Here is a 144,179-nt window from a genome sequence, read left to right on the forward strand (position 1 = left end):
GCTTTTTTTTTTTTAATGTTCTGTTCTGATTTTGGATTTTATCCTGTCTTTAGTTTTATGGGTTTTCACTTAATATATTCCAAACTTTTTTACTGCATATCTAAAATGTTGAGCGTTCCAATGCCTTTCTAGTGACGGTACCTTTTTATCTCTGTGCAGTGTTGGGTTGTGACTACAGCAGTGTCCTGGCACTTATTTTGACTGATATTAACTTGCTAATAGACACCGCCTCCTTACACACTAAAATTTCCTTTCATTCCTTCACTGCCAACCTGTCCGTGTCCTTATATTTGATGTTTCCCTCCAAAAAGCAGCCAAGAGTTGGGTCTTGCATTGTTTTCCAAACTGAGAATGGGTCACCTGACCACTGTCAGTTGAAAGGGGTTCTGGGAAAGGAAGTCTCAGCTTTTCAGTTTGAGAGAAGGAGGCAGCAAGAAGATGGATAAATATAGCTGCTGGGTCCAGCAGATGTTTATTAAATAAATATGAAACATGTAAGCTGAAGACTGTTTCTCTTCTCCCAAGTGGAGTGTTCCATGCAATTATTTTGAAGAAACAGGCACAGACTTAGATATGCATGCATACTTTCGCTCCCCATTCTGTTCTATTGTTTACAACTGGCAGCACCAAAGAAATAGAGCGCTCTCTCTCTCTCTCTCTCTCTCTCTCTCTCTCTCTCTCTCTCTCTCTCTCTCTCTCTCAGGCTGCTCAGAACACACCAGGAACTTAACTTGGAGGGATTTTGATCTCGTGTTCCCTGGAGGAATAGTCTCCATCCACTGTCCTTCTGGTCAAGAAAAGCCTTTCATTTCTGTTCTCCTATGCATGAGTGTTTCTCCTCGATGGCCACTGCTGGAGGGACAGGTGACATTTCCTTCACAGTGTAAAGGAAACTTGCCAGGATATCACATGCAACAGAGTGCAAGCCACTCTTCACCCACAGGCAGTGCCTTTAAGGTAACCATCAAGTGTTCCTTAGCCAGCGCCCGGCACACAAAGGGTGGCTAATAAATGTTAGTCATTATTTTACCTCTATTCAGAAGAATGGGGCTTGTTCCCTTCCTGTCGACCTTGGCAGTGAGGAGCCTCTTTCCCCTCGATTATCCAAATGTGGTTAGACCAAAGGACTGATGTGCAGAGTGTCTGTTCAGCTTCTGTTCCTCAGCGGGGGTTCTGGGCAAACTCCAGGCAGGCAGGGATCACTTGGAGTTTTCTCCGGAGTGTCTGAAGTGCTCAGGTTGGGTAAACTGTCACTGCATACCACCTGCGCTTGGAGGAAGGTGATCCGAGCTCCCTGGCTTCCAAGGTTACTGAAACACCACCTGCTGATGAAACTTAGCTCCTAGAGAGGTCCTTCACAGCTGCCAATCCAGCGGCCAAGTACAAAGGTCCTGAGCTGAGCCCTCTTCTCCAGGGGTGGGAAGGGCGCTTCCTGACGTTTCTAATTCTGAGCCTTACAACTTGCACGGGACCTGTCCTGTTACACATTAACAGTCTGCGGGGTCAGAAGTGGTTCGGTGTCAGCTCTGCAGAGCTTACTTACCACGTCCTTGTACCTTTTCTCTCATCTCTGCACCAGGCTGGTGGTAACCAAATGTAATGATTAAGAGGCCAGGCTTAGGAACCAGGCCAGATCTTGGATTAGAGTTTTTTGTTTGTTTGTTTTATTTTTTTCTATCTAAAAAATGACTATTTTTAATTTTGTAGGGCTGGGACTTGAACCCAGAGCAAGCTAGGCAAGCATGCTTTCTCTGTTCTACCTCCCAACCCTTAAGAAAATTGCTTTTTGAGATCTGTGTAACCCAGACCGGCCTAGGATTGCAATTCATCTATCTCGGTTTCCTGAGTGACTGGGATCACAGGTGTGTGTCACTGGGCCTATTTTATAAATTTAAATTCTGACTTGGCCATTTTCTAGCCTTGTATCTTGAACCCATAGTTTCTCCTTTTCTGAACCACATGTCCTTATCATTAGAGTAGATAGATTAATATCCACATTGCAAAATGATTGCAAGCATTAGCCATGATACTCATGATACTTTCTCATACTATGAGAAGGTTCACATAACGAAAGCAGAGCTTCAGCTACGGCTAGACGCTGGGTTCCACCAAATTCCTGTTTTGACTGTACTTTCATTTTATTTCCTTATGCGTGGGCCTTGGCCTCAGACAGTCTCTCCCTTGGTGGAGTACAGTGACCACGGTTTCTTTCCGGTTTCAAGTCAGGAAAGAGAGGATATATCTCTTTTAAGAGTCCCAATCAAAGCCAGAACTCTGGAGGCAGAGGCAGGTGGATCTCTGTGAGTTCTAGGCCAGCCTCATCTACAAAGACCATTACACAGGGAAACTCTGTCTCAGGGAGGGGTTGGGGGAGTCTAAATCCCAATCAAGTATCTTGGAGTCTCACTGTCCCAGAATGCATCGTGTCTTGACCATGACAAGTGGTGCCCAAGCCAAACACTTAGCTTTGCATCTAGGAGTAAAGTTGGCCTTTAAGAAGGAAATGAGATCATGATATTCAAGGAAAGGGGATGAATGTTGCAAGGATGGAGTAAGAAAAGGCAATTTTCTCTTAGAGGGCATAAAAAAGAAAGTGAATTGGGGCTTTACACTAATCCTAGAATCCCAGAATGAAGGAACTCGTCTTGAGTCTTGAAAGAAATAGAATGAGGCTCTTTGAAGACAGTGCCACTTGAAACAGTCGCTGGGAGCTTATGCAAGAATTACTTCAAGGACTGAATGAAAATAAGGACTTAACAAAATGAATGAAAAAGCCATGACAAGAAGCCAGAATCTGGAAGGGTGGCTATATGTGGTGGGTGGTTGTGGGTGACTCTGGGTGGTGAGTGGCTGAGGGTGACTGATGGCTATGGGTGGGGGGTGGGTGGCATCTCGTACTCTGTAAGATCATTGGTGGAGACCAGTTACTCCCAACAGCAGATGCAGAGCTCAAGACTGAGCTGCTCTTTCCAGAGGTGTCTACCCTCGAAAGTAGATGAGGACAGATAGGCCAGAGTCCTCAGGTCCCGAGAAGCCCCCTTCCCATCTTTTAGAGTAGCTGCCCCTGGACACAGGCCTTTCCTGTGGGTCTTTCAGCAGAGCAGTGGTCTCAAAACACAGTTGCCCAGCAGAACCATCTGTATTTAATTAAACACAGTGCTTCTAGGAGCCTCCACCTGAAGTAGATTCATTAAGCTCTGGGTAGAGCCCAGAGGACAGGTTACTGAACAACTTTCTGTCTGTCAGGCCCAGCCACAGGTGGGATCCTGTCCCTCTGTCTATAGCTGTACCTACCATTGGCACCTCTGTTTTCTAGGACAGGGACTTGGGCAGCTCAAGTCTCCGGTGTGCGACCTGGTGCCTGGTAAGGGGCAGGTACCCACTAACCGTTTGTTGAAGGAATTCGGGGAGACAGACAGGCAGCAGCAAGCTGACTTTTCCCATGGCGGGGATAGGGAGCTTTTCAGGGAAAGAGAAACTAATGCTCATGGAAAGAGCATCTGTGGTGGAGAAGAGTTCGTGATAACAGAAGAAACAATGACTCTGGGGTAAAGGCTCCTGACATATCCATTCCACGTACCGTTTTTAAAGGGACTTCTTGGGCTGGGGCTCAGTTGGCAGAGTGTTTGCTTAGCATGCGTCAAGGCCTGTGTTTGGTCCCCAACAACACATAAACATGGTGGTGCAGTTCTGTAATCCCAGCATTTGGGAGCTAAAGGCAGGAAGATTAAGAGTTCAAGGTCACCCTCCATGACATAGCAAATTGAGGCTAGACTGGGACACATGCAACCCTGTTTCAGAAACAAACCGTCCTCCTCGGTTACTTTAATACAACAGTGACACCAGTCATGTCACTGTTCTGGTCATTGTTTGACTCACTAATGTCATTATGAGAGCTAGACACCGGGTTTACTCTTTTGATTCTCACGGGGATGGGAGCTATCCATATCCTGGGCCTATTTCACAGATGCTGGAAGGGAGGTAAAGGGAGCACACGGGGAGCAAATGGCAAGGCTGTGAAGGCACACTCCCGTGCCTGCCCCACACCCTGTGTGGTAGCACAGTTCTGGAGAGAGTGTCACACTCAGCGCCCATGTCTGTCTTAAACACATACCAGCATCCAGAAGCAGAAGTCAACAGCGGAGGGAGTCGGGGGACGAGAAAAGGCCCTTCCATAAAGAGACCATTGTACACCTCTCCAAACAAGCTGTTTTCCTTCTCCTTTCTGCTCCCCTGCTGCGTTCTGAAGGTCACTGACTGCGTCTGCACAAGCCAGGGAAGTCACGAAAGGCGTGCTTGGCAAGGGGAAGCAGCATTGGGAAAGGATCTGGGAGGTGGGGACAAGAAGAAGAAGTGGAGGAGGAGGGGGAAGCAGGAGGAAGAGGAACAGGAGAAGGAAGAGGAGGAGGAGGAGGAAGGAAGAAAAGGAGAAGGAGGAGGAAAAACATGACGAGGAAGAGGAGGAGGAGGAGGCGGCAGCAATTTTACCACAAGGGACAGCCAGGCTGGATTTTCTTGTCTCAGCCAGCCCAATGACCTTCTTCCCTTTTGCTGACCACTCCCCGGGGCTGGCCTCCCTGCTGCTCACAAACAGCCAGCCAGACAGCTCTGGGGAGGCAGCCCACAGGCTCTTCCTCAGGCCCCTAACTGGGTGCTGCTCCCCACTTCGCCAGAGGGAAAGCGCTCTTGGAGAGCTTGACAGGTGCGTGCCAAACTGAGCTTAATTTCATTCTTTGAGGAGCGTGCCTCTTAAGAGCTGGAAACCGGGCTGGGGCAGCCGGCACTTGTTGGAAAAGGTTCAGTCATGTTCTTGGGAAAGAAACCCAGTTTAGTGATAGGCCTGGCTGCTCTCGGGTGAGGAAGTCAATGGGAAGAAAGCTTTCTCCTTTGGCCTGCAGTGGCTGGTCCAAGAGGCCTTTAATGCTATAAGTGTCATGTAATGAAGGCTGTCTTCGGTCACTACGTGGCTTGGGTATTGGAGTTATGGAGGGTGGGGATGAGCAGGTACCCTCAAGAGTCACTTGCTTGGGAAAGTCCTAAGTCCCAGGGTTTTGTCGGCTCCGGCTGCCAGCAAAGGCTCCTTCTAAAGAGCAGCTGACGGGTGAAAATACTCAAGGAAAGGAGACCTCACAAACAAGGAGTCCGGGTTTACCTGGGGGTAAGGAAGCATGTTCTTTATAAAATGTCTTTTTAAAAAAAACGTTCACTCTGAGAAAAGCCCACAAACACACTCCGGTTGGATTTTGCTCTGGGCTTTGAAGGGAGAATTCCTGAAGCGAAGCGTAAGCACAGAACATGCCGGAGTGATAGGCTGCCTCAGAAGAGGATCCCTGTCCGGGGAGAGCTTAAGGCCAGATGCACAAGGCTGCTCCCGTACTTCTCTACCCACTCCCCAAAGCTTCCAAAGGAGGGCCACACTAGGCCATATCAAAAGGGGGAGAGTCTCTAGATGTCACTTTTCCAGTGTCCCCTGAGACCTACCTGGCTTACTCCTTCTCAAGCCTTTTCTGGTTCCCTCCTCCTTCCTTGGCCTCCACAGCATCTCTCAGCTGATGGTCCTCACAGCTCCAGCAGCAGCCTCTCCCTGGCAGCCACGTGCTGCCCTTTGCCGAGAACTTGCTCTGTACGAGAGCCCTATCTGAAAACTGGGCAGTGTGGTTCTGAAGGGGGGCCTGAGGGACAACCATTCACTTCCAGATCTTGCCCTGAGCTCTTCAGTGAATGTGTAGCCTGGGGACATAGGGTCAACTCCATGCCTCTGCTTTCTGCCCATTGTATCCATCTCATAGAGTGCCTGCCAGGATTCAAACCCGGGGACTGGGGAGACGGCTCAGTCAGCAAAGTATGAGGACCTGAGTTCGATCCCCAGCATGCGCGAAAAAGCAAGGCACAATGGTGGTGGACTGGGGAGCTTGCTGGCCTATCAATCTAACTCAATCAATGATCTACACACACACACACACACACACACACACACACACAAGCAGGCATGCGTGCACCAATGTGCACACATACATATATATGTCTACAAGTCACATATGCCAAAGGCTTTTCACAGTGCCTGGCTCAAGGATTCAACTGGTGTTGGCGATTTCAGTCTTCTTTTTGAAGCCTGGTAGGCAGCAAGCTCCCCAGAGGTAGGTATGCCTGCGGCTACTTGCAGATGAGAAATGGGCTCAGAGAGGAAGCAGGCCCATGGACCGTTTGCAGCTCAGCACACCGCTCCTGAGCACAGAAACAGCAGTAGCAGATAACCTCAGAGCGTAAGTGGTAGTCAAGTTTTAGATTCATGGGGTGAGTTCCCGAATCCATTCTTATAATCACCGTACTAAATTGTCCTTCCGTAACAGCTGTGGAAAGAACCCACAGTCCATTCATTTTAAATGGCACCTATTCAGGGGTTGTAGAAGGGCTCTGAAAGCACAGATGACCTTCAACTAGCCCCTTGGAGGGATCATTAATCCCTTAGGGCAGGTTTTAAAATGTGCAAGTATCCCCTTTATAAATATCTGCCTTGACCCTCACCATGGCCTTCTGTAGCAGAACTGGCCTTATTTTACAGGTAAGGAGCCGAGGCTATGGACTGTAGCCCTGCAAAGTCACAGTACAGTCACCCTCCGTGTCCTTGGGTTGTATACCTCAGACAACCTTGGACAGAAATTACAAAACCTAAACAGAGAAAAAAAGCCCACCCTGTATCTGTAGTGAACATACGCAGGCCTTTCTCCATGGAACGGCTCTTTACACAGCCTTGACCCCGGTGACTGCAGTAAGGCATCCAGGCATGTTTTAAAGTGCACAGGACCATCTGAGCTGCTTCTGTGCACACATCTTGCTATCTTACGCAAGGGACTTGGACATCCATGGATTTTGGACTCCATGAGGCATTTTGAAATCCATCACCCACATATCGAGTGAATTGGCTGTGTTGTAACTGAGGATGAATTCTGTACCTTTCCATTATTTGGGAGCACCAGAATATTTAAACTTAAAAAAAAAAAACAGAGATCAGTTAAGCCCTTCTGAATTAGAATCTCTTGGGTGGGGGATGGTTGGGCTTCTTGGTTTTAGAAACCAGAATCCAGGCTGGGGATGCGGCCCAGGGTAAAGCAAAGATGGGAAGTTTGGATCCCCAGAAACTATGTAAAAAGCTGGATGGGTGTGGTGGTCAACCTGTGATCTTCGTGACAGGGAGGAAAAGATAGGGAATCCCCATCTGGTTAGCCAGACTAGCCAGAAGGACAACAGCAAGCCTCGGGCTCAGTGAGAGACTCTGTCTCAATATATAAGGTGGAGAGAAATTGAGGAAGATGCCTGATGTCAACCTTGGGCCCCTACACACACACATACACACACACACACACACACACACACACACACACACACACACACACTCACACACACACACACAAAGAGAACCTGATATGCACTCAACACTAACCCAATCTTCTGGCCTCTTCCAAGTACCAGACCTGAACTCCCAAACATCTGTCCAGCCCCTGGATGGGGATGTCCCCACCACTGCACATACCCTAGCCCACTTCCTCTTGGGCCTGTTACCCACATGCACCCACATGTTCTCCTCTTTGGGACACCTCAGCCTCTGGCAACTACTATTCCTCTTCCTCCCTCTTGCCATGGCTACCACACCTATGGCATTCTCTGTTTGCCACTTCCACTTAGTAACAGCTTCCATCGTTTCTGCCTTGGCTTCCTCCAATGGCCACCTAACTAGTCCTAAGGCTGTGTCTCTCTGGGCCTGGGTCCGTCTCTGTCCCTAGACTGTCCCCATTGCCTTTCCCCAGTCCTCAGTGTCCAAAGCCCGGCCCTCATCCTTCCTTATGTTAGATCAGAACTTTAACTTTTTGAAACATACGTATTTGTACATATTTATGGGATGGATGTGATGTTTTAGATCTGTGCACTGCCACCCCACCCCCACTGGGAGTGGACATGGCTTCTTCAGTGTCCCCAGCACGAGGCTCCAACTTCCACCTTAGCACTGTGCTGGAACGGCTTGAGGACCTGCCTGTCTTCACCCTTGTCTTCATGCAACAACTAGGCGTCCTGCTGCCTGGTATGGACCTAGGAGATGGACAGGACTAGAAAGGCAGTGGGCACAGTCTAGGGGCAGACAGAAACGCACAGACTCAGAGACAGACATAGGCCGAGGACCACCAGTTAGGAGACTACGGCAGGAACTTCAGGGAGAAACCGTGAAGAAAACGGAATTGCCACCACCCTAGGCTCCAAGTCAGCGGAGTGGTGGGGATCAGGGTGCGAACACTTCAGAGAGAGGGTTCGGTACCAGCAAGAACCAAGACGGCAGGGGCAGTCTCACGCCTGCCTGCCGGAAGAACACGGGAAGAGCCTGCCAGGAGGTCAGGCAGGGAGGTGAGAAGAGCTAGATCTGGAAGGGCAGACAAGGCCCCTAAGACTCCTAACAGCTATTGGCTGTGGAGACAGGACTTGGGAGGATTGTCAATTTTGTGTGACTCAGATCTCTGTGAGTTTCTGAACGTAGGCGTTGGGTACATCTGCAAATATAGCCAATGACCCTGTGCCTGGCACCCAGCAAGCCCTAGAGACACGTTTGTAAAAATAAATAAATAAATAAATAAGCATGGGAGAAGACCCAGGCAGTCCCTTGTGGGGTCTGTGGGCTTAGGATGTGAGAATGAGGTCCGTGAGACTGGACATTTCAAGTGACTAAGGCTTGCTTTCCCCTTACGTGTATGGGGACGTCTGTCCCACAGGCGCAGAACCTCAGCCATGCTGGCCTTGCTGTTCTGTGGCTTGCTCCTGGCGGCCCGTGGCTCTGTCACCTGGACCTTGCCGGATCCTGAGGAGTCCAGCTTCGGCTTAGCAGAGATCAAGCCAGACCTGGCTGAGAAGATAAGCGACACCCATGCCAAAGTGCAGGAGATCTGGTTGGAGCTTGGACGACGGCGGGAGGTGGATGCCACAGAGATGTACGCAGTCTGCCAGGTGCAGCCGTCAGCCTCGCTGGCGACCGATCAGCCGCGGGTCACCGGCCTGGTCCTCTTCCGGCAGCTGTCGCCCGGCGCCAGGCTCGAGGCCTTCTTCGATCTGGAGGGCTTCCCCACCGAGCCGAACGTCTCCAGCCGCGCCATCCACGTGCATCAGTTCGGGGACCTGAGCCAGGGCTGCGAGTCCACCGGGCCGCACTACAACCCGATGGCCGTGCAGCACCCGCAGCACCCGGGCGACTTCGGCAACTTCGTGGTGCGCGACGGCCGCCTCTGGAAGTACCGCACCGGCCTGGCCGCGTCGCTGGCCGGCCCGCACTCGATCTTGGGCCGCGCGGTGGTGGTCCACGCCGGCGAGGATGACCTGGGCCGTGGCGGCAACCAGGCCAGCGTGGAGAACGGCAATGCCGGTCGCCGGCTCGCCTGCTGCGTGGTGGGCGCCAGTACTCCCGCGGCCTGGGCTCGCCAGACACAGGAGCACGCCGAGCGCAAGAAGCGGCGGCGGGAGAGCGAGTGCAAGGCCGCTTAAGAGTCACCCCCGGCCGCCCAGCCCAGCCGTGCGGCGCATAGATGCCTCCGCGCACTTCAGTCGCCTCCGTGCATCCCAGACAGATGCCTTCCAGACATCTCAGGCGCCTCTGAGAGTCTCACATGCTTCCACGCACCCCAGACACCTCTGTATGGCCCCAGATGCCTTCATGAACCACCCCCCAGTCACCTCTGCGCTCCCCAGGTGCCCGCCCCACCCCACCCCACCCCCGCGGCCCAGACACCTAACCCAGGAATCCTTTCATGCCCTAGACACTTCCACAGACCCGGAACTCCTTTGTGCTCCCAGATACCTCCATATGACGGAGGTTCCCCTCCATGCTGGACACTCCACCTTAAGGGCCCTATGTGTCCAGACAATCATAGATGCTCCTAGAATGCCCTTTGAAACAGTCTTTGATTCTGTTTGCTCCCAGAGAACCCCCCTCCCACCACCTCCGAGATCGCACGAGCTCTCTTTCCGCTCTGGGGACCTCCCATTCAGCACCTCTGAGAACACTCCCCCCAGGTGCACCGAAATACCCCCACCCCCACCCCACTTCCTCTCGTCCGTCTTTTCTTTCCTATCCCCTAGCACAAGAGACTCCTCTCTTCCCTAGGGACCTCTTCTTTCCTCCTTTTGTTCCTCCTAGGTGCTCTGAGACCACCCTGCTTCACACACACCTAGGGTTCCACGTCTCAGCTCACCTCCTGGGGTGCCCCTGGTTCTGTTTTCAGCTAGTCCCCATATGGTGCCTGCACCCCATGGAGAGCAGCTCCTTTGAGGGTATTTGGCAACCTGTGTGTTGCACATTAAAGCACAGCAATTCAGTCCTGCATTGGCCTTGGGTACTTTTTTTTTTTTTTTTTTTTTTTGAGACTTCTTGGCTCAGTTCTCCTTCCCCAAAAATATCCCCGAGTCTTTGCAGGTCTTCTCCTGCCTCCCCAGTCCTGTAGGGAGAAGGTTCTATCATCAATTGCTATGCCTTTTGGAGGACTGAGGCTTAACAGCCATTCAAGGACATTTAAATGTGCATGTGTGTGGCTTCTTTACAAAAAAGATATCGACACAACCCAGAGCCAGAGAATAGAGAGGGAAGGGAGAAAAAAGAAAAACCAACAAAACAAAACAAAAAAACCTCATGTGCTGTGAAATGAGTCCCAGGCTGGAGCCCCTAGCCTGATGAGAGTCGGGTAAGTATTGAGGTGCCCAGGTATGCAGCTCCCCAGGTGTTAGAGAACTGCCTGTGTATGTCTTCTACCTCTACAAACCCGATCTGAGTGCCTGTGTTAGCCCATCTCCCAGCAGAGGCTTCCCAACCTGGTGCGGCAAGGCAGCCTCCACGTCTCCCAGACCTCAGCTGTGAGACAAACTGAACCACAGCCAGAAGCCCTTCCCCTGTGCAGAGCTTTACCCCGTCGTCCCCACAGTTGGAAGCTGTGCAAGTGAGATGCCAGTGACGTGGGAAGCCATGCTGGAGAGGCATGAAGTCCATCTCCAACCACCGCCTCTCCTTTGCTGCCATGTGATGGCCAACTCAGAACCCTGGGGGAAGCTAGGCTTGGGATCAGCAGGTGCTTCTCACGGCTTGTCTTCTCTTCTTCTTGGGTCCCCCAATACTCTAGCAGACCCAGCCTGTATTTGTTCTGTCCGTTCACGGAGTTAGCAACTCTCCTGAGAGCTAAGAAACACCACGAAAATACCAAAAGAGCAAACTGCAGGCCACCGAAAGAGCCAAGCATGCCAGCTGGCAGTTTGGGCTCACATAGAAAGACCCCATTGAACCCCAGCTCTGCCACACGCTTCCAAGCTGTATGACCTGAACGAATCACTGAACCCACGTGAAAACCTGGTCATCATGCAGGGTTGTTTTGAAGCCTAAATCGGGTGTTGTTCATGAGAGGAGCTTAGCAGAACATGCATAATTAATACAGATCCAGTTAGTCTATTAACAGCTGCCGATAAAGCCAGACAAAGCTATACCTAACAATGGGTCCAGACACCTTGTGAGGTAGCGAGTGTCATGCAGCTAGAAGGATTTTCAGGATTTTTAGTAAATGAGAGGCAGCCACCTGAGGTTTCTAAGAAGCGTTTCTACAGCCAACCAACCAGAGGCCATGGGAGTCAGCTCTGCCTTTTCAGCTTTGGCGGGGAGGGGACTGAAGAAGAGAAGATTGGGAGCCATGAGGCGGACATCTGGTTCTTGGCATAAAACCCGGTGTGCCACCAAGACCGCCCACTGGACTCTACTTGATCCCTGGCTTCTATTTTTACTCCCCTCATCTTACAGATCTGGCTTATGGATCTCTTTATGTTTGCTGTTTTGACTTCCTGGCCGGCTTCCTAATCAGTTTGCCGGTTTGACTCACAGGGTTTGCGTTCATTGCTGGGACTTAAACCCACACTTGTTTTGATTTCTTTCTGTAAAATTAGAAGCATTTGATGTAATGGCTGCACCTACCCACAGCTGGTAAAGCAAGAATAATGCTCGATCCCGCATAGCTTACACACAATGTAGACAATAATTAGGGATGCTATCTTTAGATGTTAGGATAAGCTGTTTTTCAGAATGGCAGGGATGTTTTTAATTCCCCCCCCCCCGAGTGGGGCTTATTAGTGCATATACACAAAAATACTAAAAAACTTAAGAAAATAGAGCAAATCAGTGAGTGCTTTAGCCAACTTAAAAGCCTGCAGGAAATAAACCAACTGAGTTTAGATCTGCTGTTTGGACAAAATGCATAAAATCTTTACATCCTTGGTAGTTTTCACTACTGCCATATGATCAAAGAATTTGAGGTGACAGATTGCAAGGGGTAAGTTGCTACAGAATGCTGGAAGCAAAGCCCAGCCTGGGCTTGGCCTCGGGGAAGGTTGGGGGAAGGGTGGTACAGATAACCGCAGACCATTAATCTCCCAGTCAGCAAGGATAACCCTGAAAAAGCATTCATTGTGTGTATGTGCACGATGTGGGGATGAGGGCGTGCACTTGCCATTGATGCAGGTGATGTGTGGAGCTCAGAGAACAGCTCTGAGGAATCCATTACCCAGGTTCTGGGCATTGAAGTCTGGTTGCCAGGCTTGCGCAGCAAGCACCTTTGCCCACTGAGCCATAGAGCCCACCCTCTACTTCTTCCTTTTATGCATATGGGGTATGTGTGTGTGTGTGTGTGTGTGTGTGTGTGTGTGTGTGTGTGTGTTCCAGACTCTCAAATGTACTGACTCTGGAACTCATTGTTTTAGCTAGTATAGCTATCTGGCTCCTCAGAGTCTGTCTGTCCCTCCCAAAGGCTTGTACGACAGGAGACTGCCACACCCACCCGTTTTACATGAATGCTGGGCATCCAAACTCCAATCACTACAGCTACACAGCCAGCTCACAACCAGCACTGAACCATCTCCCCAGCCTCCAGGCTTCTTTATTTCAGGTAACCGTGGCACAAGTTCTAGTTAAATATGATACATGGTGATGGAGGAACCCAGTTCTCTGTGCAAACAAGTTATTCTTTCATTAAATGAAACTACAAAATAGCAAGTAATTTTAAAAAACAGTACCATGTACTTAAGGTGATTTAATGTTGTATGTGCATGTCCATGCATGTGTGTGGAGGTCAGAAGACAATCCAAGATGTTACTCCTTGGGCACAGTCCATTATTTTTATTGTTTTGAGACAGGGTTTTGAAACTCTGGAATCCACCAAACAACTAATTGGGTTGCCCAGTGAGCTCCAGGGACCCACCCATGTCCATCTTGTCTCAATACACTGGACTTTCAAGTGTGTGCCAAAACACCTGGATTCTTGTGGTTTTGTTTTGTTTTGTTTTTCTCACTTCCCTGCTGGGGCTCAAACTCAACTCCTGCCTAACAGGCAAGCCCTGTTCTAAAGGAGCGGTCCTGGCCTCAGCTCAGATTCCCTCCCCACACATTCCCAAACTCACACAAGACTGGCCAAAGTGAAACTTCTCAGTGTTGTGTGCACCTGCCCTCCACACAGTCAAAAGAAAACATTGTCATTTATCGAGAGGTGTAAATTGCCCCCGTGCTGTGTCTTGGTGTTTTGTTTTTGTGCAACCGTACTCTAGAGAGCCTAGCTCTTCTTGCTTTTCTTGCTTTTCCCTCTAATTAGACCCTCTCCTGCCCCCCTTGTTGGCTCTCTCTGATCTTACACTGCTCTATGTTCAGTTGCCTAGGGGAAAGACTGCATTCAAGTGTGATTTTGTGGCCACCCTTTGACTTTCGGACAGCCTACCTGCTGCCTCCGGAGGGAGTGCTCAGAATCAGGAAGGAAGGATGCTTCCAAACACACCTTCCAGAACAGTCCAGCAGAGACCTCCAAAGAGGAGGGTGGTACCCAGGCATTCACAGGGCTACACAATGAAGCCAGGAAAGCACCTGGATTTGAGTGGTGGTGGTGGTGGGGGGGGGGGGGATAAAAAAACAAGAAGGACAAAAACAAGTTGACATTGTAAAGTGACAGACTTATATTAATGCACAAGTAAAATGACCTTTTCCTGCCAGAAAGTGAAGCTGGTGCAGGTCTTCTCAGGCAGGACTGTAGCGAGAAGCCACTATGTGGAATACCACCAAGAGGGCCCTTACTAGAACCTGGCATTGTGATGGATGATGGGAGCATGTTAGGAAGCCAAGAAGGAACCTTAAACTAAATCAGTTGGCTTAGGTTAACTGTGGGGAGGAGGCTCTAGCAGGGACCTCCTGGCTAGCGGAGCTTAGAGGGATGCTTAAGATGGTGACATGGAGGGGCAGCCAAAGAGGGACAGGCAGGGCTTGGGAAGGGAGGAAGTAAGCATGAGAATGTCTGGTTTCTCAAGCACCAATTTGTCTCGACAAACACCCTGAGGACTCTCCACACCTGAGGGCTCACAGCACAAAACACAGAGTGCACACACGCTCTCTTTAAGGACTATCAACTCGGCCTCACCTCTCTAGACTGCTCTCAGCACCTCAACTAACGAAGGTGGAAAACTAACAGGACAGAGACACCTATGGAGGAAAAAAGGCGAGGAAACACAGCAGATCATAATCAGGGAGGAGATGAGAGGACATGGTCTTTCCCTAACAAACAACCGTTGCTCTCCAGCTCCACGAAAAAGAGATGCAGGAGTCAAGTCTACCTAATTGCTCACTTTGCTGCCAAAGACTGTGATTTTGTTTTGTCAATTTCTCTCTTAGTGTCTTCCTATCTAGGGAGAACCCAGAGGGTATGCCTCGATGAGTCTTTACCCATCACAATAATAATAATATGTCCCAGCTAGGTGTTTAGATATAGGCATGGGATATTGTGTGACTAGTAAAGTATGACGGAAACCCGTTTTCCTTCTCCTTTGCCACTTAAAACATGTTTATACATATGTGGGAGAAATACCCTTGTGTCTGAACACAATGTGATACTAAGTGATGTCTGGAGCTGTTGCAACCATGAATGCAAACAAAACAAGAAAAAATGAGAGATGGATACCCAGATCCCTGGAAAATTCTTGAATGAAGTAGTTCCAAGATGCTCGATATCTGAAGTCTTGGCCACACAATAGAGTTCATTACCCTATAGTTTAAGTTCCTCTGAGTATGAGCTGTTGCTGGGAATATCATGATGGACGCAGGATGGTGGGGTTGGGGAGAGAATGCCACAGCTAACTCTTTTAAAAAGACCAAAGGAAACCATAATTAGTGGCTGGAACTCTCTTTATTGTCTAGAGGAGAAGAACCCTGTTGGGTGGGCACAGCAGAAGTGGCGATGTGCGTTGTCATGGTTACACATGCAACAACATCAGCTTATTGGCTCTGATTCCATCTAATAACACAGGTCCCTCCCAAGCTGCCTGCATACAATGGGCTCAAGTTATGGACCCCTATCATCCTGGCTCCCTAAAGCAAAGACCCTGGGGATCACTGCAGCTTCTTGCCCTACTAGACTGTGTCAGAGTTTAACCCCTCTCTCCTGAAAGTGATGAATGGCCCCGATGATGTGTACCTGTTGGATGTACGTCCAAGCCAGAGCTTCTGGGAGGTGTGAGTGTTTATTTCCTTTTACTGAGTCACATCTGACTGCATTTCCCCTGGCAGCTCTGGTGTGCTATGCAGCAATACTGACCACGTGTAGCCAAACACATACTGCCACCCGAGGCCCCTATCCAGCAAAAAAAAAAAAAAAAGGCACCTTCAGGACTGTGGCCTGCGTTGAACTTACAGCCCCAGGGCTTCCTCCTCCATGTGGCTGCCCTTTATGGGGAAGGGACAAACTGAAATACAGAGGAATAAATAGAACACTGGGAACCTGTCTGAAGGTGTCTCCTTGTCCCTGGGAGTCCCAGGGCACAGACGGGTTTTAGGATGAATGGGAACATGTGCCATTTCTGAGCTTCCCTTTCTAGCTGGAGTTTCTGAGATCCAGCTCTCAGAGATGGTGTGATCTTGGGGATCTCAGCCGCCTCACATACCTGGGGAGTGGAACTGAGCCCAGCTCAAAGGACAGTCTGGGCTCAATGGCCCTGCAAATTTCTGTAGCTCCTCTGCACTCTGTGAGGAAGCAGCGGGCAGAGTGGGCTACTCCCTCCTCCCCCGTTGGGGAGTACGCTTGGTGTACAGTGGTCAAGGCTGTAGTGAACTCATCTTTGCTCCTTCCCTATTAGGCCACAAGTTCAGAGTCCTGTGTTTAAAACCCGAGTACCTGGAGGCCCAGATGCAACCTTCCGTTGATGGAGTGAGTGGTCAGAGTTTCAAGTGGTATGGGGAAATAGGATGAAGCTAAGCAGTGAGCTTCTCCCAGAACCCAAATATCCACATCATCCTGTGCAGCTTGGGCTGGATAAAGACAGCTAGTGTTTCTAATATCGTGTAAGTAACAATAATAACAACAACAACAAATCAGAATGCCACTAGGAAGTCCCCTACCCCTGGCAGCTCCTTGTTCACCCATCCCTTCTGGCCATCGAAAGCTCCAGACCTAGGCTAGAACCCTTAGATCTGTACTCAGTCAACAAACAGCCTCTCCAACCTGCAGCCTGGCTTTCCCAGCCTGCTCTGGTCCCTCCCACCTACCACTGTAAAACATTGGGTGCCAAGAACATCTACTTCTGGGAGATCCTCAGAGACCCCCTCCATGACAAAGCGCAGCCATGGCCCCATGAACACATTTCATTCAATTACATCTTTCTTCCAGCCACCCAGTTATTCCCAAGACCGAAACCCAGGGAAAAACAAACAAACAAACAAAAAAAACCCTTTCTTTCCCAGCTTGTCCCATCACTTTGATGGACAACATTAAATGCTAATAGAAAAACATCTTCTCTCTAATAAAACAAATGCTGACAGGAAGGGATGTGGAAAGGCAGCCATATGGCAACTACGATTCTTGTGCCCGGCCGTGTTCACAGCGGCACGTCTTCGGCAGACAGAGGTGACACCAAGTAGCTCACAGACCAGCATTTAATAAATCAGACAGAGCTGGCACCATCGGGTACTCCCAGCTTGTAGCTGGATCAGAGCGTTTTCTCATTTGCAGACAGGAAGGTGTTTTAGGCGAGAGTGGTTGGATGTCTGTTCCGAGCCTTCAGCCTTTCTTCGCTGTCCCTGGGGCCATCCATGTGTCACCCCGTCAGTCTCTGTTTCCCTCATGTTTGCACAGTGCTTCTTGTGTCTCCGCCCTCTGAGAGCCCTCCGTCACCGTCCACACTAGACGCTTTGGCCTCCGGCTGCGTGGAAGGCAAGGGGTCCTGCTGGAGAGCTGTGGTGCACTTTCCCTGGGGGGCCAGGCTGGGTGGGGACAGGTCCGGCTCACACCTCTGTTCTTCCGTGGGAGCCTCCCTTGTGACCTCCTCCAGGTCTGCAGCCTCCCGTCCATCAGTCAGTTGAATGGCCTCCTTTCCCACCGTGTTTACGTCCTCTGAAGGTGTCTGGGGTAACGGGGGATGAGGAGAGCATGAGCTCTGGTTCCTGTTGCTCAGCGGTGTTGGGGAGATGACAGTAGGCTTCCCAGCATCCTCAGGCACTGCCAATGCCTCGACAGCTGCACAGCTTTCACCCCGCTCCTGCTTCTGAACCTCCCCTGCAAACAGACAGAGGACAGCATCAACCCTCTGGCGGCGGCAGGTTGGACTCACCTTTCTCTCTGTCAGCTCCCACCCAGCCACCTGCCTGTGGCCTTTTAGGACCAATAGCCTGTTACTCTTCCCTCTTCCAGGCAGGGCACTGGAGCCCAGGGGGATGAAGGACCCATGTGTAGAAGTCAAGCAAGCACCTTCTTGAAACCTCTGCCTTATTGCCAAGGGATCTTATCTGTCCATGGAGGACTAAGTCTGAGGACCAAGGCTATCTTTTGGAAGCTGAGGGAATACCTAGGCCCTTTAGTGACAAACAGAGATTCCAGCTGCCTTCAGGGCAGGAGGATAGCTTGGGGAGATTTGGTGTCATTCCCATCCTCATTCTCCATCAGCACCTCTCAGTCTGAGGGGAATATGCCATGTTTGCCCGGCTTCAGAGAAAAGACTATGTGCAAACAGCTTCTGGCTCCCTCCCTCAGCACCAGACTCCTTGGCCTTAAACACTTCTACCAATCAGAAATTTTAGAGGAGCAGCAAGCAGGAGGCAGAACACAAGGGATGAGCACTGGGTGCTGCTACCTTGTCCCCGTCTCCCTACTCACTTGCTTTGTGATCACAGCTTGTCTGGCCTCAGTTTCTCAGATAAGTGAAAGGGAGGACTCTAATGTCCCTCCTTGACCTAATAAGTAATGGTTACATTAGGTCACCATCAGGGAAGAGGAAACAGCTCTTAGTACCAGGACTTGGGTATTTAATACTAGGCTGTGGGTTTTCCATAAGCTACCGTGTGCTGCGACCTCAGGAACAGCAGTGATGAAGGACATGGAAGACGCAAAGCTGGGTGAGTCTAGCATGACTTGGTGCAAACACAAAGGCCCCGGGAATACTTCCTGGTAGTCCTGACTGGAACTGTAGGGGTAGTAGAACAACAAACACTATAGTTAGGCCTGCCGTTGGACACGTACAGGGATGCTCTCAGGCTGACAGCCGGTTGGTGGAAGACTGGCAAGAGGCAGAACACATATTCCTTCCATCTTCCCATGTCACACCTGTTGAGGGAGCCTTGCTGATTCCAGGTTAGCTTTGACACCGTTCACTTTCTTTGCAAGGTCCTACTGGTCAGCTCCTGATGACCTGCTGCCTCAGTTTCCGAGGATGGCTCACCCACATGTGCCCTTCCAGCCATGTAACATACCTGTGATAGGTTTATTGTCAACTTGTCTGGCTGAAGAGGTATCTAGGACTTAGGAGATACATCTGTGTGTTCGTGGGGTCTTTTTCAGAGAGCACTGATGTGTGGGATAGTGACCGGAAAGGAAAGACCTGGCTGGAATGTAAGGGGCACCTTCTAGCTGACAGCCCAGATAATAAACAGAGTCTGAGGAAGGCAGCACAGTGGGAGTGCAGCTTACATCAGCTGGTATCAGGCTTTCCAGCATAGAATCAATACTAGCAACTCTCTAGAAGCTTCCAAGCATTACAGCTCCAGCCTGGGACTGCTGAGGCATTCTGCTTTCTACACTGAGAACCTGGTTCTCTGCCTGTCTGCTGTTGGACAACCAGTTCCTGGAGTCTAGAGTAAAGCCTATCCAATAATCCCTTTATCATTTATATATGGACCTTTTCTTGGTTTTGCTCCTCTAGAAAGCCCTCACTAACACAGTACTCCTTAGGTCTCTGTACAAACCATTCCATTTCCTCTAGCTCTAAAGTCCTGGCCAGCTAGGACCTACTGGGTGCCCCTTTCTGCTAGGAGCTGCTCTACACACGTGGCATGCTTTATCTTATTGTCGAATTTTGATCCATGAAATCGGAAGCCTCCACTGACTTGTCCACAGTGTCTGAGCATCATCTGAACATTCAAGAATACTTTCAAAACAGAAGTTAACTTTTATTTTGAGTAGAAACACAACATGTGTGGGGAGAACTGGAGAGGCCTGCCATTACTGTGACAAACACTAAGATAATCAGCTTACAAAAAGAGAGAGGCTTTGCCTGTGCTGGGGTTGGCGGAGTTAGTGGGGATTGAACCTAGGGCCTTACACAAGCTAGGAGATCTCTCTACCACCAGGCCACATCCCTAACCCTCTGATTTGGGCTCACAGTTTTAGGGGTGCTAACCCATAATAAGCTGTCTGTTGCTTTGCGCCAGGCAGCTTGTTGCCATGGAAGCACAAGGTGAAGCAAACTCACCTGGGACCAGGAAGGAAAAGAGGAAACAGTGGGGGGATCGGGTCCCACTAGCCTCTTCAGGGGTGTGCCCAGACACCTGATGGCCTTGCTCTAGGCCCCACTTCATAATCATTCCACTGCTTTCCATTCCCAATTTTGATTAATGTCTTGGGTCTGTCTCCAACCCCTCCCTTGTGAGGTCTGTAGCGCTCAGGTCCTAACTTCTCCGTTCAGTCCCCCTCTGTCTCCTCTGTGGCATGTGTTTCCACCAGCCACAGCCTCCTCCCCGGCTGGCTCTGCCTGGGGTTTCTGCAATAGCAGTTTTCTTCTGGTTCCAGTCCACTTCTGGGTGCACACAGATTACTGTCTTGTTTTGTGGCTTGTAACGAATGACCACCAACTTCGTGGCTTTAAAACACACATCTATCTATTTCCTTATAGCTCTGGGGGGTCAGAAGTCCTCTGTTGATCCCCTGGGGCAGATCAGGAGCACAGACCCTGGGTGACTCTAGGGCACAAGGCATTCGCCACTTTCCCCAGAGCTTGGTGGTTTCTTGGTTTGTGGCAGAATTCTTCCAATGGCCATCTCCACAGCCACATCATCTGGCTTATCTATGCCTCTCTCTTGCCTCTGTCTTGTAAGATGATCCATTTAGGACTCAGCTGTACAATCCAGGATCATCTTCTCACCTCACTACCCACAGATGAATTCCATCTGCCAAGTTCTTTCATCATGGGGGATAATGTTAATTGGTTCCATTGGAAACCCCTGAGAACATCCTTTAGCCCTCTACATATATATTCCCTCCTCCTTGTTTCCTTTGTTGACCTGCTGTCTACTCTAGTTTTCTGAGTATACCTTTCTGTGTATCTGTCCTGGTTCCTCTTCCTTCATTCCATCCAGTTATTGGCAATCTAATTCCTGCCCATGAGGACATCCCTCGTGCCTGCTCATTACGTTTCCCACAGGAGATGTAGACTCATGACTCTAGTGTCCAGTTGGATCCACCCCCACCCCACCCCTACCACCTCCTGGAGAATCTGCTGTTACATTCTAGAAATGGCTTCCCCACCACCACCACCACCACCACCACCACCACCACCAACAACAACAACAACCCCCACACACACACACACACATCTCCCCACATTGGCTGTCTCAGCACTGCCTTGTGATCACATGGACTTCAGGACTTCAGACTTCAAAGCCACATAAGTGTCTTTCCTTATCTTTTCCACCATTTGTAAGATGTAAAGTCCCAGCTCTGTCCTTCAGCAATGCAGATGGAACACTGTGTCTCTCCAGATTTGTGGGTGGAAGCCCCCTTCCACATCCCCAATTCAAAAGTGGGCATTTAGAGGTGAGACTTTGGGAGAGGTTTAGATGCATCATGGATATGGGTCATTCACCGTGGCTGCAGTACCCTCATAAGAAGAGGAGGCCAGAGCCTTCTCTTTCTCCAGCATGTGAGCCCACACAGCCTAGAGGGAAGAGTGCCCTCACCAGACACAGAGTGAACTGACACCTTGGCCCTCCAAGCCTTCAAAACTATACGCACTACAGAATGCAGCCAGACTGCTCGGCTTTGTTCTACAAACTTATGATGCCTGAGACTCAGAGAAATGCTTCTGGCAGCTCTCACTCTCATCCTTCCATGGTATTTATTACTCCTATGATCCATTTTAACACGATGCATGAAAGTATTGATGAGTATGAGTGGTAGGGGGTAGGGGTTTTGAATATGTCTATTTAATTAAATAAATATTCACTGGGGGAGCACTTAACTACCTAGTATGCATTTAAAGGTTTAAGAAACTTTGAAATAGCTGTAAGGTTGACGGAATCTATCTGCAGATTTCAAAACAGTTGGTAGAGAGGCTTTTGAATGGCCCTGCCACCTGCAGTATGGCAAGTATCTGAGGTGGTGAATGTACCAACTGTTCTGATTCAGTCTTCATGCATTATGTCCATGTGTGACATGTCACATGATATCCCATAAGTCATAACTAAGTACAGTCATTATATGTCAGTTTAAAATATTCTTAAATTGTCTGAACTTTGTTAAAGCAGAACTGAAGAACCCCAGAAGAAACTAAACTGAATCAGAAGCTCTACAAGGCTTAAGTGATACCGCCAAGGTGAAGAGGGTGACTCGCACAGAAGGAAGGGATGCTGTGGGTGGGAAACACTAGAGCCACTGGGAGGAGATGACGGCCTTCACCTGAGCAAGGCAAGTCTTGTCCCCAAACCTCTTCCATCTAGTTCTCCTGATACAAATTCGACTTTTCACATTTTAAAGGAGCCATCTCATTTTCCACAGCCTTGTGGATAACCGCAGAGGAACCCTAGGGACAGACTCTTCACCAATTTTGTTTTTTCTCTCCCATTTTTCAAGTCCGTATTCAGTCATGGACCCCTTGTGTCACTCTTTTCCACAGGTCTTATCCTGGAAAACGAACCCAGCACTTGTCTTTACAATGAAACACATGAACACATATATGAGTAAAGCAAACCTTGAAGTGGGAAAAAAATTGCCTGTTGTGATCTGTTCAGCCAAGATAACAGTGTGTGCAGTTCCCAATAGGGTCATGCTCTAATCTACACTGCCAAGCCAGGGGCCTCCCTACGGCTTTGCCATTCTGATTGGGTCTATGGACTTGCACCTGGGAGCTTGTTAGAGCGACAGGGTCTCAGGCTCCACCCCTCATCGACTGGATTCAGAATGCACATTTTCTTAAGGTCCCAGGTGATGGAGGTTCCCATTACAGTGTGAGAAGCACTGTGACCCTGACACACAAGTCTCACTGTGTCTTTCTCCGGGTGGAAAACCTTCAAAGGCTGCAGATTCTGGGGAACAAAGGCTGAGCTCGTCACCTAGTGCTCATGCCTTTACGATCCAACACCCACTTCTCTTTGTGTCTGATATCCCAACTCCTCTCCTTGTATCCGTCCAGCCAGTCACATGGGTGCCTTTTGTTACGGCATCTCTCCCACGGCCATCGTTGATTCCCTTTCTCCCTGGAGCTCTCACTCCCTTCTCCATCCCCAAGGGAGCCTTTGGGGGGCAGCCCAGCCCCCACCTCCTCCATGAAGATTAAATCTGGCCACAAGCCCTATTCCTTGTGACAGGTGTCCCACGAGGCAGTCTGGACCTCCTGAAACTTAAGAACTTTTTTTTTTTTTCGCCTCACTTATATTGAGCTACCTTAAGTACGAAGTCTTGCCTGATTAATTTTTTAACTTTGCCAATGTTCTGTGGCAGAGACTCAATAAATATCTTACTAAGTGCTTGAATATATGGACTTATACATGTATTCATGAAAAAGTGAATCTATTAGCATACATCCTAAATACCATGCATCACTTTATGAAAGCAACTTAAATTTATAGTATTCATTTTAGGGTATATTCAGGTAACTGCCCCCAAAACTTCTCAAAATGGTACTTTCTGCAAAGAGATAGAGATGTCTAACTCCTACAAATATTTAGCTACATCCGAGGCAGCTCAGGGAAGTAATCCCATCAATTTCAAAGCAACAAATGAAAATCCTTTCAGTGGTTGTGGAGGGGCATGAGAAACACTGAGTCAAAGCCGACCGCGCTCTCAACGGAGTGGGGAAGTGTTATATTCAAAAGGAGCGAATTATGGTGTTTCCTGCAGCTACATTTTTCACCAGTATGAGATGAATAAACTCCTTCTGGAAATTACTCTCATGAAATTACTTCTCCTGAGACAGTTAATAGTATATTCCGGTGCCCCTGAAAAATTAATTAACCTTCCTCAGAACAGTCTCAACCCCTAAACCACTGGCAGTGTGTTTTTACGGTGGGTCAGCCGAGACCTTTGCAACCCTCATTTACATCTGAGGGGAGCTGGTCTAAATTATGCCAGGGCCTTTTGGTTGCTGGTGCTTCGCCGTGTGCTGTTTCCTTATGTGATATTCCAGTCCTGTCTAGATGTGTGAATCTTGTCACCATCTATCTTCCTTCCCCACCCTACCCCTTCTCCTCCTCTCCTTCCTTCTTCTCCTTCTCTACCCCCTCCTTTTTTAATGAAAAGCCTTTGAGGTTACCAGGGAAACATGTTTAGTTTAGACTTTTGTTCAGGGGATGAGGAAGATAGTCCCACTGTTAGTACCATAGGCGACAGTGCGGCCACAGGAAAGGGATAATGGACACCCAAAGAGGATGACAGGCACCAGAAGGAGATGGTGACTCCTGAGGAGGATGACAGACACCAGCTGTGGATCTGTTGTCTGCCCCTGTTTACTTGGCTTTTCCCGAGAGACGCTAGATAGCACATCTTGGGATCAGAACAATACACATTCTGGAAATTGGGATTGTGGGTATAGCAGGGTTTACCAACCCCCTTTCTCCTTGTGTTTCTCTAGGAGGCCCCCAGACAGCGTGCTTAAGTCAATTATCAGTACACACAGAAAACTTCTTAAACATGTGACAGCCGTCATGCCTTCACTAGAACCTCTGATCCTTTGCTATGGGAACCAAAGCTCTTTGAATGCTAAGATTCTGGGGCGTTGATTCAAGCCATCCATGGGAAGCTTCACTTTTACTTACAGACTCACAGTGCTGACATCTCCATAAAAGACTTATGAATTAGCCAAAAGTTGGAAAATATTATTGCAAATAATAGTAATTATTCTGGGTTGCTGTCACAAACAGAATTAATTATCATTAATACTTATTAGTCACAATACACACATCAATACGGATGAGGCAAATGCTTCATGACAGAGTAGAAAGAAAAATACTGTTTTTTTTTTCTCTAAAAGACGAAGAAGAAATAGTGTCATAGAAAAGATTGTTAGTCCCCTAAAAATATGTCCCCCGCTCATAGGCCCAAAGGGGACATTTGTCATCTTTTGTTGGCTGCCTGGCTGGGCTTTGTTGTCCTCCTGAATGTGGCAGCTTTCAGGAGGAATTAATCAGGCCACAGCAGTGATGAGGCCATTGGGACACTGACAGCCTCTCAGAGAACGTGTCCTTGTTCCCACCCAGAGCTGGCTCAGGACAGGCAAGAACAATGCACGCTGATGATGGGACTCTGGAAGCTATCATTTTGAATCAGTCCCTCTCTCAGGCTGCCCTTGTGAAGATCAAGACAGCTAGAGCTCATTTCAGTACGGTAGGCTCAGGCCACCCAGAACAGTCAGAGGCTTTGGTGCTCCATGAGGACACAAGCTGCGAGCATGCCATGACCACTAGCCACAATACAAGGCCACAGTACACTGGAGGCCAGTATTACAAGCAGCACTTGCTACAGGCTACAGTGACCCAGTTCTGCTTTCTGGCCAGTGTGGATTTACCAGGGTAAGGGGCTGTATCCAGTGATTCTCCCATGGGTACCTGAGAATGTTACTTTTGAAAACCTAGTAATGTCTTTTACTGTTACTGCTCTCACCCTGTGATGAGCGATCTTAACAGTTACAAGATGCTGGGTGAACCTTACTGGCCCCAGCTCCAGTGGACAGAACCACCTGTCTATACATTGAGTCCTACATTGGTCCACTAATGCTCTAAGTTCTAAGCTGTGAGCTGGTTTGTTTCACAGTATGAACTAAATGATAGAGCTGGTCAGCCTGTCTTGCTAAAAGGTCATCCAGTCATCAGGGGAGGAGGTTGGGTCCATCACACCATGGAGCTGAGAGTTAGTCAAGACAGGTAAGAGTAACTTGGAAACTCTGAGCAGGGTGAAAACAGGACGGCAAGGTATCACCATGGGTTGATCCTACAGCAAACGGATGAACATGGGAACTCAGCAAGGACAGATTGGAAGGTGGGGAGTTCTGGAGAGGAGCTTCCAATGACACAGTGAGTGCCCAGACTGGGCCACAAGTGGGAGGCCCAAGAAACCCTGCAGAAAGACTTTGACTACAGGTTGGATGTGGATGGGGAAGAGATACTGATAGAGGTCAATGACTACATGGTTTCAAGCCTGAGTAACCAAAAAAAAAAAAAAAAAAAAAAAAAAAGAGGAAGCAGGAAGAGTTGGTGATGTCACATCAAAGAAGCCCACAGACTGCTGGGAAAGTTCAGGCTCTGAGAAACAGGAGACTGTAGGTGCAGATAGAAGTGCATGCCTGTCTGTGTGTGTGTGTTTAGGTATAGGGTGAGAATGTCTTCATGGAGTCCCACAGTGGCTGTAGGAGGAGGGTGCTGCTGGGCACTGGCATGTGCTCTGTAGAGGGTACAGACCAGGAAGAAAGAGCAAACCTGAGAGATACTTACCATCCCTGGGGCTCTCCTTGTTCTCAGTGGGCTGTTCCACAAACTTCAGCAGTGGGGACCTTGACCTCTGTATGGTGGGAAGAGTCTGGTCACTGAACAGTATAGTGTCCTTGCCCCCTGTGAGGAAGACGGGAAAGATGGCTTGTCAAGTCACTGGTTTAGCTGGGTAACATTTACAACCTGTCACAGTTTTCGCTGTTAACTTGAGACACTGTAGAATCGCCTGGGAAGAGTCTCAGTGAGGGGCTGCCTTGATCAGGTTGACCTCGGGTGTTATTTTGACTACACTGATTGAGGTGGGAACACCAGCTCACTGTGAGTGGCACCATTCCCTAGTCAGGGGATTGGGGGCTGTATAAAAGAAAATGAGCTGAGCATAAGCATGCACACAGTCTCTCTCTGCCCTAACTGGGGATGTGACTAGATGCTTCAAGTTCCTGCCATCTCAGCTTCCTACAATCTAGAATGGTAGGCTGAATGCACCCTTTCTCGCCTAAGTCATTTTTGTCAGGGTGTTTTTATCATAGCCACAGAAATGAAACTAAGATGCCCCCACACAATGAGCTAGCTATTTGGCTAGGAAACTCCTTCAGCTGTGGGCAGTACAAGTAATGTAGCCAGTAGGCCGTTCCCTCGAGTGTGTATAAGCATGGCAGTTTCTGTGATGGAAGACCTTGAATCATTCCCCAGTGGCTGCTTGGGAACAGCTGCCCACAAGTGCTCCCAGTAAAGGGAAGCTTGTATGGCTGTGGAGGAGTGAGCAGTTCAGTGGGACAGCAGCAGTGGCAGGAGCTTGGGAGGGACACTATACTAGCTGTGCTCTGGACAGAATCACCTGCTCCCTGGGTGACAGCAAGGGTGTCACTTTCCCTTTCTAACCCTCACATTTCTCATCACGGGTAGTTGTGAAGATAAAACGAAATGGCCAGGAAAAGGCCTTGGGTATTTAGAGAGCATTTAGCAAATGTCACCTGCTGAAGTCATCAGCACAGACTCCCCCACACCTGATATCTGTCCTAATTGCATCTGGTCATGTCAACTACGGACTGTCACAAGGCAGGTGGTATCAAGTCCTCCACATTATCCTAGCTGTATTCCCACTTGGAACATGCACTCAGCTTAACCTTACTGCTTGATAGTGTGAGTTTCCCAAAGATGGTAGAGAGGTTTGGAGTGGATGAGAGGCCAAGGTAAAAGGCACCGCATTTCCATTGTAGAAGGCAGAGCAGGTCACACAGATGAGCAGCAGGGAGGAACAGCTTTGAACATGAGCATGACTAACAGACACACTGGCACCAAATGCATGGATGAACAGTGGTGTCATTGGGAGGTCAAGAGAGCCCATAGACATGCTATGATGGCAAGTCTTGGCTTGAAAGGCTTAAGGATTCTCTGGTTGGAAACTGTTGGGCCCAAAACAAGTTCCCTAGGTTGTGAGTTCATCTTGGGCTCCAGTCTGGCCTAGAATAAGATTTTTCACTGAAGCTCCATGATTTTACTTGTTCTCCCATTCATCAGAGCTCAGAAGGCCACTTGGGTAAAAATAGATGTCTACACGTCCTTTGGAGCATCAGAAAAGCCAAGCACATTTCCTCACTGTACTCCTCAGTCCCTCTGCTTTTTAGAAAACTGTCTTATTAACTTGATTAACTTGTGTCAGAGAGTTCTCCACACAGTAGGCACTTAGTAAATGCCTGATAAGGTCTGTGTCACTGACTGAAGTGTCCGGTGGATGCTGGCACCTGGCATGCTTGGCACTGGCTCTTGTCTTGGCCAAATGGCAAGCGATTGGTTCAATGGCCTTTGGGTTCTCTGTCTCCTGAGTGTCAGGGCAGCTGAGAAACTGCTTGGAGCTGACCCTGAGGGGCTGCCAGGCACTTCCACTGTCTCTAGTGGAATAAATCTGGAAATTGTGGTGCTACCATCTGGAAAGGTTTCCCAGAGAGCACTGTGGATTTATGGTTCAGGGTGACGTGGGAAGCCCTCAGAATGACATCCACAGCTAGTCCCCTTCTAGAGTGCAATCTAGACATGCCTTCCTGGAGTTTTGGTTATTGACTTTAGGAACCATAACAGGCTTCATGGTAGACTTCTTTCCCTTATCTCCATCACAGAAACATAGTGTGTCCACAAGTCAAGGTCAGGACTGCATTTCATGCCCATCTGTCTCTAGTAGGTAAACTGTCAGCTTGCTAGCCTTTTAAGGAAGCTCCATCCCCTCTGCATCAAACCAGTCTTCAACCCTCCACCCTGGTGGCCAGAGAATCAGAAGTAGAGATAGGAGTCAGAACCAGCAGTGATCAAGGCAGCATGGAGGTTCCTCTCAAGGGAATTCTTTAGGATGGAATGTCTCCTTGCCCCCAAAAATCCTAGGACATTCTATCCTACAGTGGCTCCTCACAAAAACAAGAGACGTCTGCAAAAATCTCAGTGAAGGGCATATAGAGAAGGTGAACAAGCCAGCCTTCATCTATGCCAGTCACAGTGGGGTGAGAAGAAGACACACCTCCCCAAACTCTTGCCTGGAGATGGTACTCCCATATTATCAACACGCCAAGATCTGGTCACTCTTGCCATGCTTAAAAAATCAAAAGCCTTCTTAGAAGGCTCCTGGTTCAGTTGCTCGTTGAAGGTTTGGAGTCAACTGTGGCCACTGAACTACGCTCTGATGGATAGTCTGGTTGCCTCAGCTCTCATCCAGCTTCCACTTAGAGGAGAGGGTGTGTCAGGGAGGAAATTCTGCACACTAGGTCAAAGGACCAATAATGCAGAAGGCCACATAGGCTTCTCATTCAGCTGGCACTTGAGTGGCTGCAAGCTCGGCTGATTCCATATGGCACCAAAGTTCTCATTCCTGCCTCTAGAAATGAACCTAGTACTTTCAACCCCCAGATTTTCCTCCTCAGGCTGATGCCTTGGAGTGCAGACAGAGTGAAAATGAAAAGCTCAAATAGCTAGATTATAGCCTCTAGCCAGATCGTTTTCTGGCTTTTAGTATTTCTGTGGATTGTGTCTGTGTGCCTTCATATCTCTCTCTCTCTCTCTCTCTCTCTCTCTCTCTCTCTCTCTCTCTCTCTCTCTCTCTCTCTCTTTCTGTGTGTGTATGAGAGAGGGAGAGAGGGGTCAAAGCTCTTAGATGGGAATCAGGACAATCTTGGATGTTGGTCCTTGTCTACCACCTCACTTGAGACTGGGTCACTTGGGCATTTGCTGTATACACCAGGCTGCCTGGCCCATGAGCTTCCAGAGATTCTGTCTCCCCATCTCATCTGGCCATCAGAGCACTGGGATTAGAGATGTGTGCTAAAATGCCTGGCTTTATGTGGGTTCAGGGATTCAAACTCAGGTCCTCCTGCTTGCACTTTACCCAAGAGCCACCTTCCAGCACATGGTGTTTCTTTGTAGAATGTGAACACAGCGCTCCTCAGAGCTACCTATATGGACTTGAGAAGACCCGAGGGAAGGATGGCAGCCGGTAGGAGTAAAGGGATCAATCCTGGCTAGGGAGCGTGGCCTGTAACACCTACCATCTGGCTTCTTTACAGCAGCCCCTTAGCTTTGTTGCTATCAAAGGACAGCCTAAACAGCTTGGAATAGTCTCAGCTATCTAGATGACTTCTCTCTACAGCCTGATATTTGTCAAATACATTTACTCTCCAGCAAGATCACAAATTGACTCCAAGTCTAGCAACCACCATCAAGATCTCTATGATGGGGCTGGGGGATCTAACTTATTGGTAGCAAGCTTATCTAGTATGCATTTGTTCCTGGGTTCAGTCCACAGCACTAATGAACACAGCGTGATAGTGAATGCCTGTGACGCTAATGCTTAGGAGGTAGGAGGAGGAGGATCTGGAGTTCAAAGTCATCCACAGCTACTGCAGCAAGTTCAAGGCCAGACTGGGCTCCATGAGACTATCTCATAAAATAAAACTAGATGGTGTTGGTCAGGAGAGTGAAGAGGGGCGAAGAGGAGACTCACAAAGACTCTCCCTTGTGGATTCTTTTCCACAACCCAATAGAGTCTCAGAAGAGGTTTTTCTGCCTTCCAAATTCCTCCCCCATGGTCCAGAAACCAGTCTCTGCTTACATCATTTGCCCATGTATCTTGGCTCAGAACCGTGTTCCTTCAGCATCCATAAAAGATGGCATGAAACGTGAAACACACAAATGCCATCTGCTATGACCTATGTGTCACCTAACTTCCTCCCGGTGTCCTGTTCTAATATGAGTATAGCAGACAGCTTAGGGAAGGGGAAAGTGTTCTTCCTCACGTCACCTCTGACCGGAAGTTGGCCAGCATAGAAGACCGCTGCTACATCAGCAGAGAAAAAATGCTGTGATAGATTAGCAATGTCTGTCACTGGTGTGAGAACGGTGTACAAAACACACACCAAGTATTCGTCACCCTGAACCTTCTTGTTCTTAACTGTTCTTCAGAGAGGGCCATCAGACGCCTCTACCCGTTATCTCTCTACTGCTTCTGTGTTGGTCTCACTCATTCAACACTAAGCCCTTAATACTTTGTTATCTCCACCACTGCTTGATGGGGATTCATCTTACTTCCTGAGGTAGACTATAGGTTCACTGGGGGTGGGGGCAGGCTGCCTGGCATGGTTGGGGCTGTATTCATAGAGCTGAAGCTCAAAATAGGTACCAGCCCATGGATGAGCTGACTGATTGGAGGAGACTTTGCTCATCCCCTTTCAGATGCTGGTAAATAAGACAGTTCTCTGAAGCCAATGGCACTCGGCACGTTCCACTGTGATGTAGCTGTTGCTGGGGGAAAGGATGAGAAAGAAGAGGAAATGGAGGAGATAGAGGAGGTGTGAGGGGGAGAGAACACGTTGCTTCTTGCTTGGCCTGCAGTAGGTTAAATGGAGACACGTAAAATGGAGACACGTAGGGGAATTGATGTGATCCACACAGGAGGTCACCCCACTCCCTGATCCTTCTCTCCAGGACTGCAAACACCCCTAAACAAGGCTACACACACAGATCCTTCACTCGTGCCCCCAAGCAAGGCTACACCCACAGATCCTTCACTCATGCCCCCAAGCAAGGCTGTTGCAATGACAAAAACTATATCCAAAGGGGAAAGTGCCACCCCCGTCCTGTGCCCCCATTTGTAGCTGTGTGGTGACCAGAGACTAGAACCCCCATGCCCACAGCATAAAACCCACTGAGGCTGGTCGCTCAAGCTAACTGTGTTCACAAATGCTTGCTTTGTGCTAATTTAATTCTCTATTTCAATTAAGTTATTCTATCTAGAAAGTTCACAGAGAGGTGGACAGCAAATTTCTCCTGTTCATCCACATGGATGATAGAATGTGTCCCTGATTTAGCCCCCCTAAAAACCCAAGTATTTCAAAATGAACATACTCCCAAATCCGACTGAAACATTGTAGCTCAGGCCTTCGGCAGCAAAAAGAAGGGAAAACAGTCATTATTGTAGAACAGCCATTTGAAGCCCCACCTGACCAAACAAACAGCAGCCACAGGAAACTCCCGGCATTGATTCACCCATTCAACTTCCATCTTTCTACATAATTCACACAAATGAAACAGTGAGAAAATTCACCAAGTCATTCTGAGAGGGGGGAAAAAAAAACCAAAGCTTCGGTACATGCACAAAAACAGCAATTTGACTGCACAAATAAATGACAAATTTGTCTGTCTGTGTTGAAATTCAATGCAGTGAAAGAAAGGCCTTCACAGAAGATGAGGCTCCAACATCATCAAAAGCGGCTGGTACAGAAAGCGCCATTCAAATCCCCGGGACGGCACTCGCCACTAATTAGTTCTGTGAGGTCTTTTGACATCCAGTTCAAGGAATCTCTGCGAAAAATTCCAATTTATGAAACACACTCGCAGGCAACCTAAGGCGGCTATTCAGATTTCCACCAAGGAAAACGTGATGTTGTCCACCTCCTCTCCGGTGGCAATTTTCATTTCTCATCCGTACAGCAACACAGCCCACGGGAGCCGAGGGAAGAGACCGCTCTGCACTGAAAGGGTAAGGCACTAAAAATACCCGGACAATGTTCCTTCCAGGGAACCAGGAGGCGGCAGAAAATGATAAATATAAGTTTCCAAACAGCGTAAAGACAAGGCGAAGAACTGATGGGGTCTCCTGAGAGGGGTATTTTACCAGGATAAACGGGATAAGTATAGCTCATTAGAGAGAATCACCACGGCCTCTCACACATTGGACAACTATGGGGAGAAAAATCTCCTCGGGAAATTTTTGTTTTTGAGCTACATAAAACTGTTGGGAGGGGGAAGGCAGGAGAAGGTGGCTGTGAAGTACATCTGGGTTGGAGAAATTGTTGGCGCTTCATTTTTAGTACTGGTGATTAAACTGAACAAATCTTTGCGTGGTTTTTACATTCCATTTTAGGGCTGATGATTAAATTGCACAAATCTTTGTAAGATCTGATATTCGGTTTTTAGGACTGGTGATTACATTGAACAAATCTTTGTATATTCTCCCATTCGTTTTAAGAGGGAGGGTTACATGAAACAAATCTTGATGATTACCGATAAGAAACGAAACAACTCATGGGCTTTCACATAGGTTAGCACATGCGCGTGCGCGCGCGCACACACACACACACACACACACACACACACACACACACACACGCACACACACAGAGTGGACAGCTTGAGAAGTTAGGCTACATAAACTTCAGTGCGCCACACGAGATTCCTAAAATTCATTGTATATTTTTGAGTTTGTCCCTTCCATGGACCTGCCATTAGATGGTTTCTCAATTTGAAACATTTGTGGGCTGTTTCTTTCTCAATAGCCTTCAAATCAAAGGGCCTCAAACAGGCAGAATCTTCTTGCAAATTGTGCCAGACAGTTCTTCTAAAAAGTGAACAGAATCCTAAAGAAGGAGAAAGCCACACCACCGTTCACAAGTTCCTGCTTACCTGGAAGACTCCACAAACCAGAAACTTCCAGAGTTCTTAGTTTCTTCTCCAGCTCTGCCACTCGATTCCCTAGGATTCTAGAAACGGCAGGAAAATATTAAGAAGAGACTGAGTCACATGTCAGGGCTTAGGCCTAGGTGGTAGTGAATGGGGAGGTCGACACATTTAAGAATGGTGCTAAAAACAGAGCGAGTATGCACATGTGTACACGATACACAGTCTATTGAAAGTTCATGTGGAACTTGAAAATAAATAGAACATAAAGTCTCTCCCTCTCTCTCCCTCTTCCTCTCTCTCCCTCTTCATCTCTCTCTCTCTCTCTCCCTCTTCATATCTCTCTCTCTCTCTCTCTCTCTCTCTCTCTCTCTCTCTCTCTCTCTACACACACACACACACACACACACACACACACACACACACACACACACACACACGTGCGCTATTCTATTGAGTTCTGTTCCACAAGGCAATTCCCTGGAGGCTGAACAAATATTTCCTCACTGTCCAAAACATTGCAAGGAATTTCCATATGAGAATTGTTCATTGCTAAAGATGACAACTGATTTTTAATGCCCTTTAGTAGCAGTGGACCCTCATTCTGTGAGAGTAGGTAACATAAAGGGCCACACTTAGAAATATTTCTTCTGAGGCAATAAAGTAATAAGATCAGCTTTCAAAGACCCACACTAGGTCTTACTGATGCCCATGCCCTAGATATCAAGAACTGTAGATGTAACCAACGGTCTTATAAAATAAGAAACACAGAGCCAATTCAGAGAAGAAAGCCAAGAGGTCAGAGCTAAGAGCCTCACCCTTCCTGATTTAGGGATCCTCTCCAGCCAAGAGAGCTCTCCGAAAAGGACCTACTTCCTGTGTGTCTGTCTTTAAAGTCTTCCTGTTCTGCCTTGTCATTGGTTGTAAACCCAAACATGTGACTGCCTCGTCACTGCCTGAATGTACCGCCCTCCAGGTCCTTAAAGGCGTGCGCCACCGACGCCATGCACTTGCTATGACTCTAATAGCTCTGACCCCCAGACAACTTTATTTATTAACATACAATTAAAATCACATTTCAGTACAAGTAAAATACCACCACAAAGAACAATGTCCGATACCATGTAGGTGGCCAATAAATGTGCGTAATTAAACACAGGCTTTTTTTTTTTTCATAATCTGCAATCATCTATGGTAAAGGTGAATAACAAGAATTTCAAAAGAGTTTTCAGTGGGACTATGTGATGGCTCTGCAGGTAAAGGCATCTATCGGCAAGCTTGACAATCCAAGTTCGATTCCCAGGACCCACACAGTGGAAGGAGAGAACCGACTCCTGCCCGTTTTCCTGTGACCTCCACACACTAGACATGGCACATGTGCATCTTGCCCCCAACATACATAAATAAACGAATCTTAAAAAGAATTTTAAAAATAATTTTCAGTGGATTGGGTATCACTAGGATAACAAGGTTGCTTTCCAAATGGCCATTTGGACTCACTGGATTATCTAAATTCTGAAACGTGCACTAGAGAAGATCAGATTATAAGCTTGGAGGGCAGGCTTTGTGTGCATGAAAGGTAAACATCTGTTCATTCACTCCAGACATTAAACATAGCTGAGACATGACTGACAAGTCATCTAAAACCTTGCTTTCCAGTGGTCTAGAATTGGAAACCAGTCTTTATTTTTATTTGGGGGATTTTCTTGGCACTGCTGTGCTGAAATGACATGAAAATCTCCTTAATAGCAAATTCTCGATTCCTTTCAGTGGGGAAAAATTAGAGCAGCAGAATTATTCTCCTACGTCTCTTTCTATTCCAGAGATAGCTGCACACACCCACATACATTCAGCGCCATGAATATGCATTTAGCTGTACATATATACAGCTCGGTTCATCCTGATTTTACCTGAATCGACCTGCGGCATCTTAATCTTCCCTTGGAGTTCACAGGGAAAGTGGCGTTGCTCGACCTGGTTTCCTTCATCTAGTGACCGCAGCCCATGTTTCTCTCTTTTCCTCAAGTCTTGCACTCTGCAGAGTGCTCATCAACTACTTCCAGTTTTGCATCATCTGTTGGGTCTGTTTTGCTTTCACACCCTTGACCCTTCCGTGGACACCATCATTCCTAACCTGCCTTTCAGTATTTTGCATAGAGCTTCTGATCCCACCTTCCTTCCTCACAGTTGATGGGTCTGACATGCAATCACAACAGTGCTCCTGCTTGTTTCTTAATGAGATAAGATCGCATGTCTGCAGCTGCCTCTTTGGACAAAAACTAAGGCTTCACTACTCCTCAGTGATACTGAGGCGTGCCCCGAGCTGGGTGTATAGGTAGAGTGCAGGCTTTGCTCAAGCTGTTTCTGGATAACCCAGCCATTTCTCCCAGAAATAGGATGAGTGGAGTGACCGGTACCTCCCCCCCCACACACATTCTACTTCCAGGAATCCCACTCGAGTTTGTCAGTGGTAGCTGTGTTCTTTGGTCTGATACCAGCACCTGGACTGTAGGGCTGGGCGTAACAAAAGATCTAGGGAGAAGTTGTGGGTATGGCAACAGCAGCCACAGAACCATCAGTAATAGTGACCGCAACTCCTTAAAAATCTGTGCTTATAGAACTATGGATATAGCCACAGGTGATGTACAAAATCCAACCCAAGATGCTTTGCATGACTGGAAGGGATCTCCTGTCTGGCCTCACACAGCGACTCAGGCAGGGGTTATGGGAGCTGGTGTAAGAGGCTGTGAGAGCTGCAGTGGCTGGCAGGTCTCAGGATGCAGAGAAGTGTAAGAACAAATGTAGCTCAGGAAGTCTGACCAATCCGAAACCAGCTCCTGGGATCCACCTCTGTGCTACAGGCTGGAGGGGAAGCTGAAAGGAGAGGTCCCTACCCCTATTCCTGGAGACCAATAGTCTGTTGGTAGATACACATGCACAACGTGTTAGGGAACCTAAGGACAGCTGATATGTATCCAGCTTTTGTTCCAAGCCAGGTGTTAATGCCCTTGAACATATATACACTGCCCTGTTTGGGGTTTTTTGTTGTTGTTGTTTTCTGTTTTTCTTCAACATCTGCCTAGGTGGTCCTTGATTTACAGATGAGAAACTTGAAGCTCACAGAAGACAACGACTAACTCAAGGTCACACAGCTGGTAATCAGAGGGACTAGATAAAAACTAAGCCTGAAAACACGCAAATCCAATAAAAGCTGAGAGCAAAATTGAGGAGCTATGAGGAAGGGAGAACCAGCGAGGCTGGTAGGGCCTCTGAGGGAGAAGGAGCCTGTGGCTGTGCTGAGAACACTCTGATTTCTAATCTCAAGTTCTGGGGAGCTACTGAGGTCTTCTAAGCAGCTGAGAGAAGTTTAGGAAGTGGTCCTCATATGAAGTGGAGCACAGACAAGGATTAGGAGTAGAGGCAGAAATTCCACTTGGTCAGAAATCATCCAGGGAGGTGAAGATGTGACCAACAACCAGTGGGGATGCAGGGAAGCCAAGGAACAGGGCCACGAGGAGGAAGGGGAGGAGCTGAGGCCACATTAAAGATGCATGACCACAGGGCAACTCATGGAATAGGCAACTGTCTGAGCATGAGGCCAGGAAGGAGATCTACTCTTGCCAGTGGAGTGAGGCAAGAACCAGAGGCTGACAAGAAAGGGCTGTGACAAGGAAAGGAACAAGGACAAGCCAGAGCCTGGAAGCCACTGGGAGAGAAGTGCTAATGGGAAGAGTCTGCTCCTTCCAAGAAGTGCATGAAAGATGTGACCTAACCTGTGGGGTGGGGGGGGGGATGGTGTCAGGAGGATGAAGGGAACCCTGGTTCCCCAATGAGAAGCTAAGACAGATAAGCAGACAGGAAGGGAGATGGGTGTGCCGGAAGACAGCCAGTAGCACACAGATGCACACAGGGCAGGAGCTGGAGGCACACTCAGGCTTGGGAGAGGAGGGTTTTAGTATGGGTAGGATGGGAGAGTTTGTTTTGTTTTATTTTTAAGGTAGTTACAGGTCGTTTTAAGATATAGTAGAGATTTTGGTATACACTCCCCCCCTACTCCCTTCCCCTTAGTTTAAGAAAATCCTGTGGATGTCAGGCCCCCATACTGACTTTGCAGCATGGCTTCTGATAACATTCCTGGGGCTAAGGTTAGAAATCAGCAAAGGGAACCCAGGAGCTGGCCGGTCTGGTAGAATTCCCAGGGGAGGGTCCAGACAAAGGCCTCGTCCTGAAGGGGAAGCTGTGGCTTTCTGCGGCACTACCTGGCATGACCCACCTGAGGCCCTTAGAAATTCTGCTGTGATCCAGGACCTCACTGTTACATGAGATTTAGACACCTTCCCAGCTCATTTACCATCAGCTAAGGAAGCAGGAAAAGTGTGTTACTGAATTTGCTGCTTGGCAAGGACAGGCAGTACTTTAACAACCATCTCCTCTGCTTGTGGCATCAGCCTGTTAAGGAAGGGAGCCTCTTCCCATCTTTAGTGCTAACCAGGTAACGGCTAATGCATCATCACGAAGCAGAGCCAACAAATGGCCGAGCCATTGAGCATCACTCGAACATAAAGTCCCCTGTACTCAGCAGTCATCAAGATGGTTCCCACAGGGCCCTCTGCCTGAAGGGGGCCATTGCCAAAGAGTAGAAAGCCAGTAGCCAGAGCATGAGCTTCCAGAACGGGAGGTCGTTACTCCTGAGGTACTACCTCACATTAATATAAAGCTTTTTTTTTTTTTTTAATTTATTTTAATTTATTTTGCAATACAATTCAGTTCTACATATCGGTCACGGATTCCCTTGTTCTCCCCCCTCCCGTCCCCCTCACCTTCCCCCCAACGCCCCCCCCCCATTCTCATCTCCTCCAGGGCAAAGCCTTCCCCACAGACTGAGGTCAACCTGGTAGACTCAGTCCAGGTAGGTCTAGTCCCCTCCTCCCAGGCCGAGCCAAACAATCCTGCATAGGCCCCAGGTTTCAAACAGCCAACTCATGCAATGAGCACAAGATCTGGTCCCACTGCCTGGATGCCTCCCAAACAGATCAAGCCAATCAACTGTCTCACCCATTCGGAGGGCCTGATCCAGTGGGGACCCCTCAGCCATTGGTTCATAGTTCATGTGTTTCCATTCATTTGGCTATTTGTCCCTGTGCTTTATCCAACCTTGGTCTCAACAATTCTCGCTCATATAAACCCTCCTCATTCTCGTTAATTGGACTCCCAGAGATCCACCCAGAATATAAAGCTTTTTGGTTTTGGTTTTGGTTTCTGTTTTTGTTTTGTTATAAGGCTAAATCATGAGGGGTACCAGGGAGCTGACCAAACTCTCATTCTGTTCTCAGCCCTTCATTTATAGGACAGTTTACTTCTGTATACACCTCCAGGAACTATGAAACTGAAGGCCTTCAAAGTACCAAAAATGGCAATTGAGCACTCCTTTGTGTACCAATATGATGCTACCTCCACGACCTACTGTTCCAGGGGAGAAAGGCAAGCCAAGGAATAAAGGCACCAAGGGTGCTCCTCCCTTTTCTATGAGAAAGAATAGCTGCTTTTTTGTTTTAAAAAAATCCATAAATATATGAATACTTAGGTGCATTTTCATATATGGTGCCTTTGTTTGCATGATTCGAAGGTCACATGGAACACAAGAAAAGGTGACTTCTCCCAAGGAAGGGGTTTGGACAGCTAAGACGTGTGGAGACCCACGGTTGTTTAACCATGGCTCAAAAAACTATTTTAAAATGAGTAAACGTGCAAAGGAGTGCTCAAAAACCAAACAAAATAACAACAACCAAAAAACCCATGAGGAATGGAAATGTCAGCCTCCACACAGGGAGAAAGTGGTTTGCATCTGGGGCCTATGCTTATCGCAGTGGGGTTCAAAGGAGCCCAGAGCCCCTGGACGGGTGTCTCTCAGGAGTGAGAAGCAGGCTCACTTCAGGCTTCGGGGGATCCCCGAAGACCGCCCTCCCGCATCAGATTCCCACCCATGCTTCCTGAGAAGTAGCTGCAGTTCAGCATGGCTGTTTCATTTTGCAAGGCTGTTGCAAACATCTCCTGTCAATAAATTACCCTGTCATCCGGGGAGATTGCCGGCCTCCCTTTGATGCTCTTGCTTTCTCCCACATACATCTTCATCTCTGGTACGGTCCTCTCCGCACTCCATCATTTCCCTTTTCTCTTGTGTTTTTATAACACGTTCAATCATTTTCCCGTGGCCTCTTCCCTGCCTGTGTCCCCGCCTTGGGCAGCCCCAACTCTCAGGTCCCTCCCCTCTAACATCTGTTCTTGCTCCATTCTTCTGCAGTGCCACTGTGGCTCTGAGTGTGAGTCTTAGCAGCAGGACCACCTACAATTTTCAGGGTTCTGTGCAAGAGAAAAGTGTGACCTCCCCCACACCACCACCCCCTCCCCATGAAAAAAATCATCATGAACTTCGATGGTGGTAACAGTATCTGGCCAAATGACAAATCCTTCTCTGTGTAGATCACAGGCCACAAAACGGGCCCTGCTGTGACTGAAATGTGCTCTTGTGTTAGGAGCTAAATTTCCAAGCTCATAGGTCAATGCTAATCGCCTTTAGGAGGTGGTTAGGATGAGATGATGTCAGGAGGCTGAGGGCCCTACCCTAGCATCAGTGGGTTTATGAGAAGGCTATACAGGTAAGCATGCTTGCCATATCTGACCATGTGGTACCTGGGTCACGTTCAGATGTGGCATGAAGGCCATCACCAGACACAGTGGCATGCTCTTGAACTGGGCCTCCTGACATGTGAGAAGGGAACTCCTTATTTTTAAAAATATTCATAAATTACCTAGTCTTTGGTACTCAGTTACAGGAACAGAAAATGGACTGATGTGTGCAATATTTATTGCTTTGATTTACTGTTCTTACTCGCCATTCTCAGGACATTTTCAGCTTGGCTCTTTTGCTTCTGACCACTGTTTTAAACCACCTTAACTTGCTCAATTTGACACAGCACAATCAACACTCATTAAAATAAACAGGGTGCTCCATCTTATTGACATTTCCTTTTCAACATCTTTCCTCCATTATCCAACAGAGTGACAGGAAGTTCCCCCACAGGGACAGCAGCCCATAGCAGGTGACAATGGTTTTCCTGGTCATCAGAGACCCTCAGAGTCAAGTTATGGAGTTGAAGGGACACTGAGGCAGTTCCCACCTCAAAAGGAGAGCTAAGGAAGAGGCAAGAGATTTGGCCTTCTCCTGTGGTGTTAATAGGGGACAACTCAGAGGACATGCTCACTAAGAAATCAAGATTCCTACTTCATTGACTCTGGTGGATAACCTGGATGCCAATGCAAAGTATAAGCATAGTTCTGGTTTCATGGGGTTTACCCCCCAAAACCCCAGATTTCAGGGTTCAGGGATGTTACCTTCTTCCCAGAGTGCTTTCGGTTTACCTCTGGGAGCCTCATTCCCACTCTCCTACCCCCCAAGTCTAAGGACCCACTACATACCTGTTGGTTTGTCTCTGGTGCTGAATGACCATGTTTTTCTCGTGGATTGTCTCCAGCAGGGCCGTGGCCAGAGACTTCAGGTCGGCAATGGACTGTGGAGTAGCTGGGAGGCTGCACCCGTGATCTTCAGAGAGCAGATCCTGGACTAGGGAGGACACCGAGTTGACAACTCAGTCATGGATTCTGAAACACGGGGCTGCAAACCCATGCCAGTTCTTCCCAGATAACGGGGGTCCCGAGCTCGGACATGATACCGTGTTTTACCGAGAGTCTATCCCAGCTACCACAAGGAGAATGACATAAAACTCAGTGTGGGGGCTAAGTGGGAAAGCCTCAAGGAAGTTCGACCCCCTTTCAAAAAGTTTCTTCTTTCCGTCAAGCCAGGATGGAACCCCGGGCTGTCCTGCTATGCAGTTGCTCGCTCACTGAACCACACTCACATCCAGCCATCTGCTGCCTGTTCAGAGATTAACAACATTTTCACTTGCCAGTGTGTGTAGACATTTTTATACTAATTCACTGAGACTCTGAACTGGGGGGGGGAGACCCCAAACCCAGCAAGTGTTATTTATTTCCATTGTGTTAACAATAAAGCAAGTCTCAGATGGGTTAAAAACACTTGTTCAAGGTCATACTGCCCTGCAAATGACAATACTTCCCTGCCCTTCAGGTGCTCTGATTATGGCAAAAGTAATATACCACTTTAAAGGGGTAAATCAATGGGGAGAAAATACAAGTGACCACCACCCTGGTACTCCTCCTGACCATGAAAAAACACTGTGCTCTCTCGAATATTACTTCCTATGTAACTATATGTATGTACACAGATTCATTCAATATTCTTCTAAAATGGGAAAAATATGACTTTTTCACCTAACAACATTCCATCCCAATAATATCCCCTAGAACATAAATGTGAACCCCCACTTTAATACTCTATCTAGGTTTGTAAAAATTCCTTTAGCTATTGCTAGATATTTATGTCATTTCCAGTTGAATGTATGAAGAAATTTCTTAGAGCAAAAAGTTCATATGTGTCTGTTTTATTTCTTGCTAGTTCTTGCTAGGGGATCTGTTTAGGTTTTTCCTAGTGGATTGCCGTTCTCCTACCTTTTGATTACCAATCCCATAGATCATGTTAGTAAGCTTCTCTAGGTTTTTCTAGAAGACTTGAGTTAGTGGGTAACTCTGCCTGTGGTGTTTGAGTATAGCTGGCACTTGAGACATAAGAGGCGGGACCTGGGTCCAGACTCTAAGATGGTTTCAAGGTATGGTGTCCAGGACTAACCATGCATGGGGTTCTCTCTCTCTAATTCTCTGTTTCTCTGTCTCTCTCTCTATCTCTGTCTCTCTGACTTTCTCTCTCTCTCTCTGTCTCTCTGTCTTTCTGTCTCTCTGTCTCTCTCTCTCTCTGTATGTATGTATTTATGCATGTCCACATGTTCATGTGTGTGCATGCATGTGTGGGTTTATGTGGAGGCTGTATGTTGACATCAGTGTTTTCCTTAATCTCTCTCTACTTTTTATTTTTGACTCAAGGTCTCGTTTTGCAGCCCTAGCTAGCCTAGAACTTGATATGTAGACCAGGATGGCCTCCAGTACCTAGAGATATCTGCCTGCCTCTGCCTCCAGAGTGCTGAGGAAAAAGACACTATGCCTGCACAACTTTATTTTTTTGAGACAAGGTCTCTCTCTGATCCTGGAGCTCACCGATTAGGCTATGAGGGGGGCTGGGCAGAAAGCACCAATGATCCCCTTACCTCGTTCTCGCCAGTGCTAGGATTACTAGTGTGCACCACCACAACCAGTTTTTTACGTGGGTGCTGGGGATCTGAACTCAGGTCCTCATGCTTACATGGCAGACACTTCACCTGCTGAGTCACACAGATGGGCTTTTCCACATTTTTATAGGGTGCTATAGCTTTCCATTCAAAAACACTTCTAGGATGTTCATTTCTAGCTGAGTGGGGGGAAAGAAGTTGCTTGGGAAAGAACCTTGATTGTTGACTCCACTGCAGACGCTATGCTTTTTAAAGCCAGTTCTGATTAAGACTGGGCCATGATAGCTGCTGGTCCACACTGTCAGTAGCTGAGAAGCCAGCCAGTGCAACCTAGGCTTAAGCCGAGAACTGACTGCAGAATATGAAGCACCAGACTCAAACTTCCTGCTATTTCCTCCCCTAGACTGCTCCCGGAAGATCATTATTTTTCATTGGAATCGACAGGAAGGGGGAACAAAGCTGCAATCAATAAAAGCTTCTTTGGAAACGGCATGCGTTCCCATGATCCATCATGCAATGATCTATGCAGCAGGAGGCTTTTCCGTTCTGTCTGCAGAGGCCAGGAGAAATACACTTCAGGAGGCTCAGCATCTAGAGGCTCTCAGGTGATGATGGGGAAGGAAAAACATTCTCAAGAGGGTCCAGTCATTGAAGAAGCTCGGAGGTGATCGTTCTTAAAGTGGGGTCCCCCACTACAGCAGCATGGCCTGGGAACCCTGCAGATGTAGATCCTCAGGTCCCACCCCCAACACCTGTCAAACCAGAAACCTGGGTAGGGGGTAATCTGGTTTGGAAGGACTCAGACAATCCTGCTGCAAGTGGCAGTTGGGTACCACTGTCTTCTGCCCCACAAACCCAGAGGCTGGGATGGGACATGGACTACAGCTCTCCGCTCAGAAATTGGTCCAACCTGGACATTAACTCCTACCTTGCTTTGCAGACAGGACCCCAGTCAGAGCGCTACTGCTGGACTTGCCTTGGCTCTTGGAGTTTTTCCGTCTCTCGAGAGCATTCTGCAACAGCAATAGAAAAACCAAAAGCCTTGTCAGGAAAGACAGCGATGGAAAAGTTCTTTGTTAAGGGGATACACCCCATGTACTCACAAGATCACTGGCAGACTCCAAATGTAGCCTAAAACATAGAACTCTCAATCCTTGGGATTTTAAAAGACTCCATATAGAGAGCTTGATTGGTTTTTAAGTTACTGCAAAGGAGAAAGGCAGTAACCATAGTCCCTTATCTAACATGTAGAGAGTTTGTTATGGAAATCATTTTAGAACAGACATAAGATAAAGACTACATTTGCTTTCATGTACCAATGGTGGTATCTGGAAAGATATGACGTTTGGATTGGAAAAGGATCATGGTCAATTAGTGATGTCTGCCTTGGACACAGGATTAAGTACACATGTTGCTATGGTCATTCTTAGAATGGACTCCTGTCTTCACACTGATGTATAGTAGTCAGGCATTGTTTCGAACATGAACATGATACATGACACAGGAAAGGATGCATATGGTTATAAATGCATATACTAAAAAGCACATACTTCCTTCTTCGTGTTTATATACAGATTGATGTAAACGAGAGTGTGGCTCCCGCCAAATGGAAAGCCATGGTGATCTCTGAGGACAAAGCCAATATCAACAACCAGGACAATGAGCCAGCTCTCCCTATCATTCAGTTGGCTATAAAACTTCTGCACCAGGAAGAGCCATCAATCTATTTTCAAAGCAGAGAGACCCAGGAGAGTTTTCCAATTATAACACAACCAACACTGCAGAAATAGATATTATCCAACCAATGGAGCTGGAATTGGACTAAACGACAGTGAGGCAAATTCAAACACTCTACCCTCTCCATGTGCCTTGAACGTTAGCATTTGGGTTGTGATGCTCCATCCTTGCTTCTTCTCCCACAGAAACCATTTTCTTGGGGATAATTATGAGATAAACAGCATCTGACAACTATACATTTCATAGAGGAAGTGGAGAGGACCCCTGAGGTCAAAGAGCTGAGGCTCCAAGGTGGAAGCACATAGGTTTTGGAGTTCCCAGGATGCCCTGTTCAGACTGTAGACATAGAAGCAGATACTGGGGGGGAAATGGCGTTGGGAGTTGACTGTTTCGTGGTTGGTTTCACTGGCTATTCCAATTAGGGGTCTTATTGGACTCCATTTGGGAGGACAGGAAAGGGATGGAATGCCTTTGAAACATAAGAAAGAATGAAAACAGGCTGACAGGCAGATGCTGAGTGGAGAATCACAGACTTGGTATTGATTGTGCTACCTTGTATTTGGCAATGTTTGACTTCAGAAGGCTGACCTCCTCATGGAGTTGTTTCAATCTCTCTTGGAGATATCTAGAAAAAAAAAAACACAACAAAATTCACATAACCAGGATGGGCATGGGGGAGGAATGAAGCCCACTGAATGATAAGAGCAAAACATGAAGCCCAGGTGTCATTTGCATGTAACGACTTCTTTCTCATCCTGGAGGGCAGGGGCAGGGAAATGTGACCTTTTATGAAACGGATTCGATCAAGGTCAGACATGCCCGAAGCACAGACACCCCATTTTAAAAACAGCCCTCTCGGAGATCCCCTAAGGGACAACAACATCCTTTTCATATAATTCTCATTAAGATGATTCCACCAGGGAGCAAACCAGGAAGAGAAGACGCCAGCCATAACACGAGTCAGACACATCCACACGCTGAAATGTGCCTGGGGGGAAAGACACAGCTAAGGGAATTTCTCAATTTATTTTCTTATTCTTTCTCCTCTCCTTGACAGCAATCACAAACAACTCTTCCTGGCTCTTCACCCTTGTGGCCCAATCAGAGAAGGTGTGGGAAGCGAGGGAGGCTGGATAAGTGGGCGTCTCCCCCTTCTCTTCTTACTTTTGTAGCCAGTCCACGCCATTGCCAATATTTGGGGGCTGTGACTTGCTTTTTATTCCCAATGCAGCTGTCTCAAGTGCAGGCAGGGCTGCAGGAACCCTGACTGCCTCCCTCAGCTGCACTCACCTGTTCTCCATGCACAGAGCATCCACATCAATGATACGGCTCTCGTGACCACCCAGGATGTGGTTGAGCTCCTGGTTCAGCCTGTCCACTTTGTCCTGGTAGGAAGCCCGCTCTTCCTTAACATCCTGGAGTTCATCCACCGAGGCCTGCAGGTCATGTTCTAAGGACTCGATCTGAAATCCAAGGAGTGTCACTGTGTTCCTCAAACATGGGCTTTTGGGTCAGGGGTTAGCTTCCACTAGACTGGCTGACTTGGCAAGCTTATGGATACTGATCACGTGCTAGAGTTACCCACACTGCATTGCAGGCTGGGTAAGGGCTGGAGCTAGGGGACACTTTCCCCCCAGACACTTAACATGGGTGGGACAGATGAGCCTGATCTCCAACCCCTGCACATTGCTCCCATTCACAGGCATGAAAAGAGCAGGCTGACCCTAGAGTCTTACAAATGCTTGCTGTTCCAAGCCAATAAAACCTGGGCGTCCTGTGCTCAGTTAGCCCAAGAAGAGAAAAGGGAGTCCTTGCTCCTGTAGCTGCTTCCCAAGCAGGGCTCTGTACCTTCTGAAATCCCACCCACAAAGCATCACTTAGCATCTTAGTGGGAACTCATAAGTTAAAGGGCAGTTTGTCACTTTTCCTGCCCACTGCCTATGTGGGTGGATGGCGGCAAGTCTCTTGGTGTGCTCAGAACCAAGTAAGTCAAGCCCTCTTGGTATCCCCTGGCCTCCTCTTGGACATGGACACAGAAGCATATGTTCCCTGCTTCCTGTTGTGAGGGGCCGTGGGAGCATGTGTGTCCTACTTCCTGTTGGGAGGGGCCATGGAAGCATGTGTGTCCTGCTTCCTCTTGTGAGGCCACATGCAGGCCTCCCCACCCACAACAGAGCTCAGCAGTCACCTGTTCCTTAGCTCGTTCCAGCTGCTCCACCAAATCCTCTCGCTCATGGGCTGCGAAATGCCTCATGCCAATTTCTTCATCTCCGAGCCTTTGTTTAGCAATTGTCATCCTCAACAGCTGCATTTTCCATTATCAGAACAGAAAGGCAAAGGAAGAGAGAAAGAATATGAATGAGAACATCTCCCCAGACCTCAAGGACCTATATAGAAATTTCTGGAAGAATAAAACTCTTGCAGGAACTACTGGAAGAAAGTATAGGACAAACGACTTGCCAATATTATGAAGTTTTAAGAAAGAGAAAATTTCTGTAATAATTTGTGCTTGTTAATACACATGTGCACACATCCAGTGTAACGCTGGGGTGCCCAGGCTCGACCCTGGAAGGTGGATGTGCTATGGGCACTGCCACAGTGAGGAAGAACATCTTGAGCCTCATTTAGACTTAGCAAAGATCCAGAATTACTCCCTAGGACTGGTTAGGATCGGCCAAGATGGACACACCCCACATTGAACCCCTAGGCCATGCTATCAAGAACTTTAAAAATGCTATTCAATGTCTAGTAAATGCTTCTGTCAATGTGGTCTGTGAATGATCCCAGATAGGGACTAGCTTCTTGAGAAGGTAAGTGGAGTGCACTGAAGAACACAAGTCTTGCCCTCACTATGACCAAGTATGTGCTAAGAATTTATGTGTGAGAAAATGCATAAAGAGACCAAATACATAAAGTACTCAGATAGGTGTGTTTGGGGATATGGATACTGTGCACACTGTCTTCCTGGCTCCCACCTCCCAGGTAAGGCCACAGCAGGAATTATGGGAGAGGTCCCAGGATGAACCCATAGTATCAGAACATCTATGCCTGCCCATCACAATGTGCTTATCCTAAAAAGGTTCATCATGCATTGACTTCTCCCTCTGGATGTATGTGGATGGGCTCACATATGCATGAAGCCCTAGAAACACGCTGCTCCTATCATGTGGGTATGACAGCCCAGCGTAGCTCACTGTGAGCATGCTCTTTCTTGCTGCTTGAGCCTTAGAATGGTGACCGGTACAAGGGCTTAAACTTCAGCATTTCTGAAGGATTTGGGTCAGGTGATCGATAGAAAGTTAATTTAAGCCAAGGCAGAATGGCCTAATTGAAGTTATAACAGCAATGAACTTGAAAAGAAATGAATACTGTAGAAATGCAGACAGGATGCAATGACCCTTCGCCGCTCCATTGAATCTCAGTGTCTGTTGGGTGCCACGGGCCACAGCCTGGCAGAGGGTAGAGGATACTCACACACAGAACTCCATTCTTAATGGAATCTGCTAAGTCTATCCTTGGAGTTCACAGCTCGTGGATTTGTGGATTTCCCTACTCCATACAACTTACTTGTTTTCATGCCCAAATCCATGTTCAAAGTTTTCCAGTATCATTGTTGAATATTCACAGAGCAGGAAAAATGTGAAGGCCAGACATTCAGCCCACCTTCTGCCTCCCCGCCTCACACCATGGATGGCCTGTCTGTGGCCTGCTTGGTGCTGAGTGCCCACATTTTTATTTTTCTTTGATGATTTTGGTGGTTTTATAAAAGTCACATACTTGTGGGACTCAGTGTGTTGCCTACATGCATGTATATGCTGTATGATGGTCATGGCAGGGTAGTTAATACAGACTTCACCTTCCACATTTATCATTTATCATGGAACTCTTTGGAATCTAACTGTTCTGCAATACACAGTGCAGGGTGCTAATTAACCATAGTCATCTACTGTGCAATAAAGTGTGGAGCTTAATCCTTCCAAAGTGTGACTGTGTCAGGATGCTGACACCTATGCTCTCCCATGCCACCTCAGTCTCAGAGAAACACTGTTCTCTAGTCTACTCGGTCCTGTTTGCTTTTCTGTTTCTGTGATAAAACACTCTGGCCAAAAGCGACTTGGCGAGGGAAGGGTTGGTCTTGGCTTCCACTTCCAGGCCACAGCCCATCACTGAGGGAAACTGGGTCAGAAACTCAAGCAAGAACTGCAGGAAGCAAAACCCGAGCTACTGACCGCCTTGTTCCTGGCTCATGCTGAGCTAGCTATCTTAGGCAGCCCAGATCCAACTGCCCAGGGATGGTGCTCCCTCCCACCCTCACCGCAGTGGGCTGAGCCCTCCCACATCAATCAAGATAACCTCTCACAGACATGGCCACCAGCCAATCTGATGGAGGCAATTCTTCAGGTGAGGGTCTCTCTTTCCAGGTGATTAAAGGTTGTGTCAAGTTGACAATAAAAACTAGCTAGTGCAACATCTCTGTGAAAACCCCTTTTAAGAGTCTGGATATGGGGCTGGAGAGATGGCTCAGAGGTTAAGAGCACTGACTATTCTTCCAGAGGTCCTGAGTTCAATTCCCAGCAACCACATGGTGGCTCACAACCATCTGTAATGAAATCTGGTGCCCTCTGTGGCCTGCAGGCATACATGCAGGCAGAACACTGCATACATAAGTAAATAAATAAATCAAAAAAAAAATTAAAAAAAAAAGGGGGCTGGTGAGGTGGCTCAGAGGTTAAGAGCAGTGGCTGTTCTTCCAGAGGTCCTGAGTTCAATTCCCAGCAACCACATGGTAGCTCATAACCATAGATAATGAGATCTGGTGCCCTCTTCTGGCCTGCCGGCAACATGCAAGAGGAAGATTGTATACATAATAAATAAATAAATAAATCTTTAAAAAAAAAAGAGTCTGGATATGAATGTGATCGTGTGGTAATTGTCTTTCTATGCTTTCTTTCTTCCTTTCTTTCTTCTTTCCTTCCTTCCTTCCTTCCTTCCTTCCTTCCTTCCTTCCTTTCTTTCTTTCTTTCTTTTGCTAGCACGATGTCTTCTGTATTTCATCCATTATGAAGACAGAATGGTATCCCACTGGGTACATGTACCATATCTTCTTTATCCAGTCCATTGATAGACACTTAGGTTGACATCATACTATAGTTAGCCTGAGTAGGAACATGGGCATGCAGGCATCTTTTCAATATACTGATTTTATTCCTTTGAATCCATACCCAGTAGTGCAACTACTATAGTTTGATGTACATACATAACATTTTATTTATTTATAATTTGAAGTGCTACAGAATTTCCTCCCATGGCTCTACTAATCTACACTCACACTGGCAGTGTGGAAAAGGTCTCCTGACAATGGATTCATGCATGCTGCTGGGATGCTGTCTAGTGTCTCTGAGTGCAAGAAGGAAGGCTGTGATGTGCCTCATCGGGAAAATTTGTGAGTTAAGGCAGCTCCCTCTGAGTCTAAGTTAAAGAATGGGTAAGCCTTTTAGTTTAGTGCTGATAAATTAAACATCTCTGTTAAATAAGTTCACGTTAAATGGAAGCATACAGAAAACATAGTTGTGTTGAGCGTTAGCACAGTAGCTGTGGCAGAGGCTGGCAGGAGCCTCCCCACTTTTCTAGGGACCAGAGGGCCAGTTCTCTCACACTCAGCGTCTAAGTGGCCTCGTGGAACACATGGACAGCAGAAGTGGTTGATTCAAGCAAGAGCTTGAATGTGAAACATCTTTCCTGTCACCTGGTCCTTGGCTCAGGAACAACAGTATTCTGAAAAGCGCATCCCCAAAGATACACAGCAAAGCTGAGAAGCAGCGTTTGTCAAACCCCAGAGGCTGGATCACAAGCACACAGGCTTTTGGCAGGAGACCACAGGAGACTCAGGCTGTGTCTTGAAAATCAAGCCTTCCTCTGACATGTAACATGTTGGACAGACAGCCTGAGCTAGATGTAAAGAAACCTCAATTTCCAGTCACAACTGGCCTCACTTCACATTTCACTGAAGAGTCATATGATTATGTTTGTTCAATGCCAATTAATTACTACACACGCCTAGTGAGGCCCAACCCCACACAACAGAGCCATCTTCACACTGGATGCTAGTTAAATGTCAATCAACACGTTAGCTATCATTTGGTGTTTAATGTGCAGATAATATTGCTCCCACACTGCAGGGCTGAGCTAGTTGAAATGGAAACTCAAGTTGGGTCTGAAATTTAAATTCAGTCAGCAGAAGGGCCCTGATGAGCCTATCGCTGTAGCTACATAGAGGCCAGGGCATCAAGCCTGCCTTCTACAAGGACAGCTCATAGGCTCTGGGGTCACCTGCCTAGGGCTTCCCACACTCACTCCCCAAGAATGAGCTTGCAATTCTCCAGGCCTCTGTATCTCTCTGCTAAGAGCATAGTATGAAACGAGAGAGAGCGTGGAGGTAAGTCAAGGGACACTGGGTTAGAGGTCACATAGGTGAAAAGGAATGCAGGATGCAGAAGAAGAGAAGTCATTCTAAAAACAGAGTGACTCTCCTTATGTGGAGAGCGATTGCATTTATGTGTTCAATGTACATATACTCCATTTTCCCAGCTATATATGCAAAGTCGTAGTGTTTGCATTCACCAATCACGTTACAGTTTGGAAGCATGCACGCAACTGTTTGCCCTGGACTGTGTGTGAGATTTAAAGACCATCCAGGTAGTCTGAGCTTGCCCCATGATGATGACAACCATGGCCATGAAGAACGGAAGGTGTTCTTCTCTACGACATTAGTTTAGTTCAGGAGCAGAGAAAGTGTGTGACTAACTAACATCAGCTGCTTGCGGGGTGGTTATCCTCATCACCATCACCTTCATTACCATCATTGCCATTATGATCGTTGCTGTTGTCACTCACCATCACCACCGCCACCACCACCATCACATCATCATCATCATCATCATCATCATCATCATCATCATCATAATTATCATCCATTCAAGAGCTCCTAACAACCACCTGGGGAAATTTGCTGTCTTCAGAGATGGCTGAAGCTGAGCTCCAGACCCAGGCTTACAAGAGAGCATGAGGGGGTGGCTGTCTACCAGGGGAAGGGACAATAAGCATTGCTCCCCCACTCTTGCTATCCTCAAACAGGGCATCACAAAGATACAGCTAGTCTCCCAGTGCCAAGAGGACTAGTGTTCTGTCAGCAAGAGACACCACCACTTGCTGATTTAGAGAGAAATAAATGTTTATGAATGAATTATGGACATGAGTCCTTGGCTGGTGCGCAAGGCCCAGCTGCAGCTCAGATGTCGCTGAGGGACGGGGAACAAAACAACGTAGTAGGAAGGGCTCCAGGTTCTTTTCCAGCTATCCAGGCCCCACCAGGTTTAACCTAGTCCTTGAGTCAGAGAGGCTGAATCCTTCTTGGACCTCTTCCCAGGTTTCCTCTGGCATGGCCTTTAACATCCTCTAACTTACATATTGTTTCCATTTGCTGGAATCCATTTTGTCCAATGGGCATTGGGAGGCAGCCAGGGTCGGAACCACTATGATCTGAGTGTTACCTGTGTTCAGATTCTTCTGCTAATCCTAGCTATGTGCCCAGACAAAGTCACCTAACTTTGCCACGCCACATGTGATTTGTGAGTTTAAAAAACAAAGGTAAGCATGATCTTATATTTACATCAGTGTTTATGCAAAAGAGTTTGTCCGCTGGGCATGGTGGTGCATGCCTTTAATCCAAGCACTCAAGAGGCAGAAGCAAAGCAGGTGGAGTCTGAGTTTGAGGCCAGCCTGGTCTGCAGAGTACGTTCCAGGACAGCCAGAGCCGCACAGAGAAACTGTATCTCAAAAAAACTAAAAAGAAATAAAAAGTTTGTCACTTATAACAAGATGATGGCCTGTGCTCCACTCTTGGGTCTCAAGAAACTGTCATTCACATACTAGGGTGTGTATCAGCTAATGAGCTCCCTACTTGGGCCAAAAAAGCAATGTACTCATAGCTTTCTGCCCACAACCGACACTTGAAGTGGCTTACTTCTGCAGTGAGATGAGTGCAGAGTCCTCGCTAAGACTGAGAGGCCCACATGACCCTCCTTACCTGCCCCAGTGCCATCTCCTGCTACCTTGTGTCTACACTTCATCTGCCCTGCCTGCCTCCTGGTACCCATCCCAGCTCCCAGGCATTTGTATATCCTCTGCCCTTAGCACAGCCAGTTATAGAACTTCCCAGTTATTCCTGTCGTCCTAGTCAAGGCTCAGATTAGAGACTTCCCTAGACATTTCATCTCAGCTAAAGCCATTCCCTCTCTGGTCCCCTGCTTTCCAATGCCTGCCTCTCTGCACATCTGTGTGTGGCACCTGCCATCAGCTCCACGGTCCCTCCTGAGAACTTCAGAGTCCACAATCCAGTGTCAGGCTCCCCATGGGGAGCTCCAAATGCTTCTCAGATCAAAGCTGTCCCTCTGCATTGCCCCGCACTGCCCACAGGCAGATCCTGATGTCTCCTCCTTACAAAGAGGCAGGATCAGTCTGGGTTCTGGTCTCCTTGACCCCTGTCCCCGAACTGGTGCTGTCCAGGGTGCTGAAACATGTTCGACCAGGAGTAGATCCACTTTGTATTCAGCCCATAATGATGGTGCCCAGTTGGGTGAGGGCACAGACCAAGAGAGGCAAGCAAGGTCACTGGTTTAAGTCACAAGTCCTAGGAATGGCTGAAGTGGTGTTGGTCCTGGCTGTCAAGGGCTTGTCCTCTGCTGTGGTACTGTTCTGCACCACCCCTGCTCAGACAAAGCACACGCACTTCCGCAGAGCCTGTGCTGAGCACTAGCATGGGTTATTACTTCCCCATGTAATCCCCCAAAACACCCTAGCTCAGTCCTGCCTCGGGACGTTTGTACTTCATCCTCTAGATAGCTGTCCTCCTTCTTCCAGGTCTCTGTGCCTGGGCACATGAGGGCAGTACTTCCCAAGTACCCATACCATTAGCCAGCTAGCCTCACGTTCTGCCTAGTGCCCGGCATTGCTGACATATCCAGACTGTGTCCTATCCAATACACCTTCAACTCTCTGACCCTTAGTGTGGAGCACAGATCATAGCCACACTATCCTACTGATATGGCAGAGGTACAATGGTGAAACTCCACTTCCCAGAATCTAGAAAGGGGACTTGTTTGGTTGTTCAGTTGTGGCTCTGCCCAAACCGAAGTCCCATGAAAGGAGGAACCTACTGTTTCTTGTGCCATCTCCAGAGCGTATGAGTTAAATGAACTGAACCCACGAGCTACGTGAGACCCTACCTCAAAACAAAACAAAACGTCTGCTATGCTCTGGAGAGAACGTCTCATTAGGGTGCCCCCTTCTGGAGATTAGTCCAACAGAACCCCTCTGTGAAGCGCCCAGGAACAGCTTGCTCGGACACAGCTTTCCTAGCTCTCATCCAAGACCATGACAAACAACCACAGCTAAAGATGTTTTCCTTTTTTTTTTTTTTAATAAACAAAGTATACTTTAATTGGTCACCTGCTTGCTCATTGGCCTGTCTTTATTGGCTGATGGCTTAGATTTCACTGCTCTGCAGATTCATCCAACCACCCTCCACAACCGGCAGTCACAGAAGGGCTCTGTGGTTTTACGGGGCCAACACCAGATCAAACAGAGGCACTTAGGGCTGCCAGTTGGTGAAATATAAAGCTTATTATTAAAGGCGAAGCCTGCATTTCTCCAGTGTCACAGAGACAGCTGAAAACGCAAGCTTTCTTGCCTCTGCACATGCCATGCTGATTAGGCGTCTGCTACCAGCCAAGGACTATGATCTCTAACATGAAGCAAAATGAAAAGCACATAAGAGCCACCACTGCTGTCACTGTCCCAGAGGGTCTTGGGGGTGGCTACTGTGGGTGCATCTTCCAGGTGCTCCTTTAATAGGGTACACAGCACATGAAGAGCTTCCAGAAGCCCTGCATAAAAATGATGCTTGCTGCTAGCCACACCTGGGTGGTGATGAGGGGGCTGAGCTTGGAGGTCCAGCTGCCACATGGCAGACTTTTCGCTTGGATCATGATCCCTCCTGGGGCACATATTAGGGGCCCTGGAAATAGTGGGACCACAGGCGGGAAGTTTGTGACTGCTGATGATACTCTGGTATGAGGGGATTTTCAAGCAACACTGGCCTGTGACGTGTTAAAGCTAACAGTACCCTCCCATTCAGAGAGCTTGCTGCACAGTGAGCAGGACGGAGCACATATTCCCTCATTAAATCTCGCCACCCTACTTTCTCATCTTCTCACACTAGACACTGTCTGATGACTTTATGTGTTTTGTTCTGTCTGTCTCCCCAATCAGCCTTTACGTTCCCTAGTGGGGAACTTTGTGTTTCTCAGCCTCTTATGCAACGTTAGCTGCTAGGATACAGGAAGTCACCAGGTGTGTGGGGGTGAACACAGAAAGAAGCCTGGCCACCACTGATGGGCATTTTACAGATGAGCAGACAGAGGCCCCAGAAAATGACTGAATTTCTTTGGACCACTCACACGCTGGCACACACTTGGGTCTAAGCATGCCCAAAGATGGGGACTCCTGGGTTGTCTCCACTGCTGCTCTTCAGCCAGATCTTTCTGGGAAGTGAATCATTCCAAGATCATAGGCATCAGTTTGGTGGTATGCTGGTTAGTTTTATGTCAACTTGATATAAGCTACAGTCATGCAAAAGGAGGGAACTTTGATTGAGAAAATGCCTCCATAAGACCAGGCTGTAGGCAAGCCTGTAGAACATTTTCTTAACTAATGATTGATGGGGGAGGGCCCAGGCCATTGTGGGTGGTGCCACCCCCGGTCTGGTGGCCCTGGGTTCTATAGGAAAGGCTTCGCAAACCATGAGCAAGCCAGTAAGCAGCAATCCTCCATGGCCTCTGCAACAGCTCCTGCCTCCAAGTTCCTGCCCTGTGTGAGTTCTTGTCCTGACTTCCTTCAGTGATGAACTGTGATGTGATGTACAAGCTGAATAAACCCTTTCCTCCCCTAGTTGCTTTGGTCATAGTGTTCATCACAGCAATAGTAACCCTGACTAAAACAGGTACCTGATGTTTGCTATGACGTCAGTCCTTATGCCAAGAAAGCTGGCTGTGTTCCAGAAGCTGGGCTGTCTCTGCCAGAGAGCTGGTGCCAGCTCCCCTCTTAAGACTCAGATAGCCTCTACAAGCTTGCTGTTGAACTTTTAGATCCACAGAGATCCCTGCTTCTGCCACATTTCATCCCCTTACCCTTCTCTCTATTCCATGTCTAGAAGAAAAGGCAGGCAAAGACCAGGGGTGTTAAGACCATTCAGAGCAGACTCAGTACAGATGGGGGGGGGTGTCCTTCCCACATAACTGGTTCTTTCCTCTCACAGATGAACACAAGGACCCTGCATCACCCTCAGAATTTCCCCAAAGTAATGAGTGGAGCCTGGAGACTTTCTTCCCAAGAGTCCTCATTGACTTTTAAACACTGGAATTTCTAATCCTGATGCTGAGGAGGTGGAGACAGGGGGATATTCCTGAGCCTTGCTGGCTAGCAAGTTCCAAATTCAGAAAGAGACCCTGTCTCAAAAAAAAAATACAAGGAAAGGGATTGAGGAAAACACCTGAGATTAATCCCTAGCCTCCACATGTATGCACAAACATGGACAAGCACATACATGCGCTTGCAATCACCCACACATGTGCAAACACATCCATACCAAAACCAAACCAAAACAACAACAAAAACCCTGAAATTCTGAGGAAGGAGCAGCTGCAGGTGGGTTTTCAGCTGTCATATCTCTCATCTGGTTTGGGTTGGGAGTTTGTATTTATCTGGGTGCATTCTTGCTCCTCTCCCCAATTCTTGGGCACCAGTCAGAGGGAGGTCAGGTAGTGATGAGTTCCGAGTGCTCCAGGACATGTCACAAGACACCCACCTCTCCCCAGCTTATGCAAATACTAAGTGGTCCTAGCTGCTGTAGTTGTAAACCCTCCAGAAGCCACTTGGAAGTGCTTTATGAAGTGTAGGGCACCAAGACTCTAGCTGAACAAATAGAAAAATCAGTCTCTCTGAAATATCCAAGGCAGGCCATTTCCTGTCACCTCAGTGCTCACGTGTGCTTAATACCTACAGCCTGCCTTCTTACGGCATGGCGAAGGGTCACTGTTAAAATGGCGGCTTGGAGACACTTTCCACAGGTGCAGGTGTCCAGCAAACACTGCCCTTGGTCCCTGCTTGGTCTGCAAGGAGCAAATACCCGGGCTTTAAGTAGGCTGCGTGGAATGGGGCCAACCATGAGCAGGATTGGCATGGGTATCCTATGGTCGCCAGAACTGGTCCTCTGCCCTTGCACCTATCAGGTCTGCCCAAGGGCTCCCAGCTGGAGTTGCTGTTTGCCCCTCGCTGGGACATTTTGCATTTCTAGAACTTGTGTTTCCGTTTCTGAGTTCCTCACACTAAGCAGTGTGGTGATGTGGAGTGGGGGAATCTGTGCTCTCCTCTCGTCTTCTCTCTTACTTGAACTCCTTTGTCCTACTCTCATCTTGGCTGGGCTTGATCCCAAGATCCTCCTGCCTCCGACTCCCAAGCACTGAGATTACTCATGAGTCACCATGCCAGTCCCTTTGCCCTTCCTTTGGTTCCCTGTATCCCTCCACAGCACTGCTCACCCTGGCAATGCATTCCGCCCCTTCCCGGGAGGTTTACTAAGAAGGGTCCTAGACTGAAGCATGGGTCCAGCACTCATCTTCAGAGCATCCCCGCCCCGGGGGGATGGGGCTACAGGGCCACACAAGTGTCAGTTGGAGAAGCAGAGCCAAGCAGTGAGGACATGTAGGACTGACACCTGAGAGCTGGCTAAGATGACATTTAATCCACGATCTGACTGGAAAGGGAGTGGATGGGAAGGGGAGTCGAGGAGAAGGCCCCAGAGTACATAATAGATGCAAAGATCCTACCACACAAGGCAGCATGGCAGATCGGCTGAAATCTGCATGAAGAAGATGGTATCAGCCAGATTGTGGCTGGAGAAACCCACAGTGGACAGACCACGGATGCCTGGCACACTGTGACAAGGACGTGGTCTGCATCTGGAAGATGAAACAAGAGTGGGAGCCCCACATGGCATCATGGATCAAAACAACACAAATAAACAACCATCAAAACCACCACCACCACAACACACACACACACACACACACACACACACACACACACGAAGACCTCAAAGGCTTAACCAATTCTCTCTCTATCACACAGCCCCAGCTACCTTTGAACAGGGCCTTTAGTTTCAAGAAGTCTAGTACCACTGTGGCATGAGCAATCTTATCAAGACCTGGAGGTGGGTGGCCATGAGCCTCGAAACTGCAGATGGAAAGAACAGAGGGGTGACTCTGGGGCTTGCTGCCATGTCCTTGTTTTTTTTGAGAGGAGGAACCAGATACTGAGCAGGGGTTTGCTGAACAAGATAACAGCCTCCGGGTACCTTTCAGCAGACAGATTACTCCATAGGCCACAAATGAGTCACTAAATCCAAAACTTTGGATACAAGCTGACATATGTGCAAATTACAGCATTCAGACAACAACTAGGGGGAAGAAGCCCAGGCTTGGGCGTGCTTGCTCGCTCACACGCACACACGCATGCACGCACGCACACACCACAGCCACCTTTGCTTCCCTTGAAATATCAACTGCCATCAATACTTCCTCAAATTTCTTATGCTTAAAAGGCAAAAGAAGGCGGGGGAAATGGCTCAGTGGTCGAAGTCCTTGCTGTACAAGCAGGAGGACTCCAAAGCCACAAAAATGCCAGGAGAGTGTAGTGGCTTCCCTATGATTCCATGTTAAAAATGTGGAGACGGGCCATCCCTAGAGCAAGTGAGCTAGCGAGATCAGACACATCAGGAAACTCTGGGTTTGATTGAGAGACCCTGCCTCAAAGGACAAGGTGAAGAGCTATGGAGAAAGATTTCGGAGAGCAACCTCTGCACATGCACACACACACACACACACACACACACACACACACACACACACAAACACACACGCAGGGGGTTGGGGGGGTGGGGAGGCAAAAGATCAAGATGTAACCAACTGGCAAAGCAGAAAGGAAATTAGAAAAGTTAAAATCAGGGGTAGCTCAGAATAACAAGAGGAAACAGGGAAATAATACACTAACAAAAAAGCATGAATCAGAAATAATCACACTTTCAAACTGTTTCAGTGGGTTTATGGTGCCTCCAAAATCTGCTTTGTATTTTTATGAGCTTAAAGAAAACGACTGCACATTTCATTAGAAAGACCGTGCTCTCTTGTTACTGCTGCAGAAAGGAACTGCCAGAGCTGACCTTTGATCTCTGACCTATACAATGCATCTGCCACATAGGAGCCTGCTGAGCCTCTGGGGTGCTAATGAGAACCTTTTTCTGGGCACTCTTCCTCACCCCTATTTCACAAGTAGGAATAACAGAGCCTAATTTTTCAAATTTATGTTAACTACAGAGGTTTATTTATTTATCTATTTTATAGTAGGTAGATGGGGAACAGTGGAAGTATGCCCCTTTAATCCCAGCAGAGGCAGGTGGATCTCTGTGAGGCCAAGGTTAGTATAATCTACATACGAGTTCCAGGTCAGCCTGAACTCTAGGTGAAATCCTGTCTCAAAAATAGATAAATGAAGACTTAGTGCATTTAAAAATATTTTTATTTATATATTTACTTCATTTAATATAACACTATATGTCCTGGAACTGTGAGCTGAAATAAAATGTCGATGTGCACTGCTCTCAGAGAATAAAAGAGGGCCTTGGATATTCTCTGTCATGCTCCATGGATTCCTTTTGACATACGATCTCTTCCTGAACCTGGGGCTCTAGTTTTCTTCACTAGGCTGGGAGCCATCAAGCCCAGAGAACCTCCTGTCTCTGCCCCAACTCAGAACTGGAGTGACAGACACATTCAGGACATCTGGCTCATTAAACAGATGCCAAAATCTTAACTCTGGTTTCCAAACGCCAGCCACAAGTACTCTTAACTGCTGAGTCATTTCTCCAACCTCATCTTCCATTACAATAACAAAACCCCGATGGCTGGGTACGTTATAAAGAAGTTTTCTTGGCTCACGTCTTTAGAGGACTCCTAGTCCTCATGGCTGCAGTATGGTGGATACAGAAGGTGTCAGCAGGACAGGGAGGAAGTGAGGGAGCAGAGAAGGGTCAGCTGCTCCTATGACACTGACTCTTGTATGCAACTGGAAACCCAATTTGCTCCAGTAAACAGTCAGTAAGTTGTCCCCATGTGAGCGCACTCATGACCCAACCTACTAGACCCCACTTCTGAAGGTCCTAGCTCCTTTCAGACCTGTGACTGGAGACTGGTGGGTAGTCGTGATTGACAGCTAGACGTGACTTAAATCACCACAGAAACAAATGACCCAGCACGGCTGTGAGGAACTTCCTGGGTTCGTTTAAATGAAGTGGGAAGACTCACTCTAAGCATGGGTTATGGGTGCCTACCGGCTGGAATCGGAACTAACTAAGAGGAGAAAACTTAGCCATCTCTTCCTGCTTCCACTTCCTGTTCCTGCTACCATACCTTCCTCTATGACGCTTCCTCAAGTTATTTTTATCCTATGCCAAATTTCCAGTGCACATACAGGGGTGGGGTGGGGCGACACCATATCCAAACCATCCGGGCTTCCCACCTAGCAGTCAGCACTGGCCTTTCTGATCTTTTCTTGTGGAAGAGTCCCCTCTAGGCGACTGTCTCCCAAAGGGTACTAAACATGTTTTTTTTTTTTTAAAGTGAACATCTTTTAAAATGGTGCTTTCTGATTACTAACAACTCCCCACAGAAGAGAAAACTATCTTCATTTGTCAAGGAATTTGATAACATCTAGAAAACATCTCCCCAAGAAAGCACCCCTGAACACACAGAGACACAATATAGCATTTCCGAGTCGAAATCCAACGCCCTTTCTGTTGTAAACACCGCCTCTGGCGAAGGGCTGAAAATAAATCTGTCCATGCCGGGCAAAGCAGAAAATTATTTGGGGGAACAGGATTTAACTTGGATAGTTTTTCTTCTCTTTTTCAATTGTACTTTTGTTGGTCGCTTCAGCTGGGAGTGAGCGAGTGCACACATTTAGTTTGGAGTTTATGAGTTCATATTTTATAATTAACGTTGCCAACAGGGGAGTTTGATTAATGCCGAGCAGTGGATTTTGAGCAATGTTCCATACAAATTGCCAAATTTAGCAATAAAGTAAATTGGTGATGTGAACATCATTAGTAGAATGACTACTTAAAATTCAAATCATCGGAGCCACAAATCCATTATTTGTATAGAAGGGAGGAAGTATCGCATTTGGTTTTATTTTCGCCTTCAACCACATGTTGTCTACCACTAAGCTGAATATAATGAAAGTTCTAGAATGGGTTGGAACAGTATTTTAGGGCAGCTCAGAAACACACACATGCGCACGCACGTGTGCACACACAAAGGGGCCGCGATAAAGGCAAACGCTAAACTGTGAATTTTCGTTATTGCAAATATAAAAATCTGTAACAGTCTTTTCAACCAATGCCACAGTGCGTTTCCTGATGTGCTACGTACACAGAAACTTCCAGGGCACGCTCACTCAGCGAGCCTCTCCCTGTCAACAGTCACAGTACCTTATTGTCACCCTGGACCTCGCCAAGCCTCTGCCGAAGTTCTTTAATTTCTTCTCCCAGATGTTTATTCCTGTCCTGAGAGTCTCTCAACAGCTGTGCAAGATTAGCCTGGAAATATGAACACAGCACAAGAGCAGTCAGGATGGAGGTATGAACAAATGTGGGTTTTCCTGGCTTACGGATGCCGGCATCCAGCTCAGCCGGATCCCACAGAGCCCAGTGCGAGTGAATGTGTGTGAAAGCAGCAAGCATGGACGTCACCCAGTGACAGCTCAAGGAGACGGGGGACGGGGGTGGGGTGGGGTGGTGGTGAAGTGGGCAGCAAGCCTCCATTATTTAGGGGGGTCTGTCTCCAGAATGGCTCACAAAAATGGACCGATTACAGAGGAATCAGTCGTATTTGAATATTTCAAAACTTCCCTAAGAGCTTGTCACTAAGATGTCTGTCTTGGGGGGCGGGGCTTGCTGTGCAAGCATGAGGACCTGAGTTCAAATTCCCAACCCCGACATAAAAAGTCAGGTGTGACTGTGTGCACAGATGTAACCCTGGTGCTGTCGGGGAGGAGACAGGAAGACGTCTGGGGCTTTCTGGCTGCTAGCCTAGCTCAAAGCTCCGTGAGAGACCCTGTCTGGAGGAAATAGGGTGAAGAGTGATAGCGCAGGACCCCTGATGTCCTCCTCTGGCCTCTGCACCCTCACAAGCACATGCTTGTGTGTATATACCCCCTCCACACACACACACACACACACACACACACAGAGGTAATAAAATGTCCACTTTCAAATTGATAGCGTTCAGCCCTCCAATTAGGGCTGGGAATGTAAAAAAGCCTTCATTGTCCCTTTTAGATCATTTCGTCTCCTCCTTCAGATGTGTCTTGTTAAATGAGCTCTTCTTTGCTACTTCAGTGCCCAGAATTAGTGTGTATGTTTGTATGTGCATGTGTGTACACATGTGCATTCACACATGTGGAGGACAGAGGTTGACATCCAATGTCTTCCTCAATTGCTCACCACCTTATGTATTTGAGACAGTCTTTCACTGAACCTGGAGCCCACCAATTCCATAGGCTATCTGGCCAGTGACCCCTAAGGACCCCCCCTTGTCTCTGTCTCCCCATCAGTGGGATTGCACTTGTGTGCTGCTGTGCCTACCTTTTGCATGTGTGCTGGTGATCAGACTCAGTCCCCATGCTTTTGCAGCAAGCGTGTTACCCACGATGCCACCTCCCCAGGCTGAATGCCCAGAACCTCGGTTGTCATTCTAAAAGGCAGCTGTTTCCAACATCGGGGTCCAGTTGTGATTCCTTAGTCTCCCGGACTGTCCCCCATCTCATTGTTTCCTGATGGTGGTTCCCATGGTGCCAAAGAGCCCAGGCTACTGCTTTCCACCGTGGTCTTCAGAACGCCCCCACCCCAACCCCCACAAGCTTCTCTCTCACAAGCTTTCTCTAACTTCTCTCTAGACCTGGGGTACCGACCCTGTTGGGGGGGCTCACCCAGCCAGCCAGCTCCATTCCTTTCCCCAGAGCAGCCCTGCTGGCACCATCTGACACACACTCATCTCCTCTTGGGACTCCCCTGAACTCTTGACACCCCCTACACAGCTTCATGCTTCCCTCCACTCAGTCTTCAGCTTGCCCTTGCTCCCCGTTCTGCAGAAACCTGCCCTTATTTTACAAGCCATAGCTTGTTCTGACTCTCACCCGACTGATCGTGTCCTCACCGCCTTTGGCAAAGACCACCACCGAGCAAGGCAGCCAGACACACGGGGCGTGTGTGTGTGTGTGTGTGTGTGTGTGTGTGTGTGTGTGTGTGTGTGTGTCTAAAGCCTCGGGATGAAAGGATGAAGGGAGGAGAAAGCTGGTGCCTCACAGCAGTCACTCAAAGGGGTGCACACGGAGATAAGTCCCCAGATTCCGGCATGCTGAAGTTGAGGAAAACCAAATCCAGAGGCATAGATGGACAACCCACCTCTAGTGGCCACGTCTCCAAGGCCTTCAATGCTACACTTCAGGGAATAATTATGATGGGGAGAAAGAGGCAGCAAGGGAAAGAATATAAAGATGAAATTTTCACCCGCTTTTAACTCCCCTTCCCATCGGGCCTCCACAGCCCACTGGTTGGGACTGCCTTCTGTCCATTCCTCCTAGGTACCTGACCTCCATCCATTCTCACTCCTTCTTCCTCCACGCCAGGTCTGATTCCATCTTGGTACCCAAACCCTCTGTCAACTCCTTCAGGCTTGTGCATAGAGGTCACCAGTCCCCACAGGACCCCCCTGGACCATTGGATTTAACACGGCCACCCTCCCCTTTGCTCCTGTGCCTTTTGTCTGAGGCGCGTGCCATCCCCTAACATACCATATAATTTACTTCATGGTTTATTGCTCGCTGTTTATTTCCTGACTCCCTGTCCCTGCTAAAGCGTAAGTTCCATGAAGGGCGAGGAACTTGGTTCTCTCTCCTCCCCTTTCTCCTAACACAGCTAAAAGGGGAGATGAGACGCTGAGCTGGAGGTTCCAGCCTTGGCAACGGGAGTAAAAGCACCAAGTACTGAAACCAGTGCCTAGCATGCAGCCCTGCCTGGGACAAATCCTCAGCCCCTTGGGTTCGGGGCTCCTTTCCCTAACACAATCTGCATTCCATAGTACAATCTAAATCTTCAGCCCCATATTTGAATGGCTCATAGCTTGCAATATCTTGCTTCCCACTTTCCCAGAATTCTGCTCTCATGAGGTAGAAAGTTGATGGTGGGTGAGGAAAGTTAGACTCCCTTTTGTAGGCAGAGAAACAAGGAACCATTGCTCCCAACTGACTGTGGGGAGTTCCCCGGTGGGGAATCAAAATGGCTTCCCAGTTTGGTCACTAGCTGCGGGGGGGATTTTTCTCCATCTGCAGAAGGGAACTAACACTGAACTTTCCTTGTGGTGACCTGAAAGGTACACAGCAAACACTCCCAGGGGGTGCTACTTAAAGCCCCTCCCCCATGGCTGTAACTCCAATACCCTGAAGACAGAGTTGTGGGGATACAGCAGGTCCCTCTTTGGCCACGGCTGGTTCTTCATGATTCTGTACCTATATTGTTCATTGTTTACTCATTTATTTACACAAATGACTATTGGGTATTTGCTTTGTGCTGGGCACTGTCTTAGGTCTAGGGATGCAGCAATGACCAAAACAGACAAAACTCTCGTGAACTCACATGTAGCTGATTACATGTTGTATGACGCAGTACAGAAGGAGAGTGGTTCACTAGGTCAGGTCTTAAGCTTCTGGGGGAAATGAAGTACAGGAAACAGTGTGCAGAGGAGGTGGCATTGAAAAGGAGGTGGTAGGTCTTGTGGGTACCCTGAGGGCAAGGATCCAGGCAGGAAAGGGGCATTCCTCACCTCACATCTTATAGTTCTTTTGGGGGAGGGGGAGAGGGAGCAGTTCAAAGACACAGGACAGGCTGGGTCCAGGTAGTGAAGGTAAAAGATGTTCTTGATTGACATTTCCTGGTTCCTTTCCTGTGCCTTGCTCCCACTGAACTTCAGAAAGTTCCCTGACGTTAGCTAGCTCATGGTTCTTAGGGAGCTAGCAGCAAGCATCCTCCCAGATGGAAGGACAGGTACCAGGCAGGAAGGACGGTCCAGGGGAGGAGCCATGGCCGCCTGCACCTTTCCATGAGCAGCAATAAAAACTTACAAGAAAACCAAAGCACCAAGATGGCCACACCCTCAGACTTCCCTTTTCAATCAACAATGGCTTGATCCCCTGGTGGGGAGGGGGACTCTGAGATTCAAGGACCATTGCCACTGAATTAGCAAAGCCAAAGCAACTCATCTCATGCAGCAAGAGAGTAGCATTCCTCAGTCCATCCCTGATCAATGAGTGCTTTTGTGAGATGCAGCCAACATGAATTATTAGGAAAATAAATTTAAGAAAACCCTGTGTTTCAAAGCCATGCCCATAAGACGGCTCTAAAATGCCTCTGAAAGCCTGCTCCCAATTTCCCTGTCTATCTTGTCATGAACCGGGAACAATTAGGATGCATCATGGCTCCAGGCCTAGGGCCTCACTCTAATAAGTGCTGACCCTGGTGCTCCTGGACATTTGGACATAGAGCAGGACAGAAACCCAGGATAAACACCCATGACCCCCTAGAACACTGGGGTAGCGGCTTGGGCTGCAACAGGGAAGGCATTCAGAGACCCAGAGCCATGGTCATCAAACCTTATTTAGTCTATAGCCCAGCTGAAAAGAATGCAACCACAATAGCCTGGCATCCCGCCATCACCCACAATGCCATGGTGGTGGTCCGTTGGAACCACAATACTTCTGTGACTGTGAGTTCACAGTACATCTACCCCAGCCTTGAACCTGACTTCAGGGGTAGCAGTATAAGGGAGGGGCATCCTTGCCTTAAAGCAAGTGACTATAATTTTCTTTTATACTTATCAGGTGGGGTTGTCAGTACAAAATCCTTCTCTATTCAAGCCTTCCACCTTCTCAACTCTGAAACACTAACTAAAAACCCCAAAATGACTATTCTGCTAGGGTGCCCAATTCCTCGAGAAACACCTTAAAGCAGAGAGGTGGGGGGGGGGAGGGTGGTACATTTTCAAGAGCTTGGAATAGAGGAGCAAAGTTCACACAATTCTCCTGACCAAAAATAACACCCATGACTCACTCACTCGCTCTAACAATCCATCAAGCGAGCAGGTGGTGCCTGCTTATAATTTATCCGCTATGCAGAGTGCTTTGTCTTCCTGCTATTGAGAAGGACTCCGTGACCATCAGTTTGGAATAGCACTTGGTGAAGGAAATGTCAGGGAGAATGTGGCAACGAGCTAGGGTTTCCGAGGGAGGGTAGACAGGCCCGGGAGAGAGCTTCTTTCCAGCTCCAGGGCAGGTGATGGCCCAGCAGAAAAGCTCAAATCAAAAGGTACACAAAGAAGCCTCTTTTTAATATTCAGATCAAGCTAGAAAAGGCTGGCATATTCTCCTTGATAATAGGAATGCATGCTGAATGCAGTGGGCAAAGTATAGAATACTACCCTTAAGTCACTGTAGCGGTCTAGGAGTTTGTCTACTAAAGTTGGGACTGCGGACCAGTGAGCCGGCTCAGCCACTGAAAGTGCCTGCTGAGACCGACATGTGAGTTCGATCCCTGGGACCCACATGGTGGAAGGAGCGAACTAGCTCGCTAAAACCATCCTTTGACCTCATGTGCACACACAGAGATAAATAAATAAGGTATGATGAAAAATTATAATTTGGTGGAGACGGGGGGGGGGGGGGAGTGTTGATGGAATAAAACAGGGACAGAGGGTGATGAGATGGCCTTTTGATGAAGAGCCCTTGCTGCTCTTCCAGAGATCCAGAGCTTTCAACTACTCATAACACCAGCTCCAGGGGCTCAGACATACTTTTCTTATTCCACGAACACCGTTACACACCTGCCTGTTCGCATGTAGACCCAAACATACACATAACATATAACCTTAGCAACAAGTAGGGAGAGGTGAGGCTCAAAGGCTACTGGCACACTCCGTTCTGGAGACCCTTTCCTTTAACAAGGGAAAGCTCAGGGACCAGCGCAGGATGGATGGACGAGGCATGGATGATGCATGCAATACTGGCTAATTTTTAATGCCAACCTGACACAAGCTAGGGTCATCTGGGAAGAACGAATCTTAGTTGAGAAAAAAAAAATGCCTCTTTAGGATTGGTCTGTGGGCAAGTCTAGGGTGCATTTTCTTGAATGATGATTGATGTAGGAGGGCCCAGTTCATTGTGGGCAGTGCCATTCCTGGGCTGGTAGTCCTGGCTATAAGAAGTCAAGCACAAGCTAAGCCAGCAAGGAAGTAGCTCTCCTCCATGGCCTCTGCATCAGTTACTACCTCCAGGTTCCTGCCTTGAGTCCCTCCCCTGACTTCCCTTGATGATGAACTTATACGCTGTACAGAGAAGTAAACCCTTTCCCTCAAAGTAGCTTTTGGTCATGGTGTTTTATCACAGCAATAGAAACCCCAACTAAGACAACTGTGTACCTCAGCATCTCCCCAAGCCTCATGTGAGAACAGTGTGCCCTGGGAATGTTCTGCACAGGGCAATTGTCACACCTCTTGATGGCTAATATGAAGATATCAGGGAGCCAGCACCTCCCACTCAAACCTCGTGGCCACCTTTTGGTAGGAATTCTCACTGGGGAAGCTTAGTCTCCCTTCTGCAAGTCCTCTGGAATCTGTTAGATACACATCGTCTTAGTCATCAAGCCATGGAAAGGTTAGTCGACATCGTAATATAAAATGATAGGGCTTGGGCTGGAGAGATCACTCAATCTTAGCCTCAGTCTTAGCAGTTATGACTGTGTATTGTCCTTCCGGAGGACCTGAGTTTAATTCCTAGTACCTTTATCAAGGAACTCATAACTGCCTGCAACACCAGCTTCAGAAGGAATCGACACCTCTGGCCTCCTCAGGTACCCACACTCACACGTGCACACACACACACACACACACACACACACACACACACACACACACAATACATAAATAACTGATGTATACTAGGAAGTCTTATAACATACCTCTCAGTTTACAGACTTACCAGAAGAGGAAGTAAAAAACAAAATGAAAATAAGATGGGACAGAAAGAGAAGCAAATCCTTGACTTTCTCAAGAAAGGAGAGAAAGAAATGGAGCCCAGACTCAGAGAATATTGCCGAGTTGCACTGCACTGAGAAGTGTAAATCCTGGGCCTCTGGGATACACAGCTTCTGTGAGGCATAGTACAAGATAAAGCAAAAATACATTTAAAAATATATACCCTACACTTGATGAAACATCAGTGTTCTTAAGGTCTATAATGGATGGCAAACTTAATTGCAGTGTTCACGATGTTGTCTTGGTCCAGCGGTAGCTCCTATGCTCGCAGTAATTGAGCGAAACTTGCTTAGCAAAGGGCCCCTGCTTATAGAGACTGCCAGAGCAATGACCTCCACCACATGGGCAGCACCCTTACTTACAAACACCAGCTACAGAGAGTGTGCTCGTCCTGTTTATGGTTTGGGACAGCGCAGCAACCTCCCCCTACCTCAGCCTCCACCACCCTCACAGATGAATTTCTTTCCAGGCAAACCTGTTGAGTGACTTCAGGGAAGGCACGGCTTAACTAACTATTTGCCTGATCCAGGACATTATGATTTTGCTTCTGCTTGCTAGTGGCTCCCAGAATAACCCCCAAGTGCTTTAGAGTGAGCCTATGAATCAGGGGCACACCCACACTCCATGTCAAGTCGTTAGGAGAATTTGCAGAGTGTGATATCCAGGGTGGAGCCGCAGTCCTGATGGGGAGGGCTGGGAGAAGCTGGACCTGGCTGGGTTGCCTCCTGGCATCCCTAGTGCGACAGTGAAGTCACTCCTTTCAAAGTGTTCAGAAAGAACACCTCAAAGCACTTGAAGTCTTTGAAGGAAGTTTTAGGTTCCGTGCATCAAACCAGGATTCGTGTACAAAGTCATTCTGATTTGTGGGCCCTGGGGACTAAAATAAGCTTGACCAAGAAAGCTTTGCTGAAATAAAAGCCCCCCTCCTTTCCTACACAGGGCCACTCTACACCCCGTTTTCTCCTGAGCTGTTATCCTGCACATGTCACTGTATAAATAAGCCATTCCTTTTTAGAGGCAAGAAAGCAAAGGCTCCCTGGTGGGCCAGGGGAGATGCCTCCCAGGGTACTTGTGCTTGAAATCAAACAACCAAAGACAAAGATATTAAAGATGTGTTTGACTGTCTGTTCAAGGAGGAGTTTGGGGAGGAGGAGTGTGACCCAAAAGAAATCCCATCACCTAAGAAGATTAACCCAAGATCGTCTCAATTCCCCTTTGTCTCCTTCACGGGAAGTGCTTGTTTAGCAAAAGAAAAATATTTAAAGGGTCGTTTGAGATCTTCCCGTGATCTCTCTGCACAGTGCAAAGGGGCGCGCTGTGTACAGTTCTGCCTGGAGTAATGCAAAGACGTTTTCATTTCACTATCCCACGAGAAGCTATTAGTGCAATCGCTGTTGTCTTGGTCTCTTCACAGCTTTAACGGGTGATTTGCCACGGGAAATTGAGCTGTTTGAAAAAGAATTCCAAGGTCCAAAAGGAAGGCGTGACAACTATATTCCTAGAATTAACAAGCATGAAGTTCAAGTCTGTGTTTTAAGGAGATTAAGAAAGAAGGGGGAAAAAAAGACAGACAAAATTATGGTCCGTGGCTGGTGGCCACCAGAAAGAAGACTAGTTTATGTAATAGGTTCCCAAACCTTGGCACAACTGACGCCATGATGGAAGTACCATTGAGTCCATAAAACTCAGCATGTAGGCAGTACCACCTGCCAAAACAAAAACAAAAACCTAATCCATCAAAGTCCATAGCTCTGGGAAAGTCTCTAAATGTACTAACCTTGCTTTGCAGTTCTGTTTTGTCTTCTGTAGTTCTGTTTCTAGCTAACTGTTCTTACTACCTGAAGCGAGTCAACCCAGGATGTTGTTTTTGTGCTTCAAAGTTCACTGTAAAAAAGGCTTGGGACTGAGATTCCCAAACACCCAGTATCATCTCCAGTCAGATACTACAGACTTTCTATTGACTTAAACTCATGTCCGAGCATTCTCTAGTGGATTCTTCATGACAGCTTAGTGTAAAAACCCTACCTCCATTTCTGGTTCTCCACCACTGCTTGGCAGAGGGCTCTGAACAGGACTTCCAAAATGGGCCAGACTAATGGTGCTGACTTGCTCAAGCAGTCTACAAATCAAAGGTAGAACCAAAACCCTGAACCAAATCATCACCACATACAGAGTCATCTAGAATCTAGCCTTGCTCTGTGATTCTGCTGTATGGTCTTGGATAATCCCAAGAAAATTATACAAGACCCAGCATTCACCAAGCAATCACCAACTACTAGGCAAAGCACATCGAGTGGCTATTCTTGGTTGTCAACTTGACTACCTCTGGAATTGACTAAACCTCAAGTGGCTAGGAAAACCTGTAAGGGATTTTTCTTAATTCTATCATTTGACGTGAGAAGACCCACCTTTACTAAGGATTATTTGAGATGGGAAGGTCCACCTCTTATCTGGGCCACACCCTCTGCTGGCAGCCTGCATAAAAGACTTGGAAGAAGGAAGCTCTAGCTCTTTGCTTGTCTTTGCTCTTGCTGGCAAGTTATTTCCTTCACTAGCATTAGAGACTACTTTGGGATTCCAGCATACACTGAAGACCAGCTGAGACATCCAGCCTTGTGGATTCTTGGACTTTCTGTTGGTAGACAGCCATTGTTGGACTAGCTGGACCACAGCCTGTAAGCCACTCTAATAAATCCCATATATATATATATATATTTGCCTGATCTAGGACATTGTGATTTTTGTTTCTGCTCGGTAGTGGCTCCCAGAATAACTCCCAAGTATTTTGATTATAAATTATTAGTATATAGATTCATTTGATGTATTCTGTTCCTCTGGAGAACCCTGACTAATACAACATATTAGAAGCCTTCCTACAGAAGTTGCTCAAAAATCTTCATGAATGTGTCTCATTAGTATCTCCATTTTGATGAGGATGCAATGGAGGCTCAGAGAGGTTATTCAGCTTGCCTAGGGTAAGCCAGCCAGCGAGCAAAAGACTATACTTGAATTCACTGGACTGGGAATATCACGAAATTTCCTTTATGAAAGATGCACCCCACCAACATGACCTCAGGTCATAGCAGGACTTACCCATATCAACATGAACATCTCTATGGTCTCTTAGAAAGCACACAGCACTACAACAACTAAGGATGTATTACTATTTTCTATCAAATTATGAGAAGAACCCTCAATACATTTACAACTCCTAACATGCAGCCTGTGGAATGCCAAGGACCCACAGGTAGGCTGCAAAGGATCTATGACTCTGTGAAATGGTAGGCAAGTTTTGGTGATAAGCACATGGGCTTCTTCTAGAATGAGGGCCCATGGCTTTGGACATGTTTGTAGATCTCTGATTCCCAAAAGGATGAGAAGGTATGACAAGGTATAGTCACAGCATCTCTCTTCCAAGAAATGAACAGGCAGGAGCTTAGTGAGGTCTTTCCAAGTGAGAGATGGCTATCCCAGACACAAGGATGATGGGATAGCAAGAACCAAAGTGGGCATCTTCTTTTGCAGTGTGCCCATCTTGTGACCTCCGTGTTGCCTGTTAACTGGGAGATTGAGTCTGGTTCAGTGCCATCTGTTCATGCCAGGTGCGTTCACTTTGCAGCTGGAGGGGTAAACACTACACCTTCTGGCTCACATCTGGGATCAATATGCAACATAGGATAGATGGCACCAGGTCAGGGGTGTGCCCCCCACTTCCTATTCATAAAGCAGTTAAGAAAATGAGCGTGCCTCCCCTTACAAACACATGGACTGTCTGTTTTGGGCTAAATGGAAAATCTCCTTGGAACCAAGGTCTAAAAAGCAACTGCATGTTCTTCCCCATTCTGAATGGTTTGATATAGGGCACTTAAAAAAAAAAAAACAGTCAAAACCATTCACTGGTCTAAGAATAGGAACAAAATTTTAAAATATGGGGACGGAGCCTTCTTCCTAATGCCAAGACTGTTCCCCCAATTTACTCAGCCAGAATATACCTTTTGGCCACAGTTTTCTCTCCTTTGCACAATTACTGTCTACCATCCTATATTCAATGACTTTGTTTACCGGCTTATTCACAGTATCACCATTAGAATTAATAATGACTGCATTGTTGGTCATTCATACCAAGATACCTTGGGAAGTGAGGGGCTGATGCCAGGACAAGAGGTGAGATTAAGGAGTGGTGACTTTGATAGCACTAAGTTCAACAAACTCAAGGACTTAGCTCTGGCTCTTTTACCCCAAATCCTTCCTGTCAAAAGAAGCACTGGGCACATGCAAAGTGCTCACTAAGGTCTTCCTGAGACCCAGCAGTCAAGCACCGGCAGCTGGAATGCATGGTGGAGCTCAAGCTCTGCTTCCTTACCAGCAAGTCACATGACTTCTACATCCCATGTATGTGTAACTTCCTGAACCTCCATAAGCTTCCAGTTCCACCCTAATCAGACATCCCTGACTATAACCATAGTCTACCTCACTTGACTGGGCAGGAATTAAATGAGGTCATCCACAGGGCCTGAAACATCGAGAATGGGTGAACAGTAAGGTTGACTATGCTTAGTATATGTTACTCCTAGATCATTTCAATAAGGTACATAAAGCAGGTGACCATGACACTGTATACCAACACCCATCTCATGGTGAGAGCCACCTCACCTCTGTAGAAAGCCTAACCCAGTCTGTCTAACCCTGAAATTCTGGCCTATACTCTTCCCTGAGACCCAGGAAACTGCCTTTTTCTCAAGGCTAAAGAGATGGGACCCATAGTTCCAATGTCATTAGTGGCCACATTTCCTACTCTGAGGAGAAAGCAGGGCCACTAAGAGAAAGGATGATAAACAAGAGAGTTGACCTGGAGGACAAACCTAGGGCCACTCAAGCTGGCCTCCCTAGTCTCCAGGCCAGCTGTATTTTTGTCTCCCATGAGGACTGGACAAACAATTCTGATGAGGATCCTGTAAGCCAGGAACCATTTCTTCAGCTAAAGCAACTTTGAACTCCAAGTGCAATCAAAAGGCTCCCAAGAAGGACATCATGTCCTATAGAGAGCTAGGAGCCATGGACAGGTAGCATCCTAGGAGAGAATGACTTTTGTTTAAAGAGAGGAGGAAGAGAGAAAAACAGAAGAGGTACAGAAGGAAAAAGAGGAGGAGGGAGAGGAGAAGAAAAAGCGGAAAGAGGGAGAGGAGGGGAAGGAGAAGGGGAAAGAAGAAGAGGAGGAGGAGGAAAAGCAGGGGAAGGAGAAGAAACCCTCACTAAAGATCACCTGTGCCAGGCTGAGCTGAGACTCTGCTTGCATCATATCATCTGTCCCGCTGTGGACTCTCCACACAGTGGGCATCATATTTATCCTATCTTATGGAGGAGAATGATGAGGTACCTAGAGGTGTCTTCATGAGTCAACACATTCTGGAATACATCATTGCTGACTGCTAACGGCCCTTCCATCCCAGATGACCAACCTAAGCCAAGATCGTAATAACCCTCAGGGGTTAGTGCTGTGGGATGTTCTGTAAGGCAAATGTGTTGCTGATTGGTCAATAAATAAAACACTGATTGGTCAGTGGCTAGGCAGGAAGTATAGGCGGGACAAGGAGGAGAATAAAGCTGGGAAGTGGAAGGCTGAGTCAGAGAGACACTGCCAGCCGCCATGATGACAAACAGCATGTGAAGATGCTGGTAAGCCACAAGCCACGTGGCAAGGTATAGATTAATGGAAATGGATTAATTTAAGCTGTAAGAACAGTTAGCAAGAAGCCTGCCACGGCCATACAGCTTGTAAGCAATATAAGTCTCTGTGTTTACTTGGTTGGGTCTGAGAGGCTGTGGGACTGGCGGGTGACAGAGATTTGTCCTGACTGTGGGCCAGGCAGGAAAACTCTAGCTACAGGTTAGACCAAGAATGGGAATATAGCCTTCATGGGCCAACCTAGAGGACAGAGCTTGACCTTTGGGCATCCTGTCCCTTCTGCTCAGGGGATACAGCCATAGAAGGAAGTTGACCACAAGAGGATGTGGCCTTGACGCTTGCCACAAAAATGGAGTTCTCAGGTAAGCTGAGTTTGAGCTTCAGGTAAACGATGACTTACACTTTGGTATGTGCGTCCCCAACATCGCGAGGCATGGATTTTTATCCTCAGAAAGTATTCACTGGCTGTCTGACTTCAAGTTTACCTGGGTACCCTGCATTTGTATTTGCGAAAGGTGCCTCAGAGGAGAGAAAAGGCACCACCACCTCAGGAGACTGCTGACCACACAGCCCTTTACCTGCAGCATCTCAGAGTGTCTGGTTCCACAAGGCTGTCACATCCTTGAGCAGGGCACAATTCAGAATTCTCTTACCGGCACCCCATCCTATACCTCCTGGGGCTAGTCAGTGACTTCCAAGCCAGGCAGGAAGGATGCTCAGCCCAAGCTTCAGCATCAGGTTAATTCCCAAAGGGTTGGGGACGGAGCACCGTATTAAAAGCTACCGGGGCTCGCGTTTGGCACCTTGAACTTGTATTTTTAGAACGGTAAGGATGCGGCTCGACAGACTTACTGGAATTCATCGGATTCTCTTCAGTCAATGTAAATGCGTCATTATAAAGTCACAGAATTCGAACGCACTTAAAACTGGAAGCCTCCTTCATGAATACTAACAAACTCTGAAATCACGGGGAAGATGACTGTCGACAGCTATCGAAAACACCCAGCAAGCCAAGATTAAGGATTTCAGTTTTTAAACAGTAATGATAAACTCCCATGTAATTTTGTTTAGAAAAAAACATCAATTAGCCACACAGAAAAATTAGGCTTTAGATCAAACATGGAGCATTATAAGCTAGTCACATAGAGTGGGAAGGAGTGTGCGAGTGAGAGCCTGGACAGGTGGATGTGGACTGCGGTGCTATTTAAAGATAAAAGGGGTGTGTGTGTGTGTGTGTGTGTGTGTGTGTGTGTGTGTGTGTGTGTGTGTGTGTGCTTGACACTGTTCACCAGCATCAGATAGCTCAAGATAATGAACCTATACATTTTATATGCAAAACCTTGTACATTAACAATCAACTGTGTTCACCGACACCCGTCAGCTCTGAACACAGGACGTTGGGGTAACTCTTAAAACTGAGGACAGATAGTTGCCTTATCTTGGTCTATACCCACCAGTCTGAAGTCCTGCTCTAGTGAAGGGGTCTGCCATAACAAAATGTACCACCATTAACATCACCACCATCGGGGCACATAAAACCTCTAACACACAGTATGAGGCAAATTACAAAAATTGCAAAATGAAGGGAAGTCTAAGAAAACTGTCATGGGAGAAAGATCACTGTTTTTCACGCACGCGTAGGAGTGAGTTCAAATTAATCCATAAATTAACAGATTTAATCAATTTACTGTTAAACAGCATTTAAGAAAGAATTTTAAAAGAAATTAAATTGAGATACCCTCTCTTGTCATATAGAAAATTTAGATGCTCACTTTCAGCAGTTTAATGAAACAATTTTCACAAATTTCCAATAGGATCTGTGTGAGGAGAACAAGAAGAATTGATAAAACATTTCTCAGTTTTATCTAAAAAATAAGAAAGAAAGAAAGAAAGAAAGAAAGAAAGAAAGAAAGAAAGAAAGAAAGAAAGAAAGAAAGAAAGAAAGAAAGAAAATGTGAAATGGGAGCAGAAGGAACTCAGGCAAAAGGATGGACTAACAGACATGAAAAGCGCAGCAAGGCCAAACAATTAGAATCGGGTAGGACAGTCGCAGGCCTGTACCGGAAGCAACATGGATCAAAGCGGGATGATCGGGAACAGTCACGTGATACATAAGGAAGTAAGAAAGGGGGTTGATCACTAAACAGGATTGGCTGCTGTGCAGAGAAAACTAAGAAGTCAGCTTGGGAGCTTTGATGGAAGACGTGTTTAAAAGTCTGAAGGGGAAGAGCTCAACAGCTGAGCAGCAGCCTCCTCTACTGAGCACCCAGGTCCCAGCTTCCCAAGGGAAGTTTCCCAGAGGCCCCGGGGTTCAGTTAGCTGGTGACTCCCACACCTTGTTGGGCAGTGCTCAGTGTCCCTCTGTGCTCAGTATCCCTCTGTGCTCAGTGTCCCTCTCTGCTCAGTATCCCTCTATGCTCAATACCCCTCTCTGCTCAGTACCCCTCTCTGCTCAGTACCTCTCTTTGCTCAGTATCCCTCTCTGCTCAGTACCCCTCTGTGCTCAGTGTCCCTCTGCCTCTCCTGGTCCCTCTTAGAGCCACATCCCCCAGCATCTTAAAAGATTCCAGGAAGTCCTCTCTAGACAGTTGAGGATTCCCAATTCTTAGAACTGTGTCAAGTTAACAGTCACCCCGATGTGAGTTGCTGAGAAGAAACCTTACCTGCTTCCTCTTTTCAGGGGGAAGAGATGGATCTCCATCCTGCAAGGAAACAAATACAAAATTTCACTTCCTAAGAATAAACCCAGCCTCACCACAGAATCAACCCTCAGTTGGGCCAAACCGTGACTCTAAATTCAGACCAATCCCCATCAGCCATGCAGCTAGTAAGGTGAGAAGGCAAGCTTGGCAACTCTTTAAAAATAACTACCACTTGATAGGGGACCCCAGAGAATCGGCTCCAATCAAGATCAAACATGTATTTTCCAAAATGATGTTTCTAAAAGAGAAATCTAGATGGGTCAAAATTACTTTTGAGCAGAACATAAACTGAAATAGTGTTTCATTTGGTTGAAGTTCTTTGAAATCGAATAAAAAGAATAGTGACTGACATGCACACAGATAAACACATGCACAGACATGCACATGCACACACACATGTATACACACATAAACAGGCATTCATAGGTACATATACAGGCATTCATACATACATATACAGGCACACACATGTACAAATACACATGTACACACATACAAATGCATACATATACACACAGGCATACACACATAAACATGTTGCATATGCACACACATGTGCACGTGTACACACACACGCACAAACACACATATACACATAAACATGCACACATATACACACAGGCACACACATGAAAACACACATACATACATTTATACACACATACACACATACATGTAAACACACATGCACAGGAACACAAGGGACATATATATATGTTCTAACACACATACACACTCATAAATGTACACATGCACATACATAAACACACACATTATATGCACATATGCACACACCTGCATATTACTTACGGGCAGAATAATCAAGGGAGGGAAGTCTGACTTGCTCAGATAAATAATACTAAGAATTTTTAGTTCTACTGGGAATTTTGACTTATAAAAGTTGAGTCCTTCTCCCATTTTTTGCCTTTGGGAACATAACTATCTCAAGAGAATGAACAAATGCTCACCAAATGATCACCTTTTTTTTATTATTATTATTATTATTATTATTATTATTATTATTATTATAGTTTTAACAAGACAGCATCTCTCTGTGTAGCCCAGGTTGGCCCCAAACTTCCCATTCTCCCACTTCAGCCTGCCAAGTGCTGGGGTTACAGGTATGTGCCACCATAGCCAGCTAAGTAAGTTCTCTTACAAAGACACCACTCACATACCTACCCAAGTTATCTGAACTTGGAGAATATTTCTGTTTCTACTGCAGGACAGTTCAACGATCCCAGGCAAATGACGAAATGTTAACAACAGAGCCTACACTTAGCAGACACTGAGCGCACACCTGCAATCCCAGGCAAATGATGAAATGTTAACAACAGAGCCTACACTTAGTAGACACGGGGCGCACACCTGCAATCCCAGGACTTGGGAAGTGAACACAACAAGTCCACAGGTTGAAGGCCAGTGTGAACCACATGATGAGTTCTAGACCAGTCTGGGACACATGCAACAGCGTGTTGACCGAGGAGAGGGATCGCATCGACAGAGGAAGGAAGCCGGGGTGTGAAGCTGCACTGCTCCGCTACTTCTAGTTCACATCCTTCAAAAAATCCATAAGAACCCCAAAGAAAACTGAATCACCTAGAATGAGGGGAGGGTCATCACTATAACAGATGTGTCCCTACCATGAGGACTATGCCAAGGCTCCAGAGGTGATGTGATGGCTGTTCTTGTTGTCAACCTGACTACATCTGGAAGTAACTAAAACCCAGTGGCTAGGCACATAGGGGAGGGACTTTTTTTTCTTTTAAAATTATTTGACATGAGAAGAGCCACTCCTTATGCAGATCGTTGAGGCGAGAAGATCCACCTTTAATCTGGACCGTACCTTCTGTTGGCAGCCTAAATAAAGGACTTGGATGGAGGAAGCTTGCTCTCTCTTTGCCTGCTTGTTCGTGTTCTCACTCCCACTGCCAAGCCCACTCCTTCACTGGCTTTGGAGCCTGCTTCTTTGGGAGTCTGAGACATCTAGCTGTGTGGACTGAACAACTACTGGATTCATGGACCTTCCCTTGGTAGACAGCCATTGTTGGACTAGCTGGACCACAGCCTGTAAGCCACTCTAATGAACCTCCTCCTCCTCCTCCTCCTCCTTCTCTATCTCTCTCTCTCTCTCTTTCTCTCTCTCTAAATATGTGTGTGTGTTGTATGTGTATGTGTATGTGTATTCATTCTATAAGGTCTGTTCCTCTGGAGAACCCTGACTAACATAGGTGACTTCAGCCTGGGTATAAGGTCTAGGAAGCCTTCACTGCAAAGTGCTGGATAAAGAGAGCATATTTTAGACAGCATTGGCACATGCTGTCCAGCAGAACTCCATGCCGAGGCAGAAAAGAACAGCAGCCACCATGGGAGCTCTCAACCCTCATCATACAGCAGCCATCAGCCACTTGTGGGGTTTGAGCCCATGGAATGTGACAGGGCCATGGGGAACTGAGTTTCTCATTTTCTTTAATGCCAATTAATTTAGTTAAGTTGGACAGCCATGTGCAGCTGGTAGCCTCTCTATATTAGCACAGATTTAAGATATTAACACTCTTTAAAATCTCAAGGAAAGTTCATATCAACGAACTAATAGGGAAACAGCCACAGCAAACACATGTGGACATGAGCATCTTCACATGTGATAGATCCAGCAGCCTGGAAGTGAATACATGTGGAGTAGGTTGTAGAGGAAATCTGTGGTGTGCACATTTCTACTTATAAACTTTGGTTTGGCTTGATTTGGGTTTTTCGTTTGCTTGCTTGTGACCAGTTATCAAGCCTCTAACCCACTATGTAGCCAAGGAAGGCCTCCAATTCCTGATCCCCCTGCCTCCACATCCCAAGCCAGGGTTACAGGCATATACCTGGCTACCTGGTGAACTGTTGGGAAGGGGTCACTTTTGAAGAGAGCACATCGTCACATCCCTTTTTCCCATCTTTCAAGAGGGGACCAGCTGCCTCTCCAGCGTCAGACTTACAATCAGCTCTCGGTACTTCTTCTTCAGCGACTGGTGTCGTTCTCGCAGCTGATTGGCCATGAGTTTGTACTGGTCCCTCTCCTGCTGGCAGGTGTCCAGCTCCTTGGAGAGGATCAGCAGGGCCTCCTTCTTGCTCTCCAGCTTCCGTTTACATACCAGGTACTGTAGAACAAATGAGCACTGGTCAGAAATGGCAGGTGGGCTTCTACAACCCCAGTGCACTGTGCTCCGCGTTCTCTCCTTCTCCGTGGTTAGGAATCACACACTTTTAGACACTTACCAATAGCATGTGGACAGAAAGGCTGCCACATTGCCTGGCACGTGGTTTTCTCAAGACAGAGCCAAACCTTAGCTGTCTGTGAACTTTCACACACTGAGGCAGATATAATAATTTATCTGCAAATAAGTTAAAAGGTAGAACTACAAGCCAGCAAGATGGCTTAGGGGGTCAAAGTACTTGCCATCAAATGCTGATGGCCTAAATCTGATAACCTGAGCCCACAATGCAATGAGAGAACCAATTCTCACCTTCCACTTCTGACCTCTACACATGTGCTGTGGCACACACACACCATACACATGCATATAATAATAATAAAATAGGACTATTTTTAAAATTACATATAAGGATAAATAGATGTCTGGATCCCAGATTTATCTAATATGGCATATATATAATATTACATACAATTTTATTAAAATTTCACAAAGTGATATACATAAAGATATATAATGAAAAATTTATAAATATTGATAGGAATCATCTCTTACTAGTAATTCCCCCCCCTCCCGCCCTGAACCTGAGGACCGAACCCAGGGCCTTGTGCTGGCTAGGCAAGTGCTCTATCACTGAGCTAAATCCCCAACCAGTAGTAATTTCTTTTCCTCAAGTTTTAAAACTTTTCCTTATGCTCTTCTGTGTTTTCTAAATTTTTGAGGGTAAGTCCATATGCTGTTGATCATAAAAATAACCCCAAATATTGTGAGAACTCTTTCTTTGAACCTTGATCAATCCCACCCAGGAAACCAAGCAGCCGTTTTCCCCTGAAGAATTTGTCCACTGACTCTGCTCTGATGGGTTAACCCTCTTCTAGGATCGAACACAGGCACCCATCCATCACCAGAGAGTAAGTATTTTGGCCACACTCTGAATTCTGTCAACCGCCAGGCCACTGGCCGGGACTCCTGCCGTCAAGCAATAGCATTTTATATCTCTGCGTCTCCCTCCTGCCCTGCACCAGGAACGAAGCTCAGCCAACAGTCCCACCACAGCGGCCCGTGGGAGCCTGGAGAAGCTTCTACTTTGACTGGATATATTACACTGCCTGGCGTTATTCACATATGTGAAATGTGGCACTAAATACCTTTTGAATTTTCCCCATAAAAGACCAAATTCAGAGCATTCATGAAAACAATTTATAGTTTCATTATACACCCTGACACGAGCGCTTTGTCATTGTGGGCGCTCGCACAAAGCAGAGCAAGAACCGGCACTCCCCTACCATTTGAGCCAATGCTCTTTACGGACAAAAAGCATTACTCATATATAGTGCTTGCTCAGAACCGACTTTGTTAAGTTCAATTTCAAATAAATGAAAGGGGGGAAAAAAGAGTCTTGTGCATTAGCACATTTTTTCCCTTAAAAAAAAAAAAGTAATTGCTTAGTTTCAAAAACAAAGGGGAAAGAAAAGGCGTTCTGAGGCAGATTTGAGTTCTGAGAAAGGACACTTCACCTTGGTGGAATTTTATTCCCCACAGTAATGAGGTTGGAATCCTGCCTTAAAACGCTCTAGGTTCTGAGACTCTGACATTGTCTGCGTGACGCAAAGTGGTCCTGTTGCCACAGCGATTTCTCAAGAGTCAAGTCCCCAACAAGTAAATATCAGAGGTGAGTGGCTTGTAACCCTGAACTGCGGTGTCCTGAGGGAGGCATTGAGATTTCACAGGGGAAAGCATCATTCCGCCACTTAACCCATCTGCCCTTGTCCTCGTCTTTCCCCAGTCAGCCGCCCCAGTTGCCAGGGCTTTGGGCATCAGTGGTACCAAGACTCCATTTACAGGATTCATACCTGAGACCCCAAAGATGTCCAGTGTCTTTGACTTCAGGGAAGAGGATCTCAACTGTATCAAGACATTTCAGCAGGTAAGCTTGCCTAGCACACCCATCTCATGAAGGGGACAGCAAAGGCTACCTCGTACTGAGAAAGCAGAAATTCAGGTTCCCTGCCCTTGAGTGATCCAAGAGGAAAAGCATCTCTCTCCCAAGGCACAGTCCAAGTTGGAAGCTGTGAGAGGCAGTAGAAAAACTCCAGCTTCTGGCTCTGTGGAACCTGGTAGAAGCCAGACACGGAGGCCTTGATAAGCCAGGGTGGCCCAGAGTTTGAGACGCTGAGTTCTGCAGGTTCATCCCGAAGCGCATGGCAGAGGTGACAGTTAAAGCTTCGTCCTGAAGCAAGACTCAGGAAATGTCACCGCACAGGGGGCAGAGAGAGCTGGATGATGGGGAGGAGCAGGAGCGCCGGGAAAGGCTGGCCTGACTGCTACACTCATGAGCTCAGCATAGCTAAGGCTAGCCGCACAGGAGCCAGCCCAACAGATCCATAAACACTCCACAAGGTAGCGCTAACTGGACACAGTGGTATACCAAAGAGAAAAAAGAGGACATGAAGGCATGAACGTGAGAAGGGGACATGTTGGGGAGGGTCTGGGGCTGACAGAGGAGTTGGGGTAGATGGGATTTTTATTACAAAAAGCTTATACACACACACACACACACACACACACACACACACACATATATATATATAGTATACATATGCATCATACACATACCCATACATACACACATATATATTCAAAGAAAGTAGAAGCCACACTGAGAAAAGTGTGGTCCCAGAAAGTGATCGCTCAGCCGTACTTTCTTCTGCTGGCTGTAGCCTAGAGAACTAGTTGTCAAAAACTTTAGCCCAACACTATCTGTTTTTATCAGCAGGATAAACCTTAGGCTGAAGCCTCACTTACAAAACAGCCCCAAGTGGGTCTGAGTGCAGAGCTAACAGAGTGAAGATTTGTCTTAGACAGCCACCTGCATCCACAAGCAGCGTCGAGGATCCAGGAACGAAATGTCAGCGCTTCTAAGATGCAAAGGTTTAATTGGTATGGGAAGACCCAAGGGACCCTGGAGTGTTTCAGCGGACAGCAGAGGCTGAACAGAAGCAGAGACACATTCATTGTCCTCTTTTTCAGACTGCAGAAGCTCCTCCTGCCTTGATTTCCCCAGCATGATGGACTATGCCTGGAACTGCAATCTAGAATTGACACTTCCTCCCCTAAACTGCTTCTGTGAGAGTATTTCATCACAGCAACAGAGAAGCTAAGCCAGTGAGTGGCCTTGCCTGATTTTCCTGTCCTTTCTGTGTTATGACTTGGTCTAGAGCTATGCTTGGTCTTAGAGAGTGGTTACTTTTAGCATCTCCTCTGTGACAGTAGAGACTTCATCTTATTCTTTCCAGATTCCCAGTGCTGAGAAAAATACACGGTACACATCAGGTGATCAATACATGTGCATGTACATATACATGTATAAGGTATAACACTGTCAATGATATAATATATGAATTTTCTCCTTTATTCTACTATATGCACATATATAACACATATAGCATGAATAGGAGATAATAATGTATGTACATAGACATTATTCATGTCGATGGATGAGGACCCTTCACATGTTATCTAGAACTTCATCAGACCTTGTGGCATATGCGGTAATGCCCCCATTCTACATATTTCCTGGCTCTGAATCACCTAGACCAGACTCCTTAGTGTACGGATGAGGAAACAGACTCAGCATGGTGAAGTGACTTATCCAAAGCTGGCTAGTCAAAGCTAGTCAAACTGGGTATTTGTCTCACTCCAAGTTCAAGGCTCTTTCTGGATAGCAAATGGCTTCAAGTTCTTGACAAGTAAGGGGAAAAAAAGAAAGAAAGACCATGAATTCAGAATAATGCCTGAAGGTTTTGTTATGATAACAGCGGGCATGTAATGATGATGATGATGTGAAGAGTATATTACTAACTACTAGTTACTCACTATTGTACCCTGGACATTACTAAAGGAGATAGATAAAAACTTCCCTCCAAGGGACCACACAGGATACAGTCATGGTAGAAGTCTCGGCAGAAGGAGCCAGCACGTCTATGCTCCAGTCTTAGCGTTACTACTTCCTAGCTCTGTGATCAGCCAGTTAATCACTCTGCGCCCCAGCCTCCCTGCTTTTCAAATAAAGATGGAAACAGCACCTTCCCAGGGTTGGCATTTTAAAAGTTAGCATTTGTGAAACATCTAACGCATTAACTGTAATCGCAATGACTTCCACCCAGATGGCTTGGGGTGAGACAAGTGGGGAAATCTTGGAAGTGAAGGTGTTCACTGGAGGAGGGGGGTGACATGTGATGTGGAGCCTGCAGGTCAGGGAGAGGGGGTCAGAGGTTTTTGCGGGGTCAGAGGTTACTATGACAGGCAACAGGAAGCAAACAGAGCTCTAGCAGGGAAACAAAGGTGTGGGGCCTCCTAAAGACACTGGAGCTGCACCGTGAGCGGCAAGGGTGGGATTGGCTAGGAGGCTATTTGGGGTGAAGGTAGAGAGGCAGATGAGGTCTAAGGGTGCAGATTTCGCTGAGCAGTTCAGACTCTCTTCTCCCAGGAATGAGGAACCTGGGGTCTCTAACTAGAGGAAGATCATTCAGAATCTTTTCATGGGGAAAAATTCTATCCTGTCATCTGAGGGGGTAAATCATATTGGCCTGCACAGCATGGGCACAATTTGCCATGCAGCCCACAGTGGGAGGAAAAGACATTGGGGCTCAGGACACCAACATCGTTGCACTCTGCAGTGTGATCTCCCCAGCAGGCCTCCGGAGAACACTCTGACTCGGCTGTTTCTTAATGTGGTCTGTCTTCGCCTTGTCTAATACAACGTGGTTAGACAGGGTGTTCTCCAGACAACCAGACACACGAGGAATTGGCCTCAGCCACAGAACCTGATAGAGGGATCATACTGGTGGGCCATTGAGTCACACGACTGCCACCACCACTCTACAAAGGCTGTGAGCAGGACAAACCCAGGAAAATGCTCCACTCTCTAGCCCTTTGGGTGGGGCCAGGGGATTCGCCTTTATTCCCCTTATTCCTTTGCTATTGCTCTCTAGTCAAGTAATAACTCTGTTGGCCAAGTTCATAGATGGAATAGGAACGGTGGATTTTTTCACCCTCTTTCCAATTTCGAGACTGGAGACGCTCAATTTATTTTCAAGGAAGGAGCAAAGACATTGGTTGTTGAATGTTTGCCATGTGTCCAGCATTCCTAGAAGCAGTAAGGACTTTTTTTATTGTAATAGTAACAGTGGCCACCACTATGGCAAGCTCACCGTTTTCCACTCTATGCTGAGTGCTGTATTTGTTCCCCGTGGTGGACCTCACTAACAGGCAGTGAGATTAACCCCTTTTTTAGAATGGAAGATTCCGAGCCCACAGAGGTCAATCATCTAATGATTGCAAAGGTAGGAGGTGGCAGGGTTGCACTGTCACCTGCACTCAGAAATTAGGATGCTCTGGTGGGGGGGGGGGGTTGACAGTGACAGACACTCTAACATAGGAATGTACTAGAAGAATATTGGCACTTGGAGACTTGGCTAGTGAAGAGAGACTTAGATTAGAGGGAGGGGAGGTAGAGAGGGAACTGTAGACACTGAGGGCAAGGCCCAGAGCACCCACCACCAGGTATCGCTACAGCAGAGTTTGGGTCAGAAATTGCCAAAAGGGTGAGCTGAGCTCCAAGTGTTCGAATCTTTTCTGTCTGCAGGGCTCTTGTCCACAGTCCTGCGGTAGACAGACTGGCCAGTGACAATAGTCTCCCAATAAAGGAGCTCTGAGAAAGAGACATGAATACTGGGAATTGAGAAAATGGCCAACTCAGGGAAGATCCATTTTACTGACCATTTCTGAACCTTGCTAAGGCTCTGGAACTTTCTCATGGCTCATGATTAAAGGCTGAAAAATAAATGATGGCTATTTTCCAGCAATCCCTTTTATTTTCATTGACCTCTGAGCTGCTATTGATCAGGTGCAGAAACATGTGTCACCCGATGACAGTTGTGGGCTGTTGGGACTCCTCCAGCTGCAGGTGGGTACATACCTACCAGCTGGAGAGAGGAAAATGCCATCCACCAAGCAGACCAGGCAATCCAGGAAAAGCGAATGGAATGAACTCCGTAAAATATGCCCCGTTTCTGGCATGTATACTAGATATCGTGAAATATTTTTATTATCCACTCAAAAATAGATTTCTTTTGAATTGCATTTCAATTACTTTTTTGAAGCTGAACTCGTAACTCATGTGTGATGTTAATTCACGCCCACAAGTGAAGGTAGTCGTACTCGTCACCTTAAGAACCCAATCCCACAGTTTGGGCTATTGAGTGGCTTTTATCTACCCATTCCCTGCTATCTGCAATAAAGCAAATCATAACTGCTACAAGGAAGACCATAATAATTAAACGACTATCTGACATACTACATTAGGGTTTGGACAGCTTTATGACTGGCTAACTGCGGCCCAGAGAGGAGGTAGCTCAGTGTCAGGGGAGGATGTCTGCCAAGTGACCCTTTCCACCAAGGAGGGACTCTTGGTCCTTATGATTTTTAGTGAAGGAATCCAGCTGGTTTTCCTCCACCCTGCACGAGCATGCCTGCTATCCCAAGAAAGCCTCACAGACAGAGGATAGCACCCAGAGCTGAGGGTCAAGAGCAGGGATAGTCCCCAAATTTGTTACCTGAAAACTCACTCTGCTTGGAGGTACTTTGTCCCCTAGAGCGGTAGTTTGGACCTTAAATGTCCCCCCAAGGACCCATGTGCTTCCTTTCTGGCTTAGCAATATTAGAAGGCTGTGGATCCTTTTAGAGGCAGGGCCTCGTGGGAGGTCTTGGGTCATGGGAACATACAGTGTGAAGTGATGGTGTAGAGTAAGATGCTCTTTTGAGTCCTGGCCATAAGGTGAGCAGCTTTGTTCCAACCTCCTCCCCACCATCATCATCCTAAAGCTGAAAAGCAATGCGGGCAACTGGCCATGGATGCAGTCTTCAAAATGCCAAGACCCTTCTCTCTTGATAAGATATTTATTCTCTTGTTTATCTCTCTCTTGATAAGTATTTACCACAGTCACGGGACGCTGACCACACCAGGTCACCCTCTCCTTTCCATTCTGTTGTTAGTGCCCTCTTTCCCCCCTGCCCCATCTCTCTTCATGCCCCTCCTTCCTACCCAACAAGAAGCACTGGGTAAACAGCACTCAACAATCAACACACCTTCTCCAACTCCAAAGAGCCACCTCTTTGTTCTGAAACTTCTGTGTGGCTCTGCCCTGTGATGTCTGGGCAGACTCTTACCACAGCCTCTTCTGCATTCCCTACCTGCCCAGTCCACATTCTTGGAAAAGCATAAATCAGGCTCTGCCACTCTTTTTTTTTTTTTAATTAATCATTCACTCATTTCATCTATTTAGAGAAAGAGAGATTGCGCGCACACATCAGAGGACAATGTTCGGCTGCCTCCTTCTACCATGTAGGACCCAGGGATCAAGCTAGATCATCAGTCTTTACAGCGAGCAACTTTACCCACAAAGCCATCTTGGTGGCCCTCCTACCCTTCCAAAAAAAAAAAGAAAGAAAGAAAAAAGAAAAGGAAAAGAAAGAAAAAAGAAAACAACACTAAAAAATAAAACAAAACTCTGAATGTTAAAGCGACTGTCACGCCAAAGCCCCTCAGTATTTGGCTATAGCCTGCCTCTAACGTGACTGCAGCTGCTCTTTCACGTGCTTGATTTGCTAAAGCCTCCTGCCATTCCCCACCCCACCCAACTCTCTCTGTCTCTCTCTGTCTCTCTCTGTCTCTCTCCCTCTCTCTGTCTCTCTCTCTGTCTCTCTCTCTGTCTCTGTCTCTCTCTGTCTCTGTCTCTCTCTGTCTCTCTGTCTCTCTCTGTCTCTCTGTCTCTCTCTCTCTCTCTCTGTCTCTCTCTCTCTCTCTCTCTCTCTCTCTCTCTCTCTCTCTCTCTCAGTTTATGCAGTGCTGGGGAAAGTGTCCTGTCCCGAAAGCCTCCAAGTAGAGGGAAGAGCGGCTCCTGGTGGCTGCACAGAACTCTGGCTGCACCTCGATGAGAGATGAAGTGGGAACGGATGGGGTGTGTGCAAGCATGCTCACGTCACACATGCACATGCTGCAACACAGTGCCTGCCCAGTTGCCTATTCTAGGCCTCTGTCCTCTGCTACCAGGCCTTTCACATACAGTATTGAATCCCCAAAGACAAGCACAGGCTCTAACCTACAGTGAGAGCCCAAACATACTAAAAAATAGATGTGTAGCTTCAGTCCCCAGTAAGCGAATGTACACATACATTGATATGTAGATATATACATTTAGTGTTAATTTACATATCTTAGTGAGACAGTCATCGATTTGATATTCTGCCTAAATCTCTAACAGCTGTGTCCAACCCATGGTCCAAACATGGCTACAAATGCTGCCCAACACAAAACACAAACTAGGGATTTTATGGGAATTATTTTATAAGAATGTTTTGTGATTTTTTTTTTCTTGTAACACAATTGTTCTATTCTGGAAGGTGAACTTTGGAGATGACAGTTTCACACTACAAGGTCAAGAGGCTACATACTCGTGAAGATTTTCATGTTCCAGGGGGAAATGTACAGTTCTACAAGCCATAGTGTACCCATGGAGAGAATGTGGGCGAATTCCTACAGTCATCAAAACGGGATTAGCGTTTTGACATTTTGACACTTAACACAGTCCCTTCCCCATGTCTGTCCTTCTAAGCCCTGCACATTTGCCAAACAGGTATCCAGGACTGTCCCTTAGAGAGACACATACATGTCCTTAACTTCTTAAAGATATGAGTTGGACATCCAGAGTAAAACACCATGCGGGGCAGTCACAGTATACTGCCTTTTACTGAAGTCTCTGCCTGTAATCCCAGCCTCCCACATGCCTCCCTCAAGCCTTAGGTCCAAGACCATCCTGCCCACCTAAGCCCATCCTCCATGGGCGCATCTCCCAGTGCGTGGGCCCTTTGCTATGTTGGTGTTGGCCTCTGTAACTTCTAGCTAACGACCCAGCAATCCTAAACCAGTGGCTTAAGAATTCTAATGCCATCCTGGAAGACGACTGTTTTTATGATCCATCTTCTTCAGACTCACCATCACATCCCCCCCCCTCCCTGGGACACTTTCAACAGGCAAACTTTGATGATCTGAATGCCCCGGGGGATGTGCTGGAATTTAAGTTAAGTGAGATTTCAGGTAATTGGAAAAGTTTATAACGTGAACCGCAATAGCTGGGAGGTATGTGAAATTCCCTGACAGTCTTGGTTAACTGAAGTGGTGAATAACGAGGTGTGCCTGCAGATCTGTCTCAATCCTTCTCTCCTTACTGCTTCTCTTCCCTCCCACCATCTCACCTCCACTCCTGCCCCTTCCTCCTCCTTCCTTCGGGCCTGAAAGAGATGAGGAAGAATGCCAGGGAAGGAGACCGCCTATCCTTCTGCTGGCCACAGTGAGCCAGGGCATCCCTCTTCCTTTGCTGAAGACAGCACATTTTTGTCAAACTCACTGCCTCCCCAGAGTGATGCTGCTGTCACCAGTGTAAGGATAATCCGACCTTGCCTGGAGCCAAGACGCTGCCTGCCAGTGGAGTGTGCGACTCCAGTTGCTTAGAGAGATCAAATGTTCAGGAGGCGGCACTACCATCACCCAGGCAGTTGCAGAGGCTCTCCCAGTCCCATCCAGGCTGCTGAGTGAGTGGGCTCCTCGGGCACACTGGATTCAAGGACAGCCTGTGCATAGACCCTCATGGATCCATTTACATACTCTTATGCAACAGTCACACACAGACTAGAAGAGGGAATTTTCTGGCCATCTCCACACGGGAGAAAGATTCAATTCAGCTCTTCAGGGTTGAGTGGCAGAACCCTTGGCACATGTTAGTCAGGCTGACTTCAAAAGCTGGGAACCGACAGTGGCTCAGCTTCCCCTGGAATGGGAAAGAAATAATAAAAAGCCCCTAGGCCAGGGATATCGGTGCATGCCTGTAGTTAGAGCACTCAGAGAGCTGAGCAGAATAGGATTTTGAGTAAGAGGCCAACTTGGGTCACAGAGAAAGACTGTACTTTTCCAGAAAGGATGGGAGGCCTGGGTTGTAGCTCAGCGGTAGAGTATATGCCTAGCAAGTGAATAAACAAACAAACAAACAAACAAATACAGAAATTGTTATGAAGACCCTACACTTCCGCTGGCAGGACTAAAGTACCCCCTTTGAAAAATATCGGCTCCTAATTTCTCAGACCTTCTCCCAACAGGACAAGCCAAAGGGGACCCAAGGCTATTCTCTACCTTGAGAGGAAGTTTCCACTTCCTCAGAAAGCTCAAACACAGCCTCTTCAGGACTCACTCTGCTTCCCAGGCAGTTGCCAACAAAGAGAACCCAGGAGGAACCAACATCAAGGCATCATCTGTGGCTGGCAAGTTGGATTTGGGGTTTGGGGAACACCGTGTGGATTTCATGGCCATCACCCACCCAGGAAACACAAGGAGCTGCTCTCCAACCCAATACTTGGAGGTTTTTCCCTCCTACACATAATACATATGGTCGTCATCACTCAGGAGCCTGGTACCCACATATGACACAGTTCTTTGCATCCATCATTGATCAACATCTCCATCTCAAAGGAGATTGGACTACTATCCCCTCTACAGAGGAAGCAGGGGGGAGGTCTGCAAGGGGTTTGCTCTTAAGGAACCCAAAACACCAGCAAATCATTACAGTTTGTCCAAAGCAAAAGTGGGATTTGAATGCAGGCCTGGCCCGTGGCTCTTGGGCCACACTACCCTACCTCACTCACAGGAGGATGGCAAGGATTCTATATAACAGTTCACCTAAATTGAATCTCTAACGCCACCAACCATTTTCCTTTGATAGTGCTGGGGATCCAGCTGCCGACTTCCACGTGCTAAACAGGCAAAGGGTACTTCAGCACCTGAGTCACATCCACGACTCGCAATGATACATATTCTATCATCACAGTAACCAAGAGAATTGTGTCTGGACCACCAAAAGAAAGAAAAAGTCTCTCTCCTTGGGTTTGACAGCAGGCTTCACCTTTCTGCATCTCCTGCTGGGCTGATCAGTCCCACAAGTGGACCAGAGAGCTGGAGACAGAGCCTGCGTGGGAACAGCCTCTGCCCCCATCCGCTCATACTGGCGCCAGGTGCATATCCTCTAAAGCAAGGAGGTGCTCCATCCCAGTCCGCCCCACACACGGGCATCCGCAGCCTCGAGATCCTTCAAATCAACCATGCAAATCCTTACCGCTTTAATTACCCAAGTAAGTAGAGCTCTTTCCACCATCTGCCAGGATTCCAACCAATCGTGATCATTACAGTCGTTTTCTCTGGATGAGAACCTCATAGACATCCCTAAAGGGCCACTTGGGCCCTGAATTTCCGCCTGCAGGATGAAGGTGTCCCCAGCCACAGCCTGAGGCGGGGAGCTGTTTGCTCCCTCACTCTGCTCCCCGCTCATCTCTTCCAGAGCATTGCTAATTTGCTCTCCCGCTTCATCTTCGCCGTGCTTATTTTCTTCCCACCATCTCCAGGCATGACTGATTAGGGAGAAATTTTCCTCAACAAGAGCTGTCAGTTCAGAACCAGCCCACAGCAAAAATTCAGGTGGAGACTCATTCCGGGATGCCGGGAGGGGGGTTCAAACCACTGGAGTTTTCTGAGAGCAAGCTGAAGTGTAAAGACTTGCTAGGGAGGGTTCTTCACCACCCAGATCTATTTCTCTGCCTGTCGACCATGCACATGGGTTGGTAATGTGAACAAAGGGTCCCCGTGGGTGGCCTGAGACTATGACTTTTCAGAGAGATGGAAAATCTTCACTGGCTACAGATTTCCACTGGCTACACCAGTGGAACTCAAACCAACACCGGGCACAGTTTTGTTTCCCTCCACAGTCTGTTTGTCCCCCGCCATCACCTCTTCGGTCACTGCCATTAATCAAAATAGCATGTAAATGTCAATAAGATGCGCTGTTTTTAACTGCAAGGATAGTGGAGGCCTGACGCTTAACAAAAGCATTCCTGACGTCACCCTCAGACGGCACAGAGGCAGGTAACATCAACGTTTACATATTTCTCTATCAATAAAGGAATTCAACGTCATCAGGATCAGCACATGTAGAAATACCAAATGGACTGCTGATTCAATGGCCAGCCTGACCATTTATTTCTAAAGGAGATTAAATGCAGAGATGGGGAGACCCCAGTGGACGCAGCAGTGGTAAATGTAACAAGCAAGGCCCTGGATTTGGTGGTCATACACCCCTGGATACCAACCCCTACCTCTCCACCCTAGCTGAGGGATCTCAGCAAGGAGATCTGTCTTTTGCTGATCCCAAGGCCTTCCATCTATAAAATGGGGACCATGATTGCAGCAGCTTTATACAGCTGTGAAAGGTTAAAGAGACCATGAAAGCAGCTGTTCAGCCTGGTACTCTCACATCTGGCCACTCACTAAGAGGCGGTCCTCTCCTTCCCTCCTCCTGTCTTGCTGCTGTCCTCCACTTTCTATTCCAAAGGACGTATTTCATTTTTATTTGTGTTTATATGTATGTGTCTGCCTGTTTCTATGTGTATGCAGGCGCTCTCAGAGACCAGAAGAGGGTGGGTCCTCTTCTGGTTACAGGCGGTTTGTGAGGCACCAGTGTGGGTGCTGAGAACTGAACCCCAGTCCTCAGGAAGAACAGCAAGTGCTCTTAACAGCTGAGCCACCTTTGCAAGCCCAACAGTGACTCATTATCAGTCCTGGTCGCTGTCCGCATTGTGGCAAGGTACAAAGACAATTATTTCAAACGAGTGCTTGGCCTCGAACTGTTACGGCCCTGGCAGACAGGACTCCGGGAGCTGTACTCACAGGCACTCATGTGGCCCTCACAGTGAGGCCCTATGAAGTAGATACTGTGATTGGCCCATAAACGGGCAAAGTAGCAGATTAATGGGATGGAAGCAGAACTGTTCTCTAGAATTTCCTGGACAGTTCTTAAAGGGAGTGGAACTCCTCTTCATATTCTCCTCCTCTTCCCTGCAGCACACTGGCCTGCGATCCACCACACACTGCTAACCTGTCCTTAAGGGACAAAGGCAGTATTCCTTACTTACGCAGCGCAACAGCATGCCCAGGTGACTGACATCGGAGAGATCTGGCACCCTGGGTGGGAGCATAATGTGTGTAATCTAGTTCCTGCTAAGACTCTGTGTCACCACTGACAGCTGACACTGGCTGTCCATGACACAAAAGCATGTGAGTCCTCTAGTGAAGTGTCCAAAGGGTGTAGATGCAAGATCACTCCCCTCCCAGTATCATAATGCAAAAGGCAAAGAGATGGCTCAGCAGTTAAAAGGGCTTGCTGCTCTTCCAGAAGACTCAGGTTTCGTTCCCAGCACCCACACTGGACAGCTCACAACCATCTGCAACTCCAGCTCCAGGGGATCTGACACCTTCTTCTGGCCTCTGCAAATGCAAGAGACACACACAGAGAGACACCCAAACATACACATAAAGAAAAATAAAATAAATTAAAAGCATCCTTTCTAAACTCAAGAACTCAGCACAGTCGGGTGGCTGGCTCACTGGCTCATTTTCATTGGTGTATTTATTCACACGTTTCCTGAGGCTCTGGAAGAGTGGGAAACACAAGCTTCAGAATCAAAAAGCCTGGGGGGTTCAAATCCCGGCTCCTGCATTAATGCACACATTCTCTTCTGTCCACTCACCTCTCAGTTGTTGACAATGTTGATGACAGTCACATGCAGATGGTCACTGCAGCTATCTCGAATGACAACCATGAGGAATGAGTGACAGTCCATAGGAGAGGCACATACCACCATGGATGCCTCTTCTCTTTCAGAAATGTGTTTCACGTTTTAAAAGAACTTGTATCTATTTGTTCATTTTAAAATTATTTTATGTGTAAAAATGTTTAGCCTACTTTTATGTCTGTGTACTTGTATGCCTGGTGCTCATGGGAGCCAGAAAAGGCCACTGGATCCCCCAGAACTAGAGTTAGAGATGGTTGTGAGCCACCATACATGTATTGGAAATTGAGCCCAGATCCTCTGGAAGAGCAGCAAGTACTCTTAACCCCTGAGCCATCTTTTCAGCTCCTTCTTCTAGAAATTTCTAAGAAAAAGTTATAAATTGGGATGAACAAGCATCCTAGACTTTGCTGTGTCCTGTCAACACCAACATGTGATCACTGAGCTAGGGTATCAGATGCCCTTTCACACACAGGCAAGGACTAGCACCAGAATGTTCCACAGAGCCCAGGGGTGCTTAAGGAATGATCCATGGAAGCCAAAGGCCAATGCCCTGCTTCTCCCCAACCCCCTAAAAAAAAATCACACAGAGAGATCGAACCTCACTGCCCCTGAAGCCTGTTCCAGAGTTCCTGATGGCAAATGCCTGACCTCTCTGAGAGTGAGAAACAATGCAATATTTCTAAAACATATGCCTAACATCTAACAAATGTATGGTTTTATCAATACCATAGAATCCTGTCCTACCATTGTGAGTGCTGGGGATGATGAGTGATGGGTGAGTGACATGGAGTGATCTGATGGTTAGCACTGAGTAGGAAAAAGAACGAGAAATAAAAATACCATATGGTAACAAAAAGCAGAACAATGGTGACCTCGGGGAGGTGTGGAGGAGAGGGACATGTTGAGTAAGAAGCGCATACAGAACCTGTTGGAGAGCTTGGAATATTCTGGATTTTTATCTAAGCATGGCTGCTGGAACACAGTCCAAGAATGGAGTCAGTGAGCATTCTGAGTGCTTGTGAGACAACTCCAAGAAAACAAGACAAGAGTCCCATGACCTCAGTTTCTTCAAAACACAGAACTGTTCTTGGAATGTGTTTTCATGCTCCTCCCAGGTGGAGTGGATAGGAGTGAGTTTACTTCAGGTGTTGTTATTCGTATGCCTTATGGGAAAACACGTTTTTGCCAGCGTGGCTTGTCTTTGTGACTGTATACTTTACTCAGGTGACTCTTCTTAGCCCTCAGAGTATAAATTGTCTGATGCTCTGAATAAAGTTGGATGTGGCATGAGTCTTTAGTCTGCCTCATTTTTAGGCCCCGCTCTCCCAGGTTCACATTGCCAACTAGAACAGTAAACATGTGGCCACATGGATGCACACTTATGTAAAAAAATTCATTGATCTTTCCACATACAATGTGTGCTTTCACTCCCTGCATGTTAGTCTCTATATAGATACAAAGATAAAGCAGCATGTACTACAAGCTCATTTTGTAGAAATAATAACATGAAAAATGAGAGATCACACTTATATGTTAATAGCAGTTAGGCCTGGGTAGATTATAGATATCTTTCTCTGCTTAAACACATCCATATTTTTGTAAATTTGAAGCTTACAGAGAATTTATATGACTCAATATTAAAGTCAAAACCCATCATTACCTAAGATATTTATCATGCCTATATAATAGCTTTAGCCATTTACTTTTCTTCCCAAATCCTTCCTGATTCAAAAATCTAGGCCACCATGGCCAAGCCTTCTCTGTTGCCTGACGACACTCTACATGGCCAGGAAGAGGCAAGCCCAGGGTAGGGAAGTAAACCCTGAGAATTATTGGGTCATCTGGTATACCTGCTTCCAGTCTGCATGGGTAGAGAAGGTGTTCTGATGCCCCCTTTAGGATGCAGTCACAACTACAGGGCTCTGAGTCCATTGTTGCTGTTGCTAGCCTGTGTGGAGCCCAGGTTTGAGCCAAAGCCCAGAGTCTTGCTTTTTAATTCAATGTTTGGGATGTTGGCTAAGTGAGATGGGAGCCAAGATAAGGAAAGATATTTTCCAGAGGTCTGAAAGTAAGGATAGAGGAGCCTGAACACAAGGCTTCCAGCACAAAGCCCCTTGTTTCGTGGGAAAACAGGCGATTTGAAATGAACATAAAGCTCCCTGCTCTCAGTTCTTGCTGAGTAACCACAAATAGGGGCTCTGAACTTCTAGGTACTTCATCAACACTTGGAATTCCCATTTCTTTCTCTGTAAAGCACTACCTGCCCAGTCTAACCATCAATGTGGTGGTGTGGAGAATGTCCTTTTGGATTGTGCACTCCAATTTCTGGCCAAGTACCTAGGACACCGTTAACACCTTTAGGCGTGAAGAATGATTTTATTACCATTTTTCATTATGAGAAGATGACCACAGTGACCAAAGACATTGTGTGACTGGGGCTAAAGAGACATCTCAGGAGTTAGGAGCACTTGCTGTTCTTCTAGAGGATCCAAGTTCAATCCCCAGCATTCATATCAGGTGACTCATAACCATCTGCAGCTCCAGCTCCAGGGAGGGGATCTGACACCCTCTTCTAGCCACCACAGGCTTGTGTGTGTGTGTGTGTGTGTGTGTGTGTGTGTGTGTGTGTGTGTGCACTCAAATGGAAGACAAAAAATAAAATAAATCTTTTTTAAAAAAGCAATTGTGGAACTTCATTGCAGAAGAAGAAGAAGAACTTCATTCGAGCCTAGGTGGCAAATGATCTCTGGAGCAAGCTAATTCCAGGCAAGAGCATAAGAAAAGCCGGGTGAGCACTCAGGGGCAGCTCAGATCCCATTATAGAAATAGCTCTTTATAACCAAATGATTTCCCACCCACAGCCTCTGCCTGCCTTTTCCTAGCAATATCTCCGATACAGGAAAATTCCAACATGGAAAGAATGAGGGGACAGAAATGGGGAGGAGGCAGGTGAGTTACAGTAAACTCATAAATCCTGGGAGCTTATCAAAAGGTGCCTTGACTTGCCACCTCTGAGAGATCACGATCTGTACTTTGAAAGTCAGAAGCTCTGTGGGATGAAAATTGATAGAAAGAGACTTTGAGGGAAAAAACAGATGATCATGTTGTTCTCATAAAAAAAAAATATATGATACCCTTATTTTGATTCAGTAGTCTTTCAATTCAAATGTTAACGACAAACCATTGAGATTGCCATCTCTTCTGAACTTGCTCACTGCTGGGGGTGGGGGGGAGTGTACTTCGGGAGGCCCAGTGGAGATTCGATGATGAATCAGCCTTGTCTTGCCTGCAGCAACTCCAGAATGAAGACAAAGCAAGAACAATCCCAGCCCAGGCCGCCACAGGGATATTTGACCAGAGTGAGTTTGGCTATACGGATGCTGTGAGATGTCAGGCAGGAAGACAGCTTTAGCGGTGGCTGAAGGCACTGATGGCTGAGCCCTGAAATGCAAGTAAGGGAAAGGAGGTGTGCAAGAGTTCTGGGCAGAAGGTAGAGCCTATGGAAAGGTCAGGTGTGCGGAACCAGTCTTCACATAGAACCGGAAGTGGTTCTGCCTGCCAGGAGTGCTAGATGTATGGAAAGAGAAACACAATATAGAGTTGGTCCATTTGGTCTGGATGAAAGTAGAAATGTCTTAACTGACAGTAAAGTCTGGGCCCAAGTGAGAGCCAATAGGAGCTGGGGAGGCTCTTTGAGCAAGGGAAAGTTATGCTCAGACTCCTAATTCTGGCACTTAAGCTGGCAGTCATGGCTAGGATAGAAAGGTGGCAGATACTGGGGTGCAGGAAGGGTGATAGCATGTCTAACACAATCCTGGAAGAGGTTACAGTTAGTTCTCTGTGAGCACGTGCTGTGTCTTTTTCCTAAGCACTAAACTTGACTTTACTCAGCAAAGCCGGAAATCAGAACGGTCGGCAGATGTTCTCAAGCCCAGATGGGGTTTGGAGGGGAGAGGGGCAGAACAGTGTGGGCTTGAGATGAGATGATGCTCAGGGACAATGAAGGGGGTGCAAAGCTGGAAGTTAGGGGGGTTATCAGACAAGGTCATAAGCTAGAAGTTGCCTAGAATATCCAGAGTAGCCAGCAAGCACATCTGCAAGGTCTAGAAAAGCTGTGAAGGGAAAGGTGACAGGCTGACCCCAGCATACACATCAGGCTAGAACCAATTAGAAAGCAAATTGGAACAGGCTACAGAAAGGGAGTCCCCCACCCCACCCAACCACCTCCAATATTGCCTTCACCGTGGATTTACAGATGGCAGTGCAAGCAGGCCCGTCAATCTGTGCCCCATCAGCATGAATTTTCAATGGCACCGTGTTGACAGCTGCAGCTGACACATCACCTCCATTTGCAGAGGCATCTCTAATGCCCCGGGGAAGGGTTTTCCTACAGCCTGACAAAGATGAGCACTCTCTACGGGAGTGGGGCCTGGAAGCACACTTCTATACATCTTTTCACTTCCGCTTCTTTTCTGAGAGACACCAGGCAGGTACTGTTTCTCTTTATAAAAATCCAGAGGAAATAAGATGTCCACGACATGTGGAGATTTACCCAAGTCCAGGTAGCACCAAACAGCAGCCCTTGATGACTTAGGTGGGCTTGGCAATCTGAACTAGGAAATGCGCCAGGACCAGCGGGTATGCACTAGGACCGTTTGGACCGAGAAGGAGTGGAAGACAAACTCAAGTGGACTGAAAGTACGTGTGAGCGAGGCTCAGGCACAGGAACAGATGGGCTCCTGCGTCTGCCTAGCCCTTGTCCCTGTCAGCCTTTGACCCCACCAGCCATGCCTGGCAGACCAGTCATCTCCGAAAGCAGCTTCTTCTGCCCAAGTGACAGATCACACCATCATTCACCTCCAGAGTGAAAGCCACACTCATGACCCTGCTACTTTCTCTACTACTGTGAGGGCACTCGAAGTCGGAGTGTCCCCACCTGAAGCCAGATGAGCTGAGATCTTGCCAAGGGAGCCTGTATTCTGCTAGCTCTACACTTTCTCTGTGTCTATTTCCCTCTGCCCAAAACACCCTTCCTCTTCCTCACGTGATGGTTAGTACTATCAACTTGACAGGGTCTAGAATCACCTAATGACAAACAGGAAGGGTTATTTAGCATAGGTTAGCCTCTGGGCATGCCTTTGAGGGATGATCTAGACTGTTAATTGAGGTACGAATACCCGCCCACAAGGAAGACAGCACCATTCCTAGACTGCATTAGAAGGGGAAGCTAGCTGCTGAGGATGATTCATCTGCTTCTGTGAGTGCAGTGTGAGCAGCTGCTTTAAGCTCCTGGTACCTTGACACCCCCACATGATGGACTATATCCTGGAACTGTGAGCCAAAAGAGGCCTATCCCTTTCTTCTTTCCTTCCTCCCTCCCTTCCTTCCTTTCTTCCTTCCCTCTCTCCCTCCCTTCCTTCCTTTCTTCCTTCTCTCCCTTCCTTCCTTTCTTCCTTCTCTCCCTTCCTTCCTTTCTTCCTTCCCTCTCTCCCTCCCTTCCTTCCTTTCTTCCTTCTCTCCCTTCTTTCCTTCCTTCCTTCCTTCCTTTTTTAAGTTCCTTCTGTCAGGGTATTCTATACAGCAACAGAAAAACGACCAAAAACCCCGCATGCTGAAATTCTGCCCATCCTTCCTGCCCCAGGAGCCACCTCCACCCAGAACTTTGCTCCTTCCCCTGCTTAACTGCCCCACTACCGCCAAAGCACTTGTCCTAATGCATTTAATGGTCAGAACCTCATGCTTGGTCACCGTGGACACCCGACAGCAGCTATGCCACAGAAGAAGCTTTGCACCAGAGTATGACCTAAAGGATGACCTTTCCCTGTGACCCAGCCTGTCCCACAAACACTGTGTGGGTGGACCTCGATTCCTTTGCACCAACCATTCCTACCAGGGTCAACTGGGAGATGAATCCCAACATTGCTGAGCCCCATCTGTGTAGATCCAACTAATCAAACTATGGGTCGATGGGCAGGGGCATCCATGTTTCATTTTCCATATATGAGGATGTGAAACAAATGGTTCAAAATGGGTCAGTCTTGTCAGAGTCCTGCCTCAGCCTGTGCTCCCAAGCAGTCACCTCAAAAAAAGCTTCAGCATTTTGAAACTATCTCCTGGCTCTCCATAAGCAGTCATGTCCCATCTCTGAAGCGCTCACTAACCTCACAAAAGCTCACTCATATATACACAGAAGTTCCATTCTCTCTCAGGCTGCAGGCAAGTGCTGACAGAATAGTCTTTTCAGATAAGCCTCATGAAGAAGGAGAAGTGCCAGCTTGCAGCTCAATGATCATGATGATCTCAGGAAGCATCTTAGTCAGTGTTCTACTGCTGTGAAGAGACACCATGACCACGGCAACTCTTACAAAAGAAAGCATTTAATTGGGGGCTTGCCTACAGTTTCAGAGGCTTAGTCCATTATTATCATGGCAGGGAGCATGGCGGCCTGCAGGCTGGAGCAGTAACTGAGAGCTACATCCTGGTCCATAGGCAGAGAGAAAGAGAGAGAGACTGACTCTGGGTTTGGCTTGGGCTTTTGAAACCTCAGAGCCCACCCCCAGAGACACACTTCCTCCAACAAAATGCCTGATATAAACAACTTGAAAGGAAGAACGGTTCTTGGTTTCAAGCTAAGGTTGGCTGGGTCCCCTGCTTTCAGGCCTGTGTCAAGGCACAAGCATCATGCAGGAACAGCATGGTAGAGTGCAGCGGCTCACCTCATAGCATCCAGGAAGTAGAAGAGGAAGAGGAAGACTCTGGGACCATTCATATCCTTTCTCAAGTGGCCTACTTCCTCCAAGAGAGCCCCTCCTCCTAGTTCTCTTCAGTTCTGAATAGCACCATTAAAGTATGAATCTATCCACAGATTCATTCATGGATGGAGTCAAAGCCTTCATGATCCGCCTCCTCTCAATGACGAATTAAACGTTTGATACATGAACTTTGTGTGAGGAATACTTCTTATCCAAACCATAATAATTTGTGTTCCCTAGGAACCGGTTAATCCCAGTATGTGGTGCCATTTTGTCTGAAGCCCCCAGGATAGGAGCAGACCCTTCACTAAGCCCAGTTCTTGCAATGAGACAGCCAAAGCCAGCACCGTTTAGCAATGTCTTCAAATTTGAAACATTCCTTCCTGGAGGGAAGCAGGAAGCCGAGGAAAAGTCACAAGGCTGGGGGAAGCTCAGAAAGTCACGAAGGCCTAAGATCTCAGAAAATCACAAGACCCAAGAGGCCCCTCTCTGCAGTGATGTAAGCAGTGAACCATCGCCAGGGAAGGGGACACTCTTCAGGGGAGCTGTCTGCAAGAGGGACAGAGAGCTCCATGGATACGGGTTTTCATGAATTGTCATCATTCCGGGGCAAGTTTTGGGGGTGAAACAGCTGCTTCTGAGTCACCCACGCTCCTGTAAATGACTCCCAGGAAACTTGCTGTATCACCAAGCTAGAATGGAATCTTTTCTTTGGTCTGTCAACAGTGCCCGATGTGGGTAAACAGACAACAGCTCAAGCCTTCCCAGAAAAAAGTCAGGCAACAGCCCCAGTTTGGTGTAATTGATGGGAAAGAGGCTGTGTGTGTGTGTGTGTGTGTGTGTGTGTGTGTGTGTGTTGTAAGAAATATCATTTACTCTGGTCATTTTCATTGAGAGACTAGCCACAACCCTCTTCCAGTCTTCAGCCAATGTGTTTGATTCAATGTGAAACTCAGTTAATTTTTCAACATAATAAGAGTAGAAATTGTCAAATTTAGAAGTACATATGTGAATTTCTCTGCATAGGAGAGAACATGAATCCTATTAGTTAAAAATAGCACTTGTGCTCAATCCCCCCCACATGCTAATTTTAATAAACTTACTCTGAAATTAGCCTGCCACTACAAAGATAGCTGCTCATCAGAAGCATTCCCAGTGAGCACTCAGCTCTCCTCACAAGAGTTCAAGGACTCCCAGCAAGCTGAACAATGAAAGTTCAAAATAGAACACGTACCCTCCTTACCAAGCTCCGTGGCCCCCCACCTCCTGTCATTCCCAGTACCCTGATGCTCGATTCAATGTGAAACTCAGTTCATTTTGGCCATCACTGCACCCCATCTGCCCCGTCCAGCTTGCTGTGAATCCTGTATGGGTCTCCTTTGGAAATGTTTCCCATTGTCATTGTGTTAAATGTCCACTAATTCTGCATTTCCTTATCTCTCATTCTTTCAAACATTGACCCTGTATTATAGTCTCCACCTATGACTATGCTCCTCTACAATGGACAAGTCTGGTTCTAAGTGCTAGGGTTACAAATTGAAAACTTAGAGTTCCTTATTCTCAAGACGTTCGATGCTTTGGGGTCCAGTAGAGAAAGAGAGACAACCACAGAATAATTAGGATTCATTGATGTCATGTACATTCTATTGGTCAATTGTTGTTTGCTGTTCAAGCTTACTGAGAAGCTGAGTCTAGAAAGGGAGTATACACACACACACACACACACACACACACACACACACACACACACACACACTTTAGACCCAAGCACATTTATGTCAAGTGTCTTCTGGAACCCTCTGTCCTGGGTCAGACTTGTCCAGACCTCTCTATCGTAGAGAAGGGAAACCAGCAAGAAGCTAAGACATCATGTGCTTGAGAACAGCTAGAAAGTAAACTACTTTCAACTGTAGTTACTACTGTTTATCCCATAACACAAAACAGCCTGCTGTTCAGCTGTGGAAAGCTCATGTATAGGGAGGACGGAGAGGACCCACCACCAGCTGACTGTCCCTGCTTCCCTAGTCCGCCCTGGTTGATGTTTAATGATGCCGTCTCCACCTGCTGCTATTTCTTTCGCTTGGAGGCCTAGCTGAGGGGACACTTGGCTTGGCCCAGGACCCTGGAGAGAGAACTCCAACTGGCTGTGCCTCCATGAGACTTCCCCACTTGATTTTCTGCTGGATGTCTGTAAACTCCAGATCTGATGGGATCTCCTTCATTTGTTCTCTCAATTGTGCTCCTCCAGTCCAGTCTGCTAAATGTTGTAAACTCCAGGCTTAATATTTTACTCGATCTGTACTTCTCTCTATCTGCTAATTTCTATTTGTTCTTTTTTACTGACTGTATACTTAATAAACTCATTTATTGAAAACCCGAAGTCTGGCTATCATAGACCTTTCTCCAGACCACACAAAACAGCTGAGAATGTTGATGTTGGCAGAAAAGATGAGATCAGTGGTAGCTCACCCTCACCTGTCCCTCTCCAGTTCCATTCCCACTGCCTGGCACCATGCCCCGCAGATGATTGAAGTTCTGTGACAAGTGAGTTCAATGGAAACAAACCGACCCCAAGCACTTTCATCAAGTTGGACTTTAGCTGAACAAGCATTCGGTGCCTTTCTGTTCTAGCTACATCAGAGCACACTCTGCTGTCTGGCCTCTGAATCCCTTTGTTACCTGACCTACCCTGGCGATCTCACCGTGATGCATTCTATTCCCCCAACCAAGTAGCTTCTGTCCCTTCTTGGAATGTTTCCTCTCAGAGCAAACACCAGCTCAGACTCATGCCCATCTCTGCTCATGATATTCTTTGCCCTGTTTAACTAAAGGGAAGAGACTGTTCACATTCCACTTCCTCTAAGTCTGCTCCTCTGGCCAGCTCAAGTACTATTGCACATAGTCCTTTTATTAAATAAAAATATTATCGAATGGGAGTGAATGCTTCAGAACATTAACAGGATAGGCCTGTCTTCCCACCTCACCTCCATTTCCTATGGTCACTGCCATTTCTCTCTGTGTGTGCCTGTCTCTTTTTGAGAGGCCGGACATTCTGCCTTTCTGTCCCAGTGAAGGAGAATCCCAGCAAAATCCAGGTAACAAAGTGATGGTCTTTTCCATTTTAAATGCTTTGCCCTTGTGATGTCAAGGCATAAATGGCTCCCCAGTAGCTCCCTCCACCAAGATCTCCCAAAGATAAGAAAGCATATTCTACATCAAGGGCAGAGCAGAGTCAGAGTATGAAGGAGGACTTGGTCTTTGGTGTTTTAGAAGGAAAGCTGAGCCTTACCTGATGAGTGTTGGAGGAGAGAGAGGGCTGGGGAGGGTATGTGCATGGCTAATTTAGATACAAACTGGTCAGGTTGAAGAATTACAGAGATACAGAGTAAGACTGTCAATAGCAATGGCTGTCTTCAGTATCCACTGACTCCTCTTCAAAAGAAAATATATTTACCGTCGTATTTACATGTCATTTACAAAAGGAAAATCACCTTTGTAAAGTTTGAAGTTCTATAAACTTTAGTAAACTTATAGCTATCCCCATAATCAGGACATAGGATAGGTCCATCAAACATGTTCCTCTTTCACATCATTACAAGGCTCTGGCAAACCACAAGGGTTTTCTATCCCTTTACTTTTGACTTTTCAAAGATTTCTTTATTCTTTGGTCTCAGTAATAACCATCATCAGGTGGACACTATGGCCCAACCATCAACTGCACGCACTAAAGAAGCGTGGTGTTTTAGGTGTGTCAACTAAACCTTAGTAAAGGTGTGTTTAGAAGACATACGACAGGCTGGAGATGCAGCTCAGTGGATGAGAGCACTTGCTGCGCACGCATGAGGACCGAGTTCAAATCCTCAGTACCCACATAAATAGGCAGCTGTTGACATGGCACATGCCTGTAACCCCAGCACTAACCCCAGCAAATGCGGGGAGGGAGGAGCCAGGAAGATCTCTGGGGCTCGCTGGCTGCCAGTCTAGCTCTAGGGTCAATAAGAGACGCTGTCTCAGGGGAATGTGGCAGAGAGTGATAGAGCAGAGCATAGGATATCCTCCACTGGCCTCTGTGCACACATACACACACACACACACACACACACACACACACACACACACACACACACACACACTAACACACAGACACACCCATAGACACACAGACTCAAACACACACACACACACACACACACACACACACACACAGACACACACACACACATAGACACGCAGACACAGGTATACACACACACACACATACACTAACACACAGACACACCCATAGACACACAAACTCAAACACACACACACACACACACACACACACACAGACACACACACACACATAGACACGCAGACACAGGCATACACACACACACACATACACTAACACACAGACACACCCATAGACACACAGACACAAACACACAGACACACACACACACACACACGCACAGACACACACACACACATAGACACGCAGACACATACACTAACACACAGACACACCCATAGACACACAGACTCAAACACACACACACACACACACACACACTTTCAGAAGTGACTACCACGGTCTGTTCCTTCTGGCACTGGAGACTTCAGTGGCTCTGCACCCTGTCAGTTCTTTATTAGTTTGTTTGCTGATTTTCCATTCTAATAGGAGTGTTGTGGTTTCTCCCTGTGGTTCCAATTTCCATTTCCCTAGTGACTGATGATGCTGAACATCTGTGCAGGTGCTTACTCGCCATCCTTATCTCATCTGCAGAACAGCGTGTATTTAACTTTGCCCATTTGGAAAATTAGATTGCTTATTTTCTTATTTAGTTATAAGAATTGTTTATATATTCTAGATATGAGATGTATATTCTGCACATACCTTCTCCCAACCCATGGCTTGTTTTGCATTTATCATGCAAGTTTCTCAGAGGCAAATAACTTTTAATTTTGATAAAATTCAATTTATCTACCACTTTTGTTGATGGTTTTTCTTACCATGTCTGTAGACACTCTCTTCCTTTTACTCCAATCTTCCCAAATACAAGTTGGGTATATCTAGATAAAGATTATATTTTCTTTCTATCCTTTCAGTCAGTAGTGGCCATGTAACAATGCTCAAACCAATGGTTTATGACCAGAGGTAATGCAAAAAGCTCTCCATCCATCCCTCAATAAAGAAAAGCCCATGCTCTGGACTCCCCCTGCCCTCTCCCTCTCCCCTTCCCATGGGCTGGGATATGAAGGTAGCAGCATCTGGGTTCAACTACCCACTGATGACCATGCCTCAAATCATGGTAGAGCAACAAGATGGAAGGAGCCTGGGTTCCAAACTGACTCACAGAGCAGAGTGTAGGCCCACCTGGGCTGAGGCCCTATAACATGGGAGACACATTGATGTCTATCTTATTTAAAATACCAAGAGTAGGTATCTTGGATTTTTAACAGATATATCCATTTTTCTTAGAATGTGCAGCTCCTTAGACCCAAGTTTTGTGTTCACCAAAATTGGAGTCCTAGAGTTTATGCTCATTTTTCTAAATTTACTTGCCAAGAACAAGGTCAGCACAGGTAGGCATTAGTAGGTTTTATCTTCACAACACTTAAGAGAGTCAAGCATGGTAGTGCATGCTTTAATCTCAGCACTCAGGAGGCAAAGGCAAGTGGATCTCTGTGAGTTTAAGGTCAACCTTGTGTAAATAGAGAGTTCCAGGATAGCCTCAAAAAAATGAGTATTTTATTGTCATCTTAAGGGTGAGAGAAAGAAAACAAGGAGTTCACAGGAGTTGCATGGTAATTCTTCCCTTCTTTAGACAGTTCCCCAGTTTCACTTGGGGATCTTTTTGGTCCCTATTCTCAGTCTATGGAGCCTTAGTACACCTAAGTGCACAAATCCAGGCCTAAAACCATCAGATCACTACATTGCTGAGCAATCCCTACATGACAAGAGGGTGACCTCTAGAGGGCTTTGAAGGCCAGGCATGATGGCTCATGTCTGTAATCCTAACATGGAGAGGGGGATGTGAGGCAAGATGATTACCATGAGTTCAAGGCCAGCCTGGGCCACATAGTGACCCCAAGGACAACCTCTGCTGCAGACTAGGATGTTGTCTAAATAAATAAATAAATAAATAAATAAAATAGAATAAAGGAGTTTGGAGTGTCCTGGGGTTTTATGGGACATTAGTTTACTGCTTTGCCATCCTCTCTAGACTTGAACTTGAGAGGATGGGAGGCTGACTACATCTAGGAAACAAGTAGGCCTAAATATGGAGGGGGAAAAAAATCCTTTGTGTGCCAAATCAGCAACACAAAAAATCCTACCCTATCACAGTTACTAGACACATTAGGTAGAGCTGACTCTAACACTGCCACATACCAAGTAGGGCACACGAACAGAAATCAATGTTCTCAATGTCCTAGATGATAGAAATCCACATCGAGGTGTCATCAGGATTGTGTTTCTGAATATATCTCTAAGGGAAGGTTTATTGTTGCCTTGACTAGCTCCCAGTGGCAGTGGCAAGCATTAGTATTCCTTCACTTGACACTAACTTCAAATTCTGCTTAGGTCACCAGCTAGCCATCTTTCTCCTGTGTCTTCACTATGTCCTACTTCTAGGTACCTCTGTGTCCAAATGTCCCTCTTCTTATAAGGACACTAGGCATGGGATTAGCGTCCAAGTAGTAGGACCACATCCTGACTTTGTTGCATCTGCACAGACCCTACTTCAAAATAAAGTCACATTCATAAGCATAGAGAGGCTCAGTTGGACATATATTTTGGGAGACACAATTTAATCCACAGCATTGGCCAGGAAAATTCCTTCTGAGTTTAGCCATTTTAGCTCAAGATTTTGATCATTTGTACCAAGCAAGAGGCAGAGCCAAGACTTGTCCCTAAGTATCTTAATTTCTTCAGAGTCTAAGTCAACACTAAAACTAAAAGCTGGGTCTTCTGCTTCATTGGCCACAGGCCTGAACTTTAGTGGCTTGGAACTGAGATGGAGAGCTCACTGTCTTTTGTCTGCCTCACAGCCACTGGATACCACATGCCCAAATTAACCAACAAAATTTCGAGCAGTGATTGGGCTAAGAGATGATGGTCAACTTGACTGTCTTTAGAATCACTGAGAAGTGGTGGGGAGGGCACTGCTGCAGACGCATTTCCAAGGAAGAAAGATGGAAGGCAGAAGACCCACCCTGAATCTGGGCAGAACCATCCCATACCAGAAGCTGAGACTGATAAAAGGGAAAGTGATGGAGAAAGCCAACAGGGGCTTGAATCCTCTTCTCTCTGTTTCTTAACCACCAGCATGCTCTGATTCGCCAAGATTGCATCATTTACTGGAGGAACCTGCTTCTAGCTGTGGTGTGGCTTAGCCCTAGCACACACCTTTAATCCAAGGCTTTCTGCTTGAATAATGCAAATAGGATGAAATAAAATCAACCACAGGTCAAGAGCAGAGCAAGCAACCAGTTGATAAGAGAAACCATAAAGAATTGGAGGAAGTAGGAGGATGGATAGAGAGACACACAAGAAGTAGAAAGAAGGGACATCTGGTTGGTTGAGTTTTTGTTTCAGACAATGTAGGAAAAAGCTCTCTTTCTGGGACGACAGCAAAAGAGGAAGCAGCTGGGTGCTTTCTCTGCCTTTCTGAGCTGGCAGGTTTTCACCCCAGCATCTGGCTCTCAAGTCTTTACTGATAAAATAGATCCATAGAGACTTAGGTTAAAAACAACAGCCCAGGGCTCCAGGCAAGAAGGGAAATGATGTAGGGACCCAGATGGGACAAAAATTAGGACTTCTGCAGAAAGAGATGGTATCCCTTTACAAAGTCCATTTGGCCCTGGTCCCTAAATCTCTTGGTAATGCCACTAGCCATACTTTCTTGAATTCTACATGACTAGGTACCAGGCCCAATCTAAAGGGAATCCTGCTGGTTAAATAAGTGGGCAGGTAGTTTCCTGGGCAGCTGAGATTTCAAGGAAGGCAGACTTGGGGCCACATCTCTCAACACACATTGCTCAGCACTTTGAAGGAGGAAGTGGACTTGTTTCCTGTGGCCAATGTGACAAATTGACACCAACTGGGAAATGAAACAACAAAATGTACTGTCCCAGTCAGGGAGGTCAGATGTCCAGAATCAGTGTGCCAGTGGGCACCCCTTGGCTTGTGACTGCACCCCTCTGATCTCTGGCAGTTTTCATATGCTTTTTGTCTCTGTGTTTGTCTTCCTAGAGCCTTCTCACCATGTCTCTGTGTCTTGTGAACCTCCTCTCTCACTCCTTTCTGAAAGTCATTAGACACTAGTCATTAGATTGAGTGCTCACCCTAAATGTAAGATGAGCTCATTGCAAGGTTCTCAACTTCACAATATCCACAAAGACTTGTTGTGGGATAATCTTTTTGTACATTGTGAGGATGTGTCTCTGTTTAAGGCACCTTCTGATTGGTTTAAAAAATAAAGAGGTAAATGGCCAATAGTTAGGCAGGAGAGAACAGGCGGGACTTCCGGGAAGAGAGAGGAACTTGTGAAGAATCTGAGGCAGCAAGATGTGGAGGGAGTCAGATAATATAGCATGGAAGAGAGGTAATGATACATGTGGCAGAAGGTAGATTAATATAAATGGGTTAATTTAAGTTCTAAGAGCTAGTTGGGAACAAGCCTAAGTTTTGGCCAAGCACTCATAATTAATAAGAAGTCTTCTTGTCGTTATTTGGGAGCTGGCAGTACAAAGAGAGAGTGACTACAGAGACTCTACTTCCAAATACAAACAGATGAGCAGCTACAGCTCAGACATACCTATGGTGTTTAGGAAGCACAACTCCATCCACTGAGGTAGATTGGAGACCCAGAAATTTGCATTTTCATGGGCATCCAAAATGACTCTAATCCATAGGCCTTACTTTGAGAAAGCTAGTCCATTTGTTGCAGATTTCAAAGATGGATTAGTTATGGTCCCCTGTCTTGGGAGACATACCATTTCATGAGAGATGTAGACAGATTACATAAAGCACTGCTTCATAATGCCAAACAAGAACCCCAAGGCAAGTGTACCAGAGTTCAAATTATGTTCCCTCTCATTACAAGCAGTAAGACTTAGAGCATGTTCCTTGGCTTGCATGAATCCTGATTTCCATACTGTTTAAGAAGCGATTCCTACATATGTTGTTGTCAAATGAGGCTCAGACAGTGAAGGGAAATATGGCTTCCTGTACAATGACTGACATGAAGGGCAGAGTCAAGAGACAGACATTAGTTACTACCAAGGCAGAAGGCAAATTCTACTTACACTCACACTGCAGGTTTTTTAATATACATCTGTGCACAGGAAATTCCATTATTCTACAGCATGTTGCTCATGATATAAATATAGCCACAAAATTATGAACTTACTTAAAACATGAAAAGTTTTCACTTTTTTTTTTTTTTTGGTAACTCAGTTGCGTCATTCTTGTATGCTATACTATCAACGAGGTGAAACTCATTTGGGATGGATGAGACAACTTTTTAAAGACCCATTCCAGAATCTGTGGGTTTATTCCACAAGCATTTATCAATCACCTTCTGTATATGGAGCTCAAAGTGTAGGCATTGGAGAGCCAATTAAAAAACACAGACCAGCCAGGTTACCACTGCCATGCAATGTGGTCAGTACAAAATAAGCAGCTGCCATTGGGAGGCACCCTCAAGGGACACCTGGTACAATTTAGCATTTGATTATACTTCCTTTCTTTGTTTATTGAGTTACTTTCTCCCCAGACTACACCAGTAAACCTCACATGTTCTTTGAAGGCAGGAGATTCTGAGGTGTCTTCTGAATGGGTGACCACTGAATTCTAAGCAGCGAATAGTGAATTTAACTTCTTGTTTGTTGTTTATTTGTTTGGGGGAGAATAGGGTCTTGTGTAGAGCTTTGAACTCTCTATGTAGCAGAGGATGGCATTGGACTCCTGATCCTACTGTCTCTACCTCTGCCAAGTATTAGGATCACAGGTGTGCATCCCCATTGCCAGCTAAGGTGTTTGACTTCTAATAAGCACTCTCAACACACATCTACTAGAACAGGGAATATTGTACTTTGAGTCAGAGCCCAGCACTGGATTTCAATGGAGAAGCCCCTCTAGCCTCCTATACTGGTATGGATGATTCTTGGTGGGCCCAGGGACAGATTCCCAGTAGATCTATCCCTTGACGTAAAGCCTAACAAATGGAGGAGATAGAGATGGGCCGAGATATAACGAACGTATCATCCTACACTGGAGGTTCGTCTTTTCCAATGCTAGACCAACACTAAATGAACTAAACTACGGCAGAGGCTCTAAGTGGTGGAGCTCGCTCTACACACACTGGGCGTTAAATGACTAGATAACTGGAGGACGCATCCACACAGATGGTAGAGGTGAATGGTAGCTTGCTTGGGACAGGGAGATGTTACTATCCCTCTCACCTGAAGAAGCCAGCAGCCTGAGCCAGGCAAACAAACAACTCTGGGTGGATTAAAGAGGAGGCCGCCTAAGAGTCTGGAAGCTCACTCCTGGGACTGTTTCTGGCACACTCGCTGGGGAGGGTGTGGTGTTGTCTATTTCCACGGGTTAAATCACCTCTGCACCTGTCTCATTCCTTGGAGAAATGAATGACTCCACCACTTCACACACAGTAGGCGCAGGAAACAGGAGTTGAATGAATGGAGTAAGAATGCATGAACCAACCGTTGCAAGGACTCCAAACTCGTTTACCCAAACCACAGTTCCAAGCCATGCCGCCTGGCCCAGTTGTTACCCAAGGGCCCGGATTGTCCCCCAGGCGTCACCTTTCCAGCACCAGGAATCATCCAATCGCTTGCCTCCAAAACAGTGGTGACTAGGCAGGCAGGTGGGGCTTGTCTTCCCCCTCCCGGATCCCAGGGCTGTTGAGTCTCTCTTATCTTAGGCCAAACCCTGGCGGGCTAAAGGCCCCTCCCCAGAGCCTGGCACCAGATGGCGCGGGAGACCGCGGCGCCCCCGCAGGCCTGAAAGTGCGGGATGGACCGCGCACCTGCAGGTCTTGCGGGGGCCACCTGGTACCCGGCCTCTCGAGGGTTGCGGACCCGCTGCAGCCGCTCCGGAGGCCGGCCCGGAGCCCCGGCCTCACCTCGCTCACCAGCCCCTGCCAGTCGCTCTCGGTCCGATCGCCGTCCATGTCCCCTCCTGCGTGCGCCGGCCGGCTGCACAGACGCCTCCCTTCTCCTCCTCCGGCTCCTGTCGCCGCCTCCACCCCGGGCCCCGCGCAGCCGGGAGAGGGCCGGGCACCACCGAGCCTCCGCGCCGCCGCCGCCCGCGCGGCTGCCTCCACGTCAGCCTCCGCGGAGGAAGGGGAGGAGGAGCCGGGCCCCAACCACTGCCCTGCAGCAGCCCCGGGGCCGGCGCCCGCCGCGGCGCCCCGAGGACCCCAGGCCACCAGCCGCTTCTCCCAGGGAAGGGAGCCGGCCTGGGAATCTGCACACAATCCCCGACCCCATTATTCCCAGGCCTGCGGGGAGGGAGGGAGGCTGGCGAACAGGTGGGTGTCACCCCAACTCTGAGAAACCTAACTCCCCCATCCAGCCATCCGCTGCCAGGTCAGGCCTCCACCATTGGAATCGAAGCTCCTTCAAGGAAGAGCCTTCCTTTTCACAGAGCAAGATTTGGAACAGTGTTTGCACGCAGCAGGTGCTCTCTCTATTTTTTGTTGAGCACACAAATGAGCCCCTCCATACTGTACGCTGATACTGATTTTTAAAGCGACCAACATTTGCCCTTTTTTTTAAGTATCAGATGTCATATTTAGAACGCAAATGCAAAAATTGAAAATTAAACTTCAAATTCTGAATAGGGCCAAAAAGCTCAATGGTGGGACTTGGCACGAGTTCAAGACTGTGCTCTCCAGGGTTCTATGTAGAAGAGGTGGCAGAACAACTCCAAGAGTCAGAGATGGTGGACAGCTTCAAGGAAACAGCATTTTGCAAGCACAGCAGGACGGATGTACATATGATCTCTCAAAACCTACACAAGCTCAAACCAGATAAGAAGAACAGTAGCCACTGAGTCCCACCCCTAACCAGGAAGCTATTTGCAATTGATAGCTGCTGGGAGAAGGAAAAATCGGTTTTCTTAAACAGAGTGACGTTGCAACCACACTCCAGGGCAGGCCCCACGTACAGGAGTAGTTGGCCAATGCAACTAGAACGCCATGATTTTCCCCCATGCTTTTGTTTGTTTGTGTGTTTGTTTTGAAGAGTGAAAGAGAACATGAAGTTGGGTGGAGGGAAGAAGGAATCTGGGAGGACTTGGGGAAGAGGAAGGAATATAATAATATTTTGTATGAAATTCTAAAAAAAAAATCTTTATAAAGATAGTTCCATTGAACTTTCATTAGAGGGCAGACTAGAAGAGAATTGCAGACAGAAGGGAACCTCAGGTGGGTGCTATGTGACCCCTCATATTTACCAACCAAATGCTTTCCATACTTGGGGAAACACACAGTTTGTGCAAATGAGTAGGTGGTCTCAGAAGCTGTCAATCCATTTGACAACTGCTGAAGCTTCACATCCAAACACGTATTTACATGTTCAGTTCCTACTGATAGTGGACCACTCCTGTGATGTTACATCTCTTTTACCAGTTAAGAAAACTGAGTGCTGAAATGTGGAGAAAGGGCTTTGAGTCCCAGCCTGCTGATAACCTAAAGATGAAAAGTCATGCCTGAGAAGGGGAGACACTGAGCTCTAGTCTTGGCTTTTTTCCTGGCGTAGTAGACTGTTTCCAAGATGGCAGCCTTTCTGTTTCCAAGATGACAGCCTTTCTGTCTCTTCCATTAGCTCTCATTCTGGGCTCAGTCATTTGACTGGCTTTACCCAAGCAATGTTTGCAAACGTATTGTAATAATCAAGTCACTAAGCACCTTTGGGATGGGGCTTGGTTTTGCATAGTACTCCTGGGAGCCTAGGAGCACCTCCGTGAAAACAAGTCCAGAATGGCTTAGTGGTTATCACATGACTCCCTGGAATGGCCAACGACCAACCAACCAGTGCATGTGTGAGGTCCCCATCTGACACAGGTGCATGGGTGAGCCCTGCTACAATGGCAGAGGAACCACCCATCTGAGCCTTGCCCAAGCTGACGACCCACAGACTCATGCAGCGAATAAGCAGCGCTTAAGCCACTGTGTTTGGGGCTGATTCGCGGTATATCTGCAGATAACTGGTATGGATGATGGTAGCACAATGGATGAAGAAGCCTGAATGGCTGAGCTCTCCTTATCAGACCTTAAAGACCTATCTGTGCCTGACATCACAGCCTATTGAGTTCTCATCCACAAAAGCTTTTACAACACACGGACAGGGAAGGGGCTATGAGAAGAAGCCTGCCTACCTGTGCGTTCTTTGGGTTTGTGCCTGAACTCATTCTGGGAAGGGTGAAAAACCCTGAGTCCATGATCTCTGTCCTGGAGGTATGCAAATTAATGCTCTAGAGAACAAGACAAAAGAAAAGAAAAATAGAAAGAAAAAAAAAAGGAAATGAACTAGTATACTGCTAAATCGTCTTGTCTTCTCTCCATTCCACGCCACCTAGCTCATTCCCTTGGCAATCCAAGCAGGTGGAAAGAGGTCATCCCTCAACAGAAGCGCTAGGGTTAATTAACTGGATGCCAAGCACTTACTCCTAACAGCCTGTCTCCTACCTGGAAAGCAAGGTACTGTCTGCCAATATATTGCCCTCTGGCAAACCATCTGCTTCTCTTCTGACCTGTCGATGAAATGGACTGTAGGGAGAGTGGGCAGATCTGGGGCCATCTGCCTTGCTCTCTGCTGGCCTTCAGGTGGGAAAGCCCCTTCTGGATCCCTGGTCTAGCTGAGTCTTCAAGCTCAGCTGCTGCATGGAGCCATCACGGATATTTTAGGCAGCAGGATGGGTGATCAATGAACTGCTAAGAGCCAAGGAGCCTTCGTTTGGAAAGCGTGGACCTTTAAGGCGACTCCCTGTGATTTGCTTTTTTTTTCCCCCATGCAATAATAAACATCGATCAAAGTATTTAAAGGGAAAATTGGGGAGGAAATCAAAATGTGTCAGGCCTCTCCCACACCCCCTCCCCCAGCAGGCTGAGAAACCTTCCGAGAAGTTGAAAAACACCATCCCGAGCTGCTGGGGGTTTCCTGGAGATTTCATGTGCCAGCTCCCACCGGCTCGGCTGGTAAGATATGAAGGAATCACGGAGAAAGACAGCGGAGCTGCAAGTCATTCTTTTTTATCTTTTTTCATTTATGTAGCCTGACATTGAGTAATAATAATAATTAAATCCAGTTTAAGCTTTTAGGCACCTAGACCAGAAGGCCTCTAGACACCTCATCAACAGCAGCCCTGGCTGGTGCAAACAAAGCTAATTATATTGTGGTTAACTGTTCTCAAGGAAAAAAAAAATAAAAATAAAACCACTTACAAGTGTCTTCACCCCCGACAAAAGCAATCCATTAAATGTCCTACCCAGTGCCGGTGCACGCAGGGCCAGTTTAAAACAGGTGACCTTCTGTTCAGCTTACCACCCTGGCACGAAAGACAGAAACACTGGCTTTAGTTCTTGTTTCACATCCCCTCAGCCTTCTGAAAAATCATCTCTCGAGACCCAATTTCTTCATAGGTATTCATAGCCCCAAGACCAATTTTATTGATTTATTTCTACACACCTAAGGTAGCTGGAGGGCTTAGATGCCTTTGAAGGATGCTTCTCACTTTTCAGAGTCTGAGAGGGGCTTAGATGTGGAAACTCCAAAATAGTTCAATCTAAGAAATTAAACCAGTAAATACTAATGAAAACAAAAACAACCCCCCCCCAAAAAAAAAATCCTGGGGGAGCCTGGGGAAGAAAAGACACGTGGAGCTGACTGTCAGAATGAGTCCTCTGCCGAGCAAGATCACCTGGCCCTGTCCCAACAGCTTCAGACACGTGGGCAAAACCCCAGAGCTTTGGATACTCCCACAATATTGTCGGTATGGATTCTAGCTGCCCATGCGAAAAAATGTCAGAGTTCTCATCGAATGAAAGGAGGTTGTTCTCCAGGAGAGATGTTTGGGCTCTCCTCTTCTGAGCTGTCCAGGCACTAGTCAGGGATAGTTCTCTCCCTTACCATTGCCTTTCTTCTGCCTGAATTAAGAAAACCTGGGGGGAGGTGGGCGGAAATGATTCTTAATGGTTGTGTTTTATGAGGGGTGGGGAATGCACGCGCCCATATGTTTAATTGGCTCTGCGGAACTTAAAAATTGCGGATCTCTCTTGTTCATAAAGAAAGGCTCATTTTGACCCGCCCTACCAGGAGCCTCCACGGGCTGGCTGCTCCTGATTTTAGCTTGAGACAGAGAACTAATAGGTCTTTATGTTCCTTGCAAGAGCTTCCTGAAGAGCCTTGAGACCTGAGGTCCCCTGGGCCACTGGCCTCAGTTCTGTGGAAAAACAAGGCTCTGTCTCTTCCACGGCTTAGGGACACTCTGTGAGGGACCTCATTCATCATTTCCCTGTAGAGGGCCAGGCAGCGGAGGGCTAGATGAGGGATTCAGGCCGCTTCCTCATTCTCAGCATGCTGTGTGTGTTAGCCGGTGGAGTTCCTGGGGCCTCCCTGCCACCTCCTCTAAACCCTCCCTGCCCGGCGGCAATCATGCACGCTCACGATCCGCCTCCAGCCCGGCTGGCTGCCAATCAGCCCGGCTACAGGGGGTGGAAGGAAGTTCCACTTCCCGCTGAACCGCGCGGAGGTTCTCCGAGCCACTGAGTGGGACTGATGACCTCCTGGCAGGCTCCAGGACGCAATTGTCACCCGGAGCAGTCGCATGCCTGGGCTGATTGGCTAGGGCGTTGCGGGAGGCAGTGGCAGGGAGAAGGGGAGGCGGAAGAAGGGAGGTTGAGAGAAGGGCGCTGAGATGCCAGGGCGAAAGGGGAAGAGCTGGGAAATGAGCTGGAGGGGGCGAGGGACCCAGGAAAAGGCAGGACCTGCGCGCCTGATGAGAGGCCAGGTAGGAAAGAACCTCAGGAGGAGAGCCGAAAACCTCGGGATCCAGGGAAAATTCAACCTCAAACCCTGTGGGAAATGGAGAGAGCCTCGGGCACAGAAGGAGTTAAACAGAAGAGTCAGACAAAGTCACTTGGCACTCAGATCACTCGAATATGTTGTACTTATTGATAATGTGTTTCATCCATTCTGCGGGGGCTGGGGGCCGTGATTCAGCACATATTTGATGTAAATTTATGGAAATAGAAACGCAGAGAAGCCGCAAGCTCCAAGCTGCTGGCGGGTTGGCTGCATGGCCCTCAGCGAGGGGAGGTGACTGCTCTCTGTACTTGGGGAGCTGAAAATAGAAACGTATGACTTGGGGGCCACTGGCCTTTCCTGCAGGCCAGGAACAGGACTGACCCTGTCGCTCTGGAAAACTTAGGGGAAAAAAAAAGTTTAAAAGCTGATGACTGTCCAAAATAGGATCACCTCCATTGGCCTCCTGTCTCATTTCTGTCTGAGGATGGGAGAGCAATTTTTACCCAGTGGTTATGGACAGACGGGCTTATGTGACTAGGAAGGGGAGGGAGGGAAGAGAATTGTCATTCTCAAGAACCTACTATGTGCGGAGAATTAGCTGGTGAAGTGACAGGCGTATTTTTCCTTCTGCACTGTGGGAGAATCATTTGACAGAGAGGGCGAAAGGTGGTATTCCATAGAATTGTCTGGAGCTGGTAAAAGGTTTACTGCCCATTAGGCTGTCCTTTATAACCGCAGATGGGAGATTTCTGTCCCCCACCCCTCATAGCAGGTCATGACATTTGTCTATTAATGTGGCTCTCCCAAGTCAATAGCAGTCTCTCTGGCCTGGCTGCGGCCAAACATTGCGGGCAAGCTTTCACAGTCTAGGAATTGCTTCTCTGGGCCAGACAGACCTTGCTTTGTAGTTGGCAATTGAATTCAAATAGGAGAATCAACACACCAAGGGCAGGTAAATATCTCCGTGACAGAATGCTTACCCAGCATATATGAACCTCAGCTGTCATCCCCAGTAATGAAAAAAAAAAAAAAAAGACACCAGGCCACAGGGTGTCACTTTCCCTTCATTCCTTATTGTTTAAATACATATTTATTTTTATTTTATGTGTCTTAGTGTTTGCCTACATGTATGTAAGCGCATTGTGCAATGCCTTGTGCCTGCGGAGGCCAAAAGGGATGTTGCATCCTCCAGAACTGAAGTCAGTAAGCCATTATGTGGGTTGCTGGGAACCAAATCCTGGCCCTGTACTCTTAACCTCTAAGCCAGGGGTTGTCAACCTGTGGGTGGTGGCCATTGGAAAACACATACTTCTGATGGTCTTAGGAACGGAAATATCCCTCAGGAGCAAATTTACAGTTATGAAGTAGCAAGGAAAATAATTTTATGGTTGGGATCACCACAGCATGAGGAACTGTATTCAAGGTCACAGCATTAGGAAGGTTGAGAACTACTCTTCTAACCATCCCTCCAGCCCTCCCACATTCCAGCACTGACCCTGCCATCTGGCAAAGCTACATTCCTTTTTGAATGCACAAGGAAGGCCTTCTGGGAGCTTGAGTTTCCAGGTTTGGTTTGGTCTGGATGTGGACAAAGAGGAGGTTATCTGAAGTCCAAGATTGGGGCTTGTAGGGATGGTGAGGCAGATGTTTAATAGGCTGAGTATGATCCCATCACGTATGATCCCAACACGTGTAAAGCAAAAATTGTCAGTTCTTGGTGACATTTCAGATACTGCTTCAAGCTCATTGGGTCAAGAGTCCTTTGTTCTCTAGTAGAACAAAAAATGGCAAGCGTGATTTCTACATGGAGCACGCCAGCAAGGATGTCTGCCAGCTTGTAATTTCCCCTGATATTGCAGCAAATGTCTTATCTTAGGAAGGACGTACACGGATGAACTTTCTGTACCTTCACATAGCACAGTGGTTGCCACTTATTAAGCCCCTTTCTTCTCACGGGATAGAAAAAAAAAAGACATTAAGATGATGTGCTGGCTAGTTTTTATGTCAACCTGACACAGGCTACAGTCATTTGGGGAAAAAGAACCTCAGTTGAGAAAATTCCCTCAAAAGATTGCCCTGTGGACCATTTTCTTGATTAATAATTGAAGTGAGTGAGCCTATCACACAGATAACTGTGCAACTCCTAGATGGTTGGCCCTAGATGGGATAAGAAAGCAGACTGAGCAAGCCATGAGTAAACAGTCCGTAAACAGCACTGCTCCATGGCCTCTGTATCAGTTCCTGCCTTGAGGTCCTGCCCTGACTTCCCTGGATGATGGACCAAAAACCCTAAGTAAACTCTTTCCTCTCCAAGTTACTTTTGGTCATGGTATTTACCACAGCAATAGAAAACTAATTAAGACAGCTGATACAAGAGCCTTGGTGGTGTCTCCTTTGACAAACAGTGTCATTAATTCATTCAACTGGGGTTTTTTTTGAGCACGTCTTAAGTACTAGGACCCAGTGCTGTAGCCTCAAACCTCTTGGAGGGTAACAAGTAGATCTCCAGCAGCGTAACACTGAGCCCTGAGAACACTTGAAGAAGACTGGATGACGCAGAAACATGACGTACAACCTGCCTCTCCAGCAAATCAATTTGATATACTTAAGGGTGAAAATGGGGGGTGAGGATGTTCAGTGAGTAAAGTGTTTGTCTTGTGAGCAAAGGGGACCGCAGTTCAATCTCCAGAACCAGTGTTAAAAAATACTTTTTAAATACATAATTTTCAAATGTTTGGGGGCCTACAGAGATGGCTCAGCAGTTAAGAGCACTTCCCTTTCTTCCGTGGGATCTGAATTCAGTTCTCAACGCTCCCACCAGGCAGCTGAAAACCACCTGTGACTCCATGTCCAGCAGATCCAACCCCATCTTCTGACCTCTGTAAGTATTTATGCACAAATAGCGCACACACAGACACAGACACAGACACAGACACACACACGCACACACACAAATGAAATCTTTTTTTTTTAAGTGTGTGTGATGATGCATATTTGTATCCCAGTTCTAAGGAGGAGATCCCTGGGGCTTGTTGGCAAGCCAGGCTAATCTGCTTGACAAGCACCCGAGCAGTGAGAGACCCTGTCTTAGTAAAACAAAATGGGTGGCTCCTGAGGAACAACAGCTGAGATCATCCTCTGGCCTCCATGTGTGTGGACACACACGTGCACTTACATACACATGAGTACTCACACACATATTTTTAAAAGGGTAAATTTTATGCTTGTTGTATGTCTATGTTTTTTTAGACTCTTTGGAGAAAAATATTTAAAAACAGAAAACTGGGTGCATTTCAAGATGAAGGGAAGACGGAAGACTGACAAGACACAGCAAGCATGAAGTAGGAAAATCTACACAGCAAACCCTGGAACCTTTAAAGGAGGGAGCACTGACCCCTGTGAAAGATGTGAAGCAGTGATGAGACAAAATGTAAGAGAAACAAACAAAGAAAAACCAGTTGGTTGGACAGTGAGAGGGGGAGCCTGGGCAGCGTAGACTTTCTGTGCTTGGTCTCCTCATCTCTACAATGGGTAGGTTGGACCAGATGATCTGAAAGTCCTAAGGCTCACTGGGACTCTGTATAAAGCCTAGTCAAGGTGCTGAAACTGTCCTCCAAAGGAAGAATCTAGAACCTCTACTGTCTTAGATATTTTTCTGTTGCTGTGATAAAAAGCCATGGCCAAGGTGTCTTGGTCACTATTTTATTGCTGTGATGAGACACCATGACCATGGCAACTCTTACAAAGAAAAGCATTTAACTGGAGGCTTGCTTATAGTTTTAGAGGGTTAATCTATTATCACCATTGTGGGAAGCAGACAGGCATGGCTCTGGAGCAGTAGCTGAGTGCTTTACATCCTGACCAACAAGCAGAGAAAAAAGAGTGACACTGAGCCTGGTGTGGGCTTTGAAACCTCAAAACCCCAATGACATACCTCATCCAACAAGGTCACACCTCTTAATCTTTCCCAAACAGTCCCACCAACTGGGGACCAAGCATTCAAAGATCTGAACCTATGGAGGGGAGTGGCATTCCCCTTCAAACTACCCCAGCAACTTATACAAGGAAGAATTTATTTGGACTTATGGTTCCAGAGAGATAAGAGCCCATTACCATCGTGCTGGGGAAGCATGGAAGCCAGCAGGCATGGTGGATGGAGCAGCAGCTGAGAGCTCACATCTTAAACCACAAACATGAAGCAGAAATACTGAACTGGAATGGCACATGACCTTGAAACCTCAAAGCTTGCCACCATGAGCTTTTACAAACACTTGGCAGGTGTCACCTCACTGAACCTTCATAAAACTATCTTATTATAGATAATGATCCCAGCCTTATATTCAGTGGGAATGTTAGTTGACATCCTAGTTCTTATATTTTTGGTTGTGAGCCTAGCCTTTAACGGCTGAGCCATCTCTCCAGCCCGACACCCTAGTTCTTATGATCAGATATCTGAAACAATTTAAAGGAATAAAGACCTGCATTGGCTCAGAGTTTGAGAGGTTTCAGTCTACGGTCAGCTGACTTTACTGTTTCTAGACTGTGGTGAGGCAGATTATCCTGTCAGAAGGATAAGGCTCTTTATTCCAAAGTTGTCACCCATTTGTGGCAGGAAGCAAAGAGTCAGAGGCAGGGAACCAGAATGAGATATAATTCACAAGAACAACTCCTTCACCCAAAGCTTACTACCGCCAACTAGATCCCACCTCTGGATGTTTCCATCACTTTCCCAATAATGCCATCAAGTTATGAATCTACCTATGGATAAATCCATTGATGAAGACAGAGACATTGTGATCCAGTTACCTGTTCATGATTGGAATCACCAGCTGGGACCCAAGCTTTCAGGATATGAACCTATGGGTGACACTTCCTTTCCAAAGTACAAAGGTACGTGTCCTGGCTAGTTTTATGGCAACTTGACACAAGCTGGAGTCATCAGAGAAGAGGAAGCCTCTATTGGAAAAATGTTTTCATAAGATCAGGCTATAGTCAAGCTTGTGGGTGTTTTCTTAATTAGTGATTGATGTGGGTGGGCTCAGCTAATTGTGGGTGGGTGGTCCTGGGTTCTATAAAAAAGCAGATTGAGGAAGCCGTGTGGAACAAGCCAGAGGTTCCTACCCTATTTGAGTCCCTACCCTGACTTCCTTCAGTGATGAACAGTGATATGGAAGTGTAAGCCAAATAAACCTTTTCCTCCCCAAGTTGTTCCATGGAGTTTCATCACAGCTATAGTAATCCTAGCTGAGACAGTGTATTAAAACCAGAAGGCTCTGTTGGCTGGAGAAATGTCCAAGCACTTCCATGGATGTTAGTAAATAACAATTGGTCCACTACCCTCCAGGAAGTCCCTCCCCTCACTCCTGTCTCCAGTGAGCATTTCTGCCCAGGGGAGACCCAAGTGGGCACTATCCAGGACCTCCTCTCCTAAGGGCTCTCTATGGTTGCCCCTAAGTGCCCCCCTCCCCATGTGTCTCCATAGCCTGAGTTTCCAGGGCCCTGAAGAGGGAGAAAGGGCCTGGTGCAGGTGGTGTTAGGACCTCAGCAAGTCAATGTTTGGTGCCAGTCTTGCCACCCAGCACCCGTGCTGGGTCCTCAGGAGCTATTGTACCTGCTGCTGCTGGCCTGTGGCCCTATGGAGATAGCAGCTTCCGCCAGGCACCTGTGAACTGTTGAAGATTTGGTGTCCTATCTGCATTCAGAAGAAGAAAACAAGGATTTTAAAGAGTTTTAGGTGACTTCACCAACAACACACAGCTAGTGAGAAGTGGGTCTGGACACCTCACTATTGTATTATGCGAGAGTGTTAACTCACCAGGGATGGTGTGACCCTCAACTGGGTGGTTTTAACAGACAATTTGGTTATCCATCGGTTCTAGATGCATGAAGTCCAAAGTGTTGGCAGGGTCAGTTCACTCAGAGGCCTCTTTCCATGGCTTGTTGTCCATCTCTACACTCTGTCTTTTCACATCATCCTGTTTCTAAATTTCCCTTTTTTCATAGGGACCCAGGCCATAATGTATTGATGCCCACCCTACTCTAGTGTGACCTCATTTTAACTAATTCCATCACCAATGGCCTTATTGCCAAAGAAGTACTAAGTGTCAGGACAATTCAGCAAATGAATTGGGAAGGGTGACACAACCCAATCCATAATACCTTCTCCATTTTCAATGTGATCTCCCCCCGCCTCTCTGTATCTATTGTGTTCTGATGAATGCTCAGCCATTCCCGAGGCTTCCCCTTGACCTCAGCCAGAAGAAGTTCCAGTGGGTAACTGCACAGTATTTATTTGCCCTCACCCTACGCAACCTACTTACATTTGTTCTACCAACCCATCTGACACCTGGTTGAAGGCTGTGAAATGGGCATTTTGGACTAGTTTGTTGTTGTTGTTGTTGTTGTTGTGTTTTTGATGCTTTTCTGAGGTCCTCAAGCTCACTATTGGTCCTACAATCCGCACCTAGCCCATAAGTCGGCCTTTGTCCCTGTAGTCATTTACTGAATGGAGGTTTGCAAGGTCCTGAGTTGTCACTCACATCTGAAGATTCCTTTCCTAGCTCCAAGGAGTCACTTCAAAGACTCTCTCTGCCAAGTGCTATGGGAGGACTCTACCTCCAGAACTTATCTTTCACCAGGTCTCAGGCTCCATTCTGTGTCTGTGAGATAACTGTCTGCTTTCCCGAACACCTGTGAAATGCAGTCACCTTGGTCTTGGATGCAGCGTCCTCGGACTTGGAAACTCATTGGACCAAAAATGTCTACAACTTATTTTTTCCCCTTAGATTTTCTTTTTGTATTGATTTTCCATTTTTAGCACAAGATTGATCACCAGCAAAATACCAATTTACATACAGATTCTGCTAAACTCAGCACCCTACATACTTGGAACTTTTTCATCCATAAACCAATTTTTTGAAGAGAGAGCTTCTATTATCAGAAGCATCTCTGGGGGACACTCAGGTCTCTAGGGAACAGACCTAGGAGGAGCACAGCCAGGTGGGGAGGGCCCAGCTGACTTGTGTGCATGGTAAGTCGGGAGCCAGGGATGCATGTGACCAGGTTAAGATGTTACCTAGCTCAATGGGTAACATCATGAAACTGACAAACCTTGGTCGGCTATCTTAGAAGGTCATTCAGCAGAAAAGGTGGTGGTGCACGCCTTTAATCCCATCACTGGGGAAGCAGAGGCAGACGGATCTCTATGAGTTCAAAGCCAGCCTGGTCTACAGAGTGAGTTCCAGGATAGCCAGGGCTACACGAAGAAATGCTGTCTGGAGAAGACAAAGACAGGGAGAGGGGGGGAGGGGAAGAAGATCATTCGATGGCATCCAACAAACACTCTGTGGGTGTCTACTATGAGATAGACATTGTTTATTTCCTGGGAATAGGGCAGGGCACAAGGACCCAGATCATGTCTGGGTGATAGCTACAGGACTGTGGGGTGGTGCATTTCAAACAACTGTGCAAATCATTGCTTAACCATCCAAGTGGTAAGTCTATCCAAAAAAAGCATAGAGGGTTGTTATGACAGTGTATAATATAGAAAACTTAAGTCGTTGACAGGAAGACCCAAGAATAAGTGAAGCTGGCTAGCAAGAAGCTGGGCTGAGGGGAGGCTAGACCAGGACAGAGAATGGGTGGGAATAAAGGGATGGAGTAAAAACACATGTGACCAGAGGACAGACAGTAGGGAAGGAAGTGGCAACAGACTGGGTGGAAGGGAGGACCAGGGCCTAAGCCAGGATGAGGACTTTGAGATCTACCATACAAGCCCCAAGCTCAGCCTATGAACAGTGTATTGGGATTGAAGCCAGACCCTAGTACAACGAGACCCACATACACCAAGAGAATTGAATTCATATGCAAGGCTGCTGTGTTTCAGGACAGCCATGTGAACAGGGCATAAGCAGAGCTCCGTTCCACAGATTTACTCTTTGCGTGCTTGCAGACCTGGTGTCAAGCATGGAAAGACAGAGCCTTCCAATGATGCCAGTTTCAGCCTCCAAATCTTCCCACCTGTGTCTCTAAGGAACATGGAGCCAAGTATGCCCATCCTACTGTGCCCTCTATGGATTCTTGAGTGTAGAATGTACGGCTACAGTAAGGTAATCCACCCCATGGGTTCTGAGATGTCTCGTGCAGCAACAGAACTGGATCCCTGGATTTTGACTTAATACTTGTCAGAGTAGAGTTTGGTCTAACAGGCTTCCTTCTTAACTACCAAGTCTCAGAAAGCTGATCTCATCACCTTAGGGCTCGAAAGCCTTTGGATCAGACAGAGGCAGTTGCCATCACTGCAAATGGGTCTTCTTATTAGGGAGATGAGGTTGTCCTACAGAGCATGTTTCCCAGGCTCCTTTGCAGTGGCTTAAAGCCACGTGACCAAGTTTGCAAAGTGTCATGAAGGCTCAAGAATGACAATACTAATAAAACCACAGAAACTGCATTACCTTGTGTGATGGCTATATCCCTGGAAGTCAGGTAGTTCCATTTCTACCACATTGGGGGAATTATGAAGCAGTCAAAAACTTGCCTTGACTCCAACTTTTGGTGAGAATAATGTTGAGGTGATGTCTTGGAGGAGCTTGGGGATGGAAAAGTTATTACAGTCGTCTTAGCAGAATACATTCTGCTCAAGAGCCACACACACTGGCCACAATACCCACCACACATGCAAAATGAGTCCCTTTCTCTTCAGAAATACACAGCATCTCATCCTATAACCAGACCCTCATCCTTTAAACATTGTCCAAGCAGGGGTAGGACTCCTTGGATACATTTTTAAGAAAGATTAACACCCTTAAGTATCATTCATCTTGCTCCTTCCATCTGTAACTGAGAGAGATATGTCTTGTCCCCTGTACAAGCATCACACACCAGAGGACAAGCTCTAGATAACTTCTGTCAACCCTCCTCAAACACAGGGACAAGAGAAGGAATCCATGGTATCTAGAATGGCACTCTGTCCTGTTCTCCAGGCATCTTTTTGCAGCTCTTGGTCCTGCCCTTTGAGCTATCATTCTTTTCCCATAAAACATGGACTATGCACACATTGGGCTGGATTGTTCGGTAAGTTTCTTGCCCTTCCAAGTCTGGGGGTGGGGTCAAAAAGCTTCTTTGGATATTGATTTTCATTTTTTCCCTCTAAGTCAAAGCTGACATATTCCTTGTAAAAGTACTGGGTTTTTGTTTTGTTTTGTTTTACTATGTATCAGTATAATGTCAACTCTTCCAACCACATCTGCACATCATTTTGGGAGATTTCCACGTCTGTCCATGGCCTTTGTTTAGACCATTGTAGGACAAGGCCCTCGAGACTCTGAAGAGCCATCGCATAATGATGAAAATCAACAAGACACACTAAAGATGTGCAGGACTTTGTCCTGGAAGATAGAGGATGGAGCCCTGGATCCTTCTGAGAGCCAAGCAAGGGATCATACAGCTTTTCCTGAATATTGTCCGGCACTTGTTTGTAAGCTCTGGAGCCTTTTCTGCCTTGGTACACTGTAGTGTAGTCTTGCTCTAGCCTCCAAAAGCCACTTGGAAACATAAGAAATCATCCTTTATCTCACTTATCTCATACAGTTTTAGGCAGCTGGAAGTTGGTTAGCATCCTCAACCCTCTGCCTGGATGCCAAGTTTGATGGACACATTCTGTCTTACACGTTCTCACAGAAGCATCTCTGCTGAGCTTCCTCCCACTGTATAAGAACGATGCCCCTTCTGTCAGTGTCTGATCATGTTTTCCTGTTTCCATTAAACCTTCCACAATCTCACTGAGGCACACCCTCTCACCTCCCCTGCTCTCACAGTGATCTTCCAGAACATGTCTGCCTTGGATCCCAAAGCCAATGATCCCTACTTCAGTTTCCTGTTATAATCATCTCCCACTTCCAGATTCTGAATTTGTTCCACATTCTCTGTTTCTGTGGCTGCTCAATCTATTCCTATGATTTCTAACATTGGCACAAAGTAGCCATTGTACTATACACATAGATTATGTGGGTCAAGCTTGTGTCTGTCCCGAGTCCTGGCTGGAAATACTTGAAGGCTGGAAGTAACTTCAGATAGGGAGCTTGGATCATTGAAAGGCCTCTCCAATCAAACGTTTGGCACTGAAGCAGGAAGAGCTCAAAAACCAGAGGTGGAGTTCCAACATGGGGTCACTCCAGGCACCCAGCTCCTAACAGCATGGCTGTCTCTACACAGCCAAGCTTCTTGAACAACAGCATGGCTCCAGGGTGAATAGTCTAGTGGGCAGACAGAAGCAGCATGGCCCCTAAGACTCGGACTCAGAAACCCTGCATGGTCATTTCTGCTGGGATTGTTTGGTTGCAAGAAGCCCTAAGGGAGTTGAACTCTAGAGGAAGGGACAGAGACTAACCCTCCTTGCTGAAAGAGTGTCAGGCTACATTGTAGAGGAGTCGCTGGGACTTGAAAGTTTTGAGGCCATCTTTGGATGTGGGAGTTTTGAGGCCGTCTTTGGAAAATAGAATTGCCACATCCTGGAAGGTCATTACTGACGACACAGACCCCTGTTCCCTCACACTGCTGTACTGATGAGTCAACAGTATCATTTGCATGAATGAAGGACCTTATGTTATTAAAAAGAAAAGTTGAAACATAAGGCAAGAAGCCAAATTCAGCCCCAATTGAACATTCTCTGTATTACAAATACAGCATAAATATATGTTTTCCATTGCTCTTGCAGAGCAAACAGCTGCATTTATTTGCGTCCAAAAACATGGAAAAGTTCCAAACCATAAGCAAAAAGGAAGGAACTCAAGAAAACAACTCCAGCTTCTGTAAGTATGAATCTTCATGAAGATGCTTGTAAGGTTGATTGAAGCAGGTGTGGAAACCTTCTATTCTGAAGTGTGTGCCACTTGCAAATAACCCCCTGCCATATAATGGTGTCACTCTCAGGGAAATACTTACACATTTAGCTTAACAGTCAAATGCCTAGTAAGCTTCTTCATCAGAACTTGGATGAACCACCAATTCCCTCTTTCACCTCCAACATATGTCAACGCTATCTCTAATCTTTCTCCTCCCCACTTTAAACACACATACTCAGAGACAGAGAGACAGAGAGAGAGAGACAGAGAGAGAGAGTTTCTAGTATTGTCCTTTAGAGTTCATACACATACAGAGAGAGAGAGAGAGAGAGAGAGAGAGAGAGAGAGAGAGAGAGAGAGAGAGAGAGAGAGAGAGAGACTGGTATTGCCCTTTATGACCTTTAGAGTTCTTTAGATCCTTTACCAGATAGAACTCTTCCCCCCCTCTGTCTCTCTCTCTCTCTCTCTCTCTCTCTCTCTCTCTCTCTCTCTCACACACACACACACACACACACACACACACACACACTTGACTTAGGTAGCAAAAAAAAAAAAAAAAAAACTTCAGGACCCTGGTAACCTGTTTGCAGCATGAAATCTATTCTTCCTATGTTATTTCATGTGAGTTCTTTCCCTTTGCCCATGATAGAGTCTAGAAGAAGGATGGGACTGGAGAATGTTTATAGAACTGCTCACCTCTCCCCCGTCCCATTCTATCCCCGATCTGGGAATCTGAAAGTGTCACGTAATGCATTCCTCCCTAAGACTTAGCATTAGCAAGAGAGTGCTTTGAAAGGATTCGATTACCTCTTTATGTCTTTGCACATAAACTAGGCCTTCTCTGAAAAACTCAGTTCAGACTTGATTTGCCGTAGTTAAATTTTGAGGGATAAAGAAAGGAAGCACCACTGAGGAGGGCTTCCTGTGTGCAAACACTATCCCTAGTGCGTCTCTAGAGACACGTGGAAGAAGTTAAGGTTTGTTCTGTGTGTAACTGGAGCAGGTCGTCAGGAAGGAGGAGGTGAAGGAGAGGAAGCTACAGGATGGCAGAAGCAGGGAAAGTGGATGAAAGCTTGCTTTGAAGGAAGCCTTGGAAATCCAGTGGAGTAGATACTGTGTAAAGGGAGAAGGCTTGGCAGCCATCATGTACATTTCTCCAGTTTTCTTCATGAACTTACTGACTCTATCACTGTCATAACTTGACCAGGATAGGGTGATCAAAAGCCTGTATCTCCACTCCTTCAGTTCCTCTTGCTTTCTCAATTCCAACCACATCAACCAGTCTTCCTCCTACCTCAGGGCCCACTCTGGAGATAAATTGTCTCTCCAAAAGACTCATGTGCTGAAGACTTGGTACCCTAGTGACAGTGATCTTAAGGTGCAATTAGATCATAGGGGTCTTGACTTCATCCAGGGGTTAATCCACTGGTCCTGCTAGAGGAAGCAGGTCACTGACGGTATGGCTTGTGAATTTCTTTCTCTGTTTCCTGGTGGCCATGAGTTGAGTAGCTTTCCTCTCCAGGCCCTTCTTGCCATGCTGTTTTTGTCTTGGGACAAGCTCACCATGGACTGAAATCTCTGTAACCATGAGCCAAAATTCCTACTTCCTCCCACAAGCTGTTTATGTCGAGCATCCCACCACAGCAAGCAAAGGCTGCCTAACACAGGACAGTTGCATTCAAAATGCTCTTTCCAAGCTCAAGAGAAGAGATTTCAGTTGTTTTAAGGTCCCGACTTGTTGTTGACATGTTCTGGCTGCCCAGGAAAACTAAGTAGATACTGTCTTGGTCCTCACAGGACAGTGGCCTCCTCCTGTCACTCTCCAGTGTCTCCAGGAACTGAGCTGAGTACAGATGATAAGGCACACAAGAACAAGCTTCATGCAAAGGCTTGGCAGCCCACACACCATGATGAGTTGGCATTTATGGTGAATGGAATGATCTTGTCAGATTGCTCACTCAACCTGCCAGGGTGCTGCACTGTCCAGTGCTTGGCTGGCCCATCTGCCTCATTTAAACAAGGAATCCATACCTGCATCAGGATAAAGCTCCACACTTGCACAAATGCCTTATGAAAGGCCAAGTGCAGGGAAAACCAGTCTCAACACTATCTGAAGGTTTCCAGTCCCATCCAGACTTGGCCTAAATGTGGTGTTTTATGACTTCTGTGCTTTCTAAAGCAACTTTCCAGGGCCCCTGATCTACTAACTCCCCAAACAGCTCATATCTGTGGCACTTTTTGTTCAGCAAACATCAGCCCACAGTGGCTCGTGAGTGAAGTCCCAGCAGTTCTTTCCAGAGTGGAGCGACCTGAGTCTGAGAGATTAGGAAATGTGACAAACCCTCTTCTCCCTTCTCCTCATTAACCCACCAACACCATCATCTCCATAATCATCTTTATAATTATTTCAAGTGGAAAAGGAGCAACGTCCCTACCTAATGAAAAGTAGGTGGGGGAAAAAATAGAAACTGTTGATAGGTGATTGAATAGCCTCTCACAGAAATGCGAACAGTGTGTGATTAGGGAGTTTGAGAGACTGGACCTTGACACATCTTTCTTAGACTCCCCTCTCCAACCTCTGCAGGTTTTTCTACATCCACTCAGATTCTTGCCTTTCTGCCCTAAGAATTCCCTGGTGTCCTACTGCAGTGTCTCCTCTCAGAGGTCACCCAGAACACCATACCCCCATCACGGAATCCTCCACAAATCACCTCCTCCGGCTTTCCGGGATTTATGATACTTTAGAATTTGTATCACTAATATCCATGTGCTGTGTAATGACATGGTCCGTGATAGACCACATCTACCACATACATGCTGCTCGTTCCCGAAGATAATAATGGACTTGAAAAAACCCTATCACTCAGTGGTGCTGTAGTCATAGTAACATCACAGTATTTGTGAAGCCTCGAGTATAACAAACTGACAGCTCTGCCAGTTGTATAAAGACACAGCAATACAATTACAGAGCACACAGCGTACTCAGTAATAAACACTTGTGTTGCTGGTTTATGTGTTTACCCCACTGCACTCTTTATCATTATTTTAGAGTGCACATCTTCCTTATTTAAAACAGTGCACTGTAAAACAGTATGCTGTACTATTTTGTTGGCATCAGACTTACTATTTTTCATGTTTATGGCATCTCTTCTTTGCATCATTTTCCCTTACGCTTGATTTAATCATGTACTGTTTGTTCATCATGACCCTGGGAGCAACAGGCTATTTACACATACACTATCACCTAGGCATGCAGAAGTCTGTACCACCCAGGTTTGTTGTAAGTACATTCTGTGATGGTCTCACAATGACAGAATATCAGTGCAATGCATTTCTCAGAACAACGCTTCTCTTTGGACAACAGATTGCTCTGTGTCTTTCTTCGAGCCCCACCCCATGTGTGTGTGTAAGTGTGTGTGTGTGTGTGTGTGTGTGTGTGTGTGTGTGTGTGTGTGTGTTCTCTTGCTAGATCACAAGCTTCAGACTTTGCCACAGTCACATTCTTCTCTAAATCTCCAACTCCAGCTACTGAAACACATGCTTTTAACAGAATAAGAGCTCAAGAGCTGGAAAGGGGGCCCAGCTTTTAGGGGCGTTTGATACATTGATGATTCAGAAGCATCTTTTAGTGTGATGATCTGAGGGCTTGGGCCCTTTCTGCCTTGGGGATTTGTGAACTACCGTGGAGTTTCCAAGATCACCATACTGCCCACGTCAAGTGTACTGAAGAAGAAAGAACATGGAAGGTTAGACATAATTGGGTACTGGCCAAGAAAAAAAGATTGATTAGTCTCTTGTAACTGAATATTGCAGGTGAAATTTGCCCATTTCTGGGAAAGAGAGGCAAGGTGTTTGGGGTAACAGCACCCCCACACACACACACATACACACACCTAGCATTGCTCCACAAATACCTTCTCAGCGAATGACTACTGAAAAGCTGCTGCTAAACTTCTGGTTTTGTGTTCTTTTAATAGATATTTATTAAACGCTTTCTTAAAAAGGTTTATTTTGTTTTTGTATGTATGTGTCTGTAGGTATGTACAAATACATGTGTGAAGGTGCCCCAAGAGGCCAGAAGAGTGTTGGATGCCCTAGACCAGGAGCTACAGATGGTTGTAAGCCACATGTGGTGCTGGGAAGAGAACCTGGGTTCTTCTGCAACAGCAATCAACGTTTTAACTGCTGAGACATCTTCAGCTTCTAAAATGGATTTCAATATGCAACAAATATATATATATATATATATATATATATATACACATTATATATGGTGTGTGTGTGCGTGTACATATAAACATATATATAGTTTTTCTAAGTCAACTAAGTCTTTTCCACTTTCCACTTTAGGGCACTTCAGAGTTTTCTTTTTGCTTATGAGGGGTGAGATTTTCCTTTTTAGAAACATTCTTCCTTCCTAACGATGGGATTCATGAAAGGTTTGGGTCACTTTTTCTAGGAGCTGTTCCCTGAGACAGAATTCTGTTTTCAACAAGAAATGCAGTGTTTCTGTTGCTCTGCATAGGGACGGTCTGGGGAAATGGGCTGAAAGTCATGATTGTCAATCTCTTGGAGATTTAAAAAAAAAAACAAACTATCTCTTTCTGGGATGGACTTACTAAACAGATGTCTCATGTTCTGAGATGTATTGGGAAAGGAAGGGACCCTGTTGTGATTTAAATGAAAAAGGCTATAGACTCATGTATTTGAATTCTAGGTCCCCAGTTGGTGACGCTGTTTGGGACCTCAAGGAGGTGCAGCCTTGCTAAAGAGAAGCACATCACTGGAGGCAGGCTATAATGGTTTATGGTTTCCATCTTCTTCCTGTTTCCTGTGTGTGGATGACCAACATGACCAGCCATCTTCCTGACCCTCTTGCCTCCCAAGCCTTCCCAGCCATGATAGAGTATATCTCTCTGGAACCATAGCCAAAGAGACTCACTTTCCCTTAAGTTGCTTTTGGTCATTATACTTTTATCACAGCAACAGAAAAATAACTAATATAGAGCTACTGGCCCAAGTAGGTCCCACCCAAAGCCGTGAAAGCCTCTTGCTCAGTGGACTGACTGTACCAGGTTCTCTGTGCAATTATCCCAGGAAACACACATTTCGTAATGCCATATATAATAACATTAGATTCCCTCGTGTGGAATTAGTAGGTCCTTCAGTCTCTGACTGCCACTTGTGTCTCGAATCAAGCTGGTGCTGTTCAATCGTTGTCCTGCTTTCATTCTTTGGGGGCTGTTTCATTCCCATCATCCCACCCGTACACAGAAGGGTCAGTAACATGCGGTGTGTGTATACAGTGTAAAATGTGTTATATATCGTCAGACTGGACAGGCATGGTGATGCATCAGTGAGAAACTAAGCATAGCCTTCCCACAGTTTAGCAAATGTGGGGGTTATATTTTGTTCATACAACATACTCATCATGTGGTTATCTGTATGTGTCAATAGGGAAAGGCATCTCTGCTTCACATGCACATTCACAAATCTTTTTTAAACTATTTATTTATTTGTTGAGACTCACTAAATTGCCCATGAAGCTGGACTTGGTCTCATTCTGTAGCGCAGTAGACTTTGAGTCTTACAGGTGTGTACAACCAGGGCAGCTTTTATACACCGGGGGGGGGGGGGGGGGGGGGGGGGAAGCCTTCCAGATTCGGATACCAGTGTCTCCTGTCTCTGAATTTCAAAGGCATTAGATGTGGCATCTTTTGTAACACGTTTCAGTCTCACATGGAAGCTATAGGAACATGCATACCCATACTTGCTATCCATATAAGACAGAAGTCACTCTGTGCATGCTACCCTCCTGTCTGCATCTAGTAATTCATTTCAACACTCATAATAATCCCTAGAGGGAGCTACGTTTTCATGCCCAACTCACAGACAGGGAAACTGAGACACAAAATGGTGCAGATTCTAAGAGGGCACACACAGGCATTTCGGTTCCCTAGCACAAACTAGATCGTGGCTCCCCATTTGAACTTCCTCATCAGTGAAGAACAAAATATAAAACTGATTCAGTCCTTTGTTTCTTATGGAGCCAACTACAATTCTAGGCACTCGGATGGTTTTCCGAAGGCTTTGTATACAGTGGAGCCTTTTCCAGTGAAGATCTTCAATGGGGTTGATCCCGCCTAAGCTTGCCTTCCTGCACTGCCAGACTGCTCCTGCTTCCCCAGGAACCATTTTAGGAGACATGACTTCCCACCCCCCTCCTTAAAAAGCTACAGGTCATCACAGAAGATAGAATGGGGTCTTCGGGGACATTTAGGGGGCATCCAGGCAGAAGCAGCAGAAGTTAAGGTAAGACACTCAGGAAAGACTCGAACCACTTTGTTTATATTGCGTTTGATTTTGTGCTTAAGAGACTGTTAAATTGAAGGGGGGAAGTGTGGCTGCTAAGTCTATTTGGCCTTCTTTTGAGTCCCTAAACTCTGTAAATAAATCCAGGTCCCCAGAGAGGACTCTCTTTGGCTTAAATGTGGATTCCTGGTAAGCTGTAATCCCCTTCCCCTGGCCGTGAGCCTTCTACAGACTAAATTTAGAAAAATTAAATTACAACCCAGCGCTGTAGCTCCCAAAATGAAATGTATAGGACAGAATACCTGAAAACACCAGAGAGAATGTTGCTCAGAGGGAAGAGTCGGGGACCCAGTGATCAATCTCACATGTCTACGCTCGGAGAGGCAAAGGTCCTGTTCATTTAGAGAGAAAATGGGACCGTGCCAGCCAATTTAGAACCATCAGAGCAATGATTGGGGAGAGAAGCCCCTATCTAATTACGCCTCTGTGTTCCAACCAGGCATGAAAGAAATCACAGTCAACCTGTTTCAGAGAAAGGTGACTGCAGTGTGCTGCATCCGATGTCTGTCTCACACAAGTGCAGCCAGGGCCGGTGAGTCGGGGGAGAAACCACTGGGAAACGATCTTCTTGGGTGACTAACAAAGGGAGGGCTGTTCTCGCGTTTGTCCTGATGGAAAAATTGTTGGGATCTCAGGAATTAATAAGGAACTAGCAGTCCTAGATTGGATGTGCTATCCTAGAAGTACGGACTTGTATGTACTTAACGGGGAGGGGCCGAGTGGCACTAGAAATCTATCCCGGGGAGAGAGGGGACTAAGTGATGCTTTGTCCTTAACCTACCCACAGGATAGCTCTGTGCCACCCAGTGAATGGTAATCATGCCCATGTCATTTCAAAATGTGCTGCAGACCTCCAGCCAAAGTATTTTCTGGATGGTCTTTTTAAACGTCGGTTTTCTTAGTAACTCAATACAGATCTCTGATTTCAAAGGAAATGTTGGGCTGGGGGGACGGCTCAGTGGTGGAGTGTGTGTTTAGTGTATGCAAGGCTCTGAGCTCAATTCCTAGCATTGACAAATAAGTAGAATAAAATAAAAAGTCTTTTTAAAAGAATAAAAGGCAAACATAACTGGATGTTGGGACTTGAAGGACTTAAAAAGTATTTTGCGCTTTTTATAGTTTTTTACATATATGAGTGTTTTGCCTGCATATCTGTATATACACCACACGCATGCCTGGTGTCCACAGAGGTCAGAAGAAGGCATCAACTCCTCTGGAACTAGAGTTACTGATGGTGGTAAGACACCATGCCGGTGCTGGGAATTGAACCTGGGTCCTCTGCAAGAGCAACAAGTGCTCTTAACTGCTGAGCCATCTCAGGAAAATATTTAGATATGAGTTTTTTGTTTTCTTTTGTCTTGTAAGTAAGCCTCATGTATCAGTTAGCATTCCTAAGTATATTAATTTATCCAACAAATATTTATTAGTCCTAAAGGAGACAGAGTATTGTCCTAAACATTGAGATTAGCATAGTGAAAACCTCTTCCCCATGGAGTTTATATTTAGAAGAAAGAGGCTCAACTGATAATATGCAGTTGACAAATTAATAATGGTTCAGTTTCTTACTGAGAGCAATACTATAATGAAAAGCAAATACAATGAAGCATTCAAGGGTATTTTACTTATCTATTGTCATATAACAAAGTATCCCCAGGTTTAGTGGCCTTAAACAACTACATTATTTTTCATGATTCTATAGGTAGGAAAGGTGGGAGGAACTCAGCTGTGTGGTTCTTCTGTTTCATGTGACATGGGCAGAGATCAGTCACTTGGACTAGAAGGAATGATCTCAAATGCTATTCATATATTTGATACTTGTGGTGGTTTGAATAGGAATGGCCCCCATAGACTCATGGGTTTGAATACTTGACCTATAGGAAATGGCACTATTAGGAGGTGTGGCCTTGCTGGAGTAGTTGTGGCCTTGTTGGAGGAAGTGTGTCGCTGTGGGGGTGGGCTTTGAGGTCTCATATATGCTCAAGCCACGCCCAGTACACAGTTGCTTCTGCTGTCTAAGGATGAAGATGTAGGACTCTCAGCTCCTTCTCCAGCACCATGTCTGCCTGCACAGCACCATGTCCTACCATGAGGACAACGAACTAAACCTCTGAAACTGTAAGCCAGCCCCAATTAAATGTTTTCCTTTGTAAGAGTTGTCATGGTCATGGTGTCTCTTCACAGCAATAAAACCCAACCTAAGACAATACTTCAGTACTCCTCCCTGTGTTCTCTCTCCAAGGGTTGGGCCACCATTTTCTAGTCTAGCCTGGCCTTCTTCACAGCATGATAACTGGTTAGAGAAAACAAACCAGAAGCTACCAGATCTCCTAAAGGCTAGTCCTGGAACTGGTATGCTGCCACCTCTTCTGTGATCTTTTGGCCACAGCAGGTCACAAAAACAGCTCAGACTCTATGATGGGAGAGTGGGCTCCACCTATAGAAAGGCAGAATCAATCGCAGCCATTGTCAGATGTGTTCAAAATTGTGATGTTAGGAAAATGATATTTGATTAAGAATTTGAGCTGGGCGGCAGTGGCTCACACCTTTAATCCTAGCATGTAGAAGACAGAGTCAGGTCTGATCTACAGAGCGAGTTCCAGGACAGCCAGTGCTACACAGAGAAACCCTGTCTCAAAAAGAATGAAGTGGGGGATTGATCCATAGCAAAGAAGGGAAATAAGTGTATTCCCTCTTTCCGTGAAGACAGAGGCCTCGGAAGAGGCTAAACATAGTGTTGAGGGTTAATCTTAAAGATAAAGGGTCTCAAGGATACCAGAAAGATGGCTAAAGAAATGTGACCATGTGACTATATAAACAGCTGATGGAGACAGAGAGGGTCAGGAGCCTTGAAGGTCAAGGTTAGGTCTTGATATTAATTCCAACTGTGTCAAGACACTCTTAGAGAGGCAATGCAAAAGGGCTTAGGCACTAAAGGATCACAGAATAAGAAGGATGCAGTATACTTTAAATAAAACATGGCTGCACTGTTTCTTCTTTCTACAGCATCTACCTGCTAACATTCATGAGCAGGGTAAATGGAAAGCTGAGAATTTTTTCAAGGATGTGGCTTTTTCCCTAAGTAAAAGAGAGGCAGAGTCACTTTCTCAAAAATGAGTGACAGGCTCTTAAATCACTTACATAGTGATCCCCAAGTGCCAGGCAGCCGTCTAAGTAACTTACAATGAACCCATTTATTCCTTAGAACTGGTTATGGATAATATCCTCCCATTTCCTAAGGGATGACACTGAGTCATAGAAAGCTTAACAAATGTATCTAAAGGTACACAGGTAGAGAGTGACAGGGCCAGAATGCGAGCAGGGCAGCCTGACTCAGAGACTATGCTGCTACCCACTACAAGGCCCCCATCCAGAGTAGGAAAGGGGTTGTACAAGTGAGTGGTTACAGAGACAGACCCTGGAAGCAAGAAGGGCAAGGAAGGAGAGAAACAGCAGCGAACCACCAAGGGTTCACAGGGCCTGTGGAATTAAAGGTTTGGTTGAGTAAGAATGGCGAAAGGAATGAGCTGGTAAGATGGGAAGGAGCAACTGGAGAGCAGGGTGCTAACTGAAATTAGATTTTGAAGCGGTGGAGCTCTTGATAATGTAAAGTCTAGACTGTGGTTCTGGGGATGGCCAGTGTCTTAGTTACTGTCCTGTTGCTTTGATGAAACATCATGACCAAAGCGACTTATAAAAGAGAGCATTTAGGGGCTTGCTTACAGTTTATAGAATAAGTCCATGACCACCGTGGCAGGGGGAGTGGAGACACATAGGCAGGCATGGTGCTGGAGCAGTAGCTGAGAGCTCACAGCTGATCTGGAAGTTACAGGCAGAGAGGGAGAGGGAGAGGGGAGAGAGAGAGAGAGAGAGAGAGAGAGAGAGAGAGAGAGAGAGAGAAGAGAGAGAGGGGGGAGAGAGAGAGAGAGAGAGAGAGAGAGAGAGAGAGAGAGAGAGAGAGAAGAGAGAGAGGGGGAGAGAGAGAGAGAGAGAGAGAGAGAGAGAGAGAGAGAGACTGGGCCTGGTTTCAAAAGCCCACCCCCAGTATGTGGTGATATATTGTGTACCCTAGTAAAATATGCCTGGAGATCAGAGAACAGAACAAGCCACTAGATTAAACATAGATGCCAGGCAGTGGTAGCACCCACCTTCAATCCTACCACTTGGGAGGCAGAGATCCTTCTGGATCACTGTGAGTTCAAAGCCACCCTGGACTACATGAGATTGACTCAGTCTAGGAAAGAAACAGAACCAGGCAGTGGTGGCACACACCTTTAATCCCAGTACTTGGGAAGCACACATGCCTTTAATGTCTGGGCAGAGAAAGGTGTGTAAGGCGTGAGGAGACAGGAACTAAAGCCTTCTGGCTGAGGAAAGCTTTTCAGGCTGAGGCATCCTAGAAGCAAGAGATGGCTTGTTCCTTTGTCTCTCTGATCTTTGAGTATCTACCCCAATTTCCGGCTCTGGGTTTTTTTAATTAAGACCATTTAAGAATTCGTGTTACATCTGGTGTCCAACTTTTAGGACACGAATTCACAAAAAAGCTGCTTGCCTGTGGCCTTGTAGTCCCTGGCTCAGGCTCGAGCTACACATGGTGAGAGTCTCTACCCTGCTGGCTAAGTTTTTGTTACAGCCTCTCTGCAGCAAACTCCATAGGTTTTTGGGCTTTAAAAGTCTCAAGAGTTAGCCACTTTCGCATACTTCTCCCAGGCAGATGGCTGGATCTTTTGCTTCTTTCCTCTCCCAGTGGGTTTTTGCTTTCTCTGGGCCCCCTCCTCAGGCTACTGCCACACTGTCATCTTAATTGCCATTGTCAGCAGATTTGGTGGGTCAACTGGGATTTCTTAAAGGGAGGAATTAGTTAAAAGAAAGTTTTTTACCACATTAAAAAAATGGGAAACATTTTTACAATGGAGGAAATTTGGTCTCTAATAATACAATTGTTGGTCTGAAAATGGAACAATTAAATGAGAGGATAATTAATGTTGATGGAATAGATGTAATGTCAATTATAAATATTATTTGTTTGATCACTTCTGTTTTATCATTAAAAAAGTTGGCTAATATGAGTGCCAAGAGTTAATATGAGTAAAAGTTTTAGAAAAATCTGTTAAAACAGATCATAGAGATATTCAGACCCAGACAGAAGAATTTAAAGGAGAACCAATCTCAACATTGCATTATAAGGTTACAGAGAAACAGCCTAAGGCTTTCAAAGAGCCAACCTTAATCTATCCAGTAACCTTACAGGAACTACCCAGTGATAGATATCCTCAAGGCTATGTAAGAGCTGACTGGACTCCTGTGCAAATGCTAGATTTGAAGAGATTCAAAGAAGCAATAGTCTCATATGGCATCCACTTATCTTTCATGAAGCAGATATTAAACTCATGGTTAACTTGTAATAGAATTATCCTTCAAGACTGGAGAGATTTGGTTACAGCAGTCCTGGAGGCTGGTCCCCAGTCACAATGGAGGACCTGGTGGAAGGACGAGGCTAATACCATTGAACAATGAGGTAGAGCTAGGAGTATGGAAATTTCCTAACTTCTTGGAGAAGGTGATTACACTGATATACAAAGACAATCTTTATATGATAACCACACCCTGGCTTTATGCCACATGGCATCCTTGAATGCTTGGGACAGAATTGAAAAAGTAGGAAAGGAAATTGAGTCATTTACAAAAGTTATACAGAGCCCAAAAGAAACCTTCACTGATTTCTTACAAAGATTGACTTCAGTAGTAAATAGAATGATACCAAATAAAGAAGCTAGACAGATAATAATTGAATCTCTGGATTTTAAAAATGCTAATGCACAATGCAAAAGGGTAATTAGGCCATTAAAGGCAAGATCCTTTGGAGGAATGGATCCAAGATACAATTAATATTGAATCTCATGACCATGATGATGCTTGGATAGGAGAGGTGATTTCTAGAGGTTTGAAGAAAAATGGTAATGTCAGATGTTTCAATTGCAGTAAACAAGGTCACCTAAAAAGGGACTGTAAACAGGGTATTCCTAGAAATAATGTTTTTCTCAAGGAATAATCCCAACAGAATGCCCCTCCCTTCTGGATTATGCAGAAGGTGTGGCAAAGGCAGACATTGGACTAACAAATGTAGATCAACAAGGGACAGACAAGGTAATCCCTTGCCTTTGCCATTGGGAAAGGCCCTGAGGGACCTCTCATAGGCCCCCATGTCAAATTTGGTTTAGTCCTTTCCTGTCACTGTGGAAGAAACTCCTTCCCAGAACAATTAAAAAACCTAATGTCTATTGTAAAATACCATACTGCTCAGGGTGATAGAACAGCTATAGAAGAGAAAACAAAAAATTCAGGAGAAACTATAAATCAAAATTAGGAAAGACTGGATGGAAACTCCCCAAAGTTAGGGTTAATGAAGAGTTTTGTTTTTGTCTTTCAGGAAAATAAAGGCATCCAGCTAAGGAATCTGAAGACCACTGGACAAATGAAACATCTGAAGAAAATGGACAAATCATCCACAAAACTTGTACTAAGAAAAAGATTTTCTACAGTGAACCATGACCATGTCTAATGCAATCTCTGAAGTCTCCAAAAAGATGATGGGACCGCACAGTGATGATTCTATCAGGACAAGGATAATGCTATTATGATGACAAACACCACCCAAAGATCGGCTTTGGACTACAAACTGCTAAGAACAATATCAAGATGGCTAGCTGAGATGATACAGCCTCACAGACTACTCCAATCAGGACTTGACCATAATCCTAAATTTTCTTTGTGTCCCCATAAGACTACCAGCACCCCTAATCAGCAGGAAGTAGCCTAGAAAACTATACCCACATTCCCCAAAAAATGGGTTATGGATGTTTGTCTTTGTTTAGGGGTTGGTTAAAAATTGTTATTGGTCATAGTCAATCTCTTTCTAAAAGAAGAAAGTGGGATATGATATAGAAATTTATTATATAGAAATGATAGGATAAAAAAGTAGATTATTGAATCTACTATAAAAAAAGAAATGATAGGATTAAAGGGTAGATTATTGAATCTAGTCTGAAAAAAAAGAGGATATGGATATGATAAGATAAAAGGTAGATTATTGAATCTACTTTTAAAAAGCAACTACTAGTTTTAAATGTTTACATTGAATTGAATTTTTTTATATTGTATACAAATTTTGTGTATTGACACAAATTTGAGATTAATTTTGTTAGAACATACTGTACATATATTTCTACTCTTGTTCAAGGTATTGTACAGTTCATTTAACAATGTAATGAAAATTGCTAGTCCTTGAAAATTATTATTACCAATTAATTAGGGTATAAAGAAATACAAGTTAGTAGTTAGTCATTACAATCAAACTTGTAGTCAAGTTAGTTATATTTTCAAGGTCAAACAGATGTATTTTAGATAGACAGGTCATCTTCAAACACTTAAGAGGTCTACAGAATATGGCACTTAAGATGTTTTAATAACATAGATTTTTTTTTATGACAATGAAACAAGTCTGCTCCTGAAAGCACCAGTCTACTTCAGAGAAGATGATGGGCATAGAAGAAACTCCATATGGAGTTTACTTTCTCTGTGGCATAAGTTAGCCACTGGGCAAGAAAGTGCCCTTACCTCAACTGCTGACAATATGCTGTCCAAATGCACAAGCAGGACATAAGAGAAAGGACTGCCGAACTTTGCCAAGACAAAGTAGGACAGCCCTTTAGAAAGTCCTGCTTCACAGATGAATCTGTCAGATATGCTAGGCTTGTAGGCCAAAGATGAATGCCCCAATGTTGAAGAGGAACCTTGGGTGACTTTTGGGCAGCCAACTGTTTCTGTCATTTCTCACATTTTTTGGAAGTCACATGCTTGCACTTCCTGCTTACTTAGGTAATACTATTTCTTTCTTGGGTCTCTGAGGGAGTTAGACTATATAGTTATAGTTGAGTTTTCCTTGTTAACAAAGTTAGAAAAGAAACTCACTAAAGAGGTGTAAAGTGTGTAAGTTTGAAAGACATCAAAAGGTAGTTTTGGGTTGGTAATACAAGTTAGGACAGAAAGTGAATTTAGTACAACATTTTGGACTCATCAAAATAGGATAGATAATGGAGTACTTTCTCTGAATTTGTCAAATGTTAATGGACTAGATATTGTTAATGTAGTTCTTGACTGTGTATATTGTATATACTTATTGTTTATAGCTTTTCTTATATTACTTATAACCTTTTATTATTTTCGACAAAAAAGGGGAAATGTGGTTATATATTGTGTACCCTAATAAACTTGGCCTGAAGATCAGAGGACAGAATAGGCTACTAGATTAAACATAGAGGCCAGGCAGTGGTGGCACACACCTTTAATCCTAGCACTCATGCGGCAGAGATCTGTCTGGTTCTCTGTGAGTTCAAAGCTACCCTGGATGACATGAGATTGACTCAGTCTAGGAGAGAAACAGAGCCAGGCAGTGGTGGCACACACCTTTAATCCCAGCACTTGAGATCTCACATCTTTACTTGGGAAGCACACACACCTTTAATCCCAGGAAGTAATATGGCAGGGCAGAGAAAAGTGTATAAGGGTGAGGAGACAGGAATTAAAGGCTTTTTAGCAGAAGCATTTTTTTCAGCTAAAAACTCTAAAAGAGCTCTTTCAGGCTGAGAAGTCCTGGAGGTGAGAGGTGGTGGCTGTGGCTTGCTCTGCTTCTCTGATCTTTCAGCTTCTACTCCAATGTCAGGCTCCAGGTTTTTTATTAAAAAAAACATTTAGCAATTTGGGTTACACCAGTGACACACTTCCTTCAACAAGACCATCCTCTTAATCCTTCATAAATTCACCAGTCCTTCCATATTCACCAGCTGAGAACCAAATATTCAAATGTATGGCCTATGAGAGCCATTCTCATTTATGCCACTCTAAGTAGCTGAAATGGGGTAAGGGAAAACCTGGTTGAAAGACAAGAACTGAGAGGCTGCCACCTCAGTGAGGAGCCCCGAGAGTGATGGAGAGAAAATTCAACCAGCCAAGCCAAGTACCTGACTCCTCAATGTATGGGCAGCCAGGTGCATCCAGAGTGCCCTGGGAAGCACAATGAAAATGGGTTGGCAGGCCCCCAAGAAGCTTTGAGGTCTACTGAGGAGGAAGCAGGGGACCATGGGAAATAAGAGGTGTGGAAGGACAAAGGAGGAGAATGTCATGCCTTCTCCAGAAAAAAAAAAAATTCGGTGACAATTGCAGATGGTGTTGGTGAAACAGTATTCTTGGGGAAATAAGGCTTTCTTGATTAACAGGCTGGAGACAGTGGAGACAGACACTGATACCCAAGCAAGAGTTTGGAGGTGCACTATAAGATGTACCTCAAGCCACAGTAGGAGATGCCCAGAGTTGGGAGGGGGTACAAGTCGGTGGGGAATTGCCAAGGAGGCCAGCACATTTTTGTGATACCTGAGGTATGAGCCATCTTGAAAGCCTCTTCCAGGACAGAACAAATGGTTCTCATCACAGACTGCTTCTTGGGCTTGGTCTCTGAGATAATTTTTGGTAGTGATTAAGTAGTACCCACATAACAGGAGTACCTGATGGGCCTCCACCTAAGCTCCATTTACTCATGGTGCCAATGCCAAATGGAAAAGGCCTTATTAAGTCCAACAGAAATGAGTATTGGCCAAAATTAAGCAAAGGTGAATGTATTGGAGGGAGATCAAGGGATCCACAAAATTGACAAAGTCTGTAGGACCTGGATGGGAAATGGACAGGAATAATTAGAACTTGGGAGGGCTGGGCAGGAGGCTGTGTGAGCCTGCCTGGAACAGACAACCTGCCAAGCATTGTGGTTATGAGCTGCTATGGTTGTGGTGAATATCCCCCAAGTGTTTTTTCGTGTGTTCAAGACCCAGTCCTAGGACAACAACAGATTGATCAAATTTAGAACAGCAGCTCCATTAGTGAAGGTAGATTAGGCTGGACTGAAATGACACATTAAAAACCACACCTCAGTGGCTTATCCAGTAGGCAAAAATGCATTCCTATCTTGGAGCTAGGGGGATGGCTCAGTGGTAAAGGGCTTGTCACATAAGCATGAGGACCTAGGCTCATGACCCAGAACCCACATAAGAAAGCTGAGCACATAACAGAGGTGGTACACACTTGTAATCCCAGTTTAGGGGACACGAAGACAAGCAGATACCTGGGCTCACTGGCCAGCCAGTGTCACCTGTTGGACAAGCTCCAGACCAAAGAGAAACCCTCTATCAAAAACAAAATGAAACAAGATAGACGTTTCCTACAGAACAGACTCCACATGCATGCAATCACACCTGTACTCATGAACACACACCTAGGCAGCCACGTGCATACACATGAAAACACACACATGCACACACACATGCACAATTCTTATGTTTCCAGGAGTGGTAGCACATGCCTGTAATCCAAACACTTAGGAATGTGGCTGAGACTAAGCAAGAGGATTGGGAGTTTCAAGGTTGCCTAGGCAACATGGTAAGGCCCTGTCTCAATAACACCAACCAAGATCTACATCTCAGTGTAATTTAGCTGGCAAAGACCTATTTCTTGCCCACTGTCTGTAGGTAGTAGGAAGCTCTTGTCTTAGCCATTTTTCTGTTGCTGTGAATAAATACTTGACAAGAAGCAACTTAAAAGAGGAAGTGCCTATTTCAGTTTACAGTGTGAAGGGCTACAGATCATGGAGGGGAAGACCCCAACAGCAGCTGATTCCGCAATGGCAGCAGTGTTCAGCTCAGACCCCTCACTTCTGAGATCGTGGCCGAACAGGAAGAATAAAAATGACAGGAAGAAGTGAGCAGGGCTACTGAATCTCAAGCTATACTCCTGTGGTGGCTTAAAAGAAAATGGCCCCCAAAGGGAGTGGCACTATTGGGAGGAATGGCCTTGTTGGAGGAAGTGTGTCACTGTCAGGGGTGGGCTTTGAGGTCTCTTTTGCTCAAGCTTCCCTCAGTGTGACAGTCAACTTCCTGTTGCCTGCAAGATGTAGGACTCTCAGCTCTAGCATCATATTTTCCCTGCAGGCTGCCATGCTCCCTGCCATGATGATAATGAACTGAACCTCTAAAACTGTGAGCAAGTCACCCCAATTAATGCTTTCTTTATAAGAGTTGCTGTGGTCATGGTGTCTTTTCACAGCAATACTAACCCAAACTAAGGCAGCTCCCAATGACCCACCTCCCTTACCCCTTAAAATTCTACAAATGGGCAGGTGAGATGGTTCAGCAGGTAAAGATGCTTGCTGCCAAGCCTGGTGACCTGAGTTAGGTCCCAAGAACCCACATGGTAGAAGGAGAGAATTGACCCCCAAAAGCTGTCCTCTGACTTCCACATGTGAGCTGTGGCACATATGTGCACATGTGTCTGCACACACACACACACACACACACACACACACACACACACACACACACACACACAAATAATAAATTTAACTTTTTAAAAGATTAGAGGAAAAGATTCCACAACTTTTCCAAACAGCACCACCATCTGGGATCAAGGGTTCAAACACATGAACCTACAAGAGGACATTTGTCATTCAAACCAGCGCTGATCCGCTTGGTCACCCAGAGATTCGGGGTGACAAAGGTTGTACTGTTTGCACAATAGATTGTT

The 144,179-nt window shown here is 46.5% G+C and overlaps 2 protein-coding genes and 1 long non-coding RNA gene across 6 annotated transcripts; 2 read left to right on the plus strand and 1 right to left on the minus strand.

The window, feature by feature from the left end:
• Positions 1-673: 673 nt before the first annotated feature.
• On the plus strand, positions 674-10,357 carry Sod3 (superoxide dismutase 3). The gene is made up of 2 exons (XM_052734921.1): positions 674-4,702; positions 8,757-10,357. The coding sequence occupies exons 1-2, from the start codon at positions 4,533-4,535 to the stop codon at positions 9,517-9,519; spliced, it is 933 nt and encodes a 310-aa protein (XP_052590881.1). The 5' UTR covers positions 674-4,532; the 3' UTR covers positions 9,520-10,357.
• A 4,845-nt stretch (positions 10,358-15,202) lies between these two features.
• On the minus strand, positions 15,203-111,009 carry Ccdc149 (coiled-coil domain containing 149). Of its 4 annotated transcripts, none has more exons than XM_052734925.1 (13): positions 110,439-111,009; positions 78,605-78,766; positions 75,585-75,623; positions 60,584-60,691; positions 46,112-46,228; positions 45,214-45,386; positions 44,476-44,548; positions 43,115-43,199; positions 40,406-40,550; positions 32,936-33,012; positions 31,379-31,411; positions 25,997-26,113; positions 15,203-17,582 (listed from the first exon to the last, which is right to left on the minus strand). In XM_052734925.1, the coding sequence occupies exons 1-13, from the start codon at positions 110,484-110,486 to the stop codon at positions 17,149-17,151; spliced, it is 1,611 nt and encodes a 536-aa protein (XP_052590885.1). In that variant the 5' UTR covers positions 110,487-111,009; the 3' UTR covers positions 15,203-17,148. The 4 variants fall into 4 exon arrangements, with proteins under 4 accessions (XP_052590885.1, XP_052590882.1, XP_052590884.1 ...); XM_052734922.1 differs by lacking the exon at positions 110,439-111,009 and adding an exon at positions 90,043-90,327; XM_052734924.1 differs by lacking the exons at positions 60,584-60,691; positions 110,439-111,009 and adding an exon at positions 90,043-90,329.
• On the plus strand, positions 31,418-41,436 carry LOC128108425 (uncharacterized). The gene is made up of 2 exons (XR_008217468.1): positions 31,418-32,012; positions 40,462-41,436. It is a non-coding gene; the product is annotated as an uncharacterized LOC128108425 (long non-coding RNA).
• Positions 111,010-144,179: the final 33,170 nt, after the last annotated feature.

Source organism: Peromyscus californicus, unplaced genomic scaffold, assembly GCF_007827085.1.
Source record: "Peromyscus californicus insignis strain IS unplaced genomic scaffold, ASM782708v3 Scaffold_13__1_contigs__length_99412109, whole genome shotgun sequence".
NCBI lineage: Eukaryota > Metazoa > Chordata > Mammalia > Rodentia > Cricetidae > Peromyscus > Peromyscus californicus.

What these genes read in the sequence shown, in the direction of transcription:
- Sod3 (XM_052734921.1), top strand. Translation starts at nt 4,533, where the DNA reads ATGACCTTCTTCCCTTTTGCTGACCACTCCCCGGGGCTGGCCTCCCTG. An exon ending in GCTCTTGGAGAGCTTGACAG is followed by an intron (nt 4,703 to 8,756) that starts GTGCGTGCCAAA and finishes TCTGTCCCACAG; the next exon opens with GCGCAGAACCTCAGCCATGC.
- Ccdc149 (XM_052734922.1), bottom strand. Translation starts at nt 90,255, where the DNA reads ATGAGCGGGGAGCAGAGTGAGGGAGCAAACAGCTCCCCGCCTCAGGCT. An exon ending in CCCCTGAAAAGAGGAAGCAG is followed by an intron (nt 60,692 to 75,584) that starts GTAAGGTTTCTT and finishes TCATATTTCCAG; the next exon opens with GCTAATCTTGCACAGCTGTT. An exon ending in CAAGGAGAGCCCCAGGGATG is followed by an intron (nt 17,583 to 25,996) that starts GTAAGTATCTCT and finishes GTCTGTTTGCAG; the next exon opens with GGGAGGTTCAGAAGCAGGAG.